Genomic DNA, 131780 nt, shown 5'->3' on the forward strand with positions numbered 1-131780 from the left:
AGATATTGTCCTAAGTTGAAATTCTCCCACTGCCCTAAACTTTCCCCTAGTAGCCCTTTAAGTCCCCACCCCCCTTCTTTTTGGTAGCTGTTTTCTCCACCCTCTCTCCACCTCCTCTTTATCTAGGAGCTGTTTTTAAGCACGATTTTTTTTTAACAGTTTATATTGTACAGGATCAATATTTTGCTTTTTAACAAGGATATTTATGTAATAAGAAACTTTGCCTTAGGCAGGTGTTGGCCAGAAAAGTCCAGATTCCTCTGGGACCCCACCCTGGCCTCTCCTGGAACTCTGAACCTGCTGTGGAAGGAATTGGCTGTAACCTCACCACTGGAGAGTAGGGTCTGTGGCGAGGGAAAGGGGTGTACTGGTGTGACAGGAGAAGGATCCACCATCATAATCTAGTGCCTCTATGGAGGGGTTTGGAAGAAGCATTCCAGTTCAGTTTCTTCGGGTGTGAGCTTCCTTCCTTAGCGGGTTCTCCCCATAGTGCACCTCTCCACCTCCTACTGTTTGGCACTAGCACTCCTGAAACACCACTTCTCATACACCTCCCTCCCTCCTTCCCAGTGGTCAAGGCTTTGGAGCCACTCTTTCGGAACGCCAGATTATTTAAAGAGAGAAAAATACAAGACAAAACCTTCTAGCACTTTGTAAACACAGTGAATAACCTCTTGGAGTATTTTTGGCTTTATATAAAACAAGGTTTTTAATTGTAAAATATAAGTGCCATTAGAAAATGCACAGGGCCTATCTTTGTTAAAGTAGATTTTTCAATGTTTTGCAGAATTACATTTTCAAAAAAAGTTTTTATAATGAAGTTGTTTATTAAAAACTTCTGAATGATGTGTTTGGAAGTTGTGAACCTGTTTGATTGGGAAGGGGTAGGAGAGAGCTTGAAGAAGAACTGGAATCCAGACATCTTTAGCATCCAAGGGGATGATGAGTATAGGGCAGACAGTAACAACCTTTCACATTAGCACCTACAAACTTTGCACTTTGATATTAAAGATCTTTGAGGTAAGTGGCATCATGCCACCACTTAATATTTTTGGGTGCAAGAGTCAGAAAAACCAAATTGGCTTAAATGGTGAAATTTCATGTCACTGAAAATGCCAGATGAAGTGCAGTCTTGAGGTTAATATTGATCCAGCAGCTCAAACATGGTTGGCCTTAGCATTCCTGTGTTTGCCCTATCTTGTGCAGTTGTGACTTCATCCTCCAGCCCTTCAAAATGGTTTGTCCCTTTATGTAGAAGAATGCTGCCATAATTCCAGTCATTTTCACACAGTGCTGACCACAAATGGAGAGGGACCCTTTCTGGGAGAGAGGAGTCCTTTATTCACGTAAGCGTCTCCTGTCTCATTGGCCATGATGGCATTGTGTGCCATCCCAAAACCAGTCACTATAGGCCAGTGATGACAAGGCTGAGACAAGGGTTGGAGTAGTTTCTCAAAGGAAATTTGGGGTACTGTTAGGATGAGGAATGGATGCTGGTTGTCCAAGAAAAAAATGTCATCCATTGCCCAAGGCGCACAGCTGGTAAGTGACAGAGCTAGGACCTAACCTTGACCACACTCGTGCCTACCCATTTGGTTCAGACAGACTCTTGAAAGGCCATTATGGCTTCACCTGATGTTGCTTGGCCAGTCTCCAGTGAAGATAGTCATCACTATTCCGGGCCCCATCCTTTGTACTGAGATCCTCCTGTCCAGGGCTCAGACTGAGCTTGCCTTTCTGGGGTCTGGAGCCAGTGTTCATAGCCAAGCAGTGCAAATCACTGCAGAGACCAGCCCAAGAATTTATGGGACGTTAAGTGTTAATGTGTGTAACAGGTGCTTTATGTACAAAGGCAGTGGGCTGGCTGTTCATCTCTTTGGCCTTCTGTTTACTTGACTAACTGTCCACCCCAGTGGGTTGGATCCCTGCTAGGGCCCCAAGAGAATCCACCTTGCCCTCTAGGGGATGCATACCCAGGAGTGGGTCTGGGGGCTCAAAGCTATCTTTTCCATTGGATGGGAGGAAGCTGAAGGCCTTCTGGAGGAGGTGGCAAGGACTTCCAGGTGAGCGGGTGGGGTATTGGGTGTATTGACCTCCATGGGCCATAAGTTTGGGAGCTGAGATCACAGGAGTGCAGGTGCACTTGCAGGATCAGGGCTGCGGGGGCTGGTCCATCCAGGCTCTTACTATCTGTGCACAGACCCTGCACTTCAGACTAGAGTTCACATTTGTGAAATGTCTGGAGCAGAGAAAGGGGTAGCCCCTAGGCCTAGGACGAGGTGAAGCCATGTCCACCCTTCAGCCTGTCAGCCCAGGAAGATCCAGCTCGTTCAGGGAAACCAGGCAGAGGCCCACTTGCTTCCTGGTTGGCAGCATTTGGGATCTTCCCTCGCCCTTAGATCCTTCTACTCAGACCTTGTTTCTGCCTTTCCCCACAAATATTTTGAGCACCTCTGTGTGCCTGACAATTACTATGCAAGTTTCAGTCTAGTCAGCCTCTGCAAAGGATACCTCTTGGGTCCTCTGCATATGCCTGAGTAATTTATCCTGTGAAAGCTGCCCCAAAGCCACAGTCGAGTGTGGGCATCAGCCGACTCCCACCTGTCCACCGCAGATGCGGGGAACAGTAATTGCCTGGCGTGGTGGCTCTGGGGTTGGGCCTGATCCTGGGTGCCTGCTCAGAGCTGTTCGCTGCTTGGTACACCCCTGCACTTCACCCGATTTCCACCGCCGACTCCCAGTTCTGTCTGGGCGCCCGCAGTCGCATCCCCACCGGGCAGCCCCCTGCCACTCCACCAGGCGCCTAGTCCCAAGACAGCCGGGGAACCCTTGCGAATCACATCCGTAAAAGCGTCGGGGCGCAAGGGGCGGGGCGAGCCCCGTAGGAGAAAATCGGGCCTCCCTGCCTACTACCCGCGGTCCCGCTGGGGTCGCTGCCAGCCATCCAGCCGCCCCTCTCGCTGAACCCGCAGTATCGCCCGCGCGCCCCGAGCCCCTCCAGGCCAGAGGCTCCCGCAGGTGATGGCGGACGAGGGTGCGGGGGGCCTGGAAACCGCCGCGCGCCCGGTCACCGCGTCTGGGGCCCAAGAGGCTGGGGGACGCGGGCATCCCGACCCCGCAGCCCGCCCAGGGACCGTCCTACCTTCCCCGGGGGGCCGGGAAGCGGCCTCCGCGGCCACTGGCCTGAGCCCAGAAAACGGCCTTTTCGGGGACGGGGGCCCAGAAACCTGTGGCGCAGAAGGGTGGGAGGCTCGGGCTGGAGCCGGCGGGAAGGCAGAGGAAGTGACGACTGGGGAGGGCGCCATCTTCATGGAGGAGGCGGAACGGGAGGTGGGGAAGCAGCCTGTGGGAGAGGAGATGGAGGTGGCCGAGAAGCTGGTGCGGGGGGAGAAGCTGGAGGTGGGAGCGGAGGCGCAGCAAGGCCCGGGGCCCCTGAACTTTGGTGGCCCAGTTGTGGACCCGCTGGAAGCCATCCAGTGGGAGCTGGAGGCCGTGAGTGCCCAGGCAGGCAGGGCCTACCTGCGGCTGGAGCGCAGGTTTGGGCGCATGCACCGGTTGCACCTAGCCCGAAGGAGCTTCATCATCCAGAATATTCCTGGCTTCTGGGTCACCACCTTCCTGAACCACCCGCAGCTGTCAGCCATGATCAGCCCCCGAGGCGAAGACATGCTCTGCTACCTGATGAATTTGGAAGTGAGGGAGCACAGGCACGCCAGGACGGGCTGCAAGTTCAAGTTCAGTTTTTGGAGCAACCCCTACTTCCGGAACAAGGTGATAGTGAAGAAGTATGAGTGCAGATCCTTAGGCCGGGTGGTGTCAATTGCAAGTCGCATTTGCTGGCACTGGGGCCAGGAACCTCCAACTCTGGTACACAGGAACCGGGACACCATCCACAGCTTCTTCAGCTGGTTCTCAAAGCATAGCCTCCCGGAGGCCGACAGGGTTGCCCAGATTATTAAAGAGGACCTGTGGCCCAACCCCCTGCAGTACTACCTGCTCTGGGATAGGCCCCACAGAGCCAGGCAAGGCCTAGCAAGGTGGCCCACAGAGGCCCCTCCTAGGCCCTATGGGTTCCAGTCTGGCTAAGTCCTGCCCTGGGACCTGGCCCCTACACAAGACTCCTTTCTGCCTCCTGGGGACCTGGGCTTAGGCCAGCCATGGCACTCTGCTGTCTGCTTTCTGTTCCATGTACTCTGACCCCTTTGGACTTCAGTGGACTCAGCTCCGAGCTTGTGGCCTTCATGGCCACGCTCTTCTGTTTCCATGTAGGCTCCATGCATCACATGACTGTCACATGCCACAGTGTCTACCCAAGCACCCAGCGCTGTGGACAGGTACTACCATCATCTTCATGGCCTGGACCTGTCTTTGATCATGGCCTTCCACCCTTTTTTTTTTTTTTTTGCGGTACGCGGGCCTCTCACTGTTGTGGCCTCTCCCGTTGCGGAACACAGGCTGCGGACACGCAGGCTCAGTGGCCATGGCTCACAGACCCAGCCGCTCCGCAGCATGTGGGATCTTCCTGGACTGGGGCACGAACCCGCGTCCCCTGCATCAACAGGCGGACTCTCAACCACTGCGCCACCAGGGAAGCCCCACCACCCATTTTTTACATGGGCACCCACAGGTCATCACTAGGAGGACCAGTGCCTCTTTGAGGCCTACTCCTTCAAGGCCACAGCATGCCAGTCTTCATACTTATGCTGACCCTACACCTGTCTGTGGCAAGCTGAGTCTTGTCACCCAAGAGGAAGTGGGTGCATTTGGTCAGCCAGACTTGGACATTCCAGGACCTCAGGACCACAGGCCAGGCTAATGGACTGTTGGGCATCTAGCAGAATGGGCATGGGGTGAGGTCAAGGACATGAAGCAGTGGGCAGTGCATTCTTTGTGATCACACTGCTCTTCTTACCCCTGTGTTGGTCCTACCTCCCGACCTGCTACTGACTTTTGAAGGTCTGTGTCCTACCTGTGTCTGGTCATCGCCCTTCTCATGAGTTTCACCCAGGTTGCCAGCGACCTTGTTGCCTGCTCGCAGGTCTATAAGGACCTCAGGAACTGCCTGTGAACCCAGGTGGGCCACCTGCCAATGCACAAGAGCTCCCCAAACCCCAGGAACTCTGCCACGCTGGCATATCTGGGCATGCACTTAAGGCAGGGGCAGTAATGGAGTCCCTTCCAGAAGCCTACCTTCCTGAGCTCCAGTCACTGGACTCACACAGAACCCAACTCCCCTGTCTCCACTTGTTTTTAGGCGGCCAGCTTGGGGGTGCTGGAGAGGGGGTGTTTCTGGTCGTGAGGCCTTTCTCCACCTGCCGAGATCTCACATGTTTGTTTTTATTTTCTTTAAAGTGATAGCTCAGAAACAAAATAACTGAAGAAGCAAGGTTTTTTACAAACAGCTGAGGAGACAGGCTTTCTTGTTGAATTTGCCTCTCCGATTGTCTCCAGAGAGGGAGGGTTGTCCTCTAGCTTGGCGGAGCTCTCTTTGCCCCCTCTGCTCCAGTGCCCTGTCCCCCTCAGCAACGGGGGACAGCACAGGGCCCCTGAGCAGAGACACCAGGAGCTCCGGGCCCGCAGGGACAGCACATTGTTTTGTTTCGTGCTGTGTTCTTGGAGACTAACTTAGCTCCAACTCTACTTTCTTCTCCTTTCGCCGGGTCCAAACCCTCATGGGATCCTGTTAGTACAGGAGCTTAGCCGTGCCCCACTCCTGAGACCCCCTAAGACAGTTTTTTTGGGCTGTCTCCATCTCATTTTGGGGGAATGACCATACCCAGGTCCCTTCCCATGGAAGGGCTTCTCTTCTGCTCCCGAGGACCTGGGGAGACCTTAACACAAAATAAAGGGGGGGGCTGCTCTCGGCAGGGGCGTGCAAGAGAAGTTGGAGCCAGCTGGGAAGACAGGGATGGAGGAGGGCCTGCAAGGTGCAGGGAGGGGAGCCCCCGAATCTTCTTAACTTTTTTGATTCACCAACTGATCTTTTAATTTTTTAATATTTTTTTCCTTTTATTTTTTTAAATTTATTTTTATTTGATTATTCCAGTTTCTAAAAATTTTGATGGTCAACCCTATTGAGGAAATTTGTAGATTTTTTTTAACATCTTTATTGCAGTATAATTGCTTTACAATGGTGTGTTAGTTTCTGCTTTATAACAAAGTGAATCAGCTATACATATACGTATATCCCCATATCCCCTCCCTCTTGTGCCTCCCTCCCACCCTCCCTATCCCACCCCTCTAGGTGGTCACAAAGCACCGAGCTGATCTCCCTGTGCTATGCTGCTGCTTCCCACTAGCTAGCTAGTGGGATATATATGTCCACGCCACTCTCTCACTTCGTCCCAGCTTACCATTCCCACTCCCCGTGTCCTCAAGTCCATTCTCTACGTCTGCGTGTAGATTTTTTTTTAAATTAATTTTTATTGGAGTATGGTTGCTTTACAATGTTGTGTTAGCCTCCACTGCACAACAAAATGAATCAGCCATACACATACAGATATCCCCTCCCTTTTGGACTTCCCTCCCATTTAGGTTACCACAGTGCATTAGGTAAGAGTTCCCTGTGCTATACTGTATGTCCCCATCAGTTGTCTATTTTATACATAGTATCAATAATGTATATGTGCCAATCCCAGTCTCCCAATTCCTCCCACCCCACCCCTTTCCCCCTTGGTATCCATACGTTTGTTCTCTACGTCTGTGTCTCTATTTCTGCTTTGCAGATAAGATCATCTATACCATTTTTCTAGATTCCACATATATGTGTTATTATACGATATTTGCTTTTCCCTTTCTGACTTACTTTACTCTGTATAACACTCTCTAGGTCCATCCATGACTCTACAAATGATCCATTTTTATTCTTTTTTATGGCTGAGTAATATTCCATTGTATATATGTACCACATCTTTATCCATTCCTCTGTTGATGGACATTTAGGTTGCTTCCATGCCCTGGCTATTGTAAATAGTGCTTCAGTGAACATTGGGATGCATGTGTTTTTCTGAATTATGGTTTTCTCTGGGTATATGCCCAGTGGTAGGATTGTTGGGTCATATAGTAGTTCTATTTTTAGTTCTTTAAGGAACCTCCATACTGTTCTCCATAGTGGCTGTATCAATTTACATTCCTGCCAACAGTGTATGAGGGTTCCCTTTTCTCCACACCCTCTCCAGCATTTATTGTTTGTAGGTTTTTTAAAATAAATTTTAATTAATTAATTTTTGGCTGCATTGGGTCTTCGTTGCTATGTGCAGGCTTTCTCTAGTTGCAGCGAGCGGGGGCTACTCTTTGTTGTGGTGGGCGGGCTTCTCATTGCAGTGGCTTCTCTTGTTGCGGAGCATGGGCTTAGTTGCTCTGTGGCATGTGGGATCTTCCCAGACCAGGGCTGGAACCTGTGTCCCCTGCACTGGCAGGTGGATTCTTAACCACTGTGCCACCAAGGAAGCCCTGTTTGTAGGTTTTTTGATGATGGCTGTTCTGACCGGTGTGAGGTGATACCTCATTGTAGCTTTGATTTGCATTTCTCTAATAATTAGTGATGTTGAGCATCTTTTCATGTGTTTGTTAGGTCTTCTGCCCATTTTTTGATTGGGTTGTTGGCTTTTTTGATGTTGAGCTGCATGAGCTGCTTGTATATTTTGGAGTTTAATCCTTTGTCAGTTGCTTCGTTTGCAAATATTTTCTCCCATTCTGAGGGTTGTCTTTTCGTCTTGTTTTTGGTTTCCTTTGCTGTGCAAAAGCTTTTAAGTTTCACTAGGTCCCATTTGTTTATTTTTGTTTTAATTTTCATTACTCTAGGAGGTGGCTCAAAAAAGATGTTGCTGTGATTTATGTCAAAGAGTGTTATGCCTATGTTTTCCTCTAAGAGTTTTATAGTGTCTGGCCTTACATTTCGGTCTTTAACCCATTTTGAGTTTATTTTTGAGCATGGTGTTAGGGAGTGTTCTAATTTCATTTTTTTACATGTAGCTCTCCAGTTTTCCCAGCACCACTTATTGAAGAGGCTGTCTTTTCTCCATTGTATATTTTTGCTTCCTTTGTCATAGATTAGGTGACCATAGGTGTGTGGGTTTATCTCTGGGCTTTCTTTTTTTTTTAATTAATTAATTAATTTTTACTTTTGGCTGCATTGAGTCCTCGTTGCTGTGTGCGGGCTTTCTTTTAGTTGCGGTGAGTGGGGGCTAGTCTTTGTTGCGGTGCGTGGGCTTCTTATTGTGGTGGCTTCTCTTGTTGCGGAACACAGGCTCTAGGTGCGTGGGCTTCAGTAGCTGTGGCACGTGGGCTCAGTAGTTGTGGCTCGTGGGCTCTAGAGTGCAGGCTCAGTAGTTGTGGCACACGGGCTTAGTTGCTCCGTGGCATGTGGGATCTTCCCAGACCAGGGCTCGAACCCATGTCCCCTGCATTGGCAGGCAGATTCTTAACTGCAGCACCACCAGGGGAGCCCCTGTCTCTGGGCTTTGTACTAATTCTGTGAAAGATGACATTGGTAATTTGATAGGGATTGCATTGAATCTGTAGTTTGCTTTGGGTAGTATAGTCATTTTCACAGTATTGATTTTTCCAATCCAAGAACATGGTATATCTTTCCATCTGTTTGTGTCTTCTTTGATTTCTTTCAAGAGTGTCTTATAGTTTTCTGCATACAGGTCTTTTGCCTCCTTAGGTAGGTTTATTCCTAGGTATTTTATTCTTTTTGTTGCAGTGGTAAATGGGATTGTTTCCCTAATTTCTCTTTCTGCCCTTTCATTGTTAGTGTACAGGAATGCAAGAGATTTCTGTGTATTAATTTTGTATCCTGCAACTTTACCAAATTCATTGATTAGCTCTAGTAGTTTTCTGGTGACATCTCTTTAAATTAGAAGAACGCATAACAGAACACTACAATTTTAGAGGTTCCCTCAATCCAGGTATGACTTTGGGTATGTAGAAAGTTTATGCTCTGTTTTACATTTCACTGCTTTGTTTGTTTGTTTTTGTTTTGTTTTGTTTTGTTTTGGTCATGCGGTATGCAGGATCTTAGTTCTCCAACCAGGGATCGAACCCATGCCCCCTGCAGTGGAAGCATGGAGTCTTAACCACTGGGCCACCAGGGAAGTCCCTCATTTCGCTGCTTTTAAGTCAGCCCCGATGCATCCCCTTCTGCATTTCCATCCACTGGGGAAATTGAGCTGTCCAGTCCTGCTTGTTGCTTTTAGCTGAGAACATTTACCAAGAATATCAGTGTAATTTTTCTACACCATTTGGAAACCTATGTGGCTATTCGTGATTGTTATTAAGTTGTTGTGGCTGTTAATATAACCCTGAACTTAGAAGTAGTTTGAATAAGGTGGTTTTGTAGGACTTAAGACTAGAAATTGTTACCGTATTCTGTGAGGATAACCTCCGAAAAGAAATCTGTAACTCTGATGGTCTTGATGACCTGTGTCCCAGTGGCGGTGTTGTAATGACATCGCTGTAACTGACATCACTGCTTCTAGACAGAGAAACAGTCATAAGGTGGCTTTGTCCAATCAGAAGAGGATTCATGGCACTTTGTCTTCTATTGCTTGAAGAAAAAATAAAAACTTTTCAGTCTGGGGGGAAAAAAAAACCTCAGATCATGTTACTCCCCCATCCAAAACCCTCCATTGACAGAAAAAAAAATCCTAATTCCTTATTGTGGCTGACAGATTCCAGAATTTTCTGGTCCCTGCCAACATCTCCCCTCGATCTTCCTTCGCTTCCCCCATGCTTGCCTCTAAGCTGCTCATTAAACACACTAAGCACATTCCGACCTCAGGGGTTTCGCACTTGCTTTTCTGGCCCCAAACGCTTCTCCCGAGGCCCTTCCTGCCCAGCCTGTCTAAAGTCATTCTCTGCCCCTCGGCATTGCTTCTCCCCTTCTCTTCCTGATTGCCTCCATGGCACTTGTAACTCTGAAGTGATCTTCGTTTTCTTCTTTCCCTCTCCCATCTAACATGTGTCAGGAGGACAGGGACCTCTCCGTCTGCTGCTTTGCCCCACGTGCACCTCAAAAATTACTTGTGTGAAATGAATGACTTTAGCCAAATGTGTCAGAGTATCGTGCTCTGCCCTGCCAACGTGGTTGCTGCCCAAAGGATTTCAGTTGGGCAGAGAAGTGTGGGGACAATGAAGGGTGACCATGTAATTTGTCCTTAGCTAGAACACATCTGGGAGTGAAAGGGACACTACTAATAATTACACCAGGACAAGAGGCCTAACTGGTACCTAACAGTCACCCCAAAGAGACAGAACCCAGCTAAGTCCAGCTTGGCATACAGCTCTTCCCAGCTGTGTATGATGTGGGATCAGAGGGTAGAGACTTCTCTGAAGCCAGGACACTGGAGCTGGGCTTTGAAAAATGGGCGGTAGTTTAGAAATTGGGCCTGAAAAAGGAAATTCCTGACAGAGCAAACAGTGTGACCAGAGGCGCTGGGTTAGAAAATGCATGATGTGTTTAGGGCACAACATGTGCCCTGCGTGTGGTCGCTTGGAAGAGGCAAGCCTAGATGGGTAGGTTCAGGCCATTTTCTGGAAACAGGACCTCTGAATGCAAAGCCAAAGCATTGTCCTGTAGATAGTGGGGAGGGCTATCAGATGTGGTTCAGAGGTGGGAGAGCTCATGGGGCAGCTGGAGGCAAGGCAGGGGTCAGTGTCTGCAACTCCCGCTCTCCAGTACCTTCAGTTTGAATCTTTTCCATCTATCCAGGCTGCAGCTCTTCCAGGAAGCCCTCCATGATTGCCCTAGCCCACCACAATCTCTGCCACCTCCCAAGTAGACTGAGAACCCAAAATTGGCACACCAGTGCCTGGCTGGGCTGCACCCTCTGGGGTTCTCTTTTGTGCTGTCCCAGATGCTCCCAGGGGATTCAGGGCGAGCCTGAAGTGGAGGCGGCCTGGCGATTCTGGAAGCCAGTGCCCCATGTGGTTTGCCTGCCCTGCGCCTGGTGTTTGGCAGGTGCACTTTGGCTCCTGCAGCCCAAATTGGGGCCCAGCTGCATCCTACACGTCCTTAGGCCTTTGACAGTGGTGCTTACCCAGACAGGTGCTCACTTGATCTTTCTGCTGCGTGGCCAACAGCACACATCCTTCATGCCGTGACTGGCCTCGGTGGGGGGCCTTGGCAACCGTGGGTCTTGGCGCTCTTCTGGGGCCTGAGTCTCGTCCTCAGAACCCACTCCTGCTTGCTCATTTATTCGGGTCCTGAGTCATTTGTTTATCCACGCATCTTAGCGTCCTCCGTACCGGATGTTGGGGGCGCAAGATGACTCTATTCAGGTTTCTGCTCTCAGTGAGCTCAAGAGCCTGAAAACAGTGATAATAACCCCTGACGTTTAGTGAACACCTACTGTGTACAGGGAGCTCACACGGATACAGCAGCCAGAGTGGTTCTTTAAACCTACGTCGGGTCATGTCTTTCCTCTGCTCCAAACCCTCCAACGGCTCCAATCGCACACAAGAGGGAAAGCCAACATGCTCCTCGTGGCCTGCAAGACCCTCAAGATCTGACCTTATCACCTCTCCAACCTCATCTCCTCCACCTCTCCCTCCAGATCGCTTTCCAGTGACACCAACTCCTGTTAGTCTTCAAACCTGGCTCAAACCTTTGCTTGCGCTTCCCTCACCTGGAACCTTCTTCTCCTGATATCTGCACGGCCGACTCCTCGATTCATTAAGGTTTCTCAGCTCATCTGTTACAGTTTCACCTCCTGAGGGAGGCCGTCTTTGACCACCCTTTCCGAAAAACACCCTGACAGTCCTCCTCCCGGTTCTCTGATTTGGATTTTGTTATAGCACTGACAACCCCTTACGTTAGATTGCATATTGATTTATTGATCTGCCGTTTCCTCTGCACTCATGGGGACTTTGTCTTATTCACTGCTGAACACCCCTCACCTAGAGTAGCACCTGGCACAGCTGGGGGCTCAGGAACTCTTTGAGGAATGAATGCTTCACACGCTCGAGGTTCAGGAAGCTCTCACAGGTGGGCAAGGGGAAGACGATCTCTAAGGATAGGAGCTCTGTATGGCCCGAAGGCAGCCATTTTCCAGGCACTCTCTGGAGTTGAGGTGATGTCTCTGGGCCCATTCCTGGTCCCTCCTACAGAGATATGGCCGCCTGGCTTACACATGCTCCAAGGGTGGAGGAAGGAGTTCAGGGCGAGGAGGGTCTTCCTGCTCTGGTGTGACAGACACGAGCCTATGCTCTCAGAGGTCTGCCCTGTTCCGTTGCCCTGGGAAGGAACTTTGGACAAGTTCTTTTCAATCAGAATGAATCTGTCTAGAAACTATAGCAATTAGTTGTTACCTATAACCGCCCTGATTACAGCTTGGGGGACTTTGATATTTTCTCCCAAGGACATGATTTCAGCACAGAGATGCAAGTATGTCTGATATCCGCTTGCCTTTGCTTAGCAGGAGAACTAAATGCTAACTTGGGCCAGTGAACTTCGAGGCTCCCACCTCACAGGCCCCACCATCACAGCTGACTCGACCTCAAGGGCAGGGGCTGGGGTGGAGCAGGCACTAGCCGGAAGGCTGATAGGCCGGCATGCTCTTGATTCCCCACTGTGTGGCCTTGGACACATCCTTTCATGGCTCTCAGCCCGAGTTTCTCACCTAAAGGAAAACTTGGAAATTCTTTAGCGGGAGGAAAAAGTCCCTTCAGGTGTCTCCGCCTCCCCATAAGCCTGCAGCCCTCCAGGTGGCCAGTTCAGTGACAATGCTTTTGGTTGCATCTAACAGAAACTCTAATTGACTTAAACAAGAGAATTTTTTCCCCTTACGTGAACATCCAGAGGTCAGGTGGGCTTTGGGGCTGTTTGAATCAGCAGCTCAATGATGTCTGCAAAGACTTGGGCCTTCTTCTCTGATCTGCCATCCTTCCTGTTGGTTCCGTTCTCGGGTTGGTACCAAGATGGTAGCAGTAGTTCCAAGGGTAACTTCGGGATATGGCAACTCCAGAGAAGGCAGATTGTGTCTTCCCATGACTTGCTTAAAATGGAAGAAAACTTTCCCAGAAGCCACTTTAGACTTTCTGGGTTCCGCATCTAATCGGCTAGAACTGGGTAACAGGTCTGCTCTTGAATCAGTTATCGGTGAGGGGGAACATGGTACTGTGACTTGCTTGGACCAAACATCAGGGGTAAACTGGGTGTCTGTCCACAGCGTCCAGTGGGGTGGTTAAGACTGTCATCTCTAGGAGCTGCAGTTATAATTCAGCTCTCCTGTGGGGCCCTAGATAGCACTTTCACCCTGCAGTGGCCCTCAGGGTTAGAGGGCGCAGACTTCTGGGCTAGCACACGTTCAATCGCACAGTTTCTCGGCCTAGAGCATTCTTAGGTGCAGCCAAGTCACTGCCAAGCTTAGATTGCCAGGAATTAGGCCCTTTAGACTCACCATCCATGGGTGAGGAGGGAGTAACCGATTAAGCAGCTACCATGAGTGACCCTTTCATGTAACAGGACTCACACAGCCCTTCAGAGACCCCGTGATCTTACAGGTTAAAAAAGGGAGCAGCAGAGACTTCTGTTTTTAGCCAAGATGAAATAACAGGTAAGATTTATCCTCCCACCTGCAACTACCAGAAAAACTAAATATATGAAACAGTGGTTTTCAAGGCTTTGGACATCGATCAATAAAGGACAGTAATCCCAGACAGATGGGAAACAAGTGAGGTAAGTTCTATGACTGCCTAGCTCACTTCCTTGAGAGAGTTTTCAGGCTGCAGCATAAGGAGGGGGACTGAAGTAGAGCCGAGTGCCCTCCCTGAGATGGTGCTGGGAGTCTGGAGACCAATGTAACAAGGGTTCAAAAATGGGCAAAAGATCTGAACGGACATTTTTCCAAAGAAGACAAACAGGTGGCCAACAGGTACATGAAAAGATGCTCAATATCATTAATCATCAGGAATATGCAAGTCAAAAACCACAATGAGATATCACTTCACACCTGTTAGAATGGCTATTATCAAAAAGACAAGAAATATTGGTGAGGATGTGGAGAAAAGGGAAACTTTGTGCACTGTTGGTAGGAACGTAAATTGGTGCAGCCACTGTGGAAAACAATATGGAGGTTCCTCAAAAAATGAAAAATAGAACTACCATACGATCCAGCAGTTCTACTTCTGGGTATTTATCTAAAGAAGATGAAAACACTAACTCAAAAAGATGCACCCCTATGTTCCCTGCAGCATTATTTACAATAGCCAAGATACGGAAACAACCTAAGTGTCCATCGATGGATGAAGAGATGAAGAAATTGTGGTATATGTACACAATGGAATATTATCCAGCCATAAAAATGAAATCACCATTTGCAACAATATGGTTGGACACTGAGGACATTATGCTAAGTGAAATGAGTCAGAGAAAGACAAATACCATATGATCTCTCTTGTAGGTGGAATCTAAAAAAAGAAAAACAAATAAAAACAAACTCATAAATACGGAGAACAGATTGGTGGTTGCCAGAGGTGCAGGGGGTGGGAGAAATGGGTAAAGGGGATTAAAAGGTAAAAAGAAAAAGGGGGAGAGAAGGGGAGGGGAGATGAGAGAGAGAGAGAGAGAGAGAGAGGGGAGAGAGAGACAGAGAGAGAGAGTTCTCAGAATACCAGAGAGCCAGAGAGAGCTGGCAAGGAGAAACCCCTGGAGTTCTGCATAGGGTCCCCTGAAGTATTCATTAGCATACTGATAAGCACAAGTGTGCGAGGAAACTACCTGAGGCCAAGTAAAGAACCAACAGGAAGAATGAAAGGGAATAGTCCTTAGTGCTCACATGAGTGGGGAATAGTGTCTATTCCCACCAGCCATGGCACTGGGGAGAATGTCATGGTATATACGGGAGAATACTCAGAAAGGTCTTGCCTCAATAGTGGCCAATAATTAGCCCTAGAAAAAGCACTGCTCTGAAATTGCCTAAAAAATCTATGAGTAAGACCCAAAAGGATTAAACTGTTTCCAAGTAACTTAACTGTCCCAGAACGAAGCTCAAGAGGATTTACAGGATTACAAAAATATCCAGCTCCTAACAAGGTGAAACTCACAACATCTGGCATTCAATCAAAGACCGTCAAGCCTATAAAGTGGCAGGCAATATGATCCACAATGAGGAAAATAAGCAATGAAAACCAACCCACAACTGAAATAGATGTTCAAATGAGCAGATAGAGGCTTTCCTCCTGGCGCAGTGGTTAAGAATCCACCTGCCGAATCCAGGGGACACAGGTTCAGAGTAACCCTAACCTAACACAAGCCACAACCAGACCTGGTGCAGCCAAAATAAATAAATATTTTAAAATAATAAAAAAAAAATTTTTATTTGCAGATCAAATGATATTCTACATAAAAAACCCTAAAGATTCCACAAAAAACTGTTAGAACTAATCAATGAATTCAGTAAAGTTGCAGGATATAATCACAATACAAATAATACAATAATACAAAAATCTGCTGTGTGTCTATACACTAATAGCAAAAAATCACAAGGAGAAATTAAGAAAACAATCCCATTTACAACTGCATCAAATATAATAAAATACCTAGGAATAGATTTTTTTTTTACATCTTTATTGGAGTATAATTGCTTTACAATGGTGTGTTAGTTTCTGCTTTATAACAAAGTGAATCAGTTATACATATACATATGTTCCCATATCTCTTCCCTCTTGCGTCTCCCTCCCTCCCACCCTCCCTATCCCACCCCTCTAGGTGGTCACAAACCACCAAGCTGATCTCCCTGTGCTATGCGGCTGCTTCCCACTAGCTATCTACCTTATGTTTGGTAGTGTATATATATAAAAAAATTTTTTTTAATTTTAAAAAATGGGTAATGACCTAAATAGACATTTCTCCAAAGAAGATATACAAATAGCCAATAAGCACTGAAAAGATAGATGCTCAACATCACTAATTATTAGGTAAATGCAAATCAAAAACACAAGATACCACTTCACATTCACTAGGATTGATGGGTATTTTCTTTTTTTAAAACAAATTTATTTATTGATTTTTGGTTGCATTGGGTCTTCATTGCTGTGCGCAGGCTTTCTCTAGTTGCAGCAAGTGGGGGCTACTCTTTGTTGCAGGGCGTGGACTTCTCATCATGGTGGCTTGTTGCAGAGCATGGGCTCTAGGTGCGCGGGCTTCAGTAGTTGTGGCATGCGGGCTCCGTAGTTGTGGCTCGTGGGCTCTAGAGCGCAGGCTCAGTAGTTGTGGCACACGGGCTTAGTTACTCCACAGCATGTGGGATCTTCCCGGACCAGGGCTCGAACCCGTGTCCCCTGCATTGGCAGGCGGATTCTTAACCACTGCACCACCAGGGAAGTCCCAGGATGGGTATTTTCAAAAAACAGAAAATAACAACTATTGGTGAGAATGTAAAGAAACTGAAATTTTCATGTATAGCTGGTGGGAATGTAAATGATACAGCCACTGTGGATAACAGGATGGTGGCTTTTCAAAAAAATTAAACATACAATTACCATAAGATCCAGCAATTCCACTCCTAAATACCCAAAATAACTGAAAGCAGGGACTTGAACAGATATTTGTACACCAGTGTCTACAACAGCATTATCCACAATAGCCCAAAGGTAAAAAACAACCCAAATGTCCACTGGTGGGTTAATGGATAAGCAAAATGTAGTATATACATACAATGGGATATTAAACCTTAAAGGAGTGAAATTCTGACAGATGCTACAATGTGAATGAACCTTGAAGACACAGTAAGTAAAATAAGCCAGACACAAAAGGACAAATATGTCCTGATCCCACCAGAGTAGTCAAGTTCATAGAGGCAGAAAGTAGAATGGTGGCTACCAGGGGCTGGGGGGAGAAAAGAACGGGGAGTTAGTGTTTAATGGATAAACAGAGTTTCAGTTTGGGATGATGAAAAAGTTCTGGAGATGGCTGGTGACCACACATTTGTTGCACAAATTATGTTGCACAATTTGTGAGTCTACTTAATGCTTCTGAATTGTACACTTTAAAACATTTAAAGTGGTAAATTTTATGTATACTTTACACAATAAAAAGTTAGGTAGAAATATATAAAAAGAAAAGACCTAAATCAAATTGCTAGAGGTGAAAAAGACGATGTCTGAGACGAAAACCACTGGATTAGTGGCAGAGTAGACATGGTACAAGATTAGTGAATTTAAAGGAACAGTAATAGAAACTATCCAAAGTGAAACACAGAAAAAAGAATTAATGAAATGAGCATCAGTGGATGGGACATCAGTGGTGAAACAACTTCAAGTAGTCTAACCTATGGGTAATCAGAATCACAGAGGAAAGTTGGGGGGGAGAAAAAATATTTGAAGAAACAGTGACCTAAAAACTTTCCAATCTTACTGAAAACAATAAACGCACAGTTCTAAGAAGCTCAATGTACCCTAAACATAAGAAATATGAAGAAAACTATACCAAGGCATCCATAATCAAATAGCTCAAAAACCACTGACATAGTAAAAGCAGTCATAGAGAAAAGACTTGTTACATACGGGGGACAAAGAGAAGGATATCAGCTCTGTTGTTGGAAGCAACGCAAGCAGTAAGAGAGTAGACTAACATCTTTAAAGTACTAGGAAACAAAAAAACTTGTCAACCTAGAATTCTGTACCAGCAAAAATATCTTTCAATCACAAAGCTAAAACTGAAATATTTTGGACATACAAAAACTGAAAGGGGACTTCCCTGGGGGTCTAGTGGTTAAGACTCCATGCTTCCATTGCAGGGGGCACAGGCTTGATCCTTGGTTGGGGAACTAAGGTCCTGCATGCCATGTGGTGCAAAAAAAAAAAAAAAAAAAAAAAGCTGAAAGAATTCATCATCAGCAGATCCTCACTACAAGAAATATTAAAGGATATTAAAGGATGTCTTTTAGGCAGATGGAAAGTCGTACCAGATGGAAATTTGTGTCTACACAAAGGAGTGAAGACCACTGGAAATAATAACTACCTGGGTACATATGTAAGATTTTTTCTTATTACTTAAGCTCTCAAAAGACAACTGTTAAAAAAAAAAAGACAACTGTTTAAATAAAAATAGCAACAGTATATTGTGGGGTTTATAACATATGTAAAAGTAAAAAAGGAGTGACAATCGAAATATAAAGGCTGGTAATGGAGAAATGGAAGTATACTATTGTATGGTTCTTATACCGTATGCAAAGTGGTATAATATCACTTGAAGGTAGACCGTGACAAGTTAAAGATATACACTAGAAACCCTAAAGTAATTACTGAAATATCCAGAAAAAGTTACAGTCAATAAGCCCATGAAGGAAATTAAAATGCAAAGCATACTTAATTTGTCCAAAAGAAGGCAGAAAAAGAGGAAAAAAGGATACAACAAATGGGGAAAATAGAAAACAAATGGCAAGATGAAGGACTTCAACTTAGCCAAATCAAGAATCATATTAGGGACTTCCCTGGTGGTGCAGTGGTTAAGAATCTGCCTGCCAGTGGAGGGGACACAGGTTCGAACCCTAGTCTGGGAAGAATCCACATGCCGCAGAGCAACGAAGCCCATGTGTCACAACCCTGAGCCTGTGCTCTACACAGTTGCTCCACAACTACTGAGCCCGTGTGCCACAACTCCTGAAGCCCGCACACCTAGAGCCTGTGTTCCACAACAAGAGAAGCCATCGCAATGAGAAGCCCGTGCACCTCAACAAAGAGTAGCCCCTGTTTGCCACAACTAGAGAAAGTCTGTGTGCAGCAACAAAGACCCAACGCAGCAAGCAAGTAAGCGAGCAAGAAAGAAAGAGAAAGAAAAGATGAAAGAAAGAAAGATCATATTAAATGTAAACGATTTAAACACTCCAATTAAAAAGCAGAGATTGTAAGACTGGATAAAAAGCAAAACCAAACTATATGCTGCCTATAAGAAACACACTTTAAATATAAAAATACAAATAGGCTAAAAGTAAAAGAATGCAAAAAAAGACATACTGTGCTAATATTAGTTAAAAGAAAGTGGGATTGGCTGTATTAATACCAAAGTAGATTTCTGGGGATAAATTCATCCAAAGAACAACATGAACCTAACAGAGTTTCAAAATACATATAGCAAAAACAGAACTGCAAGGAGAAATATACAAATCTACAATTACAGTTAGAGATTTCAATACTCCTCTCTCAATCACTGGTAAAACAAGCAGGCAGAAAATAGGCAAGCACATCATAGACTTGAAAAACACTATCTACCAACCTGACCTAATTGACATTTATATAACACTCCACTCAAAAACAGCTGAATACTCATTCTTTTCAAGTGTACATGGAATATTTACCAAGACAGACCATATTTGGGGCCATAAAACAAGTCTCAATAAATTCAAAAGAATTCAAGTCATATAAAGTCTCTGCCCATTATTGTCTCTGTCCACAATAGAATTAAATTAGAAATCAATAACAGAAATATCCTTGAAAAAAAATCCCCCAATATTTGGACACTAAATAACATACTTCTAAATAACCATGAATCAAACAAGTAATCAAATGGAAATTAGAAGGTATCTTGGACTGAATGACAATGAACACACAACATATCAGTATTTCTGGGATCTTGCTAAAGCAGTATTTAGGAAGAAATTTATGAACACCTATTTTAGAAAAAAAAAAAAGACCTCAAATAAATGACCTCAGCTTCCACCTTAAGAAACCAGAAGAGAGCAAATTAAAGAGAGATGTCCACTCACACCATTCACCACTGTATTTGAGGCTGTGGCCGGTGCAAGACAACATGATCATCTATGTAGAATTCTGAAGGAATATACAAAAGACAAAAACAAAACAAAACAAACAACCCCCCCCCCAAAAAAAACAGCTACTAGAACTAATATGTGAATTTAGCAAGGTTTTAGGATATAAGATCAATATATAAAACTCAGTTGTGGGGCTTCCCTGCTGGCACAGTGGTTAAGAATCCGCCTGACAATGCAGGGGACACGGGTTTGAGCCCTGGTCCGGGAAGATCCCACATGCTGCAGAGCAACTAAGCCCGTGCGACACAACTACTGAGCCTGCGCTCTAGAGCCCGCGAGGCACAACTACTGAGCCCGCGAGCCTAGAGCCCATGCTCCACAAGAGAAGCCACCATAATGAGAAGCCCGCGCACCACAACAAAGAGTAGTCCCTGCTTGCCGCAACTAGAGAAACCCGTGCACAGCAACAAAGACCCAGTGCAGCCAAAAAAAAACAAAAACAAAACAATTATATTTCTATTGCTAGCAATGAAAAACTTGGAAATTAAAAAACACCATTTTTAATGGCATCAAAAGTATGAAGTACTTAGGAATAAATCTGACAAAAAGCTGTGAACGACCTATACATTGACGACTGCAAAATATGGTTAAGAGAAATTAAACAGAGAGATATAAGTTGTTCACAGGTCAGAAGACTCAACATTAATATGTCAGTTCTTCCCAAATTGATCTATAGATTTAACAGAATCTCAATTGAAATTACAGCAAGTGTGGACTTCCCTGGTGGTCCAGTGGGTAAGACTCCGAGCTCCCAATACAGGGGGTCCGGGTTCGATCCCTGGTCAGGGAACTAGATCCTGCATGTGTGCTGCAGCTAAGAGTCTGCATGCTGCAACTAAACAAAGATCCTGTGAGCTGCAGCTAAGACCCAGCACAGTCTAAATAAATAAATCATTTTTTTAAAAAAGAAATTACAGCAGGTGTTTTTGTGGAAATTGACAAGGTGATTTAAAAATTCATATGGAAATCAAAGGGCCTCGAAATGCTGAAAAAGAACAAAATTGGAGGGCTAACAACACCTGATTCTAAGAATTATTATAAAGCTTCAGTAATAAAAAGTGTGGCATTGGCATAAAAATGGACAGAACAATGGAACAGAATGGAAATTCCAGAAATAAATCCACACACAGGTGGGCAACTGATTTTTGTCAAAGACACAAAGAAAAAAGATAAGCTTTTCAAGAAATGGTAAAAAAAAAAACCCAAAAAACAACTTAGATCCATATGTTGCACCTATACTAAAATTGCCTCAAAAAGGATCATAGATCTAAACACAAAACCTAAAACTATGAAACTTCTTAAAGAAAACATAGGAGAAAAATCACTGTAACCTTGAGTTAGGCAAAGATGTCTTAGATATGACACCCTAACCCCAATCCATGAAAGAACGAATTGATAATTGGACTCTTTCAAAATTAAAAATTTCTGCTCTTTAAAAGACACTACTAAGAGAAGGAAAACACAAGCCACAAACTGGGAGAAAATCTTTGCAAAGCATATATCTGACAAAGGACTTGTATGCAGAATCCATAAAGAACTCTCAAAACTTAACTTCAAAAAGCAAGCAACTCATTAAAAAATGGGCAAAGGATTTGAACAGACACTTCATCAAAGAAGATATATGGATGACAGATAAGCACATGAAAAGATGCTCAATAAAAGCTGTCACTAGGGATATGTAAATTGAAATCACAGTGAGACCTTATTTTGCACCTGTTAGAATGGCTGAAATTAAAAAGATTAACCACAGGAAGTGTCAGAACGTGGAGCAGCTGGAACTCTTATATACTGCTGATGGGAATGCGAACTTATGGATACAACCACCTGGGAAAACAGCTTGGCAGTTTAGCTTAAACGTTCCCACTATCATATGATCCAGCCATTTCACTGCTTCTTCACCTATTCACAGCAATTTTTTTTTTTTTTTTTGCGTTACGCGGGCCTCTCCCTGTTGTGGCCTCTCCCGTTGCGGAGCACAGGCTCCGGACGCGCAGGCTCAGCGGCCATGGCTCACGGGCCCAGCCGCTCCGCGGCATGTGGGATCTTCCCGGACCGGGGCACGAACCCGTGTCCCCTGCATCGGCAGGCGGACTCTCAACCACTGCGCCACCAGGGAAGCCCACAGCAATTTTCTTTGTGATAGACAAAAACTTGAGACACAAATTGTCTGCCGATAAGCAGATAAACAAATTATGGTATAGCCATACAATGGGATTTCATATACTCTGAAATATAGAGGAATGAACTACTGATATACATAACAATGTGGATTTATCTCAAAATAGTTGCGCTGAATGAGAAAAGACAAAAAAAGCATACATATGATTTCATTTATATAAAGCCCTAGGAAAGGTAAACTAATCTGTAGTGACAGAAAACAGGAATGGTGAGAGGCTGGAGGCCAGGATTACAAAGGACATGAAGAAACTTGGGTCAATGAATATGTTCACTATCTTGATTGTGGTGATGGTTTCATGATATATAAATATGTCAAAACATGGGACTTCCCTGGTGGTCCAGCGGTTAAGACTCCACACTTCCACTGCAGGGGTTGCGGGTTTGACCTCTGGTTGGGGAACCAAGATTCCACATGCTACACGGCACAGCCATAAAATAAATAAATTGTACACACACACACACACACACATACAACAGAACATATCAAATGGTGTAGTTTCTATCAATTATAATTTCTATCAATATAATTTATTTATATTAAAAATATAAACATAAATACACTTTTTTTTTTTTTAATACACATTCTTTTAAAAAAGCAGCTATAGTAGTGGTTGGAAGACCAGGCCTTGGAGTCTGGCTGCTTCAGTTGAGTACTACTCCAGCACTCACTTGCCATGGGACCCCCCCCAGCAGGCTACCTGAACTACTGGTGCCTGTTACCTCCTCCGTAAAAGGGAGGAAAGAATGAATTGATCACTGGACTCTTTCAAAATTAAATAACGGAAATTAAATTTTTAAATTAAATAACGGAACATGCTTCAGAGGATCATATTCAAGATTAAATGGCCTAACACATGGAAAGTGTTTGTAACAGTGTCTGGAACACAGGAAGTATCCCATGAATGGCAACCAGCACCTTTCTCACTGAGGTTTGGCACTGGAGTGGGTGGGTCTAACAGGCACATGTTGTTTTTGTTTGCTGTGCATACCCTACTGTGGTTAACTGTTCTTTACTCATCACCCATTCCACGTGACTCTGGTGGGCTGAAATTCACAGTATCCAGTACACTTGGGGTATGCAGCCTGTAATAGGACTCTATCACCCAGGATGTAGTGATTGGTCCAAGATGTATGAACAGTAACCCAAGCCGGGCCCATCAGAGACCTTTCCTAGGATTTATCAATATTGAGTGTATGACATAAGATGTCTTTCTTTTTCTTCTGGGCTTTCTAAACTGGCTAATGTAAGCCTAGAGTGATCTGTGCCATGCTCTCCCTGCCTCCCCCACAGGAAAGAAGACTGTTGACAATGGGACAAACGATACAGAGAAAAGCACAGTGGAGACAGGGAGAATCTTAAGGCTATCCTTTGTGCCCCTGGATCTACCCAGACCTGAAGCCAAACCACTCCTTTCCTTGCTGACTTATGAGCTAGTCAATCCTCCTTGGGGCTTTAGGCTGTGTGACCCATTTCCACTGCCTGCAGCTGAAGGTGTCTTACATGACAGAGAGGTGAAGTGAGTTAGCAGCAAAATACTGGAGCTGGAAATCATTTAAAAACCAGGTCTCACTGCTACCAAAGCTCACACATGATTACCATCTCCTACTTGTGGGACCAGAGGGGCATGCTTAGTGATTCAGTATCAAGGGGCTAAGCAGATGGCAGAGGCTATGAACAAGCACCAGGCAGGGGAAGAGCAGTGGCCTGGGCCCTAGAAAGCCTTGACATGAGACCGAGCTTTGAGGGAAACCACTCAGCTCAACACATTTGGGGAATTTGTCTCACCTCAGACCCTTGAAGAGATTCAAGAGACATGACAACAGGACAATGACATATTTATTTACAATTGGACCAAAAAAAGGCATACAGGCGTCTTTTAATTAAAAATAATGATGATGATGATTTAAAAAGTCAGAAAAATCGATGCTGTTTGAACCCTTTATGAGGAGTCCGTTTCCCCACTCCCCCCAAAAAGAGAATCTCTTAGGGAAAAAATCCAAGATTCGAATGAAGAAGACTCCATTATCATACTCTACTGCTTGGGTTCCCTTTCCTCCAACCTGATTCTTGGTGGACGCCGCTTGGCACTGCGGAGTCGCTGTGAGGCAAGGTTGAGAAGATCACCGGTTTGACTGGTGGAGCTGGTGAGGGCTGCTGGGAGAGTGCGGGGGGAGGGCGGCGGGGAGGGTGGTGTGTTCCTAGCTCAGCCAGCATCCTGAGCTTTGTCTTCCTCAAGGGGCTGCAGCCAGGGTGAGTGGCTGCTACTTGAACCCTAACCCCAGGGTGGGTTTGGTCTCTTGCAGCTTAAGAGCAGACGTCTTGTGACACGCACGGGGGCGGGGGGTGGGTTAGGAGAAGTGGGCGCTGACAGGGGAGCCAGGCCTGCACGTCAGCTCCTCTTTCTTAGGCTTCTTGCCTATTCCTGGGACTCGGGGAAGGAATGACAGAACTTACTTTCCATCTTCCTTCTCGCAACCAGTGTTCTGGGTGTTCCTCAAAGGAGACAAGAACTCGGACAGGAGGTGGAGGGGAGGGGTCTGGCTAAAAGAGCTGTGTATGGGCACTAAGGCTGGGGGATGTCAGGGAGAGTGCCTCTTCCCAGCCACCTAAAGGAGGGGATCTGCGGTCTCCAGGCCTTGTCCCGCCCTGGAAATGGAGGAGAGGGCCCACCCTAGCACACTCTGCAAAGAGCAGCGACCCCCACAAGGGAGGGGCTGAGGAGCCTCCTGTGGGGTGAGGACCCTCAGCCCAGACACACACACATGGATGCTTGGTTTGGCTCTGGAAACACTTGGCCCTGGATCCAGGGTTTCTTGGCACGAAGACAGTTCATTGCAAGTCTCTCCTCCGGTCCAGAAAACTCTCACTGCTCTGAGCAGGGGCAACTCCTGCTGTCCTGGGGCATTTGGTGCCCAGTACTTCCAGGGGATTTCCTTGTAGCAACCAAGACCTGGGCTCCCAGTGACAAGATGACCGGAGGCCTGGCGGGAAGCCCCACCTCGAGCAGCCCTGGGAGGAGGCTGGGGAGGAGAGAAGAGGGAGGAAAAGGGGCTGGAAGAGGCTGGTTGGCACTGAGGATGCGTGTCCGGGCTGAGCTGTGCTTTGTCGCGGCATCAATGGCGAGGACGGGCAGCAAGAGGCTCCGAAATCTCGCTGGAGCCTGGCAGGCCCGGCGTTTCCTCTTCCAGTTAGTCGTGGGGTGGCCAACAGCCCTGAGGAACTGAGGTGGAGACAGTGACCAGAACCCAGTGTCTTGATGGGTTTATCCATCCTGGATCCATTTGTTAAAAAAACTAAGGAAAAAACTCCAAACCAAAAATAAACCTGAATAAACAGGTCTGAGAGTTCCTGCTGGAGGGATCTTAGCACTGAAGAAAAACAACCCACAAAAAACTCATCCCCAACAGAACTGGAATAAGATGATGAAGAAAAATGCAAGATTTATCTATAGGCCCTCCCGCCCCCTATGCAGCCCCAGGATCCAGGAACACTGTGCCAGGAGTTACATTCCAAACGAGCAGGAGTTATTTTATTTTACGTGCCTGCAGTTCCCCACGCGGGGTGGCTTCCTGTCCGTGGATGGAGTGGGCCAGGCCACGGTCCACCCCCATCAGTCTATCTTCACAGCAGCGTAGATCTTGCGGACAAACATGTAGGCTGCATAGAAGCCGATGGTGCCCGTGAGAAGCCAGAAGGACAGGACCATGAGGGCCGTGTAGCCAAAGTAGAGGAGCGAGGGAATGAACTCGACGATGTCCAGCTGGGGCATGAGCAGGGGAGAGAAGAGAGGGGACACGCTTAGTGCCAGGCTGCCGTGGCCAACTGGGTGTCCCCCTACCTTCTCACTGATCTCGTGGTGAAGCTGAAGACTGGCAAGGGGAAGGGGCCTGCCCCAGGTGGGCAGCGAGGGGCAGGTGGGTCTCACAGTCACGGTGGACCTTCAGCAGTACCAGGGCCCGTGCACCGCCTTGGATGCTCACCACCACCATGGTAGGTTATTAACCCACTTTACAGATGGGGCACAGTTACACAGCCGGGAAACAGAAGGAGCTGGGATTTGAACCTGGGGCTAGAGGGCTAAGAGCCTAAGGCCCAAATCCATTGACTCAGGACATTTCCTGCGGGGGTAGTAGGGAGTGGGAGTCTTCCTGGGGAAGGGCCTGGGAGCTCGCTGGGAGGTGGGGCTGACCTCAGGGGCCAGTGCCAGAATGACAAAGGCAGCAATGGCCATAGCTGTCACTTCCTCACTCGCCACAGTCCCCAGAACAGTACAGTGAGACTCCTGGATGCTGGAGCACAGGAAGTGGGGGCAGGAGAGAGGCGTCCAGGGCTCCTGGCTTTAGGAACAGAGAGCCACCATGAGCCTGTCTCAGCCTACAGTCCTCTCCATCTGAGTGCGCTCTGTCACTTTCGTTACTCTCTCATGGGGATTTTTATCTTGCAGCATTTGAACTCCTTTGCAGAGTTCTGAGGCCTGGGCAGGGATGCTAGGGAATCTGGGGTGTGGTGGGGTTTGCTGGGCCAAGTGGAACTAATCTAGGACCTTGGTATCAAGACCTGCCCAGCCCACCAGGGCCTGAGTGGGGCCTGTTCTAGGGCTCATGGGAAGACAAATGGCCACAAAATGCCAGGAGCCCAGAAGAAAACAATAAGGGTCACTGTTTGAGACCGTCTCCCTGAAGTCAAATGTCCTCAAACTAGGGGTGAAGGCCATGTTTTCCAGCTCAACTGCCTATGTCTCCTTTTATGAGCTTTCTTACGGCTGAAGATGGGGTGAAGGTGAGGGGGGAAACAGGGCAGTGGTAAATCCAGTGGTAAAACCAGGAAAGGGATGAGGCAAAAAGGCAGCGCTGGAAAGTTCCTTAGAGTTCAGACAGGCCAAGGCCACCATTTTACAGACAGGGCTCTGGGGCTGGAGGAGGTTTTTAGAGCAGAGGAGAAAGGCTGGGCCACAGGCAGGAAGGGCAGGAGGCTGAAATGTGACCCTTGTGTAGGCGGCTATGGTAGCAGGTTTTGCTTGCCCAACACTGGCTCCTGTCTTCCTTCTTCCTGGTGTCTCGGGTACCCACTCCCTACTTTGTGGTCCTATTGGGGCTGTCGGTCCTAATACAAAACCTAAGCTAGTCAATCAGAGTATGCCATCCTACTGGACATGAAGAACAGTGAGGGATGGCATGTAGCCTGGGCCAATGAGTGTCTTCCCTGGGGTTTATAACATAATGATAGAAGAAAGATGTTCTTTTAGTTCTAGAGCTGCAAAGCTGAGAAAAGGAGACTCTAGGGCTGCTATTGGTCATCCTTCTATTTGTGGAAAGATCCTGCCTACAGACTGAAGCCAAGAAAACACACACAGAGCTGAGGAATAAACACAGAGCCCTGATACCATCTGAGCTGCTGGATCTAACCAAGCCTGAAGCTAGAACTCCAACTTCTTATTAAACTTACATCAGCCAAAACATTCTCTTTTTTGCTTAAGCCAGTTGGGACTGGTTTTGGTCACTTTCCATTCAAAATAGTTCTGATTAATAAGGGCTGTAGAGAAGGGAAATTAGATTTGTTCTGCAGGATTCCAGGAACAAGACTGTGGTCTGAAGATGGAATTTACAGGGAGGCAGATTTCAGTGTGACTTAAGGAAGGCCTTGATAATGACAGGAGCCATCCGAAGAGAATGGGAGCATCAGGAGGGAGTGTCTTCTGTTGCTGGATGTGCCAGGGCAGAGGTCAGCGAGCTTTTTCTTAAAGGACCAGATTATAAATAGTTTAGGCCACGTGGCCTCTGTCAAAACTACTCCACTCTGCCATTGTAGTGTAAAAACAGCCTTGACCATATGTAAATGAACAAGCGTGGCTGTGTGCCAATAAAACTTTGTTTACAGAAGCAGGCCTGCTGGCCCATGGGCTAGATGATCACTTGTTGGGATCGCTGGAGAAGAGGGCAGTCTGCAAACTGGAAGCAGGGGTGCGGCACCGCACTCAAATATCTGGACAGTCCTTTCCAACCTGACGTTTTTGGGAAAGGGAATTCCAAGCTTCACCCAGCTGACCTATGCCTCTAGTGTGGGAATACACCCTGGTTATAAGCAGAGGACTTCTCGGTTTGGGGTCCTGGATACCCAAAGTACAGCGGGTAAAACTGTCTTCAGCGTAAGCTCCAGAGGTAACATGGGGTCCGCCAGAGCGACCCCAGACTCCTCCCAATGGCCCATCTGGTTTGTGTTACACACAAATCTAATAAGCCTGCTGTGGGGATCTGTTTGTATTCTTACTCTTACGTCACTCTTTGGGGACGGTGAGCTCTGTGAGTATAGCCGAGTTCCTAACTCTGGGCGCTAAAGCCTACTTCAGCAGTTTCTGCTTTTACCTTTATTAACTCTTCTCATTTACCTTCATTCTTTCAAGTTACTGTTCTTTTTTTTTTTTTTTCTGTCATCTTGAGGTGAACACTGTATTAGTCTCTCTTATTTCCTCTTAAAAGCACTGTAAGGTGATATACTCCCTTTAAGTTCTGCTTTGGTTGTATCTCACAGGTTTTGCATACAACATTCTCATTGTCATTTATCCTGAAGGCTTTTGTCACCCAAACATACTCTCTTTCCTAAAAAGATTATGTTCTAAGAGCAGTAACAGTTCTAGGATGACTTTGGTCCTCCTCATTCTTGGCAGAAAAGTAAGACTTAGACACTTGGGGTTTTTCCCCAGCACCCTCCCCGCCACAATCCTGCCCTGAAAGGGCTAGGGGGCTCCCTCATGCAGGGTGGTACCTTGTTAACAAAATAAAAGATGGCATAGACCAGGACATAGAATGCAGATCCCCCGGAGACTAGGAAATTCCTCCACCACCAGCGGTAATCCTGAGGAGGAAACAGAGAAGGGTCATAGCTGTCTCCAGGCAGAACCTCTTCCCCAAGTTTCAGAGCTGCCTGAGGAACTAAAGACCCTGGGTAAGAACTGTAATATTTGGGGTGATGCGAAGCTTTTTATACCGTGACTGTGATGGTGGTTACACAACTGTAGGCATCTCTAAAAACTTACAGAACTGTAGATTAAAAAGGGTGAACTTTACTGTTTATAAATTATATCTCAATTTAAAAAAATCAGCAACAACAAAAGAACATTATTAACAACATTAGCATTTCTTGAGGAAACGCTCACCACGTGCCACATATTGTTCTAAGTGCTCTATGTGAATCAGCTCATTGAGTCTTCGCAGCAGCCCTGTGAGCTAGGCCCGGAAGGCACACGGAGGTTAAACGACTGCCCGAGATCCAGAGCTACTAACAGAGGAGCCAGCGTTTCAGCTCAGGCTGTCTGTCCCAGAGCCCTTGTTTTGCCCATCAAGAGCTAGTCCCCACATGGAGGGCAGGTCACCCAAACTGCATCAGCTGTTGAAGAAACCACTACTGGAGTGGACTCAGTACTGACGAGTCTACTGTCGTTAGGTCGTGGTGACTTCCCTGCAAGACTATGCAGTGAGGTAGGGATCATTAACTCTAGTCTACAGCTGAACAAATGGAGGCTCTGCAAGGGGAAGTGATGTACATGCCCAAGACCTCATGGCCAGAAGAGGCAGGACCACAGGAGAAACCCAGACAGCCTCACTGATCCAATTCAATACTGGACCCAGCTGCCCCCACCCCAAACTGCTGGCCCAATTCCCCTCACCTCTGCACACAGCTGGAAGTATACCATGACGATGCTGATTTGCGAACAGGACACCACCAGGATGATGAAGACGAGGAACAGGAAGCCGAAAAGGTAATAGAACTGATTCTCCCAGATTGCCTGTGGATATACCGCAGCCGGCCTTCAGGTAGCCTGCCCCCACTCCCCTGGCATTCCCTGCTTGTGCTCGGGAACTCCATCCCTTAGTCAGGACTGGCAGGATTGGAGACACCATCATGACACCACTGGGGCCTGCGAGCCTGGCTCGTGGCTGACTGGTCTCTCCTCCCTGGAGCAAAAGGTTCCTAGGGAGGGGCTGGGGCATGGCTGATCCTGAGATGGGTGGCCCCCGCCTGAACTCAGCAGCTTGCGGAAAATAATGAATCCCACCCCAATCAAAATTACACGGCAGCCGCCACGACCTGGGGCAGCTCACCACGTGCCAGGCATAGTGTTACGTGCTTTACGTACACCACCACGTGTCAGCCTATGAAAGCATGGCATTTTACAGTGAAAGACGTCACGGTTCAGAGAGGCTGGTGATTGGCCCAGTGTCACACAAACAGAACAGATGTAGACTCCCTGCCCAGGCAGCCAACCCGTCCTAGGCAGGGCTGGGTGGGCGAGGGGGTCTCAGTAGGGACAGGCTGGGCCACTCCAGAGGAGTGGATGCTTGTCCAGCACTGACTTATTGCAAGACCCTCCCTCCATGCTAGGCGCTGAGCTGGGTCAGCTGGACTTAGATGGCTCTGAAGAACTGTTCTGCCAACTTTCATCTTGGCATGCCTGGGAGAGGAGTAATCATCATTACAACAGCAGCTACAAGTTAACAAGCATTTCCTGAATGCCAGGCGCTGTGCCTTTTATAGACGTTATCACGTTCCAGCCTCATGATGATCCTGGGAATTAGGCATCATCCCCCCACTTTCCTAGGAGTTTTGAGTAACTTAGGTAAAGACACGTAGGGACCCAGAAGTCAAAGCAGACGCAACAATGATACTAATAATGGTGGTGACTGACTGCAATACTGCTAAAGCAGCCAAAGCAGCTTCTGTTTACTGAGCCCTTCCCACACCAGACCCCATACATGTGGCACATCTCACGTACCCTTCCAAGCTGTCCCGAGAGGCAGGACTGTTACCCTATTTTAGGGCAAAGAATGGGGGCTCTGAGAGGCTAAAAGGTCTGTCTGAAATGTCACAGGCGGTAAGAGGCAGAGCACCTAAGTGGAGGGGTAGGGACTAGGCTAGTGCGGGTGAAGGTGAGGGGTGGGGAGCAAGTAGCAGTACTCACACTGAAGATGAAGAAAAGCTCGATGAACATGGCGCCAAAGGGCAGGATCCCAGCCATGAGAATGCTGCAGAGAACGGGAGGGTTAACACTGCTGGGAGACCTGGGCCACTGGAAGCTTCGGGCTCCCTCCTGAGCCAGCAAGAGTGAGAATGCTTCCACTGTCTGGTGGGTCTAAATCTTTCGGCATGCTTTTGTACCATTATAGCCTCTCAAGAGGTGGGCATCATTCTCCCTATTTTATAGATGGGAAAACTGGAGTACAGAGAGGTGGTGCGACTTGCCCAAGGTCCAAGGTAGTCTTTACCTGTCACCCCGCACCTTTCCACTCCACCCCTTCCCTGGCCAACACCGAGTCTGGCTACAACTTGGTCCTCTCTATCTTGGAGTGAAGCTAAGCTTTCAGGAAGTCTACTAGAGCCAGCCGGGGCTGCAGGAGCACCTGTCATAGTCCCCACAGGGGGAGGGTACCCCTGTCCATGTCTTTCCAAGGAGATGGCTCAGGGGAACGTTGGCCTTGCCTACTCCAGAAGCCCCCGCCCGGCCCTTGCCGGAGACTCACCCCACGAATCGGTTCATGTACCACCGCTGCTCAGGGATCTGCCGGGGAATCTGGTTGGTGCGCACAGGGTTGTCATATGGCTGCTTGCGGAAGCCGAAGTAGTAACCCAGGTAGACAAGGGGCAGGGAGATTCCGAACCACATGCATAGCAGGGCCACCATGGTGGGGAAGGGCACCTGTGGGCACAGCACCGTGAGGCTCCACAAGCCCTGAAGCCCAGGCTGGGGTCGTGCAGGGGGAGGGGGGACCTTCTGGGTCCCAGGGCAGGAAGGGCACAGCAGGACCACCATGGTGGGGAAGCTCCTGCAGACACGCCCCCACACAGGGCTCCTGGCCAGACTGTCCTGGGGCTGATCCCAGCCCTGGGAAAAGCAGAGGGCAGATGGAGGGCCAGTTGAGCCATGAAGTGAAGGAACCACGCATCCTACAGGAGCTTGTCACCAGGGAGGACGTGGGGAAAGAACAAGGAAGGAGGGGCTGACAGTATGAAGGGGAGAGGAAGGGCCGGAATGAAGAGAAATTACGTGTGGTCTGTTAAGTGAAAACGAAGGGGAAAATACGGAAGTGCACAAATAGTGCGTTCCCAATTTCGCTCAATGAAAACACCACAATATACCACGAAGTGAAAAAAGCAGCATATAAAACTGTATGTAGAGAACTCCATTTTAATAAAAACACCCCAATACTTGCAATACATGCATACATGCCTGGAGAGGCCTACACCAAAAAGTTAACAGCACTTCCTCAGATGGAGTATGGGGCTTTGGAATTAATTTTTCATTTTTTTTAAAATTCCCCTCTGCACAGTCTGAGGTTTTTACAACTCACACAAAATGGAAGAAATGAATTAATCTTTGTAAAGTGTTCAGAACAATACTTATTCCAAAGTAAGCACTATAAAAATGTTTGCTATTAGTTTATAATTTTACGATTACATTATTCCATTTTAAATATATCTAAAAAGAGGTTAAAAGACTGCAAAAACAGGGAATTCCCTGGCAGTCCAGTGGTTAGGACTCTGCGCTTCCATTGCAGGGGGCACGTTTCCTTTCTAAAATTTCTGCAATGAGTGTTTATAGTGAGCAGCTGGTAACTGGGAGAAAAATGTTGAGAGAGAGAAGGGAGACAGGTATAAAAAAGAGGAAGTGAGAGGAAGAGCATGACCCTGTCTTTCCTGAGGGCAGCTCCCTGGACCGCTGGGAAGGACCCAGTCCTCCGGCAGCCCGGACTGCAAGCCTCACCCAAGCACCTTCTGTGGGCACCTGCCAGTGGAGGGGAGGCCGTTCTCTCCGCTGAGGCCGGGATGGCAAACACCTGCCCCACCTCTCCCGCAGCTAACCCATCAAGACCATCTCCCCACCCCCAGCTGAGTCCACAATCCTCACATGGGGCTGGTGCTGAGCTTGGGGCAGGGACACTAGGAGGAGAGTGTTGTTTTGGGAGACTGACCTCATCAAGTCATACCAAGCAGCTTTCCCTTGGTTGAGATGAGGGAAATTCCCCAGTTGGCCCCTGGACTGTGGAAATCTCCCTTTAGAGAAGTGAGCTTTGGTCAGCTGTCTGAAAGAGCCCACAGGAAGGGCAAGACAGATGGATGCATAGGGATGGAGAAAACGTGGCCAGCCCTCTGGGGCTTTAGAAAAGGGAAGGAAGCAGCAGGAAGTGACCTGCAGGAATGGGCCTGAGCACAGCTGGCCCTCCCTTGCTGGGGAGGGCACTTACCGCCCCTGATGAGTGCTTTCCCCAGATGAAGCAATTCAATACGAAGCAGATGCCAAAAACCACGCCAGGGTACAATGTCGCCGTCTGGAAGCAAGAGAGACCAGGCTGGGGAGCTGTATCTAGGGAGAGCTCCCACCTGCCCCATCAGGGCTCCCCGACTAGAGGTTCTCAAGCCCTCCCTGTCCTGTAGGACTCAGCTCAAGGATAAACCCTTCCAGAAAGCATTCCCTGACCCCCAGACTAGGCAAGCCTCCTGCTCTCTGTCCTTTTGGATCCCTGAACCGCACCGTCCTCGCCCTCATCCGTGTTCGTAATCATGTGCTGTTGTTACCCCCACAGACATAAGCTCTTGGGAGGATCAGGTCCTGCTCACTGATGTGTTCCCAGCACTCAGAGCACAGTAGTGTTCAATAAGCATTTGTTGAATAGGAATGATCAAATAAAAGTTTTACTAAACACGTAGGTCTGGGCCTCAACCCAAACTGTCCAGAGTGGTGGGTAAGCTTTAACTGAGTCTTAGGGGCGGTGGGTGCTCGCCTCCACATGAATCAATCATCTCACCCAATCCTCACTACAGGCCTAGATGGGAAGCACTGTCACTACCCCTTTTCAAGAAGAGGACAGAGGCCCAGTAACGTTAAATACCCCACACCCCAACTTCACACAGTCAGTTAAGGGGGGAGCAGAGATTCAAACCCAGGCAGTCTGACTCCAGAGGCCCTGCTCCTGACGCCCTGCGGTGTATTCTATCCAGTCAAGACTTCTGGGGCTGGGGCTCAGGCACTGGGAACCAAAGCCCTAGATCTACAGTGGAGCCTCCTTTACTACTGCGGCTGCCGGAGCACCCAAGAGGGTCTGCCCGTGAGGCCTGAGGCTCCCTGCAATCTGGTGCTCAGCTTCACGGCCAGTTTTATTTACCTTTAGCCTGTAGCCTCCCACACCCACTAACTGGCCACTGCTCTCCACGTCCCTGACCCCGGGCCTTCATGAGGTAGAGTCATCAGCATCTCAGGGATCTGCCGTCTGAGTGCCAGTGCTGAACCAGTGGCCTTCTGTATACAGTCTCCTTCCAACCACACAACGACCTGAGACTTAGGTGCAACCAGTCCCCACTGGAGAGATGGGGAAACCGAGGCTCAGAGGGCTGGTCAAGGTTACCAACCAAGGAAATAACGGAGCCAGGACTGGGATCCCGGAGATTCCAGAAACTGAGGCCTCCTTGCTGGCTGCTTCCATCCAGTTGAAACCCTCCTCTCCGAGGCCCAGCTCAAATGTCATTTCCCCCCTTCCTGTGTGTTCCTACTTTACTCTGCTGTGTAGCAGAGAACTCCTCGTCTGTCCTCCTGGCTGAAATGTATGGACTGAGCACTGTGCTAGATACCAGGAAGAACAGGAAAAATGTTCAGACCCATAAATGGAGAACAACATAAGTGGCACTCATAGGCACAAGGCTCTGCCCAGGCCCCTCTGGGGTGCCAAGGAGGACCCTGAAGTTAGAATCGGTGGGGGAGGAAGAGTGACCCCGGACCTAAGACTTAGCTGCCCACGCAGAGGCTGGAGGAGAGAAGAGCAGTTGTACACCTGCACGGCTGTGGCTGCAGCAGAGGCCCGCCTGTGGAGCGAGGCAGAGCTCCACACCAGGGAAGGGTCAGAATCTTGCAGGGAAACTGAGGAGGCCTAGGACGGCCAAGGGCCCAGGCAGGAGGGAAAGATGCCTGAACCTGGGCAGGAGTCCTGGGGATGGAGATGGGAAGGAATTCGTGGACTATCTGGCAGGAGAACCATCCACACTTGATGTATGAGAGGAGGCGGGGGCGCTAGTGAGTAGGAGGAAGAAAGGGAGCCACCCAGGTGACTGCCTTGGGGGCCCGGGTGGATGATGGTGCCACTGGATGCAGGGAGCAGGTTTGGGGCAGAGAGACGGGGTTTGCCGTGGCACCAGTACAGGGAGACTTGGAGGGTATCTGGCGGGAGACCTCATCAGGGAAGTCTCACCAGGTGAGGAGAGGGCTGGGTTTTACAGCTCTGAAGATCCCTGGGTCTGAGCACACAGTAGCCTGAGAAAAACACCTGATGCGTCAAGAATTTAGGAAACTCTTTTTGATCTTTCCAGAACAACCACTGTCACAGCTCTCCTCACCACCAGGAGGACAGTGAACACCAGAAGCTGACCTTATTGAAGAGGAACAGAGGCCCCAAAGTCTGGAAAACAGGCTGACAGTGACGTGGGGCCTGGCTTCTCCCGCCCCTGGCAGGTAATTCTCTCCTTACTCTGCTGGGTAGGGTGTTCTCACAGCTGCCCTGCTGATCAGGTTTTGACCTTAAACTTTGACACGTGGGATGGTGTCTAAATCCTGTTATTCTGAATCCCCTATTTCTTCTTGTGCTTGAGCCATGGGACAATGTAGGCTAAAAATCATCTAAGTTCAATTCCCTCTTTTCATGGATGCGGCTACTAAGGCCTCAGAGGTAAGCACCCAGGGGTGAGAGCCCAGCTCTCCTGGCCCTTGGGTGTGCTCCTCCCACCCATCAGGCCGCTGCCCAGCACCTGGCCCTAAACCCCCACCAGAGCCTGCTTATGCTGCTCTCGAGGAGCCCAGGAGGAAGCTTCTTGGCCTCGCAAGAACATGGGGAGGAGGGTTCGGACACTTACACAGAAGGCTCCTTTCTTCCACCGATGGCCTTTTAGAGTGCGGTACAGACGGCCGGCGGAAAATCCACCAAACACCCTGTGGGGAAATGGAAGGGATCCACACCAAGGGGACCTGTTAGCTGCAGTGCAGGCAGTCTGCGCCAGCCCTGGGACCCCACTCATGCACACGTACCCCATGAACATGAAGAGGAAGCAGGCCGTGGTCATGAGAGCTCCCCGGCTGGAGGGTGACAGCATCCCAAGCATGGCCACAACTGAGGAGGGAGGGGCAAGAGAGGGAAAGTCAGGGTCTCTAGGCCCCAAGGCCCAGTCGTGGGCTGGCTCACAGGGCCCCAGGGCAGGTGAGGCTAGATGAGGCTCCCTACTCCCTCTCCCTACTTTACTGGAGAAGACTGGGTCTTAGTTGGGGTTCAGAGGGGTGCAGCAGTTGCTGGGCCATGGCTGGCTGCGTCTTTTTCTTTTTTTAAAGAATTTATTTGATTTTAATTTATTTTTGGCTGTGTTGGGTCTTTGTTGCTGCGCACGGGCTTTCTCTAGTTGCGGTGAACAGGGGCTACTCTTCATTGCAGTGCTCGGGCTTCTCATTGCGGTGGCTTCTCTTGTTGCACAGCACGGGCTCTAGATGCGCGAGCTTCAGCAGTTGTGGCTTGCGGGCTCTAGAGTGCAGGCTCAGTAGCTGTGGCGTGTGGGCTTAGTTGCTCCGCGGCATGTGGGAATTTCCCGGACCAGGGCTTGAACCCGTGTCCCCTGCATTGGCAGGCGTATTCTTAACCACTGTACTACCAGGGAAGCCCCATGCATCTTAATGGTAATGGCCAGCCCACAGAGCACTTGCAACCAACCAGGCACTGAGCTGAGAGCATTACGAATGCCAGCTCACTGAATCTACCTCATCAGCCCTCTGAGGTGGTTAGTTCCCACATTCCTTAGATGAGGAAACTGTGGCTCACGAGGTTAAATGAGAGGCTCACAGAAGTTAAATGACTTGTCCAAGGTCACAAAGCTTGGAGGCATGAGGCTGAGACAGAAATTTAGGCAGATAAGTTGCTAAGAGATTAGATTTTGAAAGTTCTCATCACAAGAAAAAAAAATTGTAACTATGCGAGGTGATGGATATTAACTAAACTCACTATGGTAATCATTTTGCAATATATACATATAATATCAAATCATTATTTTGTATACCTTAAACTAATACAGTGTTATATGTCAGCAAAAAAAAAAGTTAAAATGGTTAAAAAAAAAATTTAGGCAGATTGATTTCAGAACTGCCTGTAACTACTATATATTCATTTTTGGGGGTGTTTTCTGAGAAAAAAGACCTGATTCCAGTCCTAATCCTGGTGCTGAAATGGGTAAGTCACTTAATGCCTGGCTGCAAAAGGAGGCCAACCTCAGAGTGCTGATATATGGCTTCATTGGTGGTGTGGATGTCGGGGGCTATCGATGGTGCTGGCAAGATCTGAGGAGGAGCAAATCACCAGGGCCTGTGGCTGAGAGGACCAGCCCTCTTGCTGGGATGGACGGCTCTGTCTGGCTCAGAGATGTTGACATGCCCCCCTGCCCCAGGAAGGGAAGCCCACCCTTTTCTCAGACTCAGGCCTGTGCTGCGCTGGTGAGCACAGTTCACCCTCCCCAAACCCCCAGCCCACCTCCACCCCTGCCGGGCTTACTCACAGATGACGATGAGGATCATGCAGAAGAGCTGAATGCCCGAGCCCAGCAGGGAGCTGAGGATCATGGGGTACTGGGGGGGCCTGAAGACGTCGCCATGCACTAGCTTCCACCCGGACTCTTCCATCGTGTCTTCCTGCAGCAAAGGGCCAGAAAGCGAGGCTCTTCTTGGGCTCTGGAGAAGGCAGCTCCTGCAGGGACCACCCCCAAGGACCCACATCCTTGACCAGGGCTGAGGGTCCCTCAGGTGTCAACCAGCTCCACTCTGACACAGGAGTATAAGTGACATGAGAACGTATATCCCAGAGAACTGTCACACGGAAAAAGGAGGGCACAAACATGGGCTTACAGCTACACAAAAGGAAAATCTCCTCCCCACATTCCACAAACCAAATGCATGGAAAAATAATGTAAACCAGCACACTAAAATGTTAACTGTGATAGTTTTTGAGTGGTGTCTTTAGAAGCAAGTTATTATTTTTTAACTGATTATAAAAGTAATATAGGCACACCTTATTTTATTGTGCTTCATTTTACAGCACTTCGCAGATACTGTATTTTTTACAAATTGAAGGTCTGTGGCAACCTGCATCAAGCAAGTCTATTGGCGCCATTTTTCCAACAGCATTTCCTCATTTTGTGTCTCTGAGTCACATTTTAGTAATTCTCACAACATTTCAAAATATTTCATTATATCTGTTATAGTGTTCTGTTATCAGTGATCTTTGACTTTACTACTGCAATTGTTTTGGGGTGCCGTGACCTGTGCCCATATAAGATGGCAAACTTCATCAGTAAACGTGTTCTGATTGCTCCACCAACCAGTTGTTCCCCCATCTCTCTCCCTCTCCTCCAGCCTCCCTATTCCCTGAGACATAACAATATTGAAATCAGGCCAATTAATAACCCTACACCTCTAAGTGTGTAAGTGAAAGGAAGAGTTGCCTGTCTCTCACGTTAAATCAAAAGCTAGAAATGATTAAGCTTAGCAAGGAACACGTGTCAAAGGCTGAGATTCCTGAAAACTAGAACTCTTTCACCAAATAATTAGCCAAGTTGTGAACGCAAAAGAGAAGTTCTTGAAAGAAATTAAAGGTGCTACTCCAGTGAATACAGGAATGATAAGAAAGCAAAACAGCCTTGCTGTCATGGAGAAAGTCTGAGTGGTCTGGATAGAAGATCAAACCAGCCACAACATTCCCTTAAGCCAAAGCCTCATCCAGAGCAAGGCCTAACCCTCTTCAATTCTATGAAGGCTGAGAGAGGTGAGGAAGCGGCAGAAGAAAAGTCTGAAGCTAGGAGAGGCTGGTTCATGAGGTTTAAGGAGAGAAGCCCATCTCCATGACATAAAAGCGCAATGTAAAGCAGCAAGTGCTGATGTGGAAGGTGGCTACACTAAACATCAGATATTCCCTGTAGACGAAACAGCCTTCGATTGGAAGAAGATGCCATCTAGGACTTCCATAGCTAGAGAGGAGAAGTCAATGCTTGGCTTCAAAGCTTCAAAGGACGGGCTGACTCTCATTAGAGGCTAATGCAGCTGGCGATTTTAAGTTGAAGCCGATGCTCATTTACCACTCCGAAAATCCTGGGGCCCTAAAGAATTATGCTAAATCTACTCTGCCTGTGCTCTAAAATAGGACAACAAGCCTGGATGATAGCACATCTGTTTACAATATGATTTACTGAATACTTTAAATCCACTGTTGAGACCTACTGCTCAGAAAGATTCCTTTCAAAATATCACTGCTCATTGACAATGCGCCTGGTCATCCAAGAGTTCTGCTGGAGATGTACAATGAGATTACTGTTATTTTCATGCTTGCTAACACAACATCCATCCTGCAGCCCATGGATCAAGGAGTCATTTTGACTTTGCAGTCTTATTATTTAAGAAATACATTTCATAAAGCTATAGCTGCCACAGAGTGTGATTCCTCCGATGCATCTGGGCAAAGTAAACTGAAAACCTTCTGGAAAAGATTCACCATTCTAGATGCCATTAAGAACATTCGTGATTCATAGGAAGAGGTCAAAATATCAACATTAATAGGAGTTTTGAAGAAGCTGATTCCAACCCTCATGGATGGAATTGTGGGGTTCAAGACCTCAGAAGAAGAAGTAATTGCAGATGCAGTGGAAACAGCAAGAGAACTAGAATTAGAAGTGGAGCCTAGGGCTTCCCTGGTGGCGCAGTGGCTGGGAGTCCACCTGCCGATGCAGGGGACGCGGGTTCGTGCCCCGGTCCAGGAGGATCCCACGTGCCGCGGAGAGGCTGGGCCCATAAGCCATGGCCACTGGGCCTGCGCGTCCGGAGCCTGTGCTCCGCAGCGGGAGAGGCCGCAGCAGTGAGAGGCCCGCATAACGCAAAAAAAAAAAAAAAAAAAAAAAGAAGTGGAGCCTAAAGATGGGACTGAATTGCTGCCATCTCATGATAAAACTTCAACGGATAAGGAGTTATTTCTTACAGATAGGCAAAGAAAGTGGTTTCTTGAGATGGACTCTGCTCCTGGTGAAGATTTGTGAAGATAGTTGAAATGAAAACATAGGATTTAGAGTATTACATAAACTTGGTTGATAAAGCAGAGGCAGGGTTTGAGAGGACTGACTCCAACTTTGAAAGAAATTCTGCTGTGGGTAAAATGCTATCAAACAGCATTGAATGTTTACAGAGAAATTGTCCATGAAAGGAAGAGTCAATTGATTTGGCAAATTTCACTGCTGTCTTATTTTAAGAAATCGCCACAGCCACCCCAACCTACAGCAACCAACACCCTGATCAGTCAGCAGCATCGACACTGAGGTGAGACCCTCCACCAGCAAAAAGATTAGGACTTGCTGAAGGCTCAGATGATGGTTAGCATTTTTAGCACTAAAGTATTTTTAAATTAAGGTATTTTTTTAGACATACTGCTACTGCACACTTAATAGACTGCAGTATAGTATAAGCATAAGTTTTATATGCACTGGGAAACCAAAAAATTTGTTTGACTCCCTTTACTGTGATAATCACTTTATTTGATGGTCTGGAACTGAGCCCGCAATATCTCTGAGGTATGTCTGTATGTGCTCTTACTTGTGTAATAAGTAAAAAAATTTTTTTGATATATGGCATGATATTCAAATGAACAAAAAGTAGTAAATGAGTATTGTAGACAATTTTTTAAAAATCCAGAAAGACTGAACAAAAAATATAAAACTCATAAACATTCATAGATTAAAAAATAAATCAGAAAGACAGAGAAAATGATTTATATACTTAATAATACCGCTGTTTTGACATATTTCCTTCAGTTCTTTATGTATGTACATGTGCATATGTATATATAATTTTTAACAATAAAATACTGTATTTACTGTGTAACAATACTTTGTTATTTTAAGCTGATGTATGATCATGAGCATTTCCTTATGTCAATAAACACTCTCTACAATTACTATTTTAATGTTTGTACAATTTTTCATTGTATGGCTGTACCATAATATAACCAATCCATTATTATGGAATATCAGGCAATTTCCAGTTTATTTAAATGATAAAAAAGGCTGCAATAAATATTTCTAGACCAAATTTTCTTTTTTTAGACCAAATTTTTGTGGTTTTAATGCTTTCCTTAGGAAAATTCTAGAAGATAGTGTATCAAAACAAGTTAACTAGGACTTCCCCGGTGGTCCAGTGGTTAAGACTCTGTGCTTCCACTGCAGGGGGTGCGGGTTCGATACTTGGTTGAGGAACTAAGATGCCACAGGCCGCACCAACAGTTAAAAGTGCAGCCAAATGTTAAAAACAAAACAAACAAACAAATTAACTATTTGGCAGTTCATGATATGTGCTGCCAATTAATAACTTTTCAGAAATCTCCTAGTTTACACTTGCACGGGTGGCATGAAAAGGTGCTTATCTCACATTAACCCTGCCGGCAATTAGTACTATGTGTACGAATCTGTGCTAATTTGAAGGTCCAAAACTGTCTTGTCATGACTGTTGGACACTGCACGTTGGGGGCTTATCCCTGAGGTAAAAACAGTTTTTCACATGTTTACTGGCCATGTATGGTTCCTTGTCTGTAAATTTTTTGTTCATTATCACATTAGGGATTTTAGTGTTTTTTTTTTTTAGAGATTTTATACCATTTCTTTTAACTATCATCTTTTTAAAAATTTGTTGCATGTATTGTTTTGCCATTTCACTTTTCTGTTGTTTACATATCTTAACATGCAGGATTAAGGTAAAATTAATCCAGTTTTCTTTCTGTGATTTCTTCCATTGTTTTTACGCTTAGAAATTAGAAAGCCTTATCCCCATCACTTTGGGTCATTAAACTTTTGTTTTCCTTTTCAATATTTGGTTTACGCTATGAATGATAACACACACACACACACACAGGCACGTGCATGCATGTGCGCGTTCTGGTCTGGTAGGCCCAGAGCCCCACTGCTAGACTGCCCTCCCTCTGCAAGTCCATCCCTCCCCAGCCATGACCTCGTACAATGTCATCCTCCTTATTATAGTTGGCGATGTCCTTCCGGAGGGTCCGAATGATAATCATACTCAGGATGCCTGAAACAAACAGGGGCGGGAAGAAGAGGAGTGTCAGCACGGCCATCTGAGTCTTCTGTGCTGCTTGCCCTCCGGGCACACGTGGCTTCCTCTAGTGGGAACTGGCTATGCAGCCGCCTCAGGTTCTCTCCTGGGCATAGCTCCACCCCAGCTACAGGGCAGGGGAAACAGAGGGTCACCCCCCAAGAGGGGAAGAATGAGCTGCTGGGATGGGCGGAGGCAGTCACAGGACACCGCTTGTATTCCAGGGAGAACAGCATCCCAGCTCCTCCAGGGCTTGGTCCTTCCAGCCTCTCCAGCCTCACCTCCTCCCAGGCTCGCCTCTCACTTGCCTCTGGTTATTTGTTGCTTTTAGTTACCAGGTCACAGCCCCATCTCTCTCTCACCTGCGGGCCTGTAACCCAGGCTGTTCCCTTTACCCGAATGCCCCACTCTGTCCTGACTCCTACTCACACTTCAAAACATCTTCTCTTCTCAACACCCCAAAGAGCTCAGAGGCACCCCGTTTGCACTTGCACAGCACCCTGCTGGCCTATCTAGGCAGCACAGCGTAGTGGTTGTAGGGCCTTGAGCTAACTTAACACTTTTTGGCTTAGCTCACGGGGCTGCGAGGACGGGGATGCATTTAAGTGTTTATTAGCACAGCAGCTGGCCCCTGGGTAAATGTTTAATAAAGACAGCACTATCTTTACTTCTCCTGATACTGAAACGATCAGTTTCATTCTACCTCTGACAACCACCCTCACCCTGCTCAATGCCCTCTTGCCATCTGGCTTCTCACCAAGCCTGTCTCACTGCAGGGCCGTGGCCCTTGCTGGAACCGTCTTTCCCTAGGTCTCTGAATGGTGGCTCCTCATTCAGAGAGGTCTTCTCTAAAGCAGCCGTCACCCTCTCCTCGACAGCCATGCATATGCTTCACAGCACTTAGCACTATCTGGAACCCTACTACTTCTGTGCTTTTCTGTCTCTCTCCTGCCACCAGAAAACAGACCGTGAGGGCAGAGACTGGGTTGGGCTTGCTCAGCACCATATCCAGCACGCGGCATGGGGCCCGAACAGGATGAGCAATGCCGAAACACTGCTGAATGAGTCAGTGAAGGTGTGCGTGAAGAGGCGGCGCAGCCTTCCCCTAGGGAGCTCTCCGGAGTAGAGGGTGAATCTTGTTTACCTCTGTGTACTGATGCCTTGCACAGAGCCCTAATGTCTGTTTTTGACCTATGCTTGGCTCCAAGAACACCCTAGAAGTCTCCTGGGAGTGATGTGACACCTCAGCCCCTCATCCCTCGCCCCCTGTGCTCTCCACCCTCCAACCCATAGCTCTCTCACCTGACAGGAAGAAGACCACCACGACGGAGTTAATGATAGAAAACCAGTGGATCTGTACATCACTCATGGTCAGGTAAGTGTCCCAGCGAGAGGCCCATTTGATGTCACTCTCCTGGTGGTGGGAGGAAGCACTTGAGAGTCAGGCCTCCACCTTGACAACTGCTGCTCGGACCAGAGCCCTCCTCCCCTGCCGTGGGCTCCAGCCCCTTCTCACCTCCCAGTGCACAGAGTAGGTGAAGTACAGCTGATTCGCCTTGGTGGGGTCAATTTCTTGGGGCGAGGAGTTGGTACCCTCAGGCAGGGTGCATGAGCTCTTCTCGTCTGTTTTGAGGTCTGTGAGAGACAGAGACTCAGTCTGTTCCTGCAAGGGCTGGTGCCACTACCCAGGGTCTGTTCTGCGGGTGCCCTCAGAGGCAGCGTGCTGTGGAGCAGTGGCTGGGAGAACAGCTGGCAACTAGAGCTTTAAAACTGTGCTCCCTTGGGTGGGGTGGGGAGGGTGGGAGGGAGCCCCAAGAGGGAGGGGATATAGGTATATATAGAGCTGATTCACTTTGTTGTACAGCAGAAATGAACACAGCATTTTAAAGCAATTATAATCTAATAAAGATGAAAAAACAAAAACAAAAAAGAAACAAAAAACTGTGCTTCCCAGAGCCCTGACTTTCCAAAGGGCCTTAGGGGCTGCAGAGAGGTGTATGTGGGGAGGGGTCTGAGTCCCTATTTAGTCAAACGAATTCTTCCTACAATCAATTCAAACATTCATTTGCTCATTCAATCAGTCCCATTCAACAGGCAAAAACAACACTGACTCACTCTCTCATACGTTCGCTCACTCATTTAGTCCCCAGAGTCCTGGCACTTTAGTAATTCAATCACTCCGATGCTTCCTTCCTTCATTTACACATTTGTTCATCCTGCTGTCTGTCCATTCATTCAACCAACATACAATAAATAAGCACCTACTACGTGCCAGGTACTGTGCTCGAGAGAAAGTGGTGAGAAAAGGAGACAGGGTCTCTAACTTCGAAGGGCCAGTGGGGGAGCAGCTGCTGTCAAACACTCACACAGTAAATGTCAAGCTGTAACCATGACACAGACGGGAGGAGAGGCAGTATGATGCCCCGAAAGGGCAGGGTCTATGTTTTACATAAGACTTCTGCGTATGACTTTGTTTGACTACGAGGTTCCACAGCTTAAAAAAGCTCCAGAAACTCACCACCACTGTGGACAAAAGGCCAGGCATGCTAAATGGAAGTCGCCCTGTGGCGAGCTAGCGCTGCCAGGCAAGGTGAGGCCGACCAGATCCCGTCAGGCCCACAGGGCTGCGCCTGGGCGCTCAAATTCCTGCACAGCTGTTGACCCGGGGCCAATCACTCACACAGAGGAGCAGAAACACTGAAAGCTGCTGCCCAGCAGCTCCGTCGGTACCCCTGCCCCTTGTGCTTCATCCCTTTGCTCTTGAGCTGGCTGCTTCTTGTGATGGCCCAGCAAAGCCCCAAACTGCTGTTTGGTCTTGGCCAAGTCACTGACCTCTCTGAGCCTCTGGTTCCTATCATAATCAGCACATTACCTCCCGGGGTGGCTGGTAAGGTGCTGTGCCAGGCCAGGAGACACCATGTCAGCTCTCCCATTGCCCCCCACCTTCTCTAATGGGAATGTAGTGACTCTACCTTGGCTGGGCCCATATGCCACACTGGGGCCTATCAGCCTTTTCAGGAATCAAGGGTGCAAAGACCCTGGGTGTGAAGCCCAGGCCCGTCCAGCCCTGCCCCTCTGGTCACACCTCCCCACTCACCCTCCAGCCTGATGCTCTGGGGAATCACCTCGAAGCGGACGACGCGGTATGTGTGCTCCTGGTCCTCTTCCAGGTCCTCCCGGTGGTAGTAAAGGATGAACGAGAGGTGATTGTGCAGGTAGATCTAAAACAGCGCAACAAAGAGAACAAAATAGCTAGGAGCCAAGAAACCACCAGAAAAATCACACAAGGTGACCAGCCAGGTATTAGGTCCCTTCCCTCATCTAGCAGACCCAACTGTACCAGCGTTCCAAAAACACTGCTCTTATAGCAACCCGCTACTCATGAACCCTCCAGGGCTCTGTGGGGCTTACTAGGTACAAGTTCAGACCCCTTAGGCTGGTATTCAAGGCCTTCTGTCACCCTAACATACCCAGCTGCCGTCACCCTCCCAGACATGTTAGTTCGCCTGGTCTCCCTGGGTCCCTCCCTGCCCCGTGAACAGTCCCCACCCTGAACTCTGTTCACGGCATTCACTTAACTAGAATGCCGTCCCAACTTCACTCAGCTCAAGCCTACCTATTTTTCAAGGCCCACCTCCTCCGTGACAACCTGCCCGCACATTAGCTCCCTCTGAACTCCTCTGGCCCTGACCGTCAAAGCACTGGCACGGTCAGGATTGGGACTTAAGATCCAGGATCTTACACTGTCAGTTCTCTTCCCAGTTATGAAAAAAGCCCCTGGAGGACAGGGACTGTGCCTCAAAAGAAATGCTTTTGTTCTTTATTCCCTAAGTAATATGTGTTCAGTTTAGAAAATGACAAATATAAGAGAATCACTGTTACAATCAATGCCATTAGCATATTTCTCAGTGGCTGTGCTATAAAGTGCTTACACAGATTATCTGATTTACTCTGCATGACAACCCCAAAAGGCAGGTATGGCTGTAACATACATTTTACAGGTAAGGAACCCAAGGCTTAGAGAGGTGAGAGAGGTAGGCTTAAGGTCACTCACCAACTAGTAAGTGGTGAAGGCAAGATTCAAAACCCAGGGAACCTGCATGCTCTTGACCACTGCTGAGCTCTCTCTCTTACATACTGATGAAGTTCCAGACTTCCTTTTTTTTTTTTTTTTGGGGGGGGGGGCGGTGGTTAATCTTATAATCCATATAATCATATATTTATGTGGAATCTGAGTTTTTAGGCACTGTGCCTTCCACCTCCTGTGTAGCATCTGCCAGAGCCGGGCCCACAGCACTCAGACATCTGACAGGTCATGGCCAGGGGCACCAGGAGGAACTTGTCTTGGCCATCCCCACCTTTCCTAAGCCTAGAGCTACATGTTTCCCCCTCCTCTGTGGCCCCAAGTGCTCGTGACTTTGGGGAGTGGCTCCCCCAGCCCTCTGAGCACATCAAGACACTCTACCTTGTTGACATCCGTGAAGCCGAGCCGGTAGCCGTGTTCAAACTGCACGTCCTTCTCCTTCTTCTTGTCATCGCCGTCGCGGTTGGAGTAGAGTTCCAGCCGGGTGGCCACGGGCAGGTTGTCTGCAATGCTGGAAACCCAAGGCCCCGCTCAGTCCCTCAGATCGCCTCTCCCTCAGTGCCCTCCCCTATGGGAACTCGAGGCTGGCAGGGAGCAGAGGACAACTCACAGGTGGACATAGTAGTCCTCTGAGATCCGCTCGGCCACGAGCCGGCTCTGTTCCACGGTCAGGGTCACTGGCTTGTTGGACTGGCTGCACAGAACCTCACACTTCTTTTCACTGTTCATGAGAACCTGGAAAGGGGTGTTGACAATCCGGTCCCCTCTCAGCACCTCTCCTGCCATAAGAGAGACAGATGGAGCTCAGAGCTTCAGCCCTGAGGTTGCTGAGGTCAGCAGAGACACAGGGCCCACCTGCAGGGCCTTCAGCAGTCCTGCAGCCTGGCACTCAATGCATTACCCTGCCTGTTCAGGCCAGGCTTGCCCACCTGACGCCCCCCTGTTGTCCCTCCTCTCCCTTTGTGCTCTAGCACCACCAGACTCTTCAGAGCACATCAAACATGCCACGTCATTCCGTGCCTCTGGGCCACATGTCGTTTCCTTTGCCTGGAGTGCCATTCCCTGCCCCGTGTTCCTGGGAAACTCTTCCTCACCCTTCAAGCTCAGCTTCTATTCCACTCTCCGGGAAGCCCTTCCTGACCGCCTTAGGACTGAGTTTGTGACTCCCTCCTCGGATTGCCCTCTGCACAGAGGCAGCATCGTACAGTGGTGAAGAGAGGGCTACTGAACCCTGGCTCTGCCACTGACTAGCTTAGCAGTCTTGGTAAGTACCTTAAGCTCAATGAGCCTCAATTTCCTCATCTGTAAAATGGGGATAATAGTACGCATCTCACAGGGTTACAGTGAGAAATAAAGTACCAGGCATAGAGTGGGAAGACAACAAATACTATTTTTATTACCAGCATCACTTCTGCACCTTTTCATATGTCAGTGATGTGACTTTGCACAATATGTTGATAGGTTAAGTTTCTGCCCTCATACCTCATTATGAGCTCTTTAAGGGCAGATAATGTTTCCTCTTTATTTCTGCGTCTTCAGATCCTGGTTCAGGGAGGAAGGGAGGTAGGGTAAAATCCAGCACCTGAGATTTTCAGCCAAAACATCTTTTTAACTTAACAAACTGGCACACCCCTTGCATGCCTACTGCCTCAGAGAAACCTGCTGCCAGACGTTCCAAGAGCAGGCACCGAGCAGTCAGGGCCTGTCAACTAAACCCAATGGTGCTTTCCTTCTGAGCCATTCTAACACTTCTACTGGGATGAGGTGGAACTGGGGCAAGCTGAAGGAGATCTACCAAAGCCCACAGGCGGCACTAATGCCCACATACGCCTGGTCTAACAGCTGCCTACCAGTGTGGACCCGCTTGATGTGGGACTCTTGGCCTAGTCATTCATTCGTTCATTCATTCATTCCTTCCCAAACATCCACTAGATATTGGTTATGTGCTGGGCTCTGAAGAAATAATGTTGAACAGACATACGGAGCTTATGGTCTAGTGGGAAGACAGACTGATTAATCAGGATAACGAGAAGGTATAGTACAATATGAGGAACTTGCTCTAGGTGTGGGGGAGTAGGTCTAGGACAGCTTCTCTGAGGAAGTAATGCTTGAAGTGAGCTCTAAAGGAAGAGAGCCTTAACTAGGCAAAGAGATAGGGGAAGACTATTCTAGACAGAAGGGAACAGCATGCACAAAGGCCCCCTGCCTGGTTGGGGGGCGGGGGGAAGGCAGGGGGATGACGCGGTAAATGTAAGAGGCCTGTGCGGCTGCAGTGCACATGGCAAGGGTGACTTGAGGCGCGCTGGAGAGACGGGCTAGAGCTGGACTTCAGGGGGCCTGTGGGCCAACGGGAGGTTTGATCTCTATCGAGAGAGCCACGAAAACCAATAAAGGGTTTCTAACAGGGGCGGCAGAAGACATTATCCAATTCTGGTTACAGATCACTCTGGCTGTTTTGTGAAGAAAATATTGAAGATGCACGGAACTGGCCGGGGGTGATGGCAGTCAGCTATGCAAGTGGGCGGTGATGGTGGCTGGATTAGAGGGTACAGTGAGGGCGGAAACAAGTACACAGATTCAGGAGCTACCGAGGAGGTGAAATCTAGGGGGGCTGGTGCTGGCTGACACAAAGGATGAGTGAGGAGCGGTGCATATCAGGAAGACTATGGGGCTTCTACAACCAAGTTCCAGTTGGGGGGAAAATGGGAAAAACAGCAAATTTAGACTGAAGGCATTTTTTCAGTTTGCATATGTCAAGTGGCTATGTCAAGCAGGCAGTCAGATATCCAAGTCTGAGGGTCAGAGGAAAGGTCAGGGCTATAGATAGAAGCTGTGAGTTGTTGGGATACAGATGGTAAGTGGCAGGGCCACTAGCTTTACCACAGTGGGGAGAACCACTCAGCTGTGCAAAGTAGCACTCTGACAAGAGTGGATGAGGCCACTCAGGAGAGGGGGGAGGGTGAAAAGGCGCCTGGATGAAGGTCTCTACACCTCTCCCCCGCTTTCCCCCTCTTTTAGAAGGCTAGTTATGCAGGTGAGTCTGCAAAACCCAGGGAGGGACTGGCCAGTGGGAGGCCAAGAACACCAATGAGATATCTGCATGGTCCACTGCTGAAATGATCTGGGTCATCCTCTGCCATTTTACATATGACAATGCTGAGAACCAGACCCAGATAGTGACTAGCCTATGACAGTGACTGTGGTAGTGCTAAGCCCCTGGGCTCTTTCCTCTACACCACGCCTTACCACTCACTTCTTTTCAGGAAGGTCAATAAGGAACTCACTTGAGGAAAGGAAGAACATACAGAGAGAGGAACAGGGCTGAAGATCAAGTAAGGTGGGTATCACTTCTTGATATTTAGAAATTATTGATACATTTAAACCAAGAAAGAGGACACACTGGCCTGGAACAGCTCAGTTCTAATACAGAAGTATTCATTTTAATTTTCAAAGCTGGGAGCAGACAGCCAGCCACACTAGACGAGCAACACGCTGAGTGGACCGTCTAAACGAGTCTGATGTCATACTCCAGTACAGCTGCCGCAGACATGCCCCCACCCCCCCCCGCCACGATATGAATCTCCACCAACATGATAATCGGGAGCACAGCCCTTGGACAGCCCAAATGAACCTTTCTGGACAAGGCAGTCTGGACAACAGAAAGAATTCTGTTTTTAGAGTTAAAAAACCTGGGTTAAGATCTCAATTTCTCTACCCATTGACCATGTGACCACAAGCAAGTTTTGCAAACCTCTGAAGCTGCTGTGCCCTCTACTATGGCACGGGGGCCATCATACCTGGCTTTGCTGAGTTACAGTCGGAACCAAGTAAGACAGTGCGCAGAGTGTACTGCTTAAGGCTATGGACCCTGAAGCCAGAGTTCCTGGGCTCTGCCACCAACTCGGCGAGTGACCTGTAGCAAGTGACTTCACCTCTTGTGCCTCGCTTCTGTTATCTGTGATAAGGGGATAGTAAGAGTAGCTACCTCAGAGGGCTGTTGTGAGAATTAACTAAGGTAAGCACAGACGTGCTTAGAACAATGCCTGGCTCACTGTTAGAGCCCTTTAAGTATTAACAGTGATGATGATGAGGACGTAGAGTACAAGGCTTGCGACCCAAAAGGCATTCAATCAAGGCTGTTTCTGCTCCACTCAGGGAGGACAAAAACTTTTACTGAATGACAACTATGTGTCAGACACTGGGTCAGAAGTGGCAGAGAGAGACACATGTAAGACATGATCCCGCTGCTCAAAGAGCCCCTAGGCCACAGAGGGAGGCACTACACAAAGCTGGAATGAGATACAGTGTGGCAGGATAACTTCTGTACATGGAAGTTTCCATTTCTACGAGGCAGGAACATTCCCCAGCTTCATGGAGGTTAAGGTCACGCAGTATCACACTGAGGTGTGCCCAAGTGCTCAGCCTTGGGCTGTAGATGAATCCACACCAGCTCACAGGGGGAGGGAGGAGCTGCTGTGAGGGGTCTGGAGGACACAGCAGGTCAGGCTTCCCAGCAGTGGCAAGGTGGCCGGAGCACGGCATGGTGTGGAGAGAAAAGAAGGGTAAGCGGCAGGCAGCAAGAGCAGCCCAGGCCCCGAGACCGACCTCCGTCCAACTGTACAAGGCGAGACTTCAGGACGGGCGGTGCTGCCTGCTTTTGGTCGAGGCCTGCCCCAGCTGGTCTGGGACATCCAATACCTGGCAGTAGGTACACCTGTTGGCTAGGGGTTCTGGAAACATCTGAGCCATGGGTAGCCCTGATGGAGAAGGCAGCCCTTTCAGGGGACTGCTCAAGAGCCAGTTCTCTCCTTTCCCCTCTCTAAGCTATAAGAGAACAGGAAAGTCTCTTAAGTTCCTTGAAGTCAGGGAGGGCATAGTTCCAAGTTTTCATCTCCAGGACTTAACACTGAGATGGCAGAGTAAGTACTAATAACCATGTCCTCAGTAGAGGCCACCAAACGTCTTTTCCTTTAAGCCTGAAATTCCACCAAATGAAGAATTATTTGAATTAAAATAAAATGGCTGCTACTTATGAACACATATGCCAGACACTGCACTGGGTGCTTCACACATTATTTGAGGCAAGGCCTGCACAGCTTAGCAAGAACTATGGTGATGTCCCTGATTCCATTAGGGCCAGAGATAATCACTCATTCTTTTAATTAAAAGCAGAGCAGGTTACAGAAGCCACAGGAAACAGAAGGGGCTATCTAGAAATCAAGGGGAGCCAGTCGGAGCAGTAGCCAAGGGCTCCAGCTCTGAAGCCTGACTACATGGATTCCAAGCCCGTTTAGCCATTAATTAACAGTATAACCAGAGGCAAATCACTTACCCTGTAAAATGGGAATAAACACCACAACTACCTCCTTCGGGATGTTATGAGGATTAAATAAGCTAATCTGTATATAAACTATGTAGAATGGTATCCAGCACACGGTAGGTGCTATATAAGGGTTAACTGCCATTAACATTATGAAGAGATCCGGGTTCCTCTTTGGGATAGCGTGACAGCAGTGTGAGAGAAGAACTTACCCAGATTCTCTGCCTTGTAGGTTATTTTGCTGGGCTGGCAGAAGGGCAGTGAGTAGTATTCATAAGGCAGCTGGGTGCGAGAGCTGGTGAGCTTCACAGCCTAGTGGAAGAAGGGAGGCCATTATTCCTCAACCCAGAAATCAAGATGACTGTTTCAGCAATCCTCCCTGGTACCCACTCATCTTTAGTATACTCGGCATTATTACCTAATAAGCAAACTAACCGCAGCAGACACAACTCTGGTATACTATACAATACAATTATTTCACAGTTCACTAGTTTTAGATTACATTATAGATTTTGTTTAAAACCACAACCAAATCCAATATATACTCAGAGTCCTTAACATGCTGATATCCTTTGACCCTATAATTTCACTTCTGGGTATCTTTCCTAAGGAAATAACTGCAAATAAGGGAAAAAACTTCAGGAACAAAGAGCTCACTCCTCATTCCTAACCACAGTGGTCTTCTGCCTCTAGTTCCTTGAGCCTGACCAGCGCTCTCCTGCTTCAGGTTTTGAACCTGCTCCTCTCTGCCCGACTCTCTGACTCCTTCTCACATTTGGTCTCAGCTTAAATCCCCTCACCTTCGAGTCCTTTCCTTATCATCTTATCAAAGGAATTCCCTCATCTTCTGTATTTCAACACTTCTAGTTATCTTTGTACCACGTCTGATAAAATGTAATTATTTTATATTTTTGTTTTCTTTTTCCAGAGAAATCAGCCTCCCCTACTAGAATTTAAGATTAAACTCCATGAGGGCAAGGACCATATGTGTCTTGCTTACCTATGTAACCACCGTGCCTAGAGATCTAGGTACATAGTAGGTGCTCGATAAATGTTTGCACAATGAAAAAAGAGAAAAAAATGGAAAAACAGCTAAAAGCCCCGTAATGGGAAATTGGTCAATAAACCACAATATATTCGTTCAATTAAATATTATGCAACCATTAAAGATGAAGTTTAAGAAGACCATGAAGAAGAACATTTAGGAAGTGATGCAAGCACACAGAATGCAGCTCTGGAAACAGTGACAGCCACAGACAACTCCCCAAAACATGGATAAAATAGAACCAGTCAAAATGTTGCAAAAAAATTAATTAATTAATCAATTAATTATTTTAAAGTTTTTTTTTGATGTGGACCATTTTTAAAGTCCTTATTGCTATTGTTACAATATTGCTTCTGGTTTGTTTTGGTTTTCTGGCTGCGAGGCATATGGGATCTTAGCTCCCCGACCAGGGATTGAACCCACAACCCTCTGCATTTGAAGGTGAAGTCTTAACCACTGGACGGCCAGGGAAGTCCCAAATTTTAATTTAAATGCAACTAAAATTATCTTTGCTATTTAAAAACTATTAACCATTCCTCATACACCATCTGAAAGTATAAATAGTTTTTAGAATCCAGGTCCACAATCCTTACTTAAAATTCTTGCTTTGGAATTAGGATTTTTAATTTAATTTTAAAAGATTTAAAATTTAATTTAATGACTGTTTCAGTAATCCTCCCTGGTACCCACTCATCTTTAGTATACTCGGCATTATTACATTAATAATTATTACATTACATTACATTATTACATTAATTTATAAATTAATTTAATTTAATTTAATAATTTTTCCAATTTTAAAAGAGCAATGTGGTATATTATAAAACCATGGGTTTTATAACACCCCCCAGCTGGGTCTGGAGCAGTACCCCACATTCAATGACAAGGAAATGCAAAAATATTCATACTAAGTGGGAAAAATAAAGTTAATAAACAGTTCAGGTCAGGTCTCGCCTACAATGAGTTTAGAAAAACTCTTAAGTTTCAGAGCTTTTTAGATGTTGGATTGAAGGACGGGGGACCTCTATTAAGCATTTCATGAACTGCTTGAGGCGAAATGACCGAAAAGTTATTATCTGTTATAACAGCCTGTTATTCTGTGTTTCTTAGCATTCTCTCCTTCTGGACAATCAAAAAAGAATCCACATTACAAAGAAACTGAGTCTCACCTTTATGTCCCCTCCCGCCCTCTCCCTTCCCACCCAAGGTGTAGTTCTCACATGCCCAGCTTGGCAGGACTGAAGCCAGAGCCACCCTGTCCTCCCCATGCCACAAGCTTTGCTCTGGAGGGGGGACTTCTGGCAGAGGCACTGGGAGGAAGGGTACTGCGGCGGTTAAGAGCCGGGCTCTGAACTAACCCTATGTCTCCCTCACAATGTGACCTTGGACAAGTTGGTTCACTTCCTCGGGCCTCAGTTTCCGTAACTGTAAAATGTTCAGTAAATCTCTAAAACATACAGTATCTGCCTCAGAGGGCTCTTAGGGGGCATCTTGAGCTAAGCCATGCATAATGCCTGGCATGTAAATAATCCTCAATAAAGGTGACTTTAATTATTGTTCCCGAAAACTACAAGTCTGACTTCCAAGGAAGAGGGATGCTCACAGTAATGCAACACATGGAATGGTGCATTTGCTTGTTACTACTACATAGTTCTAAATGCAGGCACTTTCTAATAGTCATTGATCATATGTATTTATCCACCCTGCCAGGCTATGTACTAGGAGCTGATGACACAGCAGTAACCGAGAAAGATAATATCCCAGCCCTTGTAGAACTTGATTCGTGGTAGTTTTCGTTTTTCCACAAATATATTATATTTTTAACCTCTAAACTGGTTAACTCCCCCTGGATAATGAAAAGTTGCTTGCATCTAATGCCCCAAATAAGCATGACATGTAGCAATTTATAATTTTGCAAATGCCCAAAATGTGGTGGCAAACAAAGGCACATGTACATGACAGCATGTCAGGTGGATGGCCCTTTGTGATTTTCTGGGCTTCTGTTCCCCCTTTTGAACACTGTGATGCTTAGGACAGGATAAAAACTTTATTTTCACACAATCTCACTGCTTTGCTTTTGCACAGACCAGTAAAGATGTGGTTCCCATCAACAAGAAATGTACATTTTAGGAAAAGAATTTATTTTCATTACTTTATAAGTTTTGCTAGACCTTTGTACAGAATCACTAAGGATTTGAAGGACTACTTAAAAACTTCAACTATACGTTATTTTGCCTATGGGGGACCAATGTGGTAGTCAAGAAGCTGGGGGTTTACGGAAGTGTGAGAATGCCGAGTACCCTACACTGTAAACACTGCACAGAAAAAAAAGACTAAGAAAAATAACCCAAAGTATTAAGAGTGGTTATATTTGGGTGATGGTAGAGAGGAGTCCCTATAGCTGGGAGCTCTGGAACAAGGTCACACCCCTTGTCTGGTGGCCAGTCCTCTCGCCTCAATGTGGGAGAACTCTGCAGCTGGCCACTCCAGTTCCAGAGCCTTCCATAGGACTCTGTTTATCACAGCTTAATATCTCCCTCTGCCCAGTCCTGCTTCCAGGACTGGGCGCCTAGTCAATAAATCTCTTGCACCAAATCTCCACCTTAGAGTTTGTTTCCTGGGAAATGAGATCCAAGAAGATCCACCACCAACCCTCAGCCATGTTTAGGGCTCTGAAAATGCCACCAAGAGTCCGAGACATTAACCAAGGTGCCAGCCTGCCCACTGCCCCGATCAGCCATATTTTAAAGGACTCTCCCATAACCCTGTCACAGGTGACTGGCCCACAGGTGGGCATCTAGGCTGACAAGGTGAGGTGGCCCAGCTGGCTGTTCTTCTGGACTCTGATTTAGGACAATGCTTTCAAATCCGAATCACTCATGTACCAACTTGCTCTATCTACTTACCATTTATTCTGCTATTTTCTTGGATATGATTCATTTTTAGGTAAATACCTTTATTTAAGAAGCAAACATTTTGGGCTTCCCTGGTGGCGCAGTGGTTGAGAGTCCGCCTACCGATGCAGGGGACGTGGGTTCGTGCCCCGGTCCGGGAAGATCCCACATGCCGCGGAGCGGCTGGGCCCGTGAGCCATGGCCGCTGAGCCTGCACGTCCGGAGCCTGTGCTCCGCAACGGGAGAGGCCACAAGAGTGAGAGGCCCGTGTACCGCAAAAAAAAAAAGAAAAAAAAAAAAAGAAGCAAACATTTTAACACTATTAAAAATGGAAACCCAACAATGACAGCCATGGAATCATGAGTTGAAGTAATGGCTATATTTTCTAGTATAATTAAAAGAAAACAGCTATTAACATAAAACATACGTGTCAGCCACTTAAAATCATCTCATATACCACCACTCAGATATGCAGTGCACCGTTTGGAAATACTGAACTGGAGAATCCTGGCAGAAGCTAAAATTGAAAAAAAAAGGCCATAATAATCATGCGTATACATAGATGATATGAGTTATGCAGAGAAAGCCGGTAACATAGAGGAGGATGGAGAGAGGCAGAGATGTCACAGAGAAGGAGGCAGGTTGAGAGAGATGGAGACACAGAAAGAGGTGGGCACATAAGCGAGCGAAAGAGAGAGAAACAAAGACACAGGAAGAACCAGAAACAGAGACAGAGCCAAAGAGAAAGAGAGAGAGGGACAGAGAGAGAGAATGCACTCATACAGGGGGAGATGCAGAGACAGCCAGAGGCAGAGAGAGAGGAGAGGCGGGCGGGGCCCGAGGGACACACCACTTCTGCCCCAGCCATGCGCAGTGAATCCTCTTCCTCCCAGGCTGAGCAGCACTGGTCTGGGTTCTCTGCAACCACAGGAGGGACGTGACCAGCTCGCAACAGTCCTCTGGCCAGGCTGCCTAGCAACTGGGCAACAGTTGGCTCCCACAGACCAGGAACGCACTTACCTTGATTTCTACAGGGTCGTTCTGGTGGAAGTTGATTGGTGCGACCCCAGGAACGTAGAAGGCCCCGGTATCACACGTGAGAGAGAGAAGCAGCAGGGACCACGGCAACCAATCCTGCTTGGAAGAAGAGAGGTGGCAGTCGGAATGGGGGAAAGAGGTGAACAGCCCTCTGGGGCACCGTCACATCTGCTTTAACTGACACAGTCTCATCCCCACTCTGAGAAGCCTGAGGCCCCCCAAAGGCTACCCTCTAAATGCCCCCAAGGGTGCTATGAGGCACTGATCCTGCACTTCCAGAAATGAGCCCCAAACTGAGCGCAGTAACTGACAGCAGGGCAAAAGGGCAGACTAATACAGGAGCCACGGCTCCCCACTCTTAGAGCAATGTCCCTTTCATCATGTCACATGTATCACTGTCCTGTAGGGCCAGCAGGAAACAAAGCTCCACAGTGTCCCATTAATTCCCATTTCTCCACATAGCAACGGGCTTGCTTTGTCAGGAAGCTCCAATGGTACCAATACATTTTCCTACAAACCGCCTCCAAAATTGTCCTGACCCCGCCGCCTCCCACCCTCTGCCTCCTCAGCTCCGTTCACGCCGGCCTTCGTGTCTCCTGACAGCAAGTCCTTCTCCACCCCCTCAGGGCCATCGCCTTCACTGCTCCCTCTGTCAGAATGCCCTTCCCACAGGTGCCTGCCTGGCTCACCCCCTTATTTCATTCAGGTCTCTCTCAGATGTCACTTCCTCAGAGAAGCCTCCGCCGACTAGCCCGTCTAAATGGCCTCCTCAGGGCTCCTATCACCCATTCTCCAACCCCTTACTCCACTTCTCTTCATGGACTCAGCTAATTGGCATGGGCATATGTATCTGTTTCCTTGTGTATTATCTGTCCCCCTTCACTCGAATGTAATCTGTGTGGGAGCAGGGACTATGTCCCTAGTGCCTGGCACCTGGGAATCAAAGGCAAGAAAGATCAATTACCCACCTCAAGAAGTACCCCATCAAAGCATCTCTGTCCCTCCATTAATATGCTTCGCCCCCTCCTCAAGGTACTAGAAGAGCTTCTTTCCCTCTGCCTGTCTTGAACAAGGAACTTTGTCGTCCACGCACCTGGATCACGAACTCAATTGCGCGGCTGCATCTGCCTTCTCTCTCCACCCCTTTTACCGCTGTGGCATTTCAGACCCTCATTTACTCCCATTGGACACTGGCCACAGCCCCCTGATTACCCTGTCCCCGCATCCTTCAAGTCACCATCACCACCATACACACACACACACACACACACACACACACACACACACACACACACACACTCTCTCTCTCTCTCTCCCTCCCTCCCTCTCTCTCTCTCTCTCTCTCTCTCTCTCTCTCTCTCTCTCTCTCTCTCAGACAATTCTTTCTGGAACTCAGTGTTACAGGGAATCAGAATCACTCAGGGGGCTTGCCAAAAATGTAGACTCATCTGTGTTTTTACCAGGAGCACAAGTTGAGGAAAACTGGCTTTCAAAGTTTAAGGTTCTGAGGTTGTGCACTAGTTTAGATACAAAGCCTGGTCAAACTCTTAAAAGCAATATATTCATAGAGTGCTTTCCTCTGATCTGCTGTGATGTTTATAAGTATCTGTCAGCTGATGTGCATTATGAAATATGAAATAATAGTCTGACCCCAACAAAAACAGTGAAAAATGGCTAAGACAGTTGTATTGAATCTGGTAATCACAAAGTCAGCAGAATTAGGGGTTAAAGCAAGATCTTTAAAAGAAATGACACGACAAAAAGGTGGAAAAATGTCTCATGGGGTAGGATTCTGTATAGGAAGTCAGTATGCTCCCCGCCTCTGTCATTTTTTTAAACTTTTTATTTTTAAATAAATTTAGATTTACAGAATATACTATGAGAGTTCCCATATACTCTTCACCCACTTTCCTCTAATGTTAACATATTACATAACCATGCGTAAGAGAGGCTTTTAAAAAAATAACTAGGTTAAAAAAGTTTTGAAAAAGCAAAACATATACAGTAAATATTTGCAAAGATTATGGAAAAACCCGAACAAACTTTTTGGCCAATCCAGTAACTCAAACAGTACAAATGGGTATAACCATGAAAAATAAATCTTCCTCCCTCTTCAGCTCCCCACAGACAACTGCTAGCACCAGTTCCTTGAAAATCCCTCTGAAGATATTCCATGGGCATACAAAGAGAAGCCTTTAGTAGCATGGGTTTGCCTTGATACAGCAACAACAAACAGAGTTTTATTCTTTCTTTCTGTGAGAGAAAGCCTACTGACTGTGGGCTGGTTACAGCTTCTGATTTCCTCTCCATCAAGTGGAGGATTTCCTCCACTTGACCAGTCATCAGAAGATTCTAGCCCTCTCTCTTCGCTAGGCCTCACTGGGCAGTCCTTAGATTGAGTGCTTTGTGTGAGAGAAATAAATCCTGTCCTTTGTTTTCCTCAAATTCCTCTTTGAACCTGAATTCCAGTTAACTAAATGCAAGGAAGACAAACCCTGTACTACTGACGTCAAATGTCAGCCAAAAGTCATTTAAAAATAATAACCCAACTCTAAATTTTTGAAAAATGATACAGAAAACAGACAATCCTCACACATAGATACTATCAACAAATCACAAATCAATTTATCTTACAGGAAGGATCAACAGATGAAAAATGGCAAAGAATTATTTCCACAATATGCTAGAATTTTTGAATAATATAAGTTGGCAACCAAAAGCAATTCAGAAGTTCAGTTTAGAATTAATGACTATACCAAGATGATACTGTTAGTTTTAGATATTAAAATGTCACTGTTTCGATATTTTCATATGGCTGGAGGGATTATAAACTGAAACATTTCTGGAGGGCAATTTGACGCTATCAAAATCCTCCCCCAAAAAAAGTCCCCCAGAAGTGCATACTCTTTGACCCTGCAATTCTACTTCTAGACATGTTAAGAAAAATATGACAAATATGCCAAAATGTACATAAAAGGATGTTCACCACAGGGTTATTTAAAATAGTGAAATAGTTCACAACTTACAATAGTAAAATGTCCAGTATTAGTGGAATGGGTTAAATTATGGTGTAACCACTTATCCTTTTATGTAGTCATTAAACATGATGATATACTTCTTGAGTAGGAGTATTCAAGCTTTAGATTTATGTAGAAAAAGCAGGGGATAGAACCCTGCTCAGCAAGGTATGCCCCTCTTTTTTAAAGTTATGTTTGAGAAAATGAGGTGATGTTTTCCTTTTTTGCATATCTGTATTTTCCAGTTTTTCTTTGGGGATTATACATATTTATACCACTTAAGAAAAATAATAAAATAAATTAGGCAAAAGAAAACATCACTGTTCTGAACGCCTAGGTTAGAGCAATTCTAGCTTGGTATGGAATGAACTCTACCTGCTGGCCCCAAGATGCCTTTCCATCAGCACCTCCCACCTTTTCTTTCTAAGCCTTCAGGAAGACCCCAAGTTTGTCTCTGCCCTTGGCAAGCAGACTTGCCCAGGTGAGGCTGCCTTCAAGGCCTTTGCTCAGGCTGTTTCTGACACTTGCCCTTACCTAATTCAAGTCCTACCTACACTTGGAGGTCCAGTTGAAATGTTGCCTCCTTCAAGAACCCTTCAGACCCCCACAGGAGGAATTATCCTCTTTCTTCTTTATTTTTCAAGGCAGTTGGCAAATATCTCTATGATGACACTAGAGGCAAGAAATTTGAAACTACCCAACACCCAAATGAACTTTCACATCTATACATGTTCAAAGACTGCTGCTTAAGTTATCTGACAAGTATTTAAATCTGTACTTGTTTAAGGCCCTACTATAGCACTTTTCATGTTGTATTATGGTTTAAGTAGCTGCCATCTCTCCACCTGCACTAATCACTTGTCTGGCTTTGGTGATGTGAGTACTCAACAAATCCTTATCGAACAGGCTAACAATAAGCATCAACTAACCTCTGATCTATAAAAATGTAAAATCATACATTCGCATACAGGTTGAATACTATGGTTCTTAATCTTTGCTATATCCACTTGATAACTGATTTTCTTCAAATCCTCAAATTTAAGGAGTTCTTGACACCTCCCACCTTTCCAGCTGTCCAAGGACCTACTGGGAGAATCCCTGAGACATCTATTACCTCTATACCCTATCTGTACATCTAGGATACTGGTTCTCAACCCTGATGCACATTAGAATAACTTGGGGAGTAAATGGATTAAATTCCCAATCAAAAGACATAGAGTGGCTGAATTGATAAAAAAACAAAATCCAGTGATATGCCACCTGCGAGAGACACATCTAAAGACACACACAATGAAATTGAAAGGATAGAAAAAGATGTTCCATGTAAACAATAACCAGAAGGAAGCAGGAGTAGCTATACTTATATCAGACAAAATAGACTTTCAGTCAAAAGCTGTGCCTAGAGAGCTTCCCTGGTGGCGCAGTGGTTGAGAGTCTGCCTGCCGATGCAGGGGACACGGGTTCACGCCCTGGTCCGGGAAGATCCCACATGCTGCGGAGCGGCTGGGCCCGTGAGCCATGGCTGCTGAGCCTGCACGTCCGGAGCCTGTGCTCCGCAAGGGGAGAGGCCACAACAGTGAGAGGCCTGTGTACCGCCAAAAAAAAAAAAAAAAAGCTGTGCCTAGAGACAAAGAAGGTCTTTATATGATGACAAAAGGGTCAATTCAATGGGAAGATAAAATAATTATAAATATATATGCACCCAACATCAGAGCACCTAAATATATAAAGCAAATATTGACAGATCTGAAGGGAGAAATTGACAGCAATGCAATAATAGTAGGGGACTTTAATATCCCAATTACAATACTGGATAGAACATCCAGATAGAAAACTGTTAAACAGCTGACTTGAACAACACTACAGACCAAATGGACCTATATATATAGACATATATAGAACCTTCCACCCAACAGCAGAAGAATGCACATCTACTCAGGTGCACATGAAACATTCCCCAGGACAGACCACATGTTAGGTCACAAAACAAGTCTTAACAAATTTGAAAAGAGTGAAATCATTCCCTGTATATTTTCTGACCACAAAGGAATGAAACTAGAACTCAATGACAGCAGAAAATGGGAAAACCTGCAAATAGGTGAAAACTAAACAACACCCTCTTAGATCAAAGAGGAAGTTGAACAAGAATTTTAAAGGTACCTTAAACAAAAGAAAAAAAAATGCCAAAATTTACGAAATGCAACAAAAGCAGTACTAAGAAGGAAGTTTAGAGTGATAAATGCCTACATTAAAAAAAAAACAAACCCTCAAACAAACAACCCAACTTTACATCTCAAGGGACCAGAAAAAGAACAAACTAAGCCCAAGTTAGGAGAAGTAAGGAAATAATAAGATTAGAGCAGAAATAAATTGAAAAGAGAATGTGAAAAAATAGGAAAAAAAAAACCAGAACTGTGTTGGTTTTTTGAAAATACTGACAAGCCCTTAGCAACACTAAGGAGAAAAAGACTCAAATAAATAAAATGAGAAATAAAAGAGGAGACATTACAACAGATGCCTAAGAAACAAAAAGGATCATAAGGGTCTATTGTGAACAATTATAGGTCAACAAATTGAATAAAAAGGAGACTGAATCAGTAATCAAAAACCTCCCAACAAAGAAAAGTCTAGGACTAGATGGCTTTAAAGGTAAATTCTAACAAACATTCAAAGAAGAGTTAATACCAATCCTTAAACTCTTCCAGAAATACAAGAGGGGACACTTCCAAACTCATTTTATGAGGCCAGCATCACCTGATACCAAAATCAGACAAAGATACCACAAGAAAAGAAAACTATAGGCTAATATCCCTGATGAACACAGATGCAAAAATCCCCAATAAAATACCAGCAAATTGAATTTAACATCTTGCTAAAAGGAGCATACACCAAGATCAAGTGGGATTTATCCCTGGGATACAAGGATGGTTCAACAAATGCAAATCAATCAATGTGATAAACTACATTAACAAAACGAAAGAAAAAATCACATAATCTTTTCAATAGACACAGAAAGAACATTTAACAAAGTTCAACATCCATTCATGGACTTCCCTGGTGGAGTGATTAAGAATCCACCTGCCAATGCAGGGAACACGGGTTTGAGCCCTGGTCCAGGAAGATCCCACATGCCACGGAGCAACTAAGCCCGTGTGCCACAACTCCTGAGCCTGTGTTCTATAGCCCACGAGCCACAACTACTGAGCCCACGCTCCACGACTACTGAAGCCTGCACTCCTAAAGCCCGTGCTCCACAACAAGAGAAGCAGCTGCTATGAGAAGCCCGCACACTGCAGTGAAGAGTATCCCCTGCTCGCCACAACTAGAGAAAGCCTGCGCACAACGAAGACCCAATGCAGGCAAAAAAAAAAAAAAAAAAAAAAAAAAAATCCATTCATGATTTAAATTCTCAAAAAAAAAGTATAAAAGGAACTTACCTCAATGCAATAAAGGCCACGAATGAAAAGCCCACAGTTAACATCATTATTTCTTGCTAATCAAAAATATATGTGCTCTACCTCCTACGCTGCTGGTGGGAATGAAAACTGGTGCAGCCACTACAGAGAACAGTATGGAGGTTCCTCAAGAAACTAAAAATAGAGTTGCCATATGACCCATCAATCCCACTCCTGCGCATATATCCAGACAAAACTATAATTTGAAAAGATCCATGCACCCCTATGTTCATAGCAGCACTATTTACAACAGCCAAGACATGGAAACAACCTAAATGTCCATCGACTGATGAATGGATAAAGAAGATGTGGCAAATACATACGTGTGTGTGTGTGTGTGTATCTGTGTATACACACACACACACACACACACACACACACACACACATACACACAAAATGGAATATTACCCAGCCATAAAAAAGAATGAAATAATGCCATTTGCAGCAACATGGATGGATCTAGAGATTATCATACTAAGCGAAGTAAGTCAAAAAGAGAAAGACATATACTGTATGATATCACTTATATGTGGAATCTAAAATACAACACAAATGAACATATCTACAAAACAGAAACAGACTCCTCACAGATATAGAGAACAGACTTGTGGTTGCCAAGGGGGAGGCAGGGTGGGGGAGGGAAGGATTGGGAGGTTGGGATTAGCAGGTGCAAAGTATTATACATATGATGAATAAACAACAAGGTCCTATTGTATAGCACAGAAAACTATATTCAATATCCTGTGTTAAACCATAATGGAAAAGAATATGAAAAAGAATATATATATATGTATAACTGAATCACTTTGCTGTACAGCAGAAATTAACACAACATTGTAAATCAACTATACGTCAATAAAATTTTTTTAAATATATATGTGTTCTAAATTTCCCTTCCTAGGAAGCCAGAGTCCAGACTTTTTGCCTTATCTGATATGTGATGTGAAGCCAGGGCAGAGGATTACAATCTCTTATGGTTATCAAGCCAATTAAATCTAAGAAGTTACTCCAGTTCTTTTGAAACAGAATCCTCCAATCTTAGCAGAGAGACACTGCCCTGGGGAACTCAAGGGCTCCATGAGAGCTCAGGTTGCAGAGGAATGAAAAGCAAATCCTGAAAGACTTCAATACCCTTTTGTTCCAAAGTCTCAAACCAATGGAGCAAGTAGACACAAAAAACAAACAAACAAAAAGACATAACAACAAAGAAAATACTCACCCTAGCGGAAAACAACATTAAAAAGTAACAAGAAGCCACAGAGTCACTGAGCACCTAAAAGTAGGTACAAGGCACTGTGGCACAAACAGTCCCTTCCTTCCATTTACCAAGTCCCTGCTTTGTGCTAAGCACTTTACAAACACTGACTTGCACGATTCTGGCAACTATAACTAACTACCTGGGGATTTCTATCACCGTTTCCCAGATGATTGCCAATTAACCTGAGACCCTGAGATTATATAACTTGCCCAAGATCAGAATGTACAGGAACAGGTATGCTCTTTTCAGGCAGGTGAGTTGCATTAAAAGATGATAACAATGGCAGCTAACATTTACTGGATACCGATTATGTGCCAGGCACACTTCTAGGTTCTTTTCATGCAATAACCCAGTTAATCAATTAATCTTGACAACAATCCTATGAGATAGAGACTCTTACTATTCTCATTTCAGAGATGAGGAAATTGAGGCTCAGAGAGGCGGTATAACACTAGTTGGGTCAGGATTTATACCCAAGCAGTCTGACTCCAAGGCCCATGCTCTAACCAGTACAGAAATCAGCTCACTACATTGAACACCTACTATATGTCAGGCACTGTGCCAGCCTCACAGAATGCACACCCACGAGGAGCTTTCAGCCAGCTGGCGGACAGAGACAAGTCATCAGCCAATGGCAATACTAGGTCCCAGATGCAGATGCTATGGAGGGCCTAGTCTCTTGTCCTATCAGTTAAGAGGCTAAGAAGTACACAGGACCAGCAACAAGCCCAGTCTTAGAGGGATGGGGTGCAGATCTAAGAACTCAAGCCTACCCAGGGCCTGAAGGGAAAGGAGAGGGAAGAGAGACGTGTTCCAGAAAGAGCAAAACACAGGCACGAAGGCCTGGAGCAACCATAAGGGGTTTATGGCAGGTGAGGTGTAGGCTGGTGCTTCTCAAACTTTACTGTGCATATAGATCACCTGGAGGGCTTATTAAAATGCAGAGTCTGATTCCGCAGGTCTGGGGTGGGGCCTGAGATTCTGTATTTCTAACAAGCTCCCAGGTGATGACAACATTTCTAGTTCATGTGAGTAGCAAGCATGAATAGGTCTGTGTAGACAGGAGACTGGAAAACGGGTAAGGGATACATCACACAAAAGTCACACTGAGGAGTTTGGGCTTTCTCCTTAGTGCATTGGGGAGACACTGAAGAACTTTAAGTAGGAAAGAGATACATCATATCTGCAGTTTTAAAAATGACTCTGGTTACCAAGTCCACGTGTGTCTGTGTTCGGGGGAAAGGTGTGTGTGTGCAGCACATTTCTGCTCCAGAGACATAGTAATATCCAGCCCTAGAGAAATTACCTATAAATTCTTGGTCAGATGTGAACAGAAGCAGCAGCCACGTGGGGAAGCAGAATGGGAGGCAGTGGTTCTGAAACTTGAACAGGCAAGGAAATCACCAGGAGGGATTATTAAAACAGATTCCTGGGTCTGACCCCCAGAATGTCTCTTTCAGTAGCTCTGGAGCAGGGCCTGGGAATCTGCACTTCTAACAAGTCCGCAGGAGATGCTGGTACTGCTGGTCTTGTCTTGGGATAACACTCTGAGAACCACTGGTGTAGTGGAAAAAGCACAGGCTTTGGGGGCCATACAGATATGAATTCAAAGCCCTGACCCACCACTTCCTAGCTGTGTGACTTTGGGCAAGTTTTTTAAACTCTTTGAGTCTCTGGTTTCTTATTTGTAATAAGAAAATAGTAATACTAAACTCATGGCAGGGCGGTTGAGTGATGATGCTGGTAAGGATTAAGTAAAGTACACAGAGTGTGTGCTTGATAAGGCAGAGTGGCTTTGCTCTGGGTTGCATCGGAAGGCAGGACCAATGAGTCCACTGCAAGGAGGGAGATGTATGCTCAATCTAAGGAAACTTCCAACAAGAGAGTTATCTAGCTAAGGAAAAGGCCATAACCATAAGCAAATCAGAGAGAAGGAGGTGACCAAGGAAGGAGGTGAAAGGGGATATCCCTACCCTAGTGAGGAGAGTGAACCAGAAGCCTCATTACCTCCCATAAAACTCAAGAAATTCATGATTCCCTTGAAAATATGGGACATTCCATCAACCCAAGCAACCTAAAGGTTGAACAAAACAAGGCAAAGTTCCACCCAGAGTTGGGTTCCATAAAGACATCTTTTGGAACTTCCCTGGTGGCGCAGTGGTTAAGAATCTGCCTGCCAATGGAGGGGACATGGGTTCAAGCCCTAGTCCGGGAGGACCCCACATGCCGCAGAGCAACTAAGCCCGTGCGCCACAACTACTGAGCCTGCGCTCTAGAGCCCGCGAGCCACAAAGACTGAGCCCACGTGCCACAATCACTGAAGCCTGCGCGCCTAGAGTCCGTGCTCCGCAACAAGAGAAACCACCGCAATGAGAAGTCCATGCACCACCACGAAGAGTAGCCCCCGCTCACCACAACTAGAGAAAGCCCGTACAGCAATGAAGACCCAACACAGCCAAAAATAAATAAATAAATTAAAAAAAAAGACACCTTTTGAAGAACCTCAGAGTCAAGTAATCCAGGAGGCCAGAGAGGGGAAGTGACGTGTTCACACAGCAAATTATCTGCAGAGTAAAGGAAGTCCAGCTGTACCAAACCTGGCAGAGCTGAGTGATCAGAAGTTTGTCCCCACTGTGGGAGCCAAGCTCGGAGATAATTTGGATACCTCATGATTAGAGGTATCCAAAGAAGAACCTGATGGCACAGATTAATTGCTTTTTGTCTCCCTTTACCCTCCCTCTCTAATTCTTTTCCTCTCCAATACTTTGTCTTCCTTGCCCCTCCCCCAATTCAATGCTTTACTACCAACAAACAAATCACTCTAGTCAGTTTCACACTTATCCTTTACTTCAGGATTATTTTGAAAAGAAAAATAATGAAGGCATACTAGTTCTACTAAATATTAAAATACAGAGCTATCCAAACTGGTATTGGAGAAGACAGAAAAGACTTCAACGTAGAAACTGAAATAAGAGCAGTATCAGAAGAAAATATAGCTATACTTTTAAACAATCTTGACATGGAAAGTTTTCTAAGAAGAAAACAAAATCCAGAAGCTATTAAGAAAAAGAATATAAAGGAAGAAGGAAGAAAATGAAAAAAAAATCACCATAGAAAAAGAAAAAGACAATTTGAATAAAAATATTTCCCACACACCTGACAAAGGGCTAATTTCTTCAATACACCAAGAGCTCTTACAAACCAATAAAGGACAAATAACCCATAAGGATAAGAATGGGCAGTTAAGGGCTTCCCTGGTGGCGCAGTGGTTAGGAATCCGCCTGCCAGTGCAGCGGACATGGGCTCGAGCCCTGGTCTGGGAAGATCCCACATGCCGTGGAGCAACTAGGCCTGTGCACCACAACTACTGAGCCTGTGCTCTAGAGCTCGTGAGCCACAACTACTGAAGCCCGCGCGCCTAGAGCCCATGCTCCGAAACAAGAGAGGCCACCACAGTGAGAGGCCCACACACCACAGAGAAGAGCAGCCCCCGCTCGTCACAACTAGAGAAAGCCCACACGCAGCAATGAAGACCCAACACAGCCAAAAATAAATAAATAAATAAGAAGTATTAAAAAAAAAAAAAAAGAATGGGCAGTTTAAAAGTTCAAATGGTCAGACACAAAAAGATGCTCAACATCATTCATAATCTAAAAACTGTAAATGAAAATAATGACATCTTTTTTACCTTTCAGAGTCAAAGTTTAAAGAAAATCTGAATACACTAGATATAGGTAAATTTGGGGAGGGCAATTTAGCACAATATATACTTAAATGGAAGGTAGAATTATTATTGAAATACTGCCAACATAAGATATTAAGTTGAAAAAAAAAGATGCACAGCAGTGTATGTATAGCATAATATCATTTGTCTAAATAAATTTTTTAAAAGAATGTACCAAAGCCAAAGATATCACAAGAAAAGGAAACTACAAATATTCCTCAGGAACACAGACAGAAAAATCCTTCACAAAATATTAGCAAATTGAATCCAGCAACATATAAAAAGGTTTACACATCATGGCCAAGTGGGGTTTAGCCCAGGAATGCAAGGTTGGCTTAATATCTGAAAATCAAATAATGTAATACACCATATAAATAGAATAAAGGACAAAAACTATACAATCATCACAACTGATGCAGAAAATGCACTTGACAAAATCCAACACACATTCATGATAAAAACTCTCAACAAACTAGGAATAAAAAAGAACTTCCTCAATCAGATAAATGGTAGCTTTGAAAAACCCATGGCCAACATCATACTTGATGAAAGACTGAATGCTTCCCCCTAAGAAGAGGAACAAGGCAAGGATGTCCACTTTTCCCATTCCTATTCAACATGGTTCTATAAATGCAAATAATGTGCACTAAAGCTAATAATTAAAGTCATCCAGATTAAAAGGAAAAAGTAAAAGTGCTTTTATCTGCAGATCACATATCTTGTATCTAGAAAATCCTAAGAAATCCACAAAACAACAACTAGAACTAATAAACAAGTTGAGCCAGGTCACAGACTACAAGATCAATATATAAAAATTAATTGTATTTTTACACACTAACAACAAACAATCCAAAAATAAAATTAAGAAAATATTCCAGGGACATCCCTGGCAGTCTTAACTACTGGACCAGGTTTGATCCCTGGTCAGGGATCTAAGATCCCACATGTTGCACGGTGCGACCAAAAAAAGAAAAAAAAAGAAAAGAAAATAGCTCCATCCACAGTACTTCAAAAAGAATAAAATATTTAGAAATAAGTTTTCAAAAAGGACTTGTACACTGAAAATTACAAAACATTGCTAAGAAAAACAAAAGAAGATCTAAACAATTGGAGAGACATTCCACACTGGATTGGAAGACAATATTGTTAGGATGGCAATTCTCTCCGGACTAATCTATAGATTCAGTGCAATCCCTATCAAAATCCCAGTAGGCTTTTTTGTTGAAACTGACAAGTTGAACCTGAAATTTACTTGGAAGCACAAAGGCCCTAGAATATCCAAAACAACTTCAAAAAAGAACAAAACTAGAGGATTTACACTACCAATTTCTAAGCAATTATAAAGCTACAGTAATCAAGACAGTGTGGTAAGGATAAGCATAAAACCCAATGGAACGTGGACTTCCCTGGTGGTGCAGTGGTTAAGAATCTGCCTGCCAATGCAGGGGACATGGGTTTGAGCCCTGGTCTGGGAAGATCCCCCACGGCGCGGAATACACTAAGCCCGTGTGCCACAACTACTGAGCCTGTGCTCTAGAGCCCGCGAGCCCCAACTACTAAGCCTGAGTGCCACAACTACTGAAGCCCACGTGCCTGGAGCCTGTGCTCCACAACGAGAAGCTACCGCAATGAGAAGCCCGTGCACCGCAACAAAGAGTAGCCCCTGCTCCCCGCAACTAGAGAAAGCCTGTGCGCAGTGACGAATACCCAACACAGCCAAAAATAAAATAAATTAATTAAGTAATTTTTTTTGTTTTGTTTTTGTTTTTGTTTTGCGGTACGCGGGCCTCTCACTGTTGTGGCCTCTCCCGTTGCGGAGCACAGGCTCCGGACGCGCAGGCTCAGCGGCCATGGCTCACAGGTGCAGCCGCTCCGCGGCATGTGGGATCTTCCCGAACCAGGGCACGAACCCGTGTCCCCTGCATCGGCAGGCGGACTCTCAACCACTGCACTACCAGGGAAGCACTAAATAAATAATTTTAAAAAACAAAACAAAAAAAACCCAATGGAACAAAATTAAAAGTCTAGAGATAAATATTTGCATTTACAGTAAATTGACTCTCAACAAAGTTGCCAAAGCAATTCAATAGGGAAAGGATAGCCTTTTCAACAAATGGTACTTGGACAATTGGGTAACCACGTGCAAAAGGAACCTCACATCACATACAAAAATTAACTAAAAATAGATCACAGACCTAAACATAAAAGCTAAAATGATAAAACTTCTAGGAGAAAATCTGTGCCCCTGGGTTAGGCAAAGATGTCTTAGCTACACCACCAAAAGCACAACCTATATTTTAAAAAACTGATAAATTGAATTTCATCAAAATTTAAAACTTTTATACTTCAAAAGATATCATTAAGAAAATGAGGACTTCCCTGGTGGCGCAGTGGTTAAGAAACTACCTGCCAATGCAGGGGACACGGGTTCGAGCCCTGGTCCAGGAAGATCCCACATGCCGTGGAGCAACTAAGCCCATGTGTCACAGCTACTGAGCCTGCGCTCTAGACCCCACAAGCCACAACTACTGAGCCCACGTGCCACAACTACTGAAGCCTGTGCGCCTAGAGCCTGTGCTCCGCAACAAGAGAAGCCACCGCAATAAGAAACCCACGCACCACAATGAAGAGTAGCCCCTGCTCGCCACAACTAGAGAAAGCCTGCGTGCAGCAACAAAGACCCAATGCAGCCAAAAATAAATAAATAAATTTATTTTTTTTAAAAAAAAGGGCTTCCCTGGTAGTGCAGTGGTTTAGAGTCCACCTGCCGATGCAGGGGACACTGGTTCGTGCCCTGGTCCAGGAAGATCCCACATGCCGCAGAGCGGCTGGGCCCGTGAGCCATGGCCGCTGAGCCTGCGTGTCCGGAGCCTGTGCTCCACAACAGGAGAGGCCACAACAGTGAGAGGCCGTGTACCGCAAAAAAAAAAAAAAAAAAAAAAAAAAGAAATGAAAATGAAAAACAGGCCACAGACTAGGAGAAAAACCTTTGTAAATCACATATCTGATAGGGGACTTGCATCCAGAATATATAAAGTTTGGCAGTATCTTTAAAGAGTTAAACATAAACTTACCATACTATCCAGTAATTCCAATCCTAGGCATTTACCCAAAAGAAAAGGAAATACATGTCCATACAATGACTTGCACATGAACGTTCCTAACAGCTTTGATCACAACAGTCCAAAATTGGAAACAACCCAAACACCCATCAATTGGTGAATGGATAAACAAAATGTAGTATAGCTGTACAATGGAATACTATTCAGCAATAAAAACTACCAATTCATGTTACAACATGGACGAACCTCAAAAATATTATGCTAGGTAGAAGCCAGATGTGAAAGTCTATGTACTACATGATTTCACTTACATGAAATGCCCAGAAAAGGCAAATCTATAGAGACAGAAAGCAGATCAGTGGTTGGCTGGCTGTGGGAACAGTGTTATTGGCTGCAAGTGTCAATCCCTTGACTGTAAGGGAATTTGTTGGAGTGACAGAAATGTCTAAAACTTTGTGTCATTATGAAGATGGTTGTATAAGTCTATATGAAAAATTATTGAACTGTACACTTAAAATGGGTAATTTTATGGTGTTAAACGATACCTTCATAAACCTGAAGAAAAAAAAATCAGCTAGGGGGAGGTATAGACAAAACAAGTTTGGCAATATAATAGCAATTGTTGAGGTTGGGTGATGGGTTATAGAGGTTCTTTATACTATTTCTTCTACTTTTGTGTATGTTGGAAAATTTTTATAACAAAAGGTTTTTAAAAATAGATGTTTTATGTGCATAAAGATGTTCTGGAGAAACATTTTTTTAAAAATCAAAGACTACACCTGATGAATGGATGGTGGGGTAGCTGAGTGACTTTCTTTTCATTTATAGCTTTCATACTTTTTCCCACGTATATGGATCACCTATATTCAAAATAAATACATTGACACTTTAAGAAGGGGAAGGCTGCCTCTGAAAATACTTGGGCAAGTTCCCCCAAAGATGTGCAGAAAATGGGAGCTACAAGGTAAGAATGATGCAGAGGAGATTCTGAAGCCAGGTGTGTGGGTAACCAGACCAGATCAGTAATTCTTAATCTTGGGAAAGTGTTGCAAATCCCCCTAAGAATCTTAAAAAGCTACAGATGCTGCTCCCAGAAAAAAACACTCCGAAATGCAGAATCTGATGTATAATTCCAAGAGGATCAAAGGACCTAGAAGTTCACGGGCCCTTGATAAAGACCCCTGTACTGGATCCCATTCCAACTTTTGTGATTATCTGACTTAATTACCTCTGTAGCCCTGACAGCCTCATAGAGGATGTTTGACCCATATTTCATTTCTGTAAGGAAATTAGGGAGAAGCAAAGTACCTGCTTCTTGGGAAATTCCTTTATATCTTCCTTTAATTTTTAATTGATCACCACAGGAACTCTCACATGAGGTTCAGATTTAAAAGCCAATTAAGTATTTAGGAAACATCTGCTGCAAGTTCAGAGCCATGAAAGGAGCAGAGTCCTAGGAAAGGTGAACCAGTCCATTCAACGTTATTTTGCTTTACTTGGTTTCCAAGTCACAAGACTGCAAAGGCAGCATGTCAAGGAACAAGGTGATGGCAATCTAGAAGCCCTTGTGCTGTAATCTAACACCCTATCACTGGCAAAGATATGGGTGACCTGAAAAGTTATAAAGCTCGAGAGGCCTAAGAATCAAGGTCTTGCCCTCCCTATCTACTTTATTCTTGGGGGCTGGGCACGCAGAAAATTTTCTCCTACACAACCCAATGAAGGACTACTAGGACCAAAAATCACCCCTCACCCCCCGCCCAAATTTGCACCACCCAGTTTGAAAGGTATGAACAATTAACTTCTTCCAAAGAAAATAGGAAGTTTCCCCTGAGAACTGAAAATTATTTCATTCACTCATATTTCTCTGTGGGCAGAAGTTAACCTTTTGTTTTCTGGAGCCCTCTGCCTTACAGTCGTCTTTCCCATAAACAGCATCACCTAGAGATAGAGTCTGGCCAATCTGAACAGCCTTCCTGGTTTCTATTCCATGCCTTTCCCGCTGCAAAAGCAGCACCTTCCCTTAAGAGTAAGCTAGATTCTTCTTTTTCCTTTTCAAAGATACAGTCACCATTTTAAGATTGCTCAGTAACTGCTCCCCAGGGCTGCGAAGAACAAAGAAAAAGGCTTTGGGGCACAGTTTGCCAACAGTTAACTGAAATCAGTTACCTAATCAGTTAAAGCTCCCTAAGAATTCAACCACACATGAAGGACAGCTAAAGACCTCAGGAAGAAAAACAAACAAACAAATGAACCAAAACAATCACACAAGCAAAAAAACCAAACCAGAACCAAATTAGCCACAGGAGACTGAAAATGTAGCCTTTATTTCAGAGCCCAAAGACACAGAATAGCTGTTGAGCAGAGACACACACAAAGACTCAAAACTGTTCTTTGGGGGTAGGGAACAACCCACAGCAGGCTGTGGAAGTCCAGGTGAAACTAGTAACTACCCTCACCAAGCAAAAGACAACCAGACCCAAACCTTGAGGCTAGCAAGTGCAGAAATAAAACATAAAAAATGCACTGACCTTCCCTCTCCCCCTGGGTATTTGTAAAAGGACTCTCAGTTAGCCCAAGCAATAGGCTTAGATGGTTCGTCTCCTAAAGACTTCAAACCATGGAGTAGGAAAGTTACAGAGAGCTCTCTTTGCACTAGGCATGTTCATCTCATATTTCATTTAATCATCACAAAAATCCTTTGAGGAGAGTATCATCCTCATTTTAAAAATAAGGAAACCGGGCTTCCCTGGTGGCTCAGTGGTTAAGAATCCGCCTGCCAATGCAGGGGAGGTGGGTTCGAGCCCTGGTCCGGGAGGATCCCACATGCCGCAAAGCAACTAAGCCCGTGTGCCCCAACTACTGAGCCTGTGCCCTAGAGCCTGTGAGCCACAACTTCTGAGCCCACGTGCCACAACTACTGAAGCCCACGCACCTAGAGGCCGTGCTCCACAACAAGAGAAGTCACTGCAATGAGAAGCCTGCGCATCGCAACGAAGAGTAGCCCCCGCTCGCCGCAACTAGAGAAAGCCCGCGCGCAGTAACGAAGACCCAACGTAGCCAAAAATAAAGGTAAAAATAAGGAAACCGATTCGGATGAAAAAGTTTTTTTGTTTTTTTTTTGCGGTACACGGGCCTCTCACTGTTGTGGCCTCTCCCGTTGCGGAGCACAGGCCCCGGACACGCAGGCTCAGCGGCCATGGCTCACGTGCCCAGCCGCTCCGCGGCATGTGGGATCTTCCCGGACCGGGGCATGAACCCGTGTCCCCTGCATCAGCAGGCGGACTCTCAACCACTGCGCCACCAGGGAAGCCCGGATGAAAAAGCTTTAAAGATGTATGGTGGTGACAGTTGCACAATAATGTGAATGTACTTAATGCCACTGTACACTTAAAATAGCTAAAATGATAAATTTTATGTTATGTCTATTTTACCACAATAAAAAAATGTTTTTAAAGTAACAGGTTTAAAGAAGCAAATAGTTTTACCAAAGTCATAAAACCAATCAGAGCGTCAGATTCTAGCCCAGGTCCTTAGACCAAGCCTTAGTTTCTTCATTTGTAAAATGGGCTTTTGTAAGGATTAGACGGAATAATGGGTGAGCCTATGGTTTATCAACTGAAATGTATCTTGTGAGCAGAAATCTCCCCTTCAAAGTTAGGTAGCATAGGGGATTACCACACCTTTTCATATTGCTTTTGAATCAGAATGTCAAAATAGGAAAAATGTTATAGAGACCTCCTCATTCAGGGTTGCAAGCTCAACCACCTAGAGGGGCCGGGCAAGTTACCGAAATGGTGACGGAAGGAACAGGACACGAGGGAGCGGAAGAGAAAATGACAAACCGGGTCCTGCACGGGGAATGCTCCTGACGAGGGACTTGGGCCCAAATTTTCAAGAAAAAATGAAACTTTAGAGTTTTTGTAATGTGAAATCTCCCAATTATTAAATATTGGCAACTAATTAGAAAACATTTAAAGTCCTGTGCCTGCCAATCTCCATCCTCCACCCCCACCACCCCAATCAAATCCATATGAAGATGCGGTCCATAAACTGTCTATTTATAGCATCTGATCTACTTCATTAGAAACTGAGGCCCAAAGACGTTAAGTGACTTGCCAGGACACCCAGACTCCCTTCCAAACTGGCTTACGAATTCAGCTCCAATTTGTGATTTGATTTTGTTTTTTAAGAACTGCTAGTAGCATTCAGCATAGCCTCTGAATACAAAACCTTCAGACTTCAACCCTGGGAGGTCTGTCGGTTTAATGTTTGGGCATAGGTGAGAAATCATGGTAGGGGGCAGAGAAGGAAGCAATGAAGAGGAATGAGACGGAACCAAGAAGTTGCGGTGTCCCCAGCCGTGCCCCACTTGGGAACTACCAGTGTCAGCAAATGGTTCAGGGATCAAAGCAGGTTTGGGGTGGTAGGTGGCTCCTACCATTCGTCTACGGCCAGATGGCCCTGTTCATCCTGGGTCCTTCCCACCTTCCTGCCAGTGCCCAGAGATCAAAACTCAACCTTCTCCAACATTCTGTGACCTGCTTCTTTAATGCTGAGATCAAAGGGGAACTTTTGTCCAAGTTGTAAAAGAGAAACCAAGAGGCAACTTAATGCCATCTCTGCCTTCTCTGGACTTCCTGAGGGGATTAAGGGCACTCCTTTAAAGGGATTCCTCAGAGAAACACATTTGTACCAAGGCCTGGTGTCGGCGCCTCAGCTCCAAAGACGCAGTGACTCCTGCAGAACATGTGCCAGGTGGAGCAACTCGAGAGAGCAGACAACACAACCAACAGACAGCCGCTTGGGAAGACCACAGGGATTATGGTCATGAAAAATAAAAATCAATCTGATTTTATAGGCATATTAGCAAAAATCACCTTAAATACAAGTACTGTAAACCACAAAATTTTCAACCAAGACTTTAGAAATCCTCAAGTCTAAATCTTAATTTCACATATGACATGTGTTGAAACAAACCAAAAAAGCCAAAATAATCTGCCCCAGGCTACACGGTGGATCAGTGGCAGTGCTGGGACTAAGCTCCAGCTGCTGACTCCTGCTCCAGTGCTCTTTCCTCAATGGGCTGATGCCCATCCACATGTGAGGCCCAGGGGAGACAGCAACTTGTCACACACAGGACTGGTAGCAGAGTCCAGGCCTCCTGCCTCTTGTTCCAGGCCTCTATCATCCAGATTCCACCACTAAAAACGGCTCCTGTGCTTCTGACTGGGTTGGGGGGGCCAGTGCGGGATGGGACGGGGGGCGGGGGGGGAACTGGCTAGCACTGCTTCCATCTGCTCAAAGGAACCTTGAGGTCATTCTGGCCATTCCCCTGCCTCTGGACTGGATCAAACCCAAGTAACCTCAAAACAGTGAGAACTGACCCAGCAGTTCCACTCCTAGGTATATACCCAAGAAAACTGAGAACCTATGTTCACGCAAAAACTTGTACACAAAATGTTCATACCAGTGTTATTCGTAACAGCCAAAAAGTGGAAACGATCCCAAAGTCCATCAACGGATGAAAGGATAAACAAAACGAGGTCTATCCATACAATAGAATATTATTTGACCATAAAAAGGAATGAAATATTGATACATGCTACAACATGGATGACGTTTGAAAACATTATGCCATGTAAAAAAAAAAAGTCAGATACAAAACACCACATATTGTTTGATTCCATTTATATGAAATGTCCAGAAAAGAAAAATCTATACAGACAGAAAGTATATTAGTGGTTGCCAGGGACTGGTGGGAAAGGGGGAGTGGGAAGTGGCTGCTAATGGGTTTCTTTATAGGGTGATGAAAATGTTCTGGAAGTAGATAGCAGTGAAGGTTACACAACTTTGTGAATATACTAAAAACCACTGAACCGTAAACTTTAAAAGGGTGAATCTTATGGTATATGAATTATATTCCAATAAAAAGGGAAAAAGATAAAACCCAAAACAGTATAAACAATGATTATGTGAGAGAAATACACAGAGTTTTATTCTCCAAATGGAGGTTTCTAGACTCCTGAGATGCCTACAAATGCATTCAATGGACATTTCCCAAGTTCCATGAAAATAATATTCCCCAAAGCATATTCCATATGATCAAGAGTTCCATAAGGAGTGAGACATGAGCCTGCTTCTCACCTCAGACCCAGCTAGATCAACTCAGTATCCTGTAACTTTATAGAGTCGTCTAAATCCAGGGCAGGAGGAAGGCAGGAAAACTAGAGAGCTTCAGTTTACACCAGCCACCTACTCCTATGCTGCAGGAAGTTCAGGAAACCCCATTGTGCTAACACAGACCTGGGAGGTGGCAGCCAACCCCTGGGGAAGAAGAACCAATCACTAAGGAGGGGAAGGGGGAGAAACACATAAATATCACTTGAAACTTGCGTCCACAACCCTAACTTGCAAAACAAAAGAATAAACCAAAACCCAGCATGTTCCCACGGTCACTGAATCTATTAGCTCACTTCCTCTTTCCTTGTATGACTTGCCTCAAAACCCAGATACCCCAAAGCAGATCCACACACTTCCATTCCCAACAGCTGTGCAACAACCTATGTGTACGAGGGTGTAGGGACTGTTCTGACTTGCGTGTGATAAAGTGCTTAATACAGACCAAGCTCAAGTCCATCTGCCCACTCTGCCTGTCACACATATCCCCCTGTAATAAACTTGCTTCCATGCCTTTTCACCATTGCATCAAACGTGAAGTTTCTCACGTGCACTCTTTAAAATGGCCTCTGTGGGTCACTGTATACATTACATCCTCAGTTTCTTGAAATCAGTTACAGTATTCATGAAAGCACAGGACGACACTCCCAGGTGACACAACAAACACGAAATCACTGTGCTTTCCACTGTGCTTAGAATAAAATCCAAACTTCTTTCCATTGTTTCTCTGCAGGCTGAGAACAAGCCGGCTCCCTTAATGTAACGTTCTGGAGAGGATGGGAAGGCGAAGCACCTAACAGAACAGTCTTTCAAAATGCAGTCCACAGACTGTAAACTGTAGACTACAACCCACCACAATTATAGGCATGCTTCTAGAAACACAGCTCTTCCTGCCTCTCTGCCATTTCCTCTTGTATCATTCTCTGCACCACACCCTGACTCCTCACCATGTTTCAGTCCCTCCAGCCTTCTATGTTCCTCAAACATACTCTTTCCCACCTTGGCCCTTTACGCTTGCCATTTCCTTTACCTGGAACACTCTTTGCATTGCTAGTTCCTTCTTGTCAATCAGGTCTCAACTCATGTCACTTTCTCTGAGAAGACTTCTCTGACCACTTAATGCAAAGCAGGTGCATCACCCTGTCACCCCCAATCACTACCATTTCACCTTGCCATCTTCACAGCACTTACTACTACCTGACACTACCTTGTTCATGTATTTGTTTACTTACTCACTGCCTGTCTCCTCAGACTAGAAAGGCTCCACGAACGTAGGGACCTTGACCCTCTAATTCACCAGAACATCTCTAGGTCTTGGCACAGAGCAGGCCCTCAAATATTTGTTGATTAAATAAATGTGTACCAGAAATATGTTAACTTATTACCTCTTAAAAACCTCAGAACAGGGCAGGAATTTCCCAGTGCAATGCAATAAATGCCATTTTATTGAACTTTTGTAAAAGCGGGTGTGACTTTTCCTGTTAAGTTCTTATGCCATTCTTGTTCTGAATGTGGCCCAGAAAAAAAATGCGTTTCAACATACCACTTTGGGGATTTTTATCAGGCAAGACTGTGAAGACTTTTACCTGACCTCTGAGGTTCTAAACAAGGAATCCCTTTATTAAACAAAAAGGATAATTTATCAGTTGGTTAACAGAAGAAGGGAAATTTGTTATCAGCCAATATCCTACCCTTGTTTGGAGAAAATCAACACCAAAGAATTTAAACAACAATCTTCTTTACTAAAGTCAAATGTCCTTTGTGTGCACTCCCAGGATGCAATTATCTGCTGAGGAAGCAACATACAGGAACACCCAGACAATCACTCTGGACTAAGTGACTTAGTTTTGGTTCTGGTCTCTTGACAAGTAGAATGTGAGCCGAGCTTCTGGAAGAAGAAAGGGCCAGTCCTTCATAGATCTACTTCCAGCGTTCTGTACCAGAAGCCAGCAAGTTCTGACCCACTTTCCAGGCACAGCTTATCCACATACCCTTATTCACATACAGGCTTCATCCTAAAGAGCTGTGTGGCCCTGTAGGGGCATGGGAAGGGGAGGGGGGCAGGCGGGGCTGGTACAGTGCTTTTCGAAACGTAGTTACAGACCATCTCGATCATAATCGCTACAGTGCTAATAAAAGTGCAGATTCCTGGGCATCATCTAGCCCTAAGGAATTAGAATCTTTGGAAACTGCATTTTTAACAACCTCCAAGCACACACCCCGAGTCTTATGCACAGTTAAGTTTGAAAATCAGTGGGATAAAAGCTCCCTATGAGAGAGGCAGGGAGTTGAGAGAAGACAGGAGAAATGATTAGGGAAGAATCTGGGGATGGAGGATGGCGGGTGGGGGGGGGGGGCAAAGGCATGCTTCCGGGTATCGGCAGTCAAGACAAGTGCGCGGTGGGAACAGCTGAGGGTACAGGTGAAGACAGGGCTCTGGAAAAGATCTGACACAGTATTTGGGCTGGAAGGTTGGTCAGAGGTGAGGACGCATCCGCGGACTGGTCAAGACAGTGGGGAGGCGGAGAGCAGGGTCTGGACGTGAGAGGGAGGAGCGAAGGTGGGAATAACTGGGGGCTCTTCAGAGAGATCAGGGCTGGAAAGTGAAAACTGGGAAATGGGAGTCACAGGATGCGGAGACCAAAGCCAGAATAGGAACCGACAGAGGCGGTGTTTGAGACCTTTCCTCCGACCCAGTGCCTCCCCCAAAACTTCGGGCCTTGACAAGACTGAGTGCGGGGCAAAGGCCGGAGAGGGGGAGTTTGGGGGAGTCAAGTCCTGTCAGGGATGTCCCTCAGGCCTGCACTAGGAGTCCCTGAGGTGGCTCGGGCCAGGCATGGGACGCCGGAAAGTCCTGGGATCTCCCGGAGGGCCCCGCTCCATCTCCGGCTCCCGGAGCCTCCTTCACTCACCATCGCAGCCGCCATCTTGGATCCACGTGTCGTCGTAGTGACGTCAGCGGAAGTAGTGTTTCCCTGGTTACGGAGTTAAACTCCGCAAGGTGCTGCCTGCCTTCAGTCGCTCCTTTCGTGGCGGTGAGTGGAGGGGCAAAGAAGACTTAGCTGCTGATCGGTAGCTTGGTCTGGGGAGTCAGGTCGCTGATTAGGTGAAAAGAGAGAATGGTGTAACTACAGGAGCCATGTTAGCTCCTGGCAGAGCCTGCTCCTCCCACTCTTGACACTGCATTGTGGGTAATAGAGGTGTGAGTAAACGCACTTGTTTTGTGGACTCCATTTTTACTATTGGCAGGAAGACCCGTTGCCAGGGTTACCTGAGGCCCCTGATATGAGTGAGTGGGATGGGTACCAGGGCTCTATTAGCAGAATAATTTGTAATTATATATTTAATTACTTGCTTGAATATCCTATATCCTCTCCAATAAAATATAATTCCTATGTGGGTAGGATCCTGCCTTTTATTTAACCTCGCTCTGCCTCATTCTTATCTGTGAAATGCAGAGGGGATGATTATAATACCTTCATCATACGTTTATGATGAGGATCCAATGACATAATGCTACATACTATTATTCAATAAATAATTGTCGTTAGACTCTTATGTATACTCCTTCTGGCATATGTTAGGTGCCCAACACAATACACTAATTAATGAATGAAGGAAAAGCAGCATCTTTAATGGAGGGAAACATCTTTGAATGTGGACTTAACCATGTGCTACTTACCTAAGTGTGTGACTCGAGGCAAGTCACTCATCGTTCCTAAGCCTCAGTTTCCAGTAGCTGGAAAAGGAGACCCAAAGAGTTGTGGAGTTAAAATTGGGAGAGACCTGAAAGTTCTCTTGGTCCATGTATCACTGTAAGGTGGATACAGTACCAGTGCTATCTGCAATTGTTAGGAAAAGTTGTAAAAAAATAATAATGGTGGGACTTCCCTGGTGGCGCAGTGGTTAAGAATCCACCTGCCAATGCAGGGAACACGGGTTCGAGCCCTGGGCCGGGAAGATCCCACATGCCGCGGAGCAGCTTAACCCGTGTGTCACAACTACTGAGCCCGCCTGTGGCAACTACTGCAGCCTGCGCGCCTAGAGCCCGTGCTCTGCAACATGAGAAGCCTGCGCACGGCAACGAAGAGCAGCCCCTGCTCGCTGCAACTAGAGAAAGCCCATGCTCAGCAGCAAAGACCCAACACAGCCAAAAATTAATTAATTAATTAATTTTAAAAAGACAAAAGAATAATAATGGTTAATAATAATAATCACTTACTGAACATTTGTTGTGTGCTGCAGCATTTAGCATTATGCTAAAACTATTCATAAGACTCTCTTATCTAATCCTACCTCTTGGCAGGGGGCAGTTGAACTCTGTTGCCCACCTACAAGCACCACTGTGGTGGATTGCCAGACAAAGAAGGCTGCCGACAAGTCTTCCCATCTTTTTGTGAGCATACTGTTTCTCCCGCCAAGAGGTAGACGCTTGTTCTCTTCCTTTTGAATCTGGCTGGCCACATCATTTGCTTTAGCCAATAGAATGTGGTACAGATGACGCTGCCAGTTCTGGGTCTAAGCCTTAAGAGACTTGGCAGCTTCTGTTTCCATCATCTTGGGTCTAAAGATGTGTGGCTACCCAGCTGGAGAGCCACATGGAGAGGGAGAGAGGCCCAGGCATCTCCTCAAGTTACTCTGGAAATTCTAGTTGAGCACTAGGCATACAAATGGAGTCATCATGGACATTCTAACCCTAGCTGAACTGCCAACAGAATACAGCCACATGCATAACCTTATCTGACACTACATGGAAGAAAAAAACTGCCCAGCTGAGCTCGGTTGTTTTAGATTTTGGAGTGGTTTCTCATGCAGCAATAGATAATTGAAACATACACTTATTAACTCTTGTGACCCACACAACTAACCTGAAGAAGAGCACAACAGATAAATCCCCAAGGGGGAAGAAGTTTGAGAGACTGGGGGGGGGGGGAATTTGCCGGAGCTTCATAGCTAGTAAGCCATAGTTTCCAAACTTGCAATCAGTTCTCCTGGACCTTGAATCCTGGGTGTTTCCCACCATTTCTGGATGCCTGAAGAAGGATGACTGATAAGGACCAAAGTTCCGTGAATGGCATATTCCTCAGTCTTTCCATTTTTCCCTCATACTTTCTGTTTTTCCCATAGGGCTTTCATGACCCAGTCTCCTTTAGTAACATACATACATCAGAATCTTGGAGTAAGACTGCTTGGGTTTAGATCCCATCTCTGTCACCCCCCAGCTCCATGGTATGGGCAAATTTCACTTTTCCCTTAATTTTTTTTATTGTAAAATATACATCACATAAAATTTACCATTTTAATCACTTTTAAGTGTACAATTCAGTGGTATCAAGTACATTCACAATCTTGGGCAGTCATTACTACCCTCCATCTCCGGAAACTTTTCATCATCCCAAACTGAAACTCTGTACCCATTAAACTCTAACTCTGCATTATACCTTCCCCTCAGCCCCTGGTAACCACTATTCTACTTTCTGTCTCTATGAATTTGCCTATTCTAGATACCTCATATAAATGGAATTATGCAATATTTGTCCTTTTGTGTCTGGCTTATTTCATTTAGCATAATGTCTTCAAGTTTCATTCATGTTGTAGCATGTATCAGAATTTTATTCCTTAAGACATTTGGGTGGTTTCTACCTTTTGGCTATTGTAAATAATGCTGCTATGAAATATCTGTTCAAATCCCTGCTTTCACTTCTTTTAGGTGTACACACAGAAGTGGAATTGCTGAATCATATGGTAATTCTATGTTTAACTTTTTGAGGAACTGGTGTACTATTTCCCACAGTAGCTGTATCATTTTACATTCCCATCAGTTATGCACAAGGGTTCTAATTTCTCCACATCCTCACCAACACTTGTTATTTTCTGTTGTTGTTGTTATATTTAATAATAACCATGCTAATGGGTGTGAAGATGGGCAAGTTTTTTAACCTCTCTAAACCTCAACTTCCTCATCTGTAGAGCATGGATCATAAAAGACCTTACCTCGTAGGATGGTTATGTGGGCTGAATAAGTTAATATATGTCAAAAGATTAGAATAGTGCCTGTCACATGGTAAGTGCTATATACATGTTTGCTGTTATTACTTTGAGGTCAGTAGGCCTGCCTTTTTATCTCTGGAATGGTGGAAACATTAAGATAAAGATAAGTTGAGAAACTTGGACAACGTAACCCAGCAAATCAGAAGGGGGATAAGGCTTGACTCAAATCCATTGAGTCAAGTCCATGCCTCCGTTGTACATCCAGATAGACAGACAAAACCAAACCCAAACTAGAGGGGTCTTATAGGAGCATCGAGGCATGTAGTTCCAGACACCTGCAAAAGTGCTTCTCCAAGGAAAACTGGAGGGTGGGGCTGGGCTTAGAGGAAGCAAATCCGATCCTTAGATATCTCCAAGGAAAAGGGTAGGATGTATTAATCTATGTCCTTCTCACAGTGGTGTCAGTTATCTATTGCTACATAACGCACTACCCTAAAACTTAGTGGCTCAAAACAACAATGATTTATTATTTCCCTTGATTGTGTAAGTTGGCCATCTGGGAAATTCTGATGGTTTCAACTGGGATCTTTCATACGCTCTCATCTGACAGCTTAACTGGGGCTGGAGGGTCCAAGGTGGCCTCATATATTTGGGAGGTTGGTGCTGACTATCAGAAGGGCCTCTCTCTCCACATAGTCTTTCATCCTCAACAAGGGCAGCCTAGGCTTCTTCACAGTGTGGTCTCAGGGGTCCCTGAGGGTGAGAGCAAAAGCTGCTAGCCTCTTCCTAATGCCTAAGCTTCAGAAATCCCATAGCATCAGCTGTGTCACAATCTGTTGGTCAAAACAAGTTACAAGATCAGTCCAGAGTCAAAGTGGGAGGGGATCACACACAGGCACGAGTTCAAGGAGGCATGATTCATTGGGGGTCATTTTGTCACAAACCATGGCGCAATCCTTGTTTAGGCCACCCTCCCCTCTCTCCCCTGGGCATCTGGGGTGATTTTTTTCTACACCCACTCTTGTCACCTCTAATATCTATTTAACCATCAAAGTCATCTTTTAAAAAACAAGAATCAACTGCTTCTTCCCTGTTTAAAACTCTCGAATGATTCCCACTGTGGTAACAGAAAATCCCAAGTCCTCACCATGGCCTGCAAGGGCCTTCATGATCTGGCCTTGACTCCTACACTGTCCCCTTTACTCACCAGGCTCCAGCCACACAGACCTACTTGGAACTTGCCGAGCTCATCTCTATCTCAGGGCCTTTGTACTTGCAATTCCTTCTCTCTGGAATATTCTTCTCTCAACATTTTGTGTAATTAGCTCCTTCTCATGATTAGGTCTCAGCTCAACTGTCACCTCAGAGAGCTGTTCCCTGCCCCCCCCAACACAGTTGGGAACACACACACATACACACACACACAGATACTTTGGTTATTTCTTATTGTCCTTCTTCCATGAAAGCCTACACTGGGTCTATGGTGTTCCCAACTGTGTCCCTATTAAGTATGTGCTCAAAAAAATATTTGTTGAATGCTTGCATTATGAATTAATCTTAGGCCTCACTCTGTCAGTTGGGAATAGATCCGGCTGCAAGGAAGACACACACCGCCCCCCTGGAAAATAACAGTGGCTTAACAAGATGAACACTTACTTTTCTCTGTCTTAGTTTGCTTTTCTCCAGAAGCTGACTCTGAGACAAGGATTCAAGCAAAAGTACTTTATCTGGGAGGTAAAGGGATGCCAGAAGGCAACGGTGTGCAGAAGCCAGCTTCTACTGTTTGCAAGAGCTGATAGTTAAATTCTTAGAAATTTTGTGAGCCAGTTGTTGAATACGGGCATTATTGAAAATTAAATTATATACATTTAAAATTAAATAAGTGGTATTAAAAACAAAAGTATGAAATACTCAAAACTCATTTCCTAATAATTTTACTAGATTTTATTATTTGCTAAGCTCTTGATTTTATTTACATCTATTTTATGTGTATGACAGAAATACTGTTATTTCATGTGCTGCTACACATCTCTTCCCAGCTCTGTATTCAGTGACTTTGGGTTGGTAGCAGAGACAGTTTATCCATTAACACAGTAGGTACAGTGCCCAAGGCCCAACATACTTTTAGGGTCCACGAAATGTTTAAAAGAAATTAATTCCTTTTAAAATCAGAAGGCAAGGGCTTCCCTGGTGGCGCAGTGGTTGAGAGTCCGCCTGCCGATGCAGGAGGCACGGGTTCGTGCCCCGGTCTGGGAAGATCCCACATGCCACGGAGCGGCTGGGCCCGTGAGCCATGGCCGCTAAGCCGGCGTGTCTGGAGCCTGTGCTCCGCAACGGGAGAGGCCACAACAGTGAGAGGCCCGCATACCACACAAAATAAAATAAAATAAAATAAAATCAGAAGGCAAAAGTGAACTTTGGTGTTGAAGTAAAAGTTTTCATACGTAATATTAGCATATTCATTTTTTTTTAAAAAAAGAGCTTATTTACTTATTTATGTATGTATTTATTTATTTTTTGGCCACGCTGCGCAGTTTATGGGATCTTAGTTCCCTGACCAGGGATTGAACCCAGGCCCCAGCAGTGAGAGCGCCGAGTCCTAATCACTGGACTGCCAGGGAATTCCCAGTGTATTCATTTTTATATCAATGCAGCTGTTGACTGCAATTTATATTTAATACAATTTATGTTTATAAATAAAAACATTTATATTGATATTTATAAAATGTATATTTTATGAAGGAAGTGTCCTACAAAGGCAAAACTGCCTAAGCCCCATGAAAGCCACAATACGGTTCTGGATGGTAGCTTAAAATTGGCCATGGTGGGGATATTTACACCACAAAAATCAGCAAATGCTACAAATCAGGACTTGAATTTTTGCTTTGTTAGCAAAAATTTTCTGTAAAGGGACAGATGGTAGATATTTTAGGCTTTGCAGACCATGTGATTGTGTCACAACTACTCAACCCCGCCTTGTAGTACAAAAGCTGCTACAAACAGTAAATAATGAGCATGCTGTGTTCCAATAAAATGTAGTTTGCCAAACCCCAGCTTAGACTTAAAGTGATGGAGAAAGTGTCAGTTATGCAGACTAAACTTTCAGAATATCATGTCTGTAGCTGTTACATTGTGATTAGCACAAAAATGTGATAGCATTTGAAACTCTTACTTTATTCAGCAAAGAAGTTGCTCATATCATTGAATAACAAGTGAAGTTCTGATGTACGCCTTCATTATTTCATTTTCACCTGATTCGTGAATATACATGAAACTATCAACTCACATTCGTGTTGGAACTATACTTGGAAAGCATATGTTGTCAAGCAAGTTACCATCGTGGTTAACTGAAGCTTAATTCTGTGGGGAAACTCTGGGAAACAATGCAAAACACTCACCTCAGTTATCCTACCCAAGGGGCAAGGGAGCTGGGGGATTTATACACCACCTCCCAAAAGTCATTAGTTGAGGACTGATCCCACAGGGTGTTAATTCCTTAGAACTTTTGGCCTTCTGGGAACACTGGTAGCTGAAGCTTTTTGCAGTTTTAGAAAAAGAGCTCTCAGGCACAGTGATGCAGATGACAGCTAAAAATCCAGTCCACTTTAAGGGATACCAACAGTGCCTGTCACACCCTGTAAAGTTAAAAGTCTGGGGAGGACTGTCTTAGCTGATATGGCAGCTGGGCCTCAAATATCTTCAGGGAATCAAGCTTCATCCAGCTTTGTCATCCCTAGAATTAATTTATTTTCCTCAGGGTCCAAGCTTCCAGCTAAAGCTCTAGCCTTCACACGTACATTCTAGGCAGAAAGATAGAGGAAGAGATGAAAAATAAGAGGCGAAGAGACCACATCAGTTGTCTTTTAAGAAAGGAATTTGGAAGATGCTACACCACACTTCCACTTACAACCCATTGATCAGGACTTAATCACGTGGCCACACTTTGCTGCAAGAGTGGGAAATGTAGTCTTCATTCCAGGGAGTTATGTGTCCCTAATAAAAATTCTGTTTCTCAGAATTCTACTTCTAGAAGAAGGGGGAACATAGATATGGGGACAACCAGCAGTCACTGCCAACCCCCCAAAGGGAAGGGATGCAAACAGAATGCAAACTGTTATAGCCTTATGTCAGAACATATTGGGACAAGGACAGACACGTGACAAAATTGAGGGCCCAGGGGGGTAATGAGGAGAAAGTTTTACAAGTCACAGGGAAGAGAGTGAAACAAGTGCTTTCCCTATATTTAAACTCAAAGCTATAACTAGAGAAAAGACTGAAACAAGTCATTAACATCTTAGAACGGGCACTTTACCCATGCCTTCTTTGCCATCTTCCGGGGAGGAGTGCGTGCCGTTTTCCCATAAAATGGGTGGCACAAATCTATCCCCATATTTATTTAATAGACTTTATTTTTTAAAGCAGTTTCATGTTTACAGAAAAATGAGTGTGAAGTACAGAGTTCCCGTATACTCCCTCCCCCAGTTTCCCCTATGATTAATATCTTGCCTCAGTGTGGTACATATGTTAGCATTGATGAGCCAATAATGATACACTATTATTAACCAAAGTCCATATTTTACATTAGGGTTCACTCTTTGTGTTGTACATTCTATGAGTTTCGTCATATTTATGGTGATATGTATCCACCATTAAGAGAATCACATGGAATAGGTTCACTGCCCTGAAAATCGCCTGTGCTCCACCTCTTCATCCCTCCCTCCCTCCCCAACAAACCCCTGGCAACCACTGAGCTTTTCACTGTCTCTATAGTTTTACCTTTTCTACAGTGTCGTATAGTTGGAATCATACAGTATGTAGCCTTTTTAGATTGGCTTCTTTCATTTAGTGCATTTAAGGTTCTTTCATGTCTTGATAGCTCATTTCTTTTTAGCACTGAACAATATTCCATTATATGGATGTATCACAGTTTGTTTATCATTCACCTATTGAAGGATATCTTGGTTTCTTCCAAGTTTTGACAATTATAAATAAAGCTGCTACAAACATCTGTGCTGATTTTTGTGTGGACATAAGTTTTCAGCTCATTCAGGTAAATACCAAGGAGTGCAACTGCTGGACTGTACGATAAGAGTATGCTTGTTTTGTAAGAAAGAGCCAAATGTCATCTAAAGTGCCTGCACTATTCTGCATTCCCACCAGCAACGAGTGAGAGTCCCTGTTGATCCACATCCTTGTCAGCTTTTGGTTGTATCAGTGTTCTGAATTTTAACCATTCTGATAGGAGTGCAGTGGTATTGCATTGTTATTTTAATTTGCATTTTTCTAATGACACATGATGTTGAGCATCTTTCCATATACTTATTTTCCATCTGCATATCTTCTATTTGAGGTGTCCATGTGTTTTGCCCATTTTTTTTTTTTTTTGCGGTACGCGAGCCTCTCACGGTTGTGGCTTCTCCTGTTGCAGAGCACAGGCTCCGGACGCGCAGGCTCAGCGGCCATGGCTCACGGGCCCAGCCGCTCCGTGGCACGTGGGACCTTCCCGGACCGGGGCACGAACCCGTGTCCCCTGCATCGGCAGGCGGACTCTCAACCACTGCGCCACCAGGGAAGCCCAGTTTTGCCCATTTTTTAAAGTGAATTGCTTTCTTATTGTTGAGTTTTAAGACTTTGTGTATTTGGGATATCAGTCCTTTGTCAGATACATGTTTTGCAGTATTTTCTCCCAGATTGGAGCTTGTATTTTCATTTTCTTAAATGTCTTAGAGCAGAGTTTTAATTTTAATAAAGTCCAATTTATCAATGTTTTCTTTCACAGATCATACTTTTGATGTTGTACCTGTCCCCAGGATTCATCAGTCTTTCCTGTGACCAAAGGGATAAATCAGGGTGTAGGCTAATGGGGTTCAGAGGGCAGTGTAAACTGAAAGAGCAGGAGGGCAGGAATTGACCCTTTGATCTTGTCCATATAGGCTCCACCTTTTGAGATTATTTCTCAGTCATCTATTTCTATAATAATGCTACACAACAAAACACCCCCAGAACTCAAGGGCTTATCATAATAAGCATTTACTTCTCTCTCACATGTCCATGGGTTGGCTGGATTTCAGTTGATCAAGGCTGTGCTCAGCTGGGTTTAAATCCAAGCTGCAGGTTGGGTCCAGATCTGTTTCACATGTCACTTATCTTCCTTGGACCTTGTTCTTTTCAGGTCAAAAGACTGGAGGGCAAGCCCAGCCACACAAGCACATTTCTAGTCTTCGCTTGCATCATATCTGCTAACATTCCATTGGTGAAAGCAAGTCCGTGGCCGAGCTCAACATCAGTGGGGCAGGAAGTACACTCCTCCTATGGATAACTGAACAGCAATCTAATATGCCACAAATCATATATGCAGATTCCTATCACAGGACCCTGGGCTCTGCTTTCAGATATCCAAAGACACATTCCCAAACAAGAAAGCAAGAGAGAAATTCAGTTATAAACTAAGTCAGTTGAAACACTGCTAGCTTTATTTTCCACTGTTCTTATACCCAGTGCCTAAGGTTAGACCCTGTGCTACTCAAGGCTACAGAATCAAGTCAGTATAGCGTTCCATGGGACTCTGGCGGGTGCTTCACAGAAGGAGATAGATCCTTCAGGAGATACAAGAATACAGAAAGGTGTTATTTGCTCCCCACCCCACTGTCCACCTCTTCTCATCGCTCCCCCTACCACAAAGCTAACCAACAGTGACTTTCAACTGAGACAACATGCAGGAAGGCCCCACTGCCTCATCTTCTCGGCCTCCTTCCCACATCTGCCCCCACCCCCCTACCCTCCACTGAGAGCTTCCAACGCAGGGTACCAGATACCTCTCAGCAGCGATAGCCCAGCTGCCAGGGCTCCTGCAATGGTGGATACCATCTTAACAACCATGGTGGCTGCTTGGCCATGAGAAATGCAGGGGCTACAGGCAGCCCCCTATCCTGTGGGAGATCCAGACCCACCAACATGCATAGCAAAGTGGCTTGACAGGAGAGTCAGTGTCCCAGATCGTGAAAAATCATTCCTGTCATCCTGGCCGACCCAGCTTCTGGGAGACAAAAAACCATCCACTGTGATAGGTGAATAATGCTCCCCCTCAAAAAAAAAAAAAAAAAAAAAAAGATGTCCACGTCCTAATTCCTGGAACTTGTGAAGATGTTACCTTATGTGGCAAATGGGACTACAAATATGATTAAGGAACTGAAGATGGAAAAATTAGTCTGGATTATCCAGGTGGGTCCAATGTAATTACAGGGGTTCTTACAAGTAACAGAGGGAGGCAGGAGCCTCAGAGTCAGAGAAGGAGATATGATAACGGAAGCAGAATTTGGAGTGATGAACAGAAGGGAACCAGGAATGTGGACAGCTTCTAGAAGCTGGAAAAGACAAGTACACAATTGTCCCCCAGAACCCTGCCAACCCATCTCAGACTCTGACCTATGGAACTGCAAGACAATAAATTTGTTTTGTTTTAAGCCATCAAGTTTGTGCTAATTTGTTACAGAAGCCATAGGAAACTAACACAGCTAGCAAGTATTTGGGGGCAGTTAGAAAACTGTGAGCACTGAACCCCACTTCTCTTTGCCAGTCCTTCCCCCTTTGACTTGACATCCAGCAAAAGGCAAATGTTCAGAAATTGGCAGGACAAGACAAGTCAACCTGTTAGTAAAACCTTTAGCATTCAGATCTTTTATTTAAATATTTATTTCATTATTTTTAAAGTTCTCCATCCAAACCACAGCTGTAACTGGAATCCAGCTGTCCCAGGCAATAGAAATATCAACCGGGGGTGTCCTGAGATTGGCAGATTGTGGGTTGCTAGAGTCAAAAAGAGATTGTCCGGTCCAACCCACCCACTTGACAGATGAGGAATTGTGGCTGGAGAGAGGGTGGGTGTCTGGGAGTGGGAAAGGTGAGCGGGTGCTGGGCAGATGGTGCTGGAGCCCCTGCGCAGGCATGGCCTCAGTGCCTGGCCCTGCCTGGCCGCCCCCCGTCATGGCTGCTGTTGGTACTGGCCCTCGGTGGCCGTGTAGAAGTCATCCAGCACACTCTGGATGTATTCGAAGGTGGGCCGTTCCTCGGGGTGGTTCTTCCAGCAGCGAGTCATGATGTTGTAGAGCTCCTCGGGGCAGTGCTCTGGTCGAGGCATCCGGTACCCCCGCTCCAGTGCCCGGATCACCTCGGGGTTTGACATCCCTGAGAAGGAGCCATGGAATTGAAAAGGGAGGGATTGGGGTTGGGGTGGCAGACACCGTTGCCTCCCCAATAACCATCACTCCCCACCTCCCCATGGGAACTGAGCTCCTCCCACTGTGAAAGCCAGGTATCCCTTCTCCAGCCACCCCTGCAGCGAGGGCAGGGGCCTGGTGCACAGTTTGGGCCAATGGAGCTGATGGGGAGACTCCCAGGAAACTTTCAGGCAAGGTTTTTCTCCCTTATGAGAAAAGAGGCTTTGGAGGACACACCCTTCCTGCTTCCTTTGGATACTGACACAATGTGATCTTTGGAGCTGCAGCAGCCATCTGACCACATGGGGAAGACAGTCACAGAGGAACCAACCCAGAGTCCTGAGAGCATTTGAGCAACTGAACTGACCAGTCACCAGTGCCAGATTCCTTGCTCTGGGGAAAAATAACTTACCTATTGTTTCCACCACTCTTAGCCTGATAATTTGTTACTTGCAGCCTAATGCATCCTAATGGATACAGCATTCCATAACCCATTGCCTGGTTTTTATTGGTGTACCCTCAAGATAAAACAGGTAGCTAGACTCAGTGTCACCCTATGAGTGCGAACATTTCTTTTTTTTTTTTAGAAGATGTTGGGGGTAGGAGTTTATTAATTAATTAATTTATTTTTGCTGTGTTGGGTCTTCGTTTCTGTGCGAGGGCTTTCTCTAGTTGTGGCAAGCGGGGGCCACTCTTCGTCGCGGTGCGCGGGCCTCTCACTATCACGGCCTCTCTTGTTGCGCAGCACAGGCTCCAGATGCGCAGGCTCAGTAGTTGTGGCTCATGGGCCCAGTTGCTCCACGGCATGTGGGATCCTCCCAGACAAGGGCTCGAACCCGTGTCCCCTGCATTAGCAGGCAGATTCTCAACCACTGTGCCACCAGTGAAGCCCTGGGAACATTTCTTTGTTCAATTAAAGTTTATGTTAGTTATCCTCAAGAACAACCCTTTGAACATCTATGATCCCCAATTTTATATTACCAGTCTTGAACACCAAACATATTCATAGATCCAAGTGCTTCCTTGAACATCTTTACTTAGATGTCTACAAGTCACCTCAAATTTACCAGGGCTGAAACGGAATTCTTGAATTTCTATTCCCAGACCATCATGCACCCAGTTGCTCAATCAAAACAAGGAGACTCATCCTTGATTCTTTTCTCTCCCTCACCTTCCACATCAGTAAGTCACACCCTTTCTTCTTATAAAACACAGCACCAACTCATCAACTTATATCTGTTACGACTGTCACCACTGCCTGTGCCGTTGCTGCAGCTCCCACCATCTCCCCAGCCCCGATGCACTCTCCACACTAAACCAAAGCATCGCTTAAATGTGGAAATCAGATGATGCCACTTCCCTGCCTAGAATCCTCCAATAGCTTCTGTACACTTAGACTAACACCTATAGGCTTCACCATGACTACGGATCCTGCCTGACTGGGCCCCTGCCAACCCCCTCATGTACCGTCTGCTCTCATTCCTTGTCTCCAGCTACCTGGCTTCCTTGCTATTCTTCAGGCACACCGCAGGCCCTAAGAGCTGGCAGTACCTTCTACCTGGAATCCTTCCCCCAGATCTTCACTCAGCTGGCTTTCCGCTCAAATATGACCTGCTCTGACAGTGCTCCCTGTCCGCAGGAGGCCCATGTCACCCCCTCTCCCGAGCCCCTGCTTCATTTTCTTCTCTGCAGTGATCTCCACTGAGAGTGTGTGTCTGTTTAGTGTGTGTTCCTCCAGGCTAGAACGTGAGCTCCTGCTGAGCAGGGACCTTGTCTCTTACTGTATCCTTCATGCGCTGTATCCTTCATGCCTAACACACAGTAGGAATTTGGTAAATACTGATGAGTGAACCAAGTGTCTACACCTTTTATTTCTAATCTTCAAAACCACTTCTGCAAGGTAGTTGACATCATTACCTATAATTTTTACAGATGAAGAACTAGGGTAGAAGTCAAGTGGATTTCCCAAAGTGTAATAGTTGATGGGGACAGGATTAAAACTCAGGACTATTTACTTAAAAGGTCAGGGACACGGGCTTCCCTGGTGGCGCAGTGGTTGAGAGTCCGCCTGCCGATGCAGGGGACACGGGTTCATGCCCCGGTCCGGGAAGATCCCACGTGCCGCGGAGCAGCTGGGCCCGTGAGCCATGGCCGCTGAGTCTGCGCGTCGGGAGCCTGTGCTCCGCAACGGGAGAGGCCACAGCAGTGAGAGGCCCGCGTACCGCGAAAAAAAAAAAAAAAAGTCAGGGACTCTTTATATCCACCTTGCCTCTTCTCCCCAGTGTTCTGGCTACAGATACCCTAGGATACATCCCAACTGAAAAGGAACAGCGAACAACTTTATTTACTGAGTCCCCGGCAATCTACATGTCGGGTATATCTTTGTATACCCTATGGTCTACTCAGTGTAGGGTGCTGCCCATAGGCATGGGGATAAATTCATCCATTTGACGAATAGTTACTAGACACCCATTATGAGCCAAGCACAAATGTAGGCAGTGCAGATGCACCAGTGAGGAATACAGAAATGATTTCTGGCCTCACAGAGCTCAGAGTCTGATGGAGAAAATATCAAATGAATATATAGTTATCAGTGGTGATGAATGCTGTGAATGAAACAGTATAGGGTATTGTGAATGAGAATCACAGGGACATGTATGGTACTTTAGATCAGAGGTCCCCAACCACCGGGGCGTGGACCGGTACAGGAACTGGGCCGCACAGCAGGAGGTGAGCGGCGGGTGAGCAGGCGAAGCTTCATCTGCTGTCCCCCATCGCTCCCCATCCCTCGCGTTACCACCTGAAACACCCTCCCACCTCCATCCGTGGGAGAACTGTCTTCCGTGAAACCAGTCCCTGGTGCCAAAAAGGTTGCTGCTTTAGATGACTGGGCTGTGGGGTACAGCATGAAATGAAGCGGGAGAAGTAGGCAGGGGCTGGATCATGAAGGACCTGCAGGCCACAATTAGGAGTTGGGATTCTGTCCTAATTATGCTGGGAGGCCATTAAAAAGTTAGAGGTGGAGAAGGGAAAAGATCTGGTTCACAGTTTTAGAAAAATCCCTCTGGTCTCAGGTGGAGAAAGGCCTGTTAGAGAGATGGGAGACTGATTAGGAGGCCACTGCACCAGCGAGGTGAGGGAGGATGTTGGCCTGGTGTTGGTGGAGGCTGTGGAGTTAGAAGTGGGCCGACTTGGGGTGTTTTGGAGTCAAATGGCCAGAACCCTGTGACTTCTTGGATGTGGAAACGGATGAGAGAAGAGGAAGGGCCAAGCAGGCTCCCAGATTTCAGGCTTAAGAAACTGGATGGATAATGGAGGCTTTAACTGAGATGGGGCAGGCGAGGGGAAGTTGGGGGTGAGGGCCAGGAACTCAGTCCGACATAGAGAACAGACTGGTGGTTGCCAGGGGGGAAGGGGTTGGGGGAGGGATGGAGTGGGAGGTTGGGGTTAGCAGATGGACGCTTTTATATATAGAATGGATAAACAACAAGGTTCTACTGTACAGCACAGAGAACTATATTCAATATCCTATGGTAAAACATAATGGAAAAGAATATTAAAAAAAGAATGTATATAACTGAATCACTTTGCTGTATAGCAGAAATTAACACATTGCAAATCAACTATACTTCAATAAAAATATTGATAAAAATCGGGACTTCCCTGGTGGTCCAGTGGTAAAGAATCTACCTTCCAAGGGAGGGGACGTGGGTTTGATACCTGGTCAGGGAACTAAGATCTCACATGCAGTGGGGCAACTAAGCCTGTGTGCCACAACTACTGAGCTCATGTGCCTCAACTAGAGAGCCCCCGTGCCGCAAACTACAGAGCCCACGCGCTCTGGAGCCCACGTGCCACAACTAGAGAGGGAAAACCCGCAAGCCACAATTAGAGAGAAGCCCGCGCACCACAACGAAGAGCTCGCACACTGCAACGAATGATCCCACGTGCCTCAAAGAAGACCCGATGCAGCCAAAAAAAAAAAAAAAATTGATAACAATAAATAAACAAAATAACAAACAAACAAACAAAAACTTGGTCCGAATGGCCGCATTGACAAGAGAAGAGAGCCAGGCTGGGCCCTGGAAGCAGCCCCAAGCTGATGTTCTCTCTCCTACCTGGGTAAGGGATCCGGCCGTAGGTGACGATCTCCATCAGCAGGATACCAAAGGACCAGACGTCTGACTTGATGGTGAAGGAGCCAAAGTTGATGGCTTCAGGAGCTGTCCACTTGATGGGGAACTTGGCCCCTGTGGTTTGGACAGAGCAGAGTCAGGCTGAGTCTGGGGAGCAGTCAGGGCTGGGTCTCTGCTAACGCAAGGGAACAGGACAGCGGTACAGCTGCCAACGTCTGCCCCCTGCAGAACTGTGACTTCCCTCAATCTGGCCTCCGTGGAAGCAAGGAACATCCATCCTGAGGACAGATGGCTAAAGTGGGGAGGAGTGGGCCGAGGTGCCTGGGATGTGTCTGGGAACTCACTCTCTGGGGCCACCTCATTGATTCAGCTGATGTCCTGGTGAACTGCAACTCCTGAAGAGTGGAGTCCTAGAGGTCACAGGATCTTTGGGGACAGCAGAACTTCAAGGGACTTTGAGACCAGGTCACATCTGATGCCTCCGCCCCCTAACCCCCTGCAATGGGGAAAGGGAAGATTTTGGCTCTTGGCCTCTGAGGTTTCCCCCGTCACTTGGGTGTCTCCCCTTCTAGTCCTCCCCTCCTTGCCTCTGGTCTGGGATGGGTTTAGTTAACCTTTGGTTAGTGATTTCTATCATAATTCCACTGTGGTTGGGGAATGTGGTGTAAAGGATACATGTTCTTTGGAGTTTGTTGAGACCTGCTTTATGATTTAGTACATAGTCAAGTTCTGAAAATGCTCTATGTTTTTTCTTTTTTTCCCCAATCCCTTCCTTCCTTGGGATTGAGAGAGTTTTTTTTATTCCTGCTTATCCTCTCTTGGTTTAGAAATTATACACTCTATTCTTTTTTTTTTTGTGGTATGTGGGCCTCTCACTGTTGTGGCCTCTCCCGTTGCAGAGCACAGGCTCCGGACACACAGGCTCAGCGGCCATGGCTCACAGGCCCAGCTGCTCCACGGCACGTGCGATTGTCCCGGACCAGGGCACGAACCCGTGTCCCCTGCATCAGCAGGTGGACTCTCAACCACTGTGCCACCAGGGAAGCCCTACACTCTATTCTTTTAGTGGTTGCCCTAAGTTTAGATTTTTTTAATTGTGTCATAATAAACATGAAATAGAATGTACAAATCTTTCATACACAACTTGATGCATTTTATATATGTATATCCCTTTGTAATCACCACTCAGATCAAGATATAGAACACTTTCTCAGAAGTGTTCCCTCCGGCCCCCTCTCTGTCAATCCCCCCCCCCAATCCAGGTAGCTATTATTCTGATCTCTAACATCATAAATGAGTTTTGCCTGTTTTTTTTTGTTTGAGATACATTCACAGACCATATAATTCACCCACCTAAAGTATACAGTACAATGGTTCTTAGTATATTCACAAAGTTGTGTTTTAAAATATTTTCATCATACCCTCCAAAACCATAGCAGTCACTACTCATTTCTTGCCAGGTCCCCACTCCAGCCCTAGGCTGGAGTTAATCTACTTTCTGTCTGTAGATTTGCTTGTTCTGGGCATTTCATATAAATGGAATCATATAATATAGGTCTTCGTGTCTGGCTTCTTTCACTTAACATGATGTTTTCAAAGTTTATCCATGTTTAGGGTATATTAATACTTCATGCCTTTTTTATGGCCAAATGATATTCCATTGTATGTCTATATCCCATTTTGTGTATCAGTTGATGGACATTTGGGTTGCTTCCACTTTTGGGCTCTTAAGAATATTGCTGCTGTCAACCTTCACATATGTGTTTGCCTGATTCTGAATTTTATATAGATGCAACTATCCAGCATCTACTTTTTTGTCTGATTTCTTTTATTTCGATATTATGCCGTGATAGTCATCTACTTTTTTGCATGTGTCACTGGTTCGTAAGTTCTCATCGTTCCATAATATCATATTCTGTGAATAGACCCCAATTTAAAGATCATTCTACTATTTGTGGACATTTAGATGCTTCCCAGTTTTTTTTTGTTTTTTTTTTTTGCGGTATGCGGGCCTCTCACTGCTGTGGCCTCTCCCGTTGTGGAGCACAGGCTCCGGACGCGCAGGCTCAGCGGCCATGGCTCACGGGCCCAGCCGCTCCGCGGCATAGTGGGATCTTCCCGGACTGGGGCACGAACCTGCGTCCCCTGCATCGGCAGGCAGACTCTCAACCACTGCGCCACCAGGGAAGCCAGGTGCTTCCCAGTTTTTGTCGACTACACATAACGTTGCTCTTACCCTTAATTTCAACATGACTTGACTAACCCAATCTACAACTGATCACAGTCACTGGGGGAGAATCTGCAGACCAAGACACTATGTCCAGGAGTCCGTCCAGCTTAATAACTCACAGCTGATACTGGGACAGACCTTTGCATTTTTACCAATCACTTTCACGGGTCTTAACTCTCAACAGTCACGACCCACCCAAGTGGGCTCCACGGGGCCCTCGGCAGCATCTCCTACCTTCCCGAGCTGTGTACTCGTTGTCCTCTATGATCCGCGCCAGGCCGAAGTCAGCAATCTTGCACACCAGGGACGCAGACACCAAGATGTTGGCGGCTCGGAGGTCTCGGTGGATGTAGTTCCTCTGCTCGATGAAGGCCATGCCTTCTGCAATCTCCACCCAAAAGAGAGACACGCTTACCCTCGGATCTGGCCCAGCCCAAGGTGGGTCTCATCCAAAAGCAGAAGAGAAATGTCCAAGTGTGAGAAGGCTGGAAAATACGTGCGCCAGCTCCCTCTTTTTTTGTGGGAGCGTCCTGGGCTCAGGTTGGCATTTCTCTGTCTACCCAGCCAGACTGGGGGGATCCTCAGGGCCTGGGCCAGTTTGGGGCTTCTCTAGAGCTCCAAGACCTCCCAAGAACGCTTTGAGGAAAAAGTGTTATTTCTCCAGGGACCTACACACACACAAACCAATATACTTCGACGGGTTTTCATCCTCAACCCCACTTCTGGGAACAACCTAGGCTCACATAACATTCTGCTGTATCTCTTATGCCTCCTTCACCCCGAAGCCTGGGTAGGGAAAATTCCTTTATTCATTCAACAAATATCTACTGAGTGTCTCATGGGTGCCAGACATATTGCTTGAACAGGTGGGGAGCCAGGCAAGGTCCCTGCAGGTGGTAATAAGTACCATAAAGAAAGGATGAAGCAGGTAATAGGACACGAAGTGTAGAGGGCTGTTTTGGATTAGATGGTCAGGGAAGGCTGCTTTGATGAGGTGAAACTTTAGGAAAGATCTGAGTGATGATAAAAATGTGTCAAATAAGAGCATCACCATGAGCAAAGGTCCGGAAGTAGGAGTGAGCTTGGGTATTCATAGAACAGGTGGCTGAGCAGAAGTTGCCAGAGGGGAAGTTGGGGGAGTTGAGGTTGTTAGGGAGGCTGCTGATTGGGAAGAACCTTGTAGGTTAGGAGAGGCAGTTGGGTTGTAGTCTAAGCATAAAGGGAAGAAAGAAGTCTTAGAGCAGGAGAGTGACATGGTCTGATATATATTTTAATGTCATCATGGCTGCTGAGTGCATAATGGACTGTGTGGAGGATTCTTTTTTTTGTTTTGAATTTTATTTTATTTATTTTTTATACAGAAGGTTCTTATTAGTTATCCATTTTATACATATTAATGTATATATGTCAATCCCAACCTTGTGTGGAGGATTCTTATTCACGATGGGACCTTGGAAGCCTGACAGAAAGATGTGGGATTTTTCCTTAGAGACGTTTTCCACTTACAAGGGTTTGTGCATTAACCCTCAGAAACAGGCTTATGACTAACCCTCAGAAACTCAGAAAATAGCATTTATAGTTCATAAACTGGCCTTCAATGTCCTTGAGGCAGGCGTTATCACCATTTCTGTTGTACAGGGGAGGGACACATTTTCTAGATCACACCACCAGGGAGATTCTGACTCAAACCTGTCTGTGGATTTCCACTCCCCATACCCCAAGCTGCCTCTAGTTACTCAGAACCCCAGTGCTCTGGAGAACTGCAGCTGGGTGCAATCTGGTGAGATTATTTGGGGAGGTGGGACTTCTGACCAGACCACACCGAGACACAAGCCTGTTCAAAGTCTGAGGCAAGTGGATGGTGCACTTGTGGAAAATGGCCAGCAGGGAGCACCTGTGGCCATTGGAACTGAGGTCTGAGGCTCCAGTCTTTCCAACAAAGACGTGAGACTTTCTGATTTTGTTTGTGGTAAGGCGGAGTCTTGACCAGGGGGTGTGGAAAATTTATAAGGAGTTCCTCGACCAAACAGTTAACAACAGCTGTAACATTAACGGCGGATGTTGTAGCTTATTCATTAATCATAAGATAATACTTAACAAACTTAAATAGCATTTACTCTCTGCTTTGGGGGAGGTACTATTGATATCAGCACTATTTTACAGGTGAGAAAACTGAATCCTAGAGAAATAATTACCTGGCCCAAGTGGAGACCAGGACTGGAAATCTGACAGCCCTGCTCAGGGTCTGTGTCCATTACTCTACCTGAATGTTTGGCACAGAGCAGGCACTAATGCTGGTCGTTACCATTTTTCAGTACCCAGGGACAGACTCTCATGTTATGGATTTGTACATGAGCACATGAGCTCAGTGGGGCAGGTGGGACTAACCCCACTCAGGAGACAGCAGATGAGAATGCTTAGGTGACTCTGGGGTTGGAGCAGCTCAATTTGAGCCCCATATCTCTGTGACCTCCAAGCAAACTACTTTAACCCTCTGTGCCTCACTTTTCTTCTCTGTAAAATGGGGACAATAGAACCTTCTTCCAAGGGGTCGTGTGAGGATTAATACTCTAAGTCTACATCAGGGCTTAGAACAGAGTCTGGCATATAATTATTCACTTCAACGGTGGCTATAATGGTCCCTGTTGAGGAAAGTGGCCCTCAGAAAGGTTAAGCAATTTGCTCAAAGCTACACAGGCAGAGCTGGGGTCAATAGCAAAACTCTACGTGGTTCCTAAGCCCATGTGTATATAGTCGTTCTTCTCAAGGGTTTGTCAACTGAACAAATAGTGGATAGGTTGACTGGGTTCAGGGTTGGTCTACGAATTGGGGGTTAATGAGGTGGTGAGATTTCATGCCCACCAAGTGGGCTGCCATGATGTCAGGCGTTATTACTGGGTTTGCTTCTCAGAGTATCAGGGAATCACAGAACCAGCTGGAAGGGCCTGTAGGGATATCCCACCTCAGGGCTCTTCAAACTGAACCCAGTTGATACCTCAAGGTCATCTTGGGGTTGGAGGGAGAAAATAAAGGCCACCTGCTTCAATCAGAGCAGCTCTGTTTTGATCTATTTTAAAGTATTCAGCTGCTCTATAAGATTCATTTGACTAACCGAGTTATGGCTTAAAAAAAAAAAAAAAGAAAAAGCTTTCAAACTTGAAAACCACAGAGATGGTCCAATTCCCTCATTTGACAAATAGAGAGACCAAGACCCAGAGTGGATCTCAGGCTCCACAGCCAGTTGGTGACAGGGCTGGGCAGGCTCCACTGACTGCGCCCACCTGCCTCTCTAGACTGGAAGTGAAGATCAGGCCACCAGGTTGACTCCTTCCCGTCCCTGGGCTCTGAGGGTACCTCTGCTCCTTGATGCACAAGGGCCTGGAACCTCTTTCCCTCCTGTGGTTTCTATTTTCCTGTCTGTGCCATGAGGAGAGTGGTTCTTGCCCCAGTCCGTGAACCTCCACCCAGCAAGATTTCTGCCAGTTTGATGGTTATAATTTAGTAACAGGCCAGACTATTGTTTCCCCGGGGCAGCGCCCACTGAAGGGAAAATGCCAGGTCTTGATTTCCATAGGCCTCTGGCATTCCAGGCTCTGAAAGGTAAAGTCTTTTATTATACCTCTGCCCACCCCCCCAGGATTTGCCTACTCAAGTGAACTCTGCCTCAGGCATCTCCAGAAGGCCCAGCCCTAGGCCCAGGCGCCCCCGTCTCCCTTAACACCTTCCAGGCTGCGAGCCACACCCCCTTCATTTTTGCCAGGCCCAGCCTCCAACTGACCAGGCTGAGCTCTTGTTTTGCCCTTTGGGCTTTGGCACAGGCTGCTTCTTCTGCCTAGAATACCCTTCCCTCTCCTCTTCATCTGCCTAACTTCTACTCATCCTTCAGGGCTCAGCCTAGAGACCGCTTCCTCTGAGAAGCCTTCTCAGATTGCTCCTGGACTGGGCTAAGTGCTCCGGCCGTGTACTCCCATAGCAGACTTTTCCTCCCCTGTTTTCCCACAGATAGGACAGAATGAGAGGCTAGAAGTAAAAAGCACTCAGGCTGGGGGTGAGAAGAGCTGTAGAAAGTGAAGGGAAGATGAGAAAGAAAATGGGGTTTAAGAAGCGTTTGTGTGATTTACGGACATTTTAAATTTTGCTGGATACTGCATTCTTTTGGCACTGAGCCAGGACCACTTGGGTCCTGGCTCTCTAAGAGACTCAGTTGTTTAGTAAGTGTAAACCCTGGGAGGACAGCAATACTTTCCATTTTGTTCACTGCTGTATCCCCTAAAAGTAACATAGTAATTTAGGCAAGCTACTCCACCTCACTGGGCCTTAGTTTCCCCATCTGTACTTCACTTCATCTCTGTGCCTCAATTTCCTGTGCTGTAAAATGGAGTGACAATTACCTATCTGTGGCCGGACTATTACATCAGCGGCTTCCAGTGAACCATGCCTCCTGGGACTCATGGTGTAGTCCCTCCCACACTGACTGAGGGCTGGGCATGTGACTTGCTTTGGCCACGGGGACGTTAGTCAGCATGATGCAAGCAGAGCTTGCTCATTTACGGCTTGGTCCCTTAGAAGATTCCCTCTTGGAACCTCGCCGCCAGGATGTAAAGGAGCTCTGCTTGGCCTATTGAGTGACGTGGGGCCACTGGAGAGAGACTCGGAGGATGAGCCACCGTCTCGGACATTCTAGCCCCAGGCAAGCTCTCAGAAGAATGCATCCACAAGAGGAACCTCGGTTTCACCACGTGGAGCAGAAAAACCACCCAGCCGACCCCAGTCAACTCCACAGAATCATGGGAAATAATACGTTGCTGTTTCAGGCTACTAAGCTTTGGAGTGGTTGATCACAAAGGAATAGATAACAAAAATCTCACCCTAGAAGGTTGATGTGAGGACTACGTGAGTTAGTACATAGAAGGCACATAGAAAAAGCATACTTTAATCCTGAGCACTCAATAAATGTTAGCTATCATTACTGTTACTACTATAGTATGTGATCAATAAACATTTGTTGAAGAGGTAATTGCCTTCCTGTCGCCCTCCCCAGACTTCCCCATTAGACTCGCACCTGGGCTGAGAAGTCGATGAGTCTTGGCAACGGCTGCTTACTGCCTTCTTCACTCTTCAGGAAGTCCAGCAGGCTGCCTGTGTCGGGGAGGGTGAAGCAACATTTACTACTCTCAGGACTTCAGCGTGTGCTTAAGATCGTTCCTAGTAATGGATTTAAATAAAAGTATTTACCGCTCCTTGTGTTTGAGAAACAGAATTGGGGCGTTTGGAAAACGACTTTGTGATTGCCAGACTCGTCCCTTGACTGAGACAGCTTTCTGAGCCTGGATGACTGGGGGCATGGTTTTATAAGGCAGGCATAATTGTGTGTTTAGAAAATGATAAAAGCTTTGAGATGTTGAATCACTCTAAATGGAGGTCATGTGAGATGTTTCTGTGTATAGAGAAATGGGCAGGGATTGAAAATGATTGGTAAGTGGTGGTCTAAAAACAGATCCCTGAGACGTCCTGAATTGTGTGTAGGCAGGGTGGGGGCAGCCTGGAACGGATGCTTTGTCAACTCTTAAGGTTGACAAAGGTCTTAATGCTTTGACTCTCTTTTCTGGAGCATTGGTCCAGCTAGGGAAGGTGGCTGATGGTGGGGGGTGGGGGGGTGGTTTAGGGAGTCACCCCAGGCTCTAGGGCTCACAGTGAGCCCCTAGAAGCCTCTTCTCCTATCACCCAGGGGGATTCTGGCCCCACCCGCTCTCCCAGGGGCCCATGTGCTCCCCTTCTCCTGGCAACCCCCTAACATGATTTCACCCCCTCAAACAGGAGGGTGGGGTAGGTGGATATGAAGATGATCAGTGAGCTCGTGTCAGAAGAGCTCCTGGTCAGACTGGGGAAATCTTGAAGGCAAGAACCGTGACAGAGTCACCGTTGACTCTGCAATTGACCGGGAGGAGCCACAGCCTGCATCCCCCGCTCCCAGCATGTGGCACCTTTGGCCATGAACTCTGTGATGATGTAGATGGGCTCCTCTGTGACCACGGCATGCAGCTTCACCAGCTTGTCGTGCTGCAGAGTTTTCATCAGGTTGGCTTCTGCCAGGAACGCGTCCACAGACATGCTCCCGGGCTTCATCGTCTTCACGGCCACCTTGGTGTGCTTGTTGTAGGTGGCTGGAGTGGGACAGGGAGCAGGAAAGGTGGTCAGGACCCACTGCTCTTTCCCCACAGTTCTGGAAGACCCGGGTGCAGACCTGCCTCCTCCAGGATGCCTTCCCTGCCCATCTCAGCCCTTAGAGAGAGAAGGGGAGACATGGGCTTTGGCCTTAGACAGATGTGGGTTGGAGGGCCGGTTTACCGCTTCCTAGCTGTGTGCCCTTGGGCAAGTCACTCAACCTCTTTGAACTGTGGTTTCCTCATCTGCAAAGGCTCTTTCAGGGATTAAAGAATAACCTTAAAACATCACTCAGATTATGTCACTCCCTCACACACCTACCTTTGTTTTGTCAGACATTCATACACATACTATCTTTGCTTAAAATGGTTTATTTAATCTTAACACTGCTCTCAAAATAAATACCAGTTTCATCATGGTCCATAAGGCCCTGCATGATCTGGCCTTGCCCACCTTGCCTCATCATCCACCAACACCCCCCTTACCTTTTGTGCACCAATCAGCCTGCGTATCCTTCAGTCCCCCAAGCAGCCAACTCCCCTTCCCACCACAGGGACTTTGCACATGCTGTTCCCTCACCTCACCCTACTCCTTCCCTGCTTCATCTTGTTGCTCTTGTAAATCTCGTTGTTGCTTGTGTTTCCATGTGTGCCTTGGCTGCCAGGAAGCTCTAATCCAGAGTTGAGGTCTTCCTGTAGTAAGAGTCTAAGGCCTCATATAATATTTTTTGTTTTCCAACCTCATCAGCCCAATCTGTCTTACCTTCCTCTCCATACTCTCTCTGCCACATTCTCTTATTCAGTGCCTGGCACATAGTAGGCTCTCAATAAATATAGTTAAAATAGGTGGATTTTAACCTTATTTTTTTCTGGCTGAATTGTTTGCATATCTGTAAGTTGTCTTCACTCCCATTTGGAATGTGGTGGAGTATAAACACAATGGGGGGCGCCAGGCACTGGGCCAGGCATCGTGTCTAACCCACAGTCCTGCAAAGCAGGCTTTGCTATTCTTAGGTTATTAGAGGCAGGACAGCAGGGGTGGAATATGACTTTTTGGTGCTCCACAATGCCCTAGCATGGCGCTGGGCACACGGCAGGTGCTCAGAACAGCTTGTTCGTCAGCTGCCAGCACTGAACTCACCTGGAAATCTCCAGTTATACTTACCCTTTTTTTTTTTTTTGCCATGCTGCATGGCATGTGGGATCTTAGTTCCCCAACCGGGGATCGAAACCCGTACCCCCTGCATTGGAAGCACAGAGTCTTAACCACTGGACCACCAGGGAAGTCCTATATTCTTTCCCATTCTTAATTCTCATCATCCTAAGAGATGTTCAGGTTATGTCAACACCCTACTAATAGACTGTCCCAGCTCCATATGAGGGAGCAGATTCCTCATCTAGGACTCCTACTTCCCAGAAGAAAGTGTTTGACCCCAACAGGCCTGGCCTCAAAGGCAAATCAGTGTTTGCATGGCAGGACAATTTGGTTTGCTATCAGAAAGGAACTGAAGAATTGCTCCTTTATGGTTATTATTCAAATCTCCCCTCTGCCCTGGGTGGCATTCCCACTTTGCCTCAGGCTGTTCCTGAAAGCAAGGACCTCCCTCTCCCCTCCTTCCCCTCCCCACTCTGGCCCTGGGTCCTTACCCATCCAGACTTCCCCAAACTGCCCAGCTCCAAGTCTCTTCTCCAGCCTGAGGGACTCCCGGGGGATCTCCCAGGCATCTTTCTCCCAAGGCTTCTGGGGTTTGGAGGACATGCAGGGCACTGTCAGCTTCTGGCAGAGTCCGTCGCTCCCCTCTGGAATAGAGCCCCTGATCAGCTGAGGGCAGCCAGCTCCAGGCCAGCCACAGGCTTCCCCTTGGGGGCTGCCCCACCTGGTCCACTGTATCTGGCCCGTGTTCCAAAGGGTCGCCCTATCAGGGACATCCCCAAGAGAACAGAGCATGACGAGATGTCACCTCTGTCCTCCTGCTCAAAAGGCCTTCAGGAGACTCCGAAGCAACTATTTGTCTGGGGAGGAAGCATCATCAGGCCTCAGAGGCTGCAGTGCACACTTGACCAGGATTCCGGGGAAACAGACCCACCCACTTGGGCCCCCGGTTGGAAGGCAGCCCCAGTAGGACTTACTCTTTTTTGTTTGTTTGGCTGCGTCCCACAGCATGTGGGATCTTAGTTTCCTGATCAGGGATTGAACCTGCACCCCCTGTATTAAAAGCGCGGAGTCTTAACCACTGGATCGCCAGGGAACTCCCAGGACTCACTCTTGTAGTGGGCCACCAGCTCCTGCAGGCTGCCGAAGGTGCTCCGGGGGGAGATGTAGAAGCCCCCATTGTCCAGCGTCCGGATCTTATAATGTTTCACTGTGTCCCCGTGCTGGGGGTCGTAGTCTCGCACGGACAAAGAGTAGCTCCCTGCGTGGGCCAGAGAGAAACCCCTCAGGAGTGGACTCTCGGAGGCCTGCCACCTTGTGTCAGCAACCTGACACTCTGTGAGGCCACTACTGGCACCGTCCTGGCACCTGCTCAGTGGAGTACAGGGTAGGAGTGGGCTGTGGAGTCAGGCTTCCTGGGTGCTTCTCAGGCTGCTCCACGTCCAGCTGTGAGACCTTGGACAAGTGACCACGTCACTTCTCTGGGCCTCAGTTTTCTCATCTGTAAAATGGGATTGGTCATACCTCCTCACCCCCATCCCATTGCCTGATGGTTAAAAGAAGTAATGCTTGTACTCAGGATGTAAACACTCATTAAATGTTGGCTGTCATCATCTTCATTATTATCTCTTTTTCTTCCTATCATCTATCTATCAATCACAAAAGCCAAGATACCACACCAGTTTGGTAGAAACGCTATTTAGAAACAAACAAGCAAAAAGATAAAACAAACACAAAAATATCCAGTTCAATTATTACAGTACAAACATTGAAATGTAAGTGTAAACATTAAATGCTGTGGCAGGCTGAGTAACAGCTCCCAAGATGTCCGTGTTCTAATCCCTGACAGCTGTACATATATTACCTTACATGGTAAAAGGGGTTTTGCAGATGTGATTCAGTTAAGGATCTGGAGATAGGGAAATCATCCTGGATTATCCAGGTAGGCCCAGTGTAATCCCAAGGGTCCTTATAAGAGGAAGTAAGAAGGTCAAAGTAGGATATATGAAGATGGAAAGTTGAGGTTGGAGAGATGTGAGAAAGGGGCTATGAGGCAAGGAATGCTGGTGGCCTCTAGAAGCTGAAAAAGGCAAAGAAACAGATTCTTTTGTGAAGCCTCCAGAAGGGACCAGTCCTGCGGACACTTTAACTTGAGCCCAGTGAGACTGATTTCAGAATTCTGACCCCCAGAACTGTAACACCATAAATTTATCTCGCTTTAAGCCACTAAGCTTGTGGTAATTTGTTACAACAGCAATAGGAACCTAATACACATGGCATCACATAGACCAGAAACACACACGTCTTTCAGTCCACGGCCACGGTTCTGCCATTTGTGAGCTGAGTGTCCTTGGGCAAGTTATCAGCCTCTCTGTCTCTCAGTTTTCTCTACCACAGTAGCACCATGTCATAGGATTTGGGGGAGGTTTAAACTGTTGCATGAATAACAGCTGATCATACATGCTAGCCACTAAGAACCTTGTCTGAATAAAAAATGAACGAAAGAAAAAATGAATGAATAGGAATAATATTCATTACAATGAATTATAGTTATATGTATTATGATAAATGATATTATTCACTATAGTGAATGAATAACCCCACAAGGTAGAGGTTCTTCACACCACAATGTTATAGATGAGGAGACTGAGGTCCAGGGAGGTGAAGTAACTCACCCACAGTCACACAGCTTGTAAGTAGCAGAGCTGGGAGTCAAACCCAGGCAGCAGGCTCTGGGACCCCCACTCTTAGCCACTCTGCCCAGTCAAGGTGAGGCTGGTTTGGCCGATGCTGGGTGGGGAGAAGCAGAATCCAAGAAGAAGCAGGATAGGATTTGGGGCACTTGTGCTGCAAGTTTTATTAACTCGGCGAACCCGCCTATGCCCCCACCTCTGAGGGCTGTGACAGTGGCCCAAGCTCACCTTCCTGCCCCGTAGGTCTGCCCCTGTGTGCAGGATGGCCCAGCGGGAGAAGAGAAGCCGAGGGCTGTGTACGGCTTTACCTTTTTGTCCATTTCTTTTCCTCTGGGGGCTGAAAAGGGGCTTTTGGGTGGGAGGAAATAAAGCCTAAATATTCACTGACCCAAAACACTGATTTTGAGTGGTGTTCTAGCCACATTCAGGCTTCCCCAGTTCAGATACCTGGGGAGTGAGTAGAAGGTCACACAGATGCCTTCGATTGTTGGCCCCAAAACTGTTTGCCCAGGGTACTGTGAGGTCACACTTTACGCAATTTACTGATTTCTTTGAACCAAGCAGTCTTGAGACTAAACACCGTAGTAAAGGTCCACTCTGTGTGTGAAATCCGAAATCACGAGACTCCTACTTGCATTCATTCCTTTGGGAAAACTGGCCTCAGTTGATGTCAGTTTGAGTTACGCACTGTTTTGGGGCACTGCTCTTGCCTCCTGTGCGACGACCTGGCACAAAGCCACCCTCACAGCACAGAAATTTCAGGAAGCAGGCCTCCAACATCAAAACTTCCAAATACCTCAAAGGAGCTATTTTAAGCAGGGTCCCAGCGAAGGCCCTCCTTTGGGAGGAGGCCACCCATTTTCGTATGGAGAGAGGGAAGAGCCAGGTCTAGGGACAAGATATATTTTGATGGATATTTAAAAGAATACAAGCAGGATGTTGTTTTTAGGGGCGGTCACTGCCTCCTACTTCCATTGGCCTAAGCCGGCAGCTCTGGGGGCTGAGAAGGCCCAAACTACGCTTGAGCAAAGGGCAGGAGGAAGCTTGGAAGCCGCGGTGGGCTGGTGAGTTGTTCAGGCCCCCATCCCCCAGGGCATTCCCCGTGGGGTAGGGGTGGGTGGGCAGGGACACAGGGCTGGGAGGGCCCGCATCACCTTTGGTGGTCTCGCTGTCCCGCATCATGAAGGAGCCCAGCACATTGCCAGGGGCCAGGAGTTGGCGCTCTGCATCCTTCCGGCTGATGCCCTTGAAGAACCACCTGGAGGGGAGGGGGGTGCAGCGTGTGAACCCGTGGCGGACAGTCCTGGCTGGCTCTCAGCGCTCTTGCCCGGCACCAGGACTCTGAGGGCCAGGCTTCCTGCGGGATCAATTTTACTCAGATTCTTTTGGGGAAAACAACCATTCTTTTAATATTTTAACATTAAAACAGACATTTTACCAAACTGGTGAATCCAGTTTGCTGAGGCTGAAACTTATGCAATTTGGGGAGCTTTCTTCAAGAAAAGTAACACAGCGTTACAAATACAAAATGCTCGTGGTCATTCCAGCACCACCCAACGGGAGGGATAAGGTGATGAACAGAAAGATTGGGTGGAAAAATACAGCGGTCTTAACAAACTGCGGTCAAAAATCTTACTTCTCCAAATTTCACAAGAACATTTGACCATCTTTTCAGGGTCTTGGAGGCCCACGTGAGTGAGGGCTGAGCTCTGTTACTGCCACAGTTCATCCTCCTCTGTGGATACAGAGTGAATATAAAGTCGGCATGCATTTCTAAGATAAAAGGCGAGATTTCAAATGATTCTCTACTTGGGACCATATCCTTGGACCTTTTCTTCATACTCCCTGGATGTTTGGGATCTTGGGTGGAAAAATTCAAGCAGCAGCAAACAAACCCGTTCCCTGAGGAGTAGTTCATGGGCTGTGATGGAAAAACCTCAGACCAGAGGTCAGCTGGCCTTGACCCTGCCACAAATCTGCTGTGTGATTTTGAGCATGTCGCTTTCCCTCTCTGGACTCCTGTCTCCTCTGCTATCAACTGGGGAGACAGACAGCTGACATTCCTCAAGTTCTTGTTACCCACCCAACAACTCTGTGGAATCATTGCCTTTATTATCCCCACTTTATAGATGAGGAAACTGAGGAACAGAGAAAGCAAGTAACTTGCCTGGCGTCATAGAGCTAGGAAGTGGTGGGGGCAGGATTCAAAGCCAGGCAGTCTAACTCCAGAGCCCAAGGTCTTAGTCACCATTCTACACCTCCCACTTGCCTTCTTTGCTCTCATTTGGTAAAGTAATTCATGCCATGGTAAAATGTTCAAGCAATGTTAAAGGGTACAGAGTAAGAGCGATCTCCCTGGCAATTCCATCCCTAGGAAGTTATCCCACCGATCTTGCACAGGAGGAAGTGACATATACGCAAGGAGATTCACCGCAGCACAAGACTGGAAGCAGCTTAAGTGACCGCTGGCAGGGGATAGTGGGGCATCTACGTGACAGACACTGCAGCTGTGAAAAGGAGGATACGGTAGGTGCTGCACGGAAGAGCTGAACAAAAGGAGTAGAACAGTGTGCGTTCAATCTGCCACTTGTGTAAAATGGAGGGAGATATATGTATTTTCTTAATCAAGTATAAAGCATTTGGGAGGATGTACAAGAAACTGGTTGCTTCTGGAAGGGAAGTAGCTGGGTGGGGATAGGGTGGGAAGAACACTTTTCACTCTTTATCCTAGGTCCTTCTGCACCATTTGCATTTTGAAACATTTGAAAATATTGCCTATTTCAAGGCAGATGAGGAAATAAGATCTCATCCCACGCTGATTCCAGTGCCCCAGCTGCCCTCCCCAGAGGCAGCCTCTGTGAGCAGTTTCTTGATGCAGACACAAGAACCCAGGAGTGTAAGACTCACATAGGTATTTAGGTCAGTGGTTCTCAAGGTGCGGGAGGCAGACAGCGAACCCGTGAACAACCAAGGAAACAAGATCATTTTTGCTAGTGAGAAGTGTCTAGAAGGGAGTAAAATGGGTTTCCATGAGAGAGAGAGAATCTCAGAGGGGACCTGCTTGAGACCGGGAAGGCCTCTCTGAGACTGGAAAGATGAGAAGGAACCAGCCAGGCAAAGAGCCCTAGGAAGAGTGTGCCAGGCAGGGGAGACAGTGAGTGCAAAGGCCCTGAGGCAGGAGCAAGGCTGGCTCTGTTCATGCTTCCTTCTGGAGGGCGGGGAAATAGAATACTCACTCTTCTGTCTCCAGAGAGTTGACTCGGGCAACGTAGTTGCTTGGGATGTAGCCCTCTTTCCGGGTAGCCAGGGATCGTGCTCTCCACCACTCCCCAGATCTGAGGGACAGGAGGAAGCAAAGGGGTCAGAGGGCAGGAGGACCACTCCTGGTCCTCTTGGGCCCCCCAGCCTTGGCCTGGAATACCCCCAACACCAGGAAGCTGGTAGGGTGAAGGGCAGGGCCACTACTGTCTCCGCTTCCAGCCTTCACCCCGTTAAGGTAAATACCTTTACAACAATCCCCACTGTGCCTCTGAAGGTCTGCCCAGGGCTAGAATCAAGCCCTGTACCTGCATTCAGAGTCCTAGGTTTGTGGCCTCACTCTTATTCCCTGGACTTGTGGCCTTGGCCTTATTAGCCATATGTAAGGTGGGGCCCTATGCCCGTGGCAGGCTCACAGTGGCTCGTTGGGGCTGAGAGCCAGAAGGAGTGGGCTCAGGAGTCTGTCCAAGCACAACCACTCCCATCCTTGGGCCCCAGGACATACTAGACACTACATCCACTGATGGTGAAGATGGTAGGAGATTGGAGGTAGCAAGCTCAGAGATCCATGGATTTCTGAATGCAAAGTCACCTCAGCAGGGTCTGGTCCATAGGTAAGGCTGCAGCTTAATCATAGGAATCCAAGGAAGGCTTCCCTGAGAAAGCACTTTCTACTGTCCATCCTTGCCTGGATGTGCCATTAGCAAGTATGCAAGCCCCTTTACTGCGGCTGTAAGCCAGGTTAACAGCAAACTCTTCTTCCTTTATTACGATCAGGTTCTCATCAGTCATTTACACCCTCGTGTAATATAGTTTATCAGGTCCTTTACTGAAGCACAAGAGAGCAAAACTGAGTATTGGAGATAGGTATGTCTTAGAGGGGAGTGGAATGGGGACTCACTCTTCCAGGACCACCATCTCGTCCCCCTTCTGGAAACTGAGGTCTTCATGGTGAATGGCCTCATAATCATACAAGGCAACCACAATGATCTCCTCAGAACCTGCTGGGAAGAGAGACATGTGGGATGGTGAGGCTTTATCTGAGCACACCCACAGTCCTGGGTGTTTCCCACCCCAACACCTGGCACCCAGCCCTGGACCCCTTGATGTGTCTGTCTCGTGATATAAGTAAGCATCTTGCCATGCCAGCTGCGATTCTTGAGTTTAAAGCTAACGGAGTTTTGTTCATGTTATGAAACAACATTATAGAAAAACAATAGCTTGTACTAAGTACTTTGGGGGAAATTTATGGGATTTTCAAGAGTGGTTTTGACTGTTTGGGATTTTTGCCTCAAGCTCTGACTGAGAACCTAACCTAATCCACTACATAACATGACTCCACTACACGTGCTTGCCAGCTACTTACCCTCTCTGGACCCTGGTGGGTTGCCGTTGCTACTGTCAGGCCACTGTGGGGAAGAAATGGGAGAAGGGGATGAATCCAATAGTGTGTGTGTAGCCATGGAGGGTCTGTGTCAAAAAGGATATCCCAGCCCCGTGAGTCATGGGAGGAGGCCCAGAGAGGGCTGGGAAGTGCCCAAGGTAACACAGCACATTAGGGGCACAGCCAGCACAAGGATGCAGGTCTCTTGGGTTGTAGGCTCTGCCTTCAGCCTTGGACATACTCGGGGACATACTTGTGCCTTCCCCTCGACATACAGTGAGGGGCTTGGTCCAGATCAGTGTTTTCCAAGCTATGTTTGAAGAAACCCTAGGTCTACCAACGTGGCCCATGAATAAAGGCTCCACTATGTATGTGAAACAACATAAGTGTCTGTCCAAAGGGGAATTGGTTCCTACACTGTGGTGCTCTAAGCAGCCCTTATAAAAGGAAGGCCGCTTCCTTCCTGACACAATGAGACCTCAAAGATATATTGTTGAGCAAACAAAGCTAGTTCTTCAGAATGGTAAATATGATACATTGGTATAAAACACATACTCAAACATCCTAAACACTTGCTGTGGACACATACTGTACACATGTGAGTGTAAATTCATGGAAAAAGGTTTGCAAGGTTCCATGCCAAACTGACAACAGCTGATACCTCTGAGGTAGGGTGTGGGGCATTGGTCAGCAGAGACTGTAGCTTTCACTGAAATCTGTGATTTTTATCTTCAAGGAGAATGAATTTGTGTGTTACACACATAAGTAAACATTAATTTAAAGAAATAGGTTTGGGAAACACTAAGAAGTATATCCTTTTTGGGGAGAGTCACAAAGCCCATTACAAAGATTTATAAAGGCTCTGAGTCCTACAGGGAAGGAGTGTTTGGCCCAGTGTTTTGCAAACTGATATGACCTGGGAACCCTTTGTCAGTTACTAACTTACTGCTGAACCAGTGCTCTGAATGAGGGGAACAGTGAATGGCTGATAATAGCGTCCCTTAAACCTGATGCTCAGAGAGAACAGCCGGAAACTGGTGGGAGAAAATCCTCTGCTTCCCTCTGCTGACAAGCCAGAAGGCCTCAGAGAACCTGAGAACCTGGAGCCCTGGCCACAGAAAGGGCCCCGGGACACGCAGGCCAGGTGAGAAGCAGACCTGGGAGTGACTTAGGGTTTAGGATGTCAGCTCAGGATCTCGTGTAACCTCAGGCTGTATTAATAGATGTCAAGTGTCAGAAGGAGGGAGGTGAATATTCCAGTCTTCTCCCATTTCCATGTGTTTGGGGCAGGACTAAGGGGCAGGTGTGTGATCCAGGAGTAAGGGTTATGGGGTAATATGCCTCCCTTCAATACAAGGAAGAACCTTCTAAGGGGCACCAGGAAAGAGTGCACCCCTGCCTCTGCAGGCAGCGAGCAGAGGCTGTCCTTCCTGGACAGCCTCAGGTAAGGGGATGGACGAAAGGATCCTATAGGAGAGAGAACCTAGCCTTGAGTTTAGGAAGACCCAGCTCTGCTGCTTCCCAGCGGTATGAGCCCAGGGGAGCCATTTAACCTCTTTGAGCCTCAGTCAGCCTGGCTGTAAAGTAAAGTAACTCCAGCCTCAGTTTTTGGTGAGGATTAATGAACAGAAATACCTCACTCCAGTGCCCGGAACATAGTAGGTTTTCAAAGAACAGTAATGATTATTACAACTGTTATTGCTGCTCTTAGTACTGTTGTCCCTTTACTAGTACGATTATTGTAATCACTACTATTGCTACTGCTACGGCTCTTCTGACTATCACAACTACCATTACTAGTGGGGCTACTTCTGTGGCAACTACTGCTCCCAGGACCCCCACTATTGCCACCACGACTACTGTTCTTGTCACTAGCATTTGGCTCTGTTACTCTTGTTCCTACCCCTGGGACATTGGAAACTGCACTGCCCAAGTTTCAATCCTTACAACCAGGTGGTCTTCAGCAAGTTATTTAATCTCTCTGTGTCTCATCTGTAAAATGGGTATAATATAAATTGTGACCTACAAGAGCACTGTTGTGAGGATTAAAGGTGTTAGTAACAGTAATGCACTTAAGGTAGGGCTTGGTTCATCGTAAGCTCTGTAGAAGTGTAAGAGAAGTAAGCAAATAACCTCTGCTAGTATTACCACTTCTCTCATTTACTCTTTCTGCTTTTGTTCCTACTGCTATTGCTGTTATATTGCCACTAGTATTGTTGTTACTGTTATTGCTACCATTGTTATTACAGTTACTGCCATGATGCTGATACTGTCATCATTCCTGTCATTACTTCAACTGCTGTTGTCACTAACCTACTCACTCATTACTCTCAGTACTGCTTATGGTACTTCCTAGGTGTGAGGCCGGCCATGCCCCCTGGGACCTGGTCACCCAGGCTGATGGGCCAAGGCCTGGGCAGTGGGACAAGGGGCAGTGACATCCCCGCCCTGGGTGCTTGGTGCAGGTGTATCCTGGGGAGTCAGGGAGCTGCTGGCAACCGGTAAGCTCCATTTCACCCCAGGCTCACCCTGCTCGCCCTTGGGAAAACAGGAAGCGGTGAGGGCAGGTTGGGGCAGCCCCCGGGCTGCCGTCGGTCTCCCCTTTCTTCCCCAACTCACCCGCTTGCCCGAGGACGTGGGATCCGGCACATACAAAGCGCTGTGTGGGCTGGTGTTGGGCTCCGTTTTTGAGACCTTGCCTCCATCCCGGAGGAACTTGGACTTCACACACCCCATCCTGTGGTAGAGAGAAAGGAGATGAGCCCCGCTTGCTCTGAGCCCCACACGGGGGAGTCTTTGATGCTGGGCTCTAGACCCCGTGTTCCCAGGCTGGCACCCTGTCACCTTCCCTGTCTCCCCTCCGCCTCTCTGCCCCCCTCACCCCACCCTGGCCACGTGGAGCTCACTCTGCCTTTGTCATCTCTGGGCTTCCCCACACCACGTCTGGCCCGCACCCACACAGAGCTGACAAGCTGTCGTAGTCATGCTACCAAGGACCCCTGCGATGGGGAGTTTATTCAGAGAATAAATCGTGATGATCATTGAAATTCAGCAGGTGGAGCCTCGGAGCAGAGTGGGGGGGGGAGTGTGGGAGCTGCCAGCTCTGGGGTCAGAAAGCCTGAGCTGACGCTTGACCCCTCCCTCCCCAACTAGCAGCTCACTTACCATGCCCCCTGCTCCCCAGTCTCAGTTCCTCATCAGCAAAGTGGGGATAATAATACGACCTACTCGCCGCGCGTTGGGAGGACGAGAAAGCACGTGGGTGGGGAAATACTCAACACAGAGTCAGGCTCAGAGCAAATGGTGAAGTAAAACTATACTCTCATTATATAACGTCAACATTTTATATAAACTGATAAGGATCAGGTCACATAATGTGGCTCAAACAATCAAGGTCATCATATTCCTCACATCATTTTCTAGTTGCCTTCTAACAGCTTCCTTCCTTCTTCCCTCCCTCCCCCCCCGCCCCTTTTTCTTTTTTTCTTCCTTCCCTTCTTTCGCTCATGGATTTATTTGGTCATTCAACCATTCATTTACTCAGCAAACGTTTACTGAGCACTCTTCTAAACCATGATTAAGACAAGCAAGTTCATGCCCTTACGGAGCTCACTCTGGAGGTGGATGGGAGACGCAGACGATAAACAGGTAACAAATAAATAACAAGATAAATTCAGTTAGTGAAAAGTGTGAGGATGATAAAAGAGGATGTGATCAGGAACAACTATGCGGGGCCCCTTTACACAGGGCGGTTGGGGAAGGCCTCTCTCAGGAGGTGATATTGGACCTGGGGCCTGACTGACACAAAGGAGCCAGTTATGTAACACTCTGAGGGAACAGTGTTCCAGGCAGAGGGAACAGCAAGTGCAAAGGAATGTGATTGAAGAGAATCGGGCACTGAAAGGAGGCCAGTGTGACTGGAGACCACAGGCAGCAGAGAGAGGATAGCATGTGACAAGGATGCCCCATGTTGTGAGGAGTTTGGATTTGATTCTAAGGATGATGGGAAACCATGGAAAGTTTCAAGCAGAAGGATGACAGGGTTCAGTGTGTACTTTAAATAATCCCACTGGCTGCTCGGTGGAGTATGGACTTTAGTGAGCAGGGCAGGGAGCCCTGTCCACTGCAGGAGTCCAGGCTTGAGATGATGGTGGCCTGGCCCGGGGTGGTGGCTATCGAGGAGGGGGTAAGAAGTGGACAGATTCGGGGGACATTTTGGAGGTAGAGCTGACAGACTTTGCTGGTGGATTAATCAAATTTAAAGACACTTAAAGAAAACACTTTTACCTGATCAGAGTCAAAACTTAATTGTTAAAGTGGCAGAAACTTTTTCTTTCTTTTCTCAAAATGTGCACATGTATTTGCTGAGAAGATAGGCTGTGAGCCGCCACATAAGGAAGTAACTGTCTTCCTCATCTCTACACAATCACAATTCTCTTCTAAAGCAGTTAGAACTCAGTTATACTTATCTTGTTAAAATAAACATGTGTTTGTGGCTTAAGAAATAACCCCGAATTCCTAGGTTAACGAGAGTTATTTTTTTAAGATTCTTTTTATTTACAAGGATGTTTTCTGTCTGTCCTGGTGGGAACTGGGAACAGTTTACCACATCAAGACTTGAGCGGGTTTTGCTTCATTCGCCTTTTGCAAATAAAGTAAGGAACTAATCCAGACTCCTGGAGCGCTAGATCATTATTTTGAAAAATGATTGCAATGAATCAGTGCTTTATAATGTACTTGTATGCATCGAAAACAAAAACCAATACCTCTCTGACTTGTGATAAATATGGTTTACACTTGTGGGAAATAAAACAGCATAGTGTGTGGTTTTGTATGACAAAATTATATGACGTTTCATATATTTTGATTAACTTAAGGGTGTTCTGGGAAGAGCATAGCTGTGTGAGGTACAGCCGCTCCCTCCACCTCTCTGAGTGCCTATTGGGTATGCCTTACATCATCAAGTTACATATTCAGCATGGCCACAGGGTCTCGAGGGATGGGTCTCCCCAGGCATGAACACGCATGATCCATGGATGGTGGGGTTCTACCTCCCGGGGTGGCTGCAATCACAGATGAGCTGAGAAGTGTAAAGGTGTCTGCCACACGATAAGTGCGACAGAAATGTTAACCTTAACCATTTCCATTCCCTAGCAAATGTGGCACTGCCCTGGAGCATAAAGGAAGCACTGTTTGCAAGTCCTTTGGCCTACAAGTGTAGAGATACCACAGTACTCTAGAAGTTAACTTTTTAAAATAGGGAATTCCCGTTAGTTCAATTTTTGCACAATAAAGTTTTTTTTTTTAAAGTGATGTCCTAGCAGGAGTCAAATTTGCATAAAATGTGATTTCCCCCTAAGTCAAGAGAACCATTCTACTGCCTGGTCTGGAGCGGCCTCAGAAATGCTTATTTTCACGACCACTAGACCTAGCCATGTAACGTGAGCCACGTATATAATTAAAAATTTTCTACAGCCACATTTTTTCAAGGTAAAAAGAAACAAGGGAATTAATTTTAAGATGTATTTATTTTTCCCAATATGTCAAAATTATTAACATGTACTCAATATAAAATTATCATTGAGATACTTTATATATACATATTTTTTCATGCTGAGTCTTCACATCCCAGGGTGTGTTTTACACGTACAGCACATCTCAGCTAGGACTTGCCGTGTTTCACGTGCTCAAGACCTGTCTGTGGCTCAAGCTACTGTACTCAGCAGTGCAGATACAGAAAGTTTCCATCTCTGCAGCACAGCAGAGGCTGGTCTTGTTCATGTCTGTGTCCCTCAGCACTTAGCTCAGTGCCTCCCTGGCACACGGTAGGAGCATAATGCACCGTTAGTGAGTAAATACATGCCCAGAGCCCACGCTTTATGTGGTCAGGCCAAAGTAAAAGCATCAGGACCTGGTTCCTGCTCCAGTTGGGATGGGAAGACTGGACATACAGAACTACATTCCCAAGAAGCTGTTAGGCATTGGCAAGGACAGTCAGAGCCATGCAAAGACTGCTACAATACTCACTGAGTGAGAAAAGCAAACTGCAAAACATATATAATATCAAGCCATTTTGTAAAATGAATATATATCCGGGTTCTGCCACTAACATGTGTATGCTAGTTTGTTCATAGGAAAAACAACCTGTTTATAATAATTGAGCAGCAGGATAATGAGTTGGGTTTTGAAGAACGGGAAGGATTTCAATAAAGATTGGGGGAAACTCAAGAATGTTCCAAAGAAGCACTGACTTTCAAAAAGGATTTGAGGGAGCTTATAATATTAAACCATATACAGAGCACTTCAAGACTCAAAAAGGGTTATGCTACACCATTTAGAAAGGAAAGATTATTGAACCAGAAGCCTAGGGTGCTACTGCTACTGCCATTGAGCAGTAGATTTATCTCTGAGTTTCCTAGCAGCCAAGATAAAAATGGCAATTTGTACATTGTTAACATAAAATCCCAGGAAGCATGGCAATTTACTGAGAGAAACAAATATTTTTTGAGCACTAAATTCAAAAGAGAATTTATTATGTGAATCATCCTATAAAGGTCACTGGAGAACACAATGAACAGTGATTTGGCAGCAAAGTCTGCTGTATGTTGACAAGTAGTCCCCAAATACATGATGCTGATGTTTGGGTGGGTTTGGAAACCATGGGATGGGGGTGGGGAGAGGGCGAGGGAAGAGGTTTATATATCCCAGGGCTTCTCTGCAGAGCGGGGGCTGCACAGTTGCTTGAACTGAGTGAGAAATGTAAGAGTGCCTGGCTACTCAGAGTGTGGCCAGCATGAAGACCAGCAGCATCTTCGTACCGGAGGCGTTAGAAATGCAATCTCGGGCCCCACCTCCCAAATCGGAATGTGCGTTTTAACGAGGCTCAGGTAATTCCCGTGATCATTCTAATTGAGAACCGGGCAGATGAACATTTTTTGCTCTTGCTTCCTCAGCATCCATCCCTTTTCTGATAACAGTGCCTGGATATTCCTTGGGCACCCAGCTTCTCCCACTCAATGGGCTTTCAGGGGGCTACCCCACCCTTGCCTTCAGGGATTGACAACTTGATACAGGCCCAGCCCATTCGAGAATTCCATGTTCCACGACAACCAATGGTGCTTGGTTCAGTTATAGGTATGTACGTGATCCTAGCCGAGGCAGAGTCTGCCCTGAGGTTTTGCTGGAAAAATTAGGGAAAAGGCACTCTCTTTCCATAAGCGTTGATGTGGATGTGAATGTAGATGTAGGTATAGATGTGGACGTCGATGTAGATATGAATGTGGATGTGGATGTAGGTATAGATATAGATGGAGATGTGGATGTGGATGGAGATGTAGTTATAGATGTGGATGTAGCTATAGATGTGGATGTGGATGTAGCTGTGGATGTGGATGCAGGTATAGATGTGGGTATAGATGTAGATAGGGATGTAGAAAACTGGAGCTCTTGGGAGCCATCCTGACATCATGAAGGGAGGGACTGCCTTTGAGTGAAGCCATCACAAAGGACAGCAGAGCTGAACAATGGAGACAATGTGATTCCTGAAGACATGTTTGAACACCTGGATCCAGCTATGCCTAAAACTTTCCAACCTCAGAATTTTGTAATTCACGAGCAAGTAAATTCTCAATTCTGCCTAAGCCAGTTTGAGTTGGATTTCTGCCACTTGTACCCAAAGAGTCCTCACTGATTCTTGCATATTCCTGGGCCACACTCTGGACTGAATGAACTAGAGTTTCTGGGGATGTAGGCCTGGAATCTGCATTTCTAACAATTCTTTAGGAGATTCTTATCACACTAAAATTTGAGACCAACCAATGTAGTGGAATGAAGGTCAAACTTGGGGTCTGAATACTTGGGTTTGGATCCCAGTTCTGCCACTGACTGGCTGTGTAACCTTGAGTAAGTCACTTCCCCTCTCTGAGCCTCATTTTCTTCCCTGTATGATAGAAGGCACTTGCTTCTCAAGCTTGTGGGACAGAGATGTGAAAGGCTTTTTAAAATTTCTGAAAACACATGTTTCTTGTCTAATCTGATTCGAAACCAGGCTCTGAGAGCAGAAGTGGCCTGCCTGGCCCCAGACTAACTTAGGACAGCTGATCCCTGACAAAGACACTTGCTCAGGTCACTGCTGAACTCCTGGGACCTGAAACCGGCTCCTCGTCCCCTCAGCTCCTGCAGGTGCTGCATGGAAGGGAAATGAGAAAGTCCAGCTTGCTTGGCCTGGCTGCCTCCCATGGTCACCGTGCTGGCTGTGGAGGCCTCAGAGCCGCCTCCTGAACTCTCAGAGCCAAGCCCAGGTCCTGCCTGTCCATCCTGTGGATCGGGCGGGAGATGGTTTTCTAGGAGCTTTTAGGCTCAAGCAGAGGCTTGTGAGGGCTGGGGGAGAGGAGCCCTGGAGTTTGGTCCCACCTCTGCCACAGACTCACTGTGTGACCTCAGGCAAGTCCCAGCCTCTCTCTGGGCCTCAGTTTCCCCAAATATGAAGTGAGATGTTGGATGATAAGTTCTCTGAAGGGAACAGCTATAGTTCTTTCCTGAGTAGCATCTACTCCTCCTTCTTTTGACAACAGCTCCCCAGTTTTCTTTCGGAACCACCCTTCCCCCATTCTCAACCCATGGATTGCGGTAAAGCTGACTTCAACCTCTGGCTGTAGGGGTGGGTCTGTGACCAAGTCTGGCCAATCAGTAATAGAAGTAGAGATGGGCATGTGACTCAATCCTGGCCCGTGAGCATCATCCGTTTGGCTGGAAAAGAGGCTTGCAGTTGCAAACAGAGCCAAGAAATGAAGAAATACAGGTTCTCCAGCCCTACCTGAAGTTGATGTGCTCGTGGACTTTCCAATAACCCCCTTCTTCTGTTTGAGCCAGTTTGAGTTAAATTTCTGCTCCCTTAAACCTCAAAGGGTCCTGCCCAGTGCAAAGGAAATTCTTACAAGGGATTGCAATTCATACTCAAGTGTTAATGGCTTACGGGAAAGACTGCCTTGATAGGAAGTTTGATGGAAGAAAGTAAAGAGAGTACTAGACCCATTAGAGTAGGTGAGGGTGTGTGAAGTATGGACCCCATGAAGATGACGGCACTGAAGCCATGCTTAGAAAGGGCTTCCATACATATTTGTGGAATGAATATATTGTGTTCAACCCTCTCTAGGCCTGACCATACTTGACTGAAGTCAGCAGGACCAGAATTATGAACCCACCTGTCAGATGGGGAAATGGAGGCCCATGGCAGAGAGCATCCCCAGGTGATCAGTGGCAAGTACAACAAGAACTCAGCTCTCCTGCCTCTCATACTTCACTGGGTCAGCCTCAGAAGCTGCAGTGGGGAAAGGGGAGGGGGGATGAGTTAACACAAACAGGAAGCTTAGGAAGGCAGACCGCCAGAGGCCCAGGGCTCAAGACTGTCCAGTTAGAGGAAACTTCCCTTCTCTGAATAGCTCAGCCATGGGGGTGGGGGAGAAAGCATTTCACTATGAGGGACCAAGTCCCTGAAGAGTTTTCAGGAGTTCAGAGCCCTACAGCTCCCTCTTCTCGAGTTCCCTGACTGTCTTCTGAATGAACCAGACAAACCTCCAAGTGACTGTTATCCATAATGGACATTTGGGGGTCACCCCTGTCTCCCCATCTCTTCTCTTTTCTGACCCTCAGCTTCTTTCTGATCAAGAGCTCAAAACTTTGACTTTGCAAACGGGAAGGGACTGGAGAGACCTTTGTTTTACAGATGGGAGCAGCAGCCCCAGAGAGGGCGGGTGTCATGCCCTGGTTTACACGAAAGCAAGTGACAGAGCAACACACTGAAGAGGAACTCGGGCCTTTGGTCATTTGCCTCACTTGGCCAGAGGGTTGGCTCTGAGATGCATGTGTTCCAACCACTTGTTCCAAACATGTAGTAAGTTTTTAGCATGTTCAATGTTACCTCTGGGTCACCTGGTCAACTCCAGAACTCAAGGGCACTTGCGAGCCTCCTTAGAATAATACTATCTTTAAGGTAGGCAGGGGGCAGGGAAGTTTGGAAAACATAGGATGGGATTTGAAGCCAGAAAGAGCTGGGTTTGAATTCCCATTCTGCCTCTTACAGAAGTGAGCCTTTTAAAAATATAAGTCAAGTCATGTTGCTCCTCTGCTCAGAACCTCCTGGGGCTGCCATCTCACTTGGAGTAAAAGCCCAGCTCCCCTCTATGGCTGGCAAGGCTCCATGGCCTGGAATCCCCTCAACCTCACAGTCCTGTCTCCTCCAGCCCTCCCTTGATTTTTCCATTTCAGCCACACTAGCCTCTTGCTACTCTTCAACTCACCAACCATGTGTCCACCTCAGGACCATTGCACATGCTGCTTTCTGGAATGTTCGTCACCCAGAAAGCCTCTTTCTCTTCATGTAGATCTCTTTGCAGATCTCACTTTCTCAGAGGGGTCTTCCCTCATCACCCTGGCTAAGATAGGAACTCCGCCCCCAACTCCCAACACTTTCTGGCCCCTTCCCAGCTCTATTCTTCATGGCTTTAACCACCACCTAACGTGGCAATTCTACTGAGAGCAGAATTGACAAATGGCCCCAGCTGCTGTGCTTTGAAGACCGTCACTGTTGCCATGGGCTGCTCCCAGCCAGGGACTGAGTGTGGCGGGGATACTGAGGCAGGCCCGTGCCAGGGGGACCTCTGATAGGAGACTTCGGCTAAGGGCTCTTTGACAGCCTTGCCAACCTTCCTTAGAACTGCCCTGCAGTCTAAGACACTTCCACCTTCCCTTCCTTGCTTGTTCTCTTCCTTCCTCCCTCCTTCCTTCATTTGGAGTCAGACGCACCTGCTATCTGATGGCTCTCCTAGCCTCTCCTAGCTTCTCCCACAGGCATTCCCTCTAATCAATTTCTTGCACATTTAATCTCTCTGAGAGTCTGCTTCTCAAAGGACCTGAACTAACACACCTATTGTTACCTGTGGATGTATCATCTGGCCTCCCATAGAAAGTAAGATACATGAGGGTAATGATTGTTTGGTACCTGGCTATATACTAGTGTGCAAAACTAGGACACAGTAGGTGCTCAATAAATTCTTGACTAATTGAACAAAGTGCCCTTTAGCTGCCAGGGTGCCCTAGATTTCCCCATTTAAACAATAGTTACAAATGTGTGTTTAAACTGAGAAGGACTCTCCATGTTTATTTATCTCTGCTTGGAGAGGAACAAAGTCTTTCCTCGATTGAAGCTGAGTGGAGGTGGCCCCCTTCAGAAAGGACATGGTGGTCAGTTCGCCCCAGGGACAACTTTTCACTTCAACCTCCCAACGTGCTCCGAGGTCAGCTGCCCCCAAATCTGTCCTCAGTTAATGGAAACTTCAAAGCCAAAAAAACACATCCTCTGACCCTTTTACACTTATTCTTTTATAGTTGACAGAGCCTATTCTTTTCTGTTTTGGTGGGTATGTGTTTTTGTTTTTAAAATTACCTTTCATCACCTAGTAAAACAATACACCGTCCTTGTTAAAAATGAAAACAAGGACTTCCCTGGTGGTCCAGTGGTTAAGACTTCACACTTCCACTGCAGCGGACCCAGGTTTGATCCCTGGTCGGGGAACTGAGATCCTGCATGCCTTCGTGGGGTGGCCAAAAAATTTAAAAAAAGAAAAATTGAAAACAATACAGCGAAATCTAAGGCACCCTTGGAGTAAGGCTTGTAAGGTACCCTTTACAGGCTCTCCACGGCCACCCCTCCCCCCTCCAGGTAGCCTCTGCACGTGCGTCTGCATACGTGTACTATATCAGAGAAGATGCTGTCGGCGCTCTGCCCCATAGCTCAGCGCTTCACCATTTCCGAACACTCGCCGGACGTCAACTGCTAGCACTTGCATCTCTTTGCCTAAGAGATTTCTCTGTGGCCCTTGGTGCCTGCTCTGCCCTTGAGCTTGGCAAGTGGAAGTGCTAGAGAATCACCATCCCTCAGGAGCAGCCCTCGACCAGTGGCTGACAGGAGCAGGCAGATAAATACCCCAGTTCCTTTGCTTCTCAAGCACGGTCATCAGCTCCCAGTGGAAATGAGCTCCAGGTGCCCACAACGGGACTGGCTTGATAACACACCTTGATTGGCTGCCTTCTCTCCTTGTTTTGCTTCCCCACTCTCCTACCAGGGTTTTCTGGGATCTGCTCCCAAATAAACTAAATAGTAAATGCATTTGAAATCTTTTCTATGGTCTGCTTCTGGGCCAACTCAATCTGAGACATATACGCCTCTAGAAAATATGGAGTATCTTTTGTGTGTGTTCACATCAAAGGAATACTGTTCTGCACGCATCATGAGGCAGTATTCTTATTCCCATCTTTTAGATGAGGAAATTGAGACTCAGAGAGTGAAGGAATTTGCCTGATGCATCACGACTTGTATGAGGCAATGTCAGCGCTCAAACTCAGGTCTCCTGTGCTCCGTCTCCTGTGCTTCACTGCTCTGGCAGAGCAACCTGTTCTCTTGGTTGCACCTAAGTCTCCTGGACCAAAGGATTTCATGGTGATGGTGGGAGCTCGGGCAGGTGTCATAGGGCAGGATTAGGAATGCAAGCCCCTGTGCAGTGCCATCCAGAGGGTGCAGCATGTATGGCCACAGCCACTGCCAAGAACGGGGCACGTTTTACATCCAAGCAAGGGTTTCTTCTGTATCATTACCCCTGCCTCTGAAAGTACACTAAAACTCCCAGTCCTGGGGTGGAGGAAACCGGAGAAATGGGATGGGGATCAAAATGCTGTGAGGGGGACTTCCCTGGCGGTCCAGTGGTTAAGACTTTGCCTTCCAATGCAGGGGGTGCGGGTTCGATCCCTGGTTGGGGAGCTAAGATCCCACATGCTTCGTGGCGAAAAAACGGAAACATGAAAACAGAAGCAAAGATTGTAACAAATTCAATAAAGACTTAAAAAAAAATGTGCTGTGAGGGTTTGCTTAGAAAGACAGAGGCTAAGAGAGATTGTACTACTAACTTTGTGTGTAACTTTGGGAAAGTTACTTACCCTCTCTGGGCCTGACATTTCTTTTCTATTTAAAGGGAGGCCTTGTCATGATTGGAGGGCTGGGCTTGAAAACTCAAGTGACTATAGGGGCCCAAAGGCCATCCACATGAGGAAGGTGGTCCGGGCAAGGGTGCCGCAAACCGGACAGCTCAGGGGCAGTCTACAGGGCAGCCCCATTCAGCATCACCAACGCTACCATGAGTCAATAGCAGGGGAGTACAGGAGATTGGTCTAGAATCTTGGGGTTCTAGTCCCAGGGCTGTCAGCTCCTCCAGTTTTTCAAGAGAAGACAGAAATCCAGATTTATGTGAGCTCTCTTGACTTTAAATGTTAGCAACTAATTTAAAAAGAATCACTTTGTGGGGTCAATTGAAATACGCCTACTTGCTGAAATACCTCCTAGGCAAGGGAGGGAGGGACTGTTCAACGTCCCTCAATTCCGTATTTTTGAGAGGCCCTACTATGTGCCAGGTGCCAGGTGTTAGAGATACAGTAGTTTAGGAGACAGACATGTCTGTGCCCTCATGGGACTTAACTTCTAAAATAGTTTAAAGTCCAAGCCCTGACCAGTCCTCTGAATTCAGACAACTTTCTCCTCACCCTCTGGGGTAAGGGGCCCCACAGAGCATCCTGATTGGGGTGAGATTAAGATTCATGCTTCCCACGCCCATTAGGATGGCTCTAATAATAATTTTTTTTTTTTTTTTTGCGGTACGCGGGCCTCTCACTGTTGTGGCCTCTCCCGTTGTGGAGCAACAGGCTCTGGATGCGCAGGCTCAGCGGCCATGGCTCACGGGCCCAGCCGCTCCGCGGCATGTGGGATCTTCCCAGACCGGGGCACGAACCCGTGTCTGCTGCATCGGCAGGTGGACTCTCAACAACTGCGCCACCAGGGGAGCCCTCTAATAATAATTTTTTAAAAAGGAAAATAGCAAGTGTTGGCCACAATGTGGAGAAATTGGAACTCTTGTACATTGCTGATGGGAATATAAAGTAGTGGAATACAGTCTGGCGATTCCTCCAAAGTTAAACATGGAATTACCATATGACCCAGAAATTCAACTCCTAAGTATATACCCAAGGGAATTGAAAACAGGTGCTCAAATATATGTACATGCATGCTCATAGCAGCACCATTCACAATAGTCAAAACGTGGAAACAACCTGAATTTCCATCTACAGATGAATGGATAAACAAATTGTAACGCATACATACAATGAAATACTATTCAGCCATAAAAGGAATTAAATGTGTCAGTATTTAACTGGATGAACCTTGAAAACATTACGTTAAGTGAAAGAAGCCGGTCACAAAAGGTGTGGCTTTGTGTGATTCCGTTTACATGAAATATCCAGAATAAGTTAATCCAGCGATACAAAAAAGCAGGTTGGTGGCTGCCAAGGGCTGAGAGGAAGGAGGAACAGAGTAACTGCTTAACGTATGGCGTTTCCTTCTGGGATGACGAAGATGTTTTGGAACTACACAGAGGTGCTGATTGCACAACACTGTGAACGTGCGAAATGCCACTGCATTGTTCACTTTAAAATGGTTAATTTTATAATGTTATGCGAAGTTCATCTAAAAATAGTTTTAAAAATTACAAACTACATAAAAGTGCTTTGCTAGGATGGTTAAACAAATTATGGTGCCTCCAAACAGTGGAATATTATTCAGCCATTCAGAATTCGAGGATGTTCTAATGACATGGAAAAATGCTTACAATGTAATACTAAGTAAACAAGTGGGTTACAAATTGTACATGCAGCATTTTACTAATTATGTTAAATAAAATGTGCACAAAAAAGAAGACTATAAAAATAAGCTAAAATGTTTGTTATCCAAAATTTTTTTTAAAGATTCATGTTCCAGGAATTCCCTGATGGTCCAGTGGACCGTCCCTGACTCCCCGAATTCCCTGACTCAGTGCTTTCACTGCTGTGGCCGGGGTTCAATCCCTGGTCGGAGAACTGAGATCCCACAAGCTGCGAAGTGTGGTCAAAAAAACAAACAAAAAACAAACAACAGCAAAAGTTTCATGCTTCCACTTCTTCAGCATCTACTAAGTGTCAGTCATAGTGAACGAGACAAATGAAGATTTTTGCCCTCCTGCAGCAGAGAACAGGCGACAGTGGCCCTGGGTCTAGAAAGAGCTGGAAGGTCAGCAGAGCCAGATTCTTTCTTCTCTCTTCTCTGCCCCAGACTCCCTGGGTGACCCTTTCATGCCTCAGTCCTCCTCATACGCAAAAGCTGCCCCTCGGGAGAGCCATCCAGCCTCTTGGTGTTTCCCCCTAGAAACACCTGTACATGCACCCAAGACCACACATCCAGGCTGGCCCCAGCAGTATTGTGTGTTGTCGTGAACCCATGGAATAACCTGTATGTTCATCACCAGGGGAATGAGAAGTAAGGCAGGATGGTCCCCTGCTGGGATCCTCCCCTTAGAAGGAATAAACTAGAGCTCTGTTTCTTATCCTGGCTAGACCCTAACAACTTAATGATAAGAAGGCAAGGGAAAATGAAACTGCAGAAGAATCACACAGTTAGATAGCATTTATGTAGATCCTTAAAACACGAAAAACAATTTTATGTATTGTTTATGTACCCACATATATGTAATACATTTTTTAAAGGCACAGACAGGAAGCACCGTAATTCATGACAGAGGTTGCCTCTGGGGAGGAAGAGAAACAGAACTGAGAGGGATACAAGGTGGGGAGGCTTCAATTTTAACTGTTACTTTTAGTAATATTATTTTTTAAAAAACTGAAGCAAACAGGACAAAATGTGAACATTTGTTAATTCTGGGTGGTGGGTTCCTGGGATATTTAGTATATTATTCTCTTCACTTTTCTGTATTTTAACCTCATCCCCCTCAAAAAAAAAAAAAGGATAGTGAAAATAAAGCAGTGAAGAGAACCAGTATCTATTGAGGGCTTTCTCTGTGATGGCCAAAGTGGTCCTCAAAGTGTGTCCCCGGGACAGGCAGCATCAGTATCACCTGGGGATGCAAATTCTTGGGGTCCGGTGTCAGACTTACGGAGTCATGAACTCTGGGGTCAAGACCCAGAAATTTGTGTTTTAACAAGCCTTCTAGATGATTCTGTTGTTCTGCTAAAATATGAGAATCACCGGGCTAGACTGTAATAGCTATGGCAATAGTTAACCCGTATTAAGCAATTAGACCTGTCAGTTCTCTAAGAGCGTTCCTTCAGCAACTCAATCTAATCTTCAAAACAACCCTATGAAGGAGCCATATTTTAATTATCCACATTCTACAGTTGTGGAAATGGAGGCACAGAAAGGCTAAATCCGCTGCCCAAGGTCCAACAGGCAGGTTGCTCCCAGAAACCCTTTACCTAACCACTACACTAAACTGTCACTTACATGACCTCTAACATATTCTAGCTCACTGCAGCCTTGGAAGAAAGACTTAGTAGCCCTCTTTGGCAGATTAGGAAATTGGAATTTAGGGAGGGAGAGTGACTTGTCCAAGTTCTCACAAGGAGGAAAGTCAGGGGCTACACATCCTGTTGTCTGTCCAGGAGGTTTTGGGGTTTGACCTAGACCCCCTGGGGATCAGGGCCTAGCTGGGAGAAGGAGGGAGCTCAGCGAGCTGACCCAGCTGCAACCCTGCCTGGGCTCGCACCGTCACGCCTACGGCCAGCTGTCCCCTTCCCCACTACGGCTGCCAACCCGCCGTGACCGTGACGGTCACCCACCCCCACCAGGAACCGTAAGGGCCTTCCCCTCCCGGGCTCCGTGAAGCCTTTTTTTTTTTTTTTTTCCTTTTGCAAAAGGGGAACCTGGAGTGCCCAGAGAAGTGGTGGCTCAGGCACAAAGTCACCCTACAGCTTTCCCAGGCTCGCCGCCAGGCAATTCCGCTGTTCATCTGGGCACCCTCCCCCGCGGGTCGGCCCCCACATCCCACCTCCTGTCCGCCGCTCCCACGAAGGTCCCTTTCCCAGGCAACCCAACCTACGCGGCTCACCACCCCGGGTTCCCTCCGCAGCCCGAAGACCCTCAGACCGAGGGTCACGGGCCGCTGTCCCCGAACCCGTGTGCGCTGCACTCACCTGGGCGCCCGCTCCTCGTCCCGTGGGCAGCCCGGATCCTCGCAGCTCGAGCGCCCCCCCAGCTCGGCAGCCCCCGGCGTCCCGGGCGCTCGTGCCCTAGGGAAAATGGACTGACTTTCGAGAAGAGGCTGGGGCTGCGCTCCGAGGGGCTTCGGGGCCGCGCGTCTTATGGGGCCCTTCTCGTGCTGGACTGTCCGCGTCCCTCCCACTTGCTTCTAGTTCCCGGCGGTGCGCCCGGGGTGGAACCAGGGACGCGGTGTCGCCCACAGGCCATCTGGGCTCCTTAGCCGCGCCCGGAGTGATGCTAACCCCGCCCCCAAGTGTTTTAAACCCGCCCCCGAAGATTCTAACCCCACCCCAGGGACTCTAATCTCTGTCCCCACCTCCTAAAATCCTAATCCCGCCGCCTAAGGATTTTTTTAAACACCGCCCATCCAAGGTTTCTAACCCTGCCCCCAAGAATCCTAACCTTGTCCTTGAGGGATAATAACCCCGCCCCCAAGAATTTTAACCGGTCCTTCAAAGGTCCTAACCCCCAAATAACCTAACACCTCCCCCAATGTATTCTAACGTTGCCTCCCATCGCCCTAATCCTGCCCTAAAGGATTCTAAACCCCACCCTTCCGAGATCCCCAACACCTCATCTCCTCCTCCTGAGATCTTAATTCTGCCCTAAAGGATTTTGAATCTCACATCTGAAGGAATTTTAACCTCGCCTACCGGAGATTTCTAATTCTGGCCCCAGGATTTTAATCCTGCCAACGGAAGGATACTAACCCTTTTCTTTTTTCTTTTTTTCTTTTCTCCCGGTACGCGGGCCTCTCACTGCTGTGGCCTCTCCCGTTGCGGAGCACAGGCTCCGGACGCGCAGGCCCAGCGGCCACGGCTCACGGGCCCAGCCGCTCCGCGGCATGTGGGATCTTCCCAGACCGGGGCACGAACCCGTGTCCGCTGCATCGGCAGGCGGACTCTCAACCACCGCGCCACCAGGGAAGCCCCTAACCCTTTTCTTGAAAACATTCTAACCCAGCCCTCAGGATTTATTACCCTAATCCTAGGGATTCTAATCTCTCTCCTGAGCGATCCCAACATGTTCCCATAGGATTTTAATCCGCCCCCCAGGGCTCTAATCCGGCGCATCCAAATATTCCATCCCTGCCTTCCAGGGTTTCTGATGGCACCTATCAAAGGATTCTAAACCTTTTCAGGAGGATCCTAATCCCACCCTCATCATTCTCACAGGATTCTAAATCCACTCCTCCTCCCCCAAGCATTCCCCACCCTTCCAATCGCCACCTCCTAGCCCGGGCCCCTCCCCACACCGCGTCCCAAGCCTTCCCGGCCCTTCTGTGGTCTGCGGTTTCCGCTCCGCAGGCCCCTGGCGATTCAAACGCCAAGCAAAGTTCTTTGCCTGCAGGAACCAGACTGCCTTACTCCTTGCAGGCTTCCTGGCAGCTCAGAGGAGTTCGAAAATTGAGGGGGCGGCAAGTGGGGCTGGAGGGCACAGCTGGAGGCTGCAGATGAGTGAGATGTGCCCAGGGCCAGGCAAGGGCAGAGCACATCTCCTCCTGGAAAGAGAGGGACTGTCGCCTTAAATTCTGCTGGACACACCTCCAAAATGTACGGGAATCCTACTGTGTCTCTGTAGTCCCACTGCTACCAGCCAGTTCAGGCCACCATCATCTCTCCATTCATTCATTCAGCAAGATTGTGCTGGGCGCTGGGCTACACAGGGCTGGCTTCTTGGCCTCAGCACTATTGACATCTAGGTCCTGAAGTTCTTTGTTGTGGGGTCTGTTTTGTGCATAGTAGAATGTTGAACAGCATTTCTGGATTTAATCCACTAGATGCCAGTAACAACCCCCTTCCCCAGTTGTGACAGCCCAAATGTTTCCAGACATGACCAAACGTCCTGGGGGGAAGGGGGACAGACCACGGATGAGAAAGATAATGACTCTGCTCTTATGTGTTTTGTTTATGTACTTAAATACATGTATGCACTTTTAAAAAGTAGAAAACGGGGGACTTCCCTGGTGGTGCAGTGATTAAGAATCCGCCTGCCAATGCAGGGGACACAGGTTCAATCCCTGGTCCGGGAAGGTCCAACATGCCGCGGATAAGCCCCGGCACCACAACTACTGAAGCTCGTGCGCCACAGTGAGAAGCCCGCGCACCGCAAACAAGTGTGGCCCCTGCTCACTGCAACTAGAGAAAGCCGGCGCGCAGCAATGAAGACCCAACGCAGCCAAAAAAAAAAAAAAAAAAAAGTGGATAATGGGTTTATATATATATATATATTTTTTTTTTTT

The 131780-nt window shown here is 46.6% G+C and overlaps 3 protein-coding genes and 1 long non-coding RNA gene across 7 annotated transcripts; 1 reads left to right on the forward strand and 3 right to left on the reverse strand.

Moving 5' to 3' along the window:
* Positions 1-2537: 2537 nt before the first annotated feature.
* LOC113605342 (putative testis-specific Y-encoded-like protein 3) lies at positions 2538-4473 on the forward strand. Its single transcript, XM_027078621.1, has one exon. It carries the CDS (start codon positions 3022-3024, stop codon positions 4084-4086), a length of 1065 nt encoding a protein of 354 aa, XP_026934422.1. The 5' UTR covers positions 2538-3021; the 3' UTR covers positions 4087-4473.
* Positions 4474-23768: 19295 nt separating this feature from the next.
* On the reverse strand, positions 23769-80487 carry TM9SF4 (transmembrane 9 superfamily member 4). The gene is made up of 18 exons (XM_027078622.1): positions 80095-80487; positions 56467-56580; positions 51720-51819; positions 46798-46966; positions 46569-46698; positions 45201-45324; positions 43620-43738; positions 43406-43517; positions 42009-42079; positions 37522-37654; positions 36017-36098; positions 35845-35920; positions 33192-33275; positions 31470-31645; positions 30911-30974; positions 29618-29737; positions 28717-28806; positions 23769-25714 (listed from the first exon to the last, which is right to left on the reverse strand). Exons 1-18 carry the CDS (start codon positions 80107-80109, stop codon positions 25565-25567), a joined length of 1929 nt encoding a protein of 642 aa, XP_026934423.1. The 5' UTR covers positions 80110-80487; the 3' UTR covers positions 23769-25564.
* A 10336-nt stretch (positions 80488-90823) lies between these two features.
* On the reverse strand, positions 90824-129703 carry HCK (HCK proto-oncogene, Src family tyrosine kinase). 4 transcript variants are annotated; one of them, XM_027078623.1, is made up of 14 exons: positions 129472-129576; positions 121611-121726; positions 115027-115144; positions 112390-112432; positions 111925-112027; positions 111002-111100; positions 108920-109023; positions 106184-106333; positions 105567-105719; positions 103740-103919; positions 102818-102894; positions 97990-98143; positions 95508-95639; positions 90824-91357 (listed from the first exon to the last, which is right to left on the reverse strand). In XM_027078623.1, the coding sequence occupies exons 2-14, from the start codon at positions 121700-121702 to the stop codon at positions 91155-91157; spliced, it is 1608 nt and encodes a 535-aa protein (XP_026934424.1). In that variant the 5' UTR covers positions 121703-121726; positions 129472-129576; the 3' UTR covers positions 90824-91154. The 4 variants fall into 4 exon arrangements, with proteins under 4 accessions (XP_026934424.1, XP_026934425.1, XP_026934427.1 ...); XM_027078624.1 differs by having other exon boundaries at positions 111925-112024; positions 129472-129575; XM_027078626.1 differs by lacking the exon at positions 121611-121726 and having other exon boundaries at positions 111925-112024; positions 129472-129703.
* LOC113605345 (uncharacterized) lies at positions 106888-108913 on the reverse strand. The gene is made up of 2 exons (XR_003427170.1): positions 107994-108913; positions 106888-107862 (listed from the first exon to the last, which is right to left on the reverse strand). It is a non-coding gene; the product is annotated as an uncharacterized LOC113605345 (long non-coding RNA).
* Positions 129704-131780: the final 2077 nt, after the last annotated feature.

This window comes from Aethalodelphis obliquidens, unplaced genomic scaffold (genome assembly GCF_003676395.1).
Source record: "Aethalodelphis obliquidens isolate GAN/ISIS:26980383/991018 unplaced genomic scaffold, ASM367639v1 scaffold42, whole genome shotgun sequence".
NCBI lineage: Eukaryota > Metazoa > Chordata > Mammalia > Artiodactyla > Delphinidae > Aethalodelphis > Aethalodelphis obliquidens.

What these genes read in the sequence shown, in the direction of transcription:
- LOC113605342 (XM_027078621.1), top strand. Translation starts at nt 3,022, where the DNA reads ATGGCGGACGAGGGTGCGGGGGGCCTGGAAACCGCCGCGCGCCCGGTC.
- TM9SF4 (XM_027078622.1), bottom strand. An exon ending in GGTGGTCTTCTTCCTGTCAG is followed by an intron (nt 42,080 to 43,405) that starts GTGAGAGAGCTA and finishes TGTTTGTTTCAG; the next exon opens with GCATCCTGAGTATGATTATC. An exon ending in GAAAGCACTCATCAGGGGCG is followed by an intron (nt 31,646 to 33,191) that starts GTAAGTGCCCTC and finishes CTGTGCCCACAG; the next exon opens with GTGCCCTTCCCCACCATGGT.
- HCK (XM_027078623.1), bottom strand. Translation starts at nt 121,702, where the DNA reads ATGAGAGGCAGGAGAGCTGAGTTCTTGTTGTACTTGCCACTGATCACC. An exon ending in GGACAGCGAGACCACCAAAG is followed by an intron (nt 106,334 to 108,919) that starts GTGATGCGGGCC and finishes TGGCCCACGCAG; the next exon opens with GGAGCTACTCTTTGTCCGTG. An exon ending in CGGCCGGATCCCTTACCCAG is followed by an intron (nt 91,358 to 95,507) that starts GTAGGAGAGAGA and finishes GCTCCTTCTCAG; the next exon opens with GGATGTCAAACCCCGAGGTG.